Source organism: Suncus etruscus, chromosome 6 (assembly GCF_024139225.1).
Source record: "Suncus etruscus isolate mSunEtr1 chromosome 6, mSunEtr1.pri.cur, whole genome shotgun sequence".
Lineage (NCBI taxonomy): Eukaryota > Metazoa > Chordata > Mammalia > Eulipotyphla > Soricidae > Suncus > Suncus etruscus.
The window spans coordinates 65,117,772-65,244,880 of NC_064853.1; the positions used below are offsets into that span (position 1 = coordinate 65,117,772).

Sequence of the window (127,109 nt, forward strand, 5' to 3'; positions counted from 1 at the left end):
TTCTGCTGTATTCTGGAACAATTCCTTATCTTAACAAAATACTATGCCCGGGATTTTGTGAAACTAAATGTTCTTTTCGTTGCCATTCTTTTCTTGAACTGGCTTCCTTGAAATTTTCACTTCAGACATTGTGCCTATTCCTAAAATTTCATCCACTTTGTTCAAATGAGATTCCTTTATCTCTTCAAACATTAAGTCCAGATTTTTAATTTTTAATCTTTTAAAGATTTAACCTTTAGGGCCGGAGAGATAGCATGGAGATAGGGCATTTGCCTTGCATGCAGAAAGATGGTGGTTCGAATCTTGGCATCCCATAGGGTCCCCGAGCCTGCCAGGAGCGATTTCTGATCATAGAGCCAGGAGTAACCCCTGAGGGCTGCTAGGTATTACCCAAACCCTCCCCCCAAAAAAAGATTTAACCTTTAATCGTCTTTGTAATAATTGCTGACATGTCTCTGAATTTTAAACCCATAATCTGGACCATTTTCTAGGAATTTAATGCTTTCCATAAGGTTGGCATCCTGCTGCTTTTTCGTAAGTCTAGGGATTTTGAATTGCAGATGTTGTCAAAAAGAAATTTTTGTTTCCTGGAGAGAAATGTTTGCTTTTGCAGGCCTTCTAGCTTTAGCAAACTCAATTTCAATACCTGGGGTGGAAGTGATCCAGCCAGAGGGTCACTGATACTAGTATAGAATGAAGAGAGGAAGCACCCCTCCCCTGCCGAGATTTGAAGTCTGCCCAGACCCCTCCTCTGCACTTCCTTCCGCCCTAGAGGGCTACCTGCCCTGCCTCTGGAGGCCCCAGTCAACCTCCCTTCAGCTGGCAGCATCTGACTCTGACATCCCTTCAGTTCATTTCATTCCTTTCCTAAATCTTGGCTCTCACTTGCTTCTCTCCCATTTGCCCAACACTGTCAGCTCAGTCCTAGCCCTGATCCCGCCTCTAATGACCCACGCTTGGTCAACACGCTGGCCCACCACAGAGTTGGGGCCCTCGTGGGTGTGCCCTGGACTTCCTTAGAGCTTCATGGATCTCCCCATGTCTTTCCAGCGACTCCCCATTTCAGTGAGGGTAAAATTTGGACTTATGGACCTGAGATAGAAAAAAAGACGTCTTGGGCCAGAGAGATAGCATGGAGGTAAGGCGTTTGCCTTGCATGCAGAAGAACGGTGATTTGAATCCCGGCATCCCATATGGTCTCCAGAGCCTGCCAGGAGTGATTTCTGAGTGTAGAGCCAGAAGTAACCCCTGAGCGCTGCCGGGTGTGAGAAAGAAAGAAAGAAAGAAAGAAAAAAAGAAGGAAGGAAGGAAGGAAGGAAGGAAGGAAGGAAGGAAGGAAGGAAGGAAGGAAGGAAGGAAGGAAGGAAGGAAGGAAGGAAGGAAGGAAGGAAGGAAGGAAGGAAGGAAGGAAGGAAGGAAGGAAGGAAGGAAGGAAGGAAGGAAGGAAGGAAGGAAGGAAGGAAGGGAAAGAAGGAAGGGAGGGAGAGAAGGAAGGGAGGGAGAGAGGGAGGGAGGAGGGGGGAGGGAGGGAGGAAGGAAGGAAGGAAGGAAGGAAGGAAGGAAGGAAGGAAGGAAGGAAGGAAGGAAGGAAGGAAGGAAGGAAGGAAGGAAAAAAAGAAATTAGAAATCTCACCCCCGGGTCGAAAAAAAAAAAAGAAAAAAAAAAAAAGAAATCTCACCCCCCCTTTTCTTTAATTAGTGCTTGGTTTCCCAATCCCTTCCCTATGTCTTGAATTAGAAATTTGAATTATTTAAATTACATTTTGAGTATATATTTGAATTATTTTCAATTTGGGGTGGTGGTTGAGCCACACCCGGTGGCACACAGGGGTTACTCCTGGCTCTGCGCTCAGAAATCGCTCCTGGCAGGCACGGGGGGACCATATGGGATGCTAGGATTTGAACCACCTTCGGTCCTGGGTCGGCTGCTTGTTAGGCAAACACCCTACCGCTGTGCTATCTCTCTGACCCCTATTTTCAAATTATTTAAATTAGAAATTTAAGTACTAGGTCCGCAAAAAAAGCTCCACAAGAGAGTATCTGTCTTGCAAGTATGACGCCCTGAAGTCAAACGCCAACACCACCCCACATGTCTAAGTGCCATTGTAGTTCTCGGCTATTTGGAGATCCCTATGGCAAATAAGTTGGAGATTTCTGATGCACCCCAGCTACATGAATGTGAGTGCCAGTGAACCCTAAGCACTATATCCAAATATGTGACTCCAGTTATCACAGAGTTATAGTGATAACAAATAGAAAGAAGGAAGGGATTGTTGCTTGAGCTCATGCTTTGCATAGTGGTGCTTCGGGTTCAATTCCTGAGACGATCCATAAGATTCCGAGTACAACCACATATAGTCTAAACCAAAAGAAAAGCTCCTAGATACATGAATATGCTAAAAGAGGTCACGATATGCACCAAAACAATGGAGAGATGGTGGGGAAAAAATTAGACCAGAAGTAACATAGGGACAGGTCATGGTTAGTTTGGAATAAATGGTTTGCAGTAAACTGTACACTGATACTATAAACTTGAGCATTATTGTAACCCTGTTGCCTAAACTATACATATATATATATATATACATATATGTATGTGTGTATATATCTATATATTTAAATTTTGTTGTTAGGGGAAGGGATCATACTCAGCAATGCTCAGAGATTACTCCTATATCTACACTCAGAAATTAGTACTGGTGGTGCTTAGGGGGGCAATATGAGATATCGGGGATCAAACTCAGATTGACTGCATGCAAGGCAAGCATCTTACCCACTGTACTATTACTCCTCCGACCCCTTAAAAATTTGGGAAGCCACACCTGGTGGCACACAGGGGTTACTCCTGGCTCTGGGCTCAGAAATCTCTCCTGACAGACTCAGGGGACCATAGGGATTGAACCCTGCTCCAAAAACACCCTGCCACTGTGCTATCACTTTGCCCCCCCCCCTTGATATTGTTAATCCTCCCATACCAGGTACCAGCGGGATGGTCCAATGGACTGAAAGCTGGTGCTTTGCATGTGGTGGGCCTAGATTCAATCTGTAGCACCAAATGATCTCCTGAGCATCTCCAAGAATGACCTCTGAGCACCACTGGATGTGACCTAATCAAAATTCACAAATCAAAGAAAAGCAATCTCTGAGTCACAAGGAGTTTGTGAGGACCCCAGTGTGGTATGGATGATCACAAAAGGGTGTCAATAATTATGAAAGTGACCATTTGCAGTGTGCTGCCTGGTTCCAAGTTCAATTCCCTAACCTGTTTGCTAAGTGGCCTTTAGCACAGTGTATGATCCATAGGTACCTCAATTTCCTTACAATGAGCTTTTCATTTCATCAACCAAGTTTTTCAGGTATGACATTTCTGTTTGTATTTTTCTCATTTCTTTCCTCCTATCCTCCTGTGTTTTATTAGCAGTATTTGCATTGTTTCTTTGAGCTCTTTGAACATTGAAAGCATTTCAAATGTGAAGTCCATTTCAGAGGCTATATGGGGATCACAACTGATTGGGTCTGCGATTTTTTTTTTTTTTTTTGGTTTTTGGGCCACACCCTGGGACACTCAGGGGTTACTCCTGGCTCTGCGCTCAGAAGTTGCTCCTGGCTTCTTAGGGGACCATATGGGACGCCGGGGGATCGAACCGCGGTCCGTCCTAGGCTAGCGCAGACAAGGCAGGCACCTTACCTCCAGCGCCACCGCCCGGCCCCATGGTCTGCGATTTTTTATTTATTTATTTATTTATTTATTTATTTATTTATTTATTTTTTGGTTTTTGGGCCACACCCGGCGGTGCTCAGGGGATACTCTTGGCTGTCTGCTCAAAATAGCTCCTGGCAGGCACGGGGGACCATATGGGACACCGGGATTCGAACCAACCACCTTTGGTCCTGGATCGGCTACTTGCAAGGCAAACGCTGCTGTGCTATCTCTCCGGGCCCGGGTCTGCGATCTTTACCCACAAGACATTGTGAGGGTCTGTGCTGCTTTAACATGATTTCTTCTGTAGTCTCAAGGTTCTTCCTTCCTATGTTCTTCAGTCTTCTCTTCTGCCAGGAGTCTCAGGAGTTTTTGTAGGTGAGTGATTATCCATGGTTGCATAAGCAGTTGCTTGCTCTGGAAGCCATGGCTGTGGGCAATGCCTCTTCCTGGATAAATGTACCAAAATTTGGTTTTTTTCTGGGCAACAGCATGCAGCCACCATATTCTGTTCTCTGGCTTGGGGGACCCATACTCCTGGGAGTGGCATCTACCTGGGTGAGCGGGTCAAAGTTTGTTCTTTTATGCAGATCTGGGTCACAACACACAGCCACTGTATGCCAGACTCCCTTGTATCAATTATAAGGAAGCTCCTTTGTATGTAATTTTCTTCTTTGATTTGCTGCCTCAGTATTTTTGGGGGGTGGCGGTTACACCCAGCAGCTCTCAGGAGTTATTCCTGGTTCCTACACTCAGAAATTACTCCTGGCAGGCTCAGGGGACCATATGGGATGCTGGGATTCAAACCACCGTCCTACTGCATGCAAGGCAAACGCCTTACCACCATGCTATCTCTCTGGCTCCTGCCATCAGTATTTTTAATAACTTTATTTAAAGACCATGTATTACATAGTTGCTCATTATACATTTGTTCCAAGATCATTCCCACCACCCATGTAAAAGTTTCCTCTACCATGGTCCCCAGAGTTCCACCCTCTTGCAGACACAAATGATTATATATTATATTGCTTTTTTTATAGGTAAATGATAATAAAATTATTATTTTAAGTAGCACAATAAGAAAATTTGTGGGGGCCGGAGAGATAGCAGAGACATAAGGCGTTTGCCTTTTATGCAGAAGGTCATCGGTTCGAATCCCAGTGTCCCATATGGTCCCCCGTGCCTGCCAGGAGCAATTTCTGAGCACGGAGCCAGGAATAACCCCTGAGCACTGCCGGGTGTGACCCAAAATCACACAAAAAAAAAAATTTGTGAAAATTATTGAATCTCTCAATGAGGTCATTAAGTCATTGTCATATAGTTTGCTAAGTAATTTGTTACTAATTGATTTTCTATTATTTTGTTTCTTAACATTACATGGCTTTTAATCCATGTTGACATCTAAATTTTTGTATTTCTACAGAGCTAACAGTATTGAAAAAATTTGGCATTGTCACATTGCCACATATGCAAATGCATGGTCCAGGAATTCCAAGCTCTGATGCTGATGTTTTGGGCTTTGTAGGGTGTGGTTTTGGCTTCAGGCCTTCTGAAAGCACAAGAAAGTTGGAAGAGGGTGCTTGTATTCACTTTATTCTGTGATATTAGCCCAAATATGGCATACCTAGAGTTTTGGTCAGTTTGGCATCTTTGCAGAGATCAGTTAAGTGGTGAAGCTGGGTCATTGGCAAAATGGCAGTTGTGGGTAGTGAATACAGCAGGGCAGGACCTTGGTTCATCCTCTTTTCCCAACATTGCCATTTTCATTTGCCTTGCACAAGGCAGATCCAAGACGGACCTTGTTTGATCCCCAGCTTCCCATATGGTCCCCCTAGCCAGGAGCTATTTCTGAGTACATAGCCAGGAGTAACCCCTGAGCATCACCTTATGTGGTTCCACCCCACTTCACCCAAAAAACAACAGCCAAGTGGCCATTGCATCCAAGATTTTTCATGGCTTTGTTTACATCTTTTCTGAAATAGTGAGTCCATGAGCTGACCAAAATGCAGACATGATGACTGTATTGCTTTATCAGATGCATTTTAGAGTAGTTTTTATTTGAATCTCTTTTAGCTGGTACCCTGCAGGGCTACAGAATCTGGATTCCTGCACATTCTAGTTCTGGGAAAATCTCAGCAATAATGTCTTTGACTTTTCTTTTTCTTTTTTTTTGGTTTTTCGGGCCACACTCGTTTGATGCTCAGGGGTTACTCCTGGCTAAGCGCTCAGAAATTACCCCTGGCTTGGGGGGACCATATGGGATGCCAGGGGATCGAACCGTGGTCCTTTCTTGGCTAGTGCTTGCAAGGCAGACACCTTACCTCTAGCACCACCTCGCTGGCCCCAATCTTTGACTTTTCTTTTATAACTTTTTCTTTCTTGGCCCTTTGGGACCCCAACAATTCTTTTTTTGTTGTTTTTGTTTCTGTTTTTGTTTTTGGGCCACACCCGGTGGTGCTCAGAGGTTACTCCTGGTTGTCTGCTCAGAAATAGCTCCTGGCAGGCACGGGGGACCATATGGGACACCGGGATTCGAACCAACCACCTTTGGTCCTGGATCGGCTGCTTGCAAGGCAAACGCCGCTGTACTATCTCTCCTGGTCCTTACCCCAACAATTCTTAAGTTTTTCCTTTTAAATTCATCTCAAAAGTTCTCCTGTCAGCTATTCATTTATTTATTTTATTTTTTTTTTTTTTTTGTGGTTTTGGGTCACACCCAGCAGTGCTCAGGGGTTATTCCTGGCTCCATGCTCAGAAATTGCTCCTGGCAGGCACCGGGGACCATATGGGACTCCGGGATTCGAACTGATGACCTTTTGCATGAAAGGCAAGCGCTTTACCTCCATGCTATCTCTCCGGCCCTATTCATTTATTTTGAGGTTTTTTTGCATTTTCTGTTACTATCTGGAAACTTTCTGTACCATATTTTGGAGCTCACTTATCCTGACCTCAGCAGCTGTTATTTTGCTGTTAGGCCTTCCAATGAGGTTTTCATTTTACCTACCACATTTTTTAAGTTCTGACATTTTCTACGTAGTTTTCTCTTATACTTTTTGTATTTTATTGTCTGTCCATTCTATAGTTTTTTGAGCTCATTAATCATCCTAAGCATTCTAACTATCTTGAGCATTGGAATTCTCAATTCTTTTATTTTTTATTTTTATTTATTTTGGTTTTTGGATCACACCCGGCAGCACTCAGGGGCTACTCCTGGCTCTATGCTCAGAAATTGCCCCCAGCACACTCGGGGGACCATATGGGATGCCGGGATTCGAACCACCGACCTTCCCCATGCAAGGCAAATGCCTTGCCTCCATGCTATCTCTCCAGCCCCAGGATTTGAGATGTTTTACCAGGGTTCCTTCTGTAGTCGGGAGGGGTGTGCATAGTTTCCACTTCCTTCTTGGTTACTCTCTCAATACCAGAGAGATCTCTAAGAGAACTCTACTGAGGGTGAGAGAATATCTTTCAGCCACTTAGAAACTGCAGCTCTGGCTTTAGACCTCAGGGTGGAATCTAAAGCTGGTTCATGGGCCACTTTCTATGGTCTTTTCCATGGTCACTTTTCTTAGGTCTGTGACCTAGGCATATACTGGGCAACCTCTTTAGAACCCTGTTGCTGGCCTCTGCTTTTTTTTTTTTTTAACAGTTTTGTTTTTTTGTTTTTTTGGGTCACACCCAGCAGCGCTCAGGGGTCACTCAGGGCTCTACGCTCAAAAATCGTCCCTGGCAAGCACAGGGGACCATATAAGGTGCTGGGATTTGAACCACCGTCCTTCTGGATGCAAGACAAATGCCTTACCTCCATGCTATCTCTCTGGCCCCTTTTTAACCGTTTTCTTTTTTTTTTTTTTTCTTTTTTTTTTTTTTTTTGGTTTTTGGGCCACACCCGGCGGTGCTCAGGAGCTACTCCTGGCTATCTGCTCAGAAATAGCTCCTGGCAGGCACTGGGGACCATATGGGACACCGGGATTTGAACCAACCACCTTTGGTCCTGGATCAGCTGCTTGCAAGGCAAACGCCACTGTGCTATTTCTCCGGGCCCTTTTTAACCGTTTTCTAAAGATGAAAACAAAGAGATAGTTCTGAGGGTAGAGTGAATATTTTGCATACAGAAGACCTGGGTGTATAGACTTGAACACTGAGTCAGGCGGGAGTGGCTAGAAATAAATCAGCAAACAAATAAAATAGACAGTCTCTGAAACAGAAGCAGTTTCAGAACACAAGGGCTTTGTGGTTCCTCCTGTTCAGTGCAGCTTATCTGGTTCATCTCTTAGCCAACAGAAACCACCATTTGCACCCCTTCCACTCCCTGCCAGGGCAATATCCCTGGTACTTCTTGGGTCCCTCCCCCATCCTTTGCTTTCTGAGTGATTAGGAGTCAGCTTCAAGAACCAAGACCAGCTGACATTCCCTCGCCTGACCACGACTTCTCTGCAGCCTCCCAGTATTTCTCAGGTCATCTTCCTGCAGCTCCCTCCCCCCATAGTTTCGAAGCCTTTTGTCCCTCTCCTGCAATTCTCTAATACTGATCAGGTCTCCCGCCTTTCCTTGCAGCCCCCAGTGTTGCACTAACCCAAACACCCAGCCCTTTGCATTGTCCTGCTGCTCTTCTGGGGCTTTGTTACCCTATAGTACTGATCATCTGACAATCTGGGCAGTTTTATCACATTTCCCTGTGGCTTAGTTTTCTTGGATGTCAATCTGGCTGTTTCTACCTCCATTTCTCCCCCCACTCCCACTCTCCCCCTATATACAGAGCTCACAGGGAAGTGTGTAATACCTGAGGCCTCATACAATACAGCTAAGATCAAATGTTTCTCTCATCTGCAGTTCCTAGGAGAATGGTCTCTTTGTGACAGCTATTCTGTATTCAAACATTATTACCAGTACATAGAAAGTCCAACTCTTCACTGAGGCCCTCTTAGATGTATGTGAGGCCTCCTGAAGGCTTTGTAATATGCTCAGTCAAGTCTCAGTGTAACTCTAGCTCCTGATTCCCCTACCCAGTACTCCAAGTTCCTTGAGACCAAGTCCACTTCCTTCAACTCTCATCTTTCTTTTCCACCCTGGGTTAGCTCCCATGTACATTTGTTGTTCATGCTGTTTGTACAGGCTGCTCATCTTGGTACCTACAGTCAACAAGAGGGCAAAGGCAGGAGAACAGGTCAACACTAGACTTTTTTTTGGAGGGGGGGCAGTTTGGGCCACACCCAGTGACATTCAGGAGTTACTGCTCCTGGCTTGGGGGACCATATGGGACATGGGATCGAACAGAGGTCCATCCTGGGTCAGCTCCAGCTCAACACTAGATTTTTCCTAAAGGAGAAAAATGCTCCCTAGAATGTGGGCAGTATTACAAAAATAATGTCTGTATGGGGCTGTAAAGTGAGTATAATGTAGCTGAAAATTTGTGCCTTTTCTTTTTCCTTTCCTTCTCTCTTACAAGCTAGAGGAAGCATAGGTCAGACAAGTGGGTGGTTCTGACTTTCTCCTCCACATTCTGAAGGCTCAGAGCACCGAGCCAGGCAGGTCTCTGCTTGTTCTTGGCTCACCTGACTCTCCTGACTCCTTAGGCCCCATCACTCCTGCTATCTTCCCTGCTCCGATCAGCCAATCTGGTGCAACTGTCTCTGTCTGGAGGACAAGCTGCTGCTGGCACAGTTCATCAACCCAAAGGGCAAGGACAAGGTGAAAAGAAGCATTTCTGCCATGGGCACTGTTGAAGATAAGAAATGTGTTTCCAATTAAAAAAATAACATATGAGGCCAGAGAGATAGCATGGAGGTAAGGCGTTTGCCTTTCATGCAGAAGGTCAGTGGTTCGAATCCCGGCATCCCATATGGTCCCCCGAGCCTGCCAGGAGGAGCGATTTCTGAGTGTGGAGCCAGAATTGACACCTGAGCGCTGCTGGGTGTGACCCCCCCAAAAAAGAAAAGAAAAGAAAAGAAAATACAAGCTATGGGGCTAACACGGTGGTGCAGGGGTAGGGTATTTGCCTTGCACACAGCTGATCTAGGATGGAATGTGGTTCCAGGAGCAATTTCTGAGAACTAGCCAGGAGTAATCCCTGAATGTCACAGAGTGTGGCCCAAAAAACAAATAAAAATAAATTCAAACTTAGACCCTTGTTATGCAGAGGGAATTCAGCTGTGGGGGGTTGACATGGCTGATAGTGCTGGAAATCCTCTACTTTCCTACAAAAGCATCCTAGGCTCGAGGCAGAGCTGGCTGCAGTAGAAGCTAGGTGTGAGCAGGCCAGGGCCTTTTGCTTTCTGGATCTCCACTCTCTAAAACATGAGGGCATCATGTTCATCATATTCTGACCATCAATCATATTCTGACCATCATAGAGATCTTCTATAAGCATCATTAGCCTGACTCACTTGCATGCCTGATATTTGTACTTAATGCTTGTTGCCCTGGGACATCCATCCTCTTCCAGGTCTAGTAGACCACATTTGCATGGGTGAATTACTGTGTTTGACAAAACATGTTACCACCACCTTGTTGACTGTCCCTTTTCTTCACCACTGAGACATCAGTAAGACCTTCTGGGCAGCCACACTTCAGAAACCCCTTTATTGATTTTTTGACTTGGTTTGAGGCCATACCTGGTTCCATGTTCAAGGATCCATTCTGACAGAGCTAAGGAAACAATAGTGGAACCAGGCATCTATCCAGGGTCAGCTGCATGCAAAACAAATAAACACCTTAATTTCTGTACAGGTCATCAGATTGCAGCTGAAGAGTGTAAAGGCCCTTTTCTGATGCCAAATAAAACTGAGGGAGCAAAGAGATTGATTTTGAGAACCAGGTTTGACAGAGGTAGGCTATTGGTTCCATTCCTGCCCTGTTCAAAAAGAAAGGGAGGAAGAAGAGGGGTTGAAGAAAGGGAGAGGGCGTCCAAAGGGCGGGCACACCCATAAAATTGTCTGTTACCAACTGTCCTAGGGTAACGAAAAGAATCATGGAGACTCTGGGTCCCCACTCTGTTGTTTTGTTTTGTTTTGTTTTGGGGCCACACCCAGCGGTGCTCAGGGGTTACTCCTGGCTGTCTGCTCAGAAATAGCTCCTGGCAGGCACGGGGGACCATATGGGACACCGGGATTCGAACCAACCACCTTTGGTCCTGGATCGGCTGCTTGCAAGGCAAACACCGCTGTGCTATCTCTCCGGGCCCTGGGTCCCCACTCTGATACCACAGTGCCTGAATAGGGAAGTACTTTATGCAGTAACACGGCCCGGCAGAGAAAGAACTGACCAAGCAATCAGGTTCTCCTACCCAGCCCTGCAGCCAGAACCTTCCTCAAACAGAAATTCCTGGTTCTTTTACCTGGAACATTCAATAATGCGTCCAGGTTTTTCAAAATACATACCTGGCATGAATTTAGTTTTGTTTATTTTTTTTTATTTATTTACTTATTTATGGTTTGGGGGCCACACTCAGCAGTGTTCAGGGATTACTCCTGGCTCTGCACTCAGAAATCCCTCCTGGTAGGTTTAGGGGACCATATGGGATGCCGGGAATTGAACCCAGGTCCATCCCTGGTTGGCCACATGCAAGGCAAATGCCCTACTGCTGTGCTATCGCTCCTGCCCCTAGTTTTGGTTTTGGCACCATAACCAGTGGCATTCAAGGGCTACTTTTGCTTGGTACTCAAGAATGACTCCTGGTGCTGTTCAGAGGGCCATGTGGTACTAGAATAGAACTCAAGGATCCTGCATACAAATCATGAGCATGATTTGGCCCATGAATGGAATTTAAAATAAACAATTACATTCTTTTAAAAAATAAATTGTGAAAATGCTGTTTGCTGAATTAGTCTTTTTTTTTTTTTTAAATCAATTCCTAATGGATGACAGCAACAAAACTTTAGGGGTTTTGTTTCCAGATGTCCCTTCTCACTGGGCACAAGGTCAAAAAAGGCTCTCAGACAAACCCTGTAGTTACTGCTCCAAGGTCAGCTTGGGGACACTCTTTGGAGTAAGTAGACTTGGGACAGAACTGAGCCCACAGTCACCTCCCTGCCCTTTCCCAGGGGACCAGTCTCTTGGCATTAAGCTCAGCTATGCCCTCACATAAGTGCTCCACTGAATAGGTGCCTATGATGATGGGGGTGGGAAGACAATGTCAGAGATGGAAGCCAGGAACACACATGAGCAAGGCAAGTGTTCTCTGCTGTTGAACTCCATCTCAGCCCATTACTTGTCATTTTTGCCTCTGTTTTTTTTTTTCTGGTGCCCAGATGTGGCAAGACCCTGTTTCTGATGGAGCCTCTCAAATAATAATTGAATCATAGAGAGTTAGTTAGGTCAGGAACTGGTATGGGAGAGGGGAAGAGCAGGGAATCCATTCACTATCTGCAGCATCATCTCCAAGAATATTTTAAGTAACTTACAGTTCATGTGTCAATAATACTTTAACCATGCAGGAAACAAAAGGGGGCCTGGTTCAGAGGCAGAGCAAACCTGAGGTCATGATGGCTGCAAGTTCTATCCCCAGCATCACCCCACTAAGGCTGTTCCCAGTGAAAGCAAGAGAAAAAGGGAGTCGGCCAAGATGGAGGCAGGCACCTTCGATGGGGCCTGGGAGTCTTCAGGAAGAGGCAGAGGAAGAAAAGCTAAAGCTTGAACATTGCCTGATCCCTGAGATCACACTGTATAGCTGGTGAAGGGGAGGTAGAGTGGCTTGTAGATGGGGGTTTGCCCACACACATACTCTGCTATGTGCTATGTGCTATGTGTCCTGGTGTTAAGACCAAGTTCAGAGTGCAGGAAGGGTCCCATTACAAGTGGGGGTGAGGCTGGAAGGCTGAGAATCTGCTACAGATCAAGAGCTCAAGACTACACCCAACAGAAACAGGGTGGGACGGAAACCAAACAAATTGCTCCTTTAAAGTCACCTGAAAAATCCCATTTCAGGAATGTTTGGCTTGGGACTTCTTTTTCCTGCAGCAGGATATTTTTTTAAAAAAGCTAACACAAAACAAATCTCTAGAAGCTTTAACTCCCAAGCAAAGAGCTCTCTGTGTGCGTCCAATATCCTTTACTTCAAGAACAAACCTCCTGTGTGTGCTAGTGAGAACTAGTGGCAGAACAGAGACAACTTTTTGGCCAAGAAGGACTCAGCCCAAGTTCTTTCTGAGGGTTCAGAATCTGAAGGCTGAGCCACACCCTACAAGAGGTCTACAAGAACCTTCTTAAAGGTTCAAGGGATTGGCAGACCATGGCTCTGTTCAGGAGCAAAGAGAGCCATATCCCCTCTAAACCCCAATCTGATAATGAAACCCACATGCCTAGCAATGGTCCTCAAGGGAGGTAATTCAGGCTGGCCTGGGAATTAAAATAAGTGTTGGGGGAGGGTGAAAAAGGGGGGTGGAATAGCACAAGCTTTTGAGAGCCTGCTCTGCAAGCATATGATCATGAGTCATGGGTTCAATTCCCCAGCACCTCACATGTGCAGAACATGCCCTGGCAGCTCTGCTGTTTCAGTGTGGCTGCTTGACCAGTTACCTTCCATGATGTAGCAAGGAATTTGTGTGGAAGAGACATCAAAAGGGGCTGCAAGCCTGGGTGAGCTCACAGCTAAGATATGCTGAGCTATGGCTCTGAAAGACAACTCAGAGTAAGCAGATGTGTGGGCCCCCCAGGGACCTCAGGCACAGGGATTCTGCACCACAATAATCTGTGGATCTCAACTTAAAAATAAGACAACACCCCACCTCCATTGCCATCCCTATCAATCAGCATGGGTTTGATCACCACAGATTAAAAAGATGTCCATACTCACCTCCAGATTCAAAGTCACGTATGCACCCCATTTAGCATCAAAATCAGTGACAGGAAGAAAGGGAGGGGAGAGAGTATAAAATTATACTTGTATCATTGCTCAGAGAGATGACAGGAAGTCAGAGGAAAAGGTAGGTCTCTGCCACATTCCCCAAGTTCCCCCACCATGTTCCTTCCCAGCAACCCTAGGGAAAGTCCAAAGCACCTCCCATGGCAACCTGTTGGCTGGAGCTTCCCCTTTCATAGATGTGGTCTCAAGCCTGGTGTAGAGTCGTTGCCAGGGAAGAGTTGAGCCCACTTCCCTGTCAGCTACTGAGGAGCAGTCAAGAAAAGTGCAAGTGGGCCAGAGTCTATGCTGCTAGTGGCTGAGAGAGAGAGATCTAGAAATGACTAGACAGAGCCATTTCCAGCCAGAGTGCCAAGGATCCTGTTTTCTTTGGTGACCTAATGTCCCCCTTCTCCCCAGCGTGGGACAGGACTAAGTCCTGTCTAATATTGTCCTCCTAATATTGTGTCCTCAGACCAGGACGAAACCCATCTTTTCTGGACACTGAGTCATGGAATACACCCCTAGAAGGTCAAGCAGAGAAACACACAGACTCTGTGGACAGAAGTGGAGCCCCCAAGGAGGTCCAAGGCCAAGCCTTCCCCACCTTGGGGACCAAGACAGTGAGGACCCCCATGGCAGAACATTCCGCAGGACCCTGGTCTCTGTCATCACCATTGTGACACTGCAGCCCGTGGATGGCTAGAAAAAAGATTCTGGGGCAAGGTAAGGGGCTCAATCTCTATTCACCTCTCTTCTGTCTACATTGAAAAAGCCACTAGTTTCAGGAGGGCCCCTGAAGGGCGGGGATCTTCCACTTCAGCAGCAAAGGCCCTGGCCAGACCAGAAGGAAGCTGCAGGAGGCCTATATTGGGGAAGGAGCCAGGGACAAAGGTTCTCTGTGCCACCAGGCAGGACTGCTGGAGGCCCCAGAAGGAGCACGTCCCTCCCCAGACTTCGGGTTCTAACTTCCTAGAAGCACAGTTCAACGTTATTACTTGAACTTGATAGACAGTTGCCTGGTGTTCTTGGAAGTTGGAGTCCCAGAAGGGTGGAGAGAGGGCGAGTGACAAGGAGGAGAGCAGCATAGGGAGAGATATGGGGCAGAAAGGAGATGCAGAGGGCTATGCTGTGACTGACCCCTAATTCTAAAAGCCAGAACTTCTCATTTTCTTTGCTTGTCACAGCAAAGCAGCAACCAGGAGTTTCTTCACAGGAAACTTCCTCTAAGCAAAGGAACTCAGAGCTCTTGAAGGTCCATTCCCTGGAGATTCTCAGCTGCCACCTCCACCCCTAGAGACTCAGGTTATCTTTCTGGCAAAAGCACAACAAGCACTCTGCTCCACAGCCACCCTGTCACCCTCCCCCCAGTCCCAGGAAGTGTGCCCTCAGGCTAATCAACCTCCAAGTTCTCTCTGAACCCTCCAGGAGTGCCAGGCTTCCAGGCTTTCAGCCCCTCTGGGAAGGGAAGGGACACATAGAAGAGCTGGGGTGGGCAGAGGGGCTACTACAACTCCTCAAAAGTAACACAATTTGGGGGTTGGAAAGATAATGTGGAGGTAGGGCAGTTCGCCTTGCATGCAGAAGGAAGGTGTTTCGAATCTCGGCATCCCATATGGTCCCCTGAGCCTGCCAGGAGCGATTTCTGAGCATAGTCAGAAGTGACTCCTGAGCACTGCATGGTGTGACCCCCAAAAACAAAAACAAAAAAGTAGCACAATTTGAGGGGTGTGTTCTGAGGATTCAGGGTTCAAGATGCCATGAACCACTCAGTCTGTGTTAACAGAGGTCTTGTTTCCCATGACAAGGACCTTGGCAAACCTTTACTGCTGCTCCCCCATTTTCCTATACCCCTCTTTTCCATGCCAGTAACCAAAGCCTGAGGGAGCAACTCCAGGGCCAGGAGGGTTCCCAGAGGTGCTGTTGCAGGAAGCCACCACGATTCAGCCTTCCTTCCCATGTGACAGAGGCCCCCACTGCAGTAGGCCGCACCCCGCTCCACCCTCAGGCCCCCTTGGGTGGGGTGTGAAGGGTTGGCATCAGGCTGTCTTTATCGCTCCCACAAGCTCTTCGTTGAGTTGAGCCCCATCTTATCACCCAGGCCCAGTGCTCCCCAAGCCCTTCCCCCCCTCTAGCAGGGTCTCCTGGGGAGGAAGGGAGAAGGCAGTCTGCCAAAATAGGGTACACGCCCCTTTCTCAAACACCACACCAGCCTCAGTCTACCACCCTGTGGTGGGGGTGCAGCAACAGGTCCCTCCAGCTCTAGTCAGGATTCTGTGAGTACCTGAGAGGAAGCAATGCTCATTTTCAGGTCCAGGCAACAAGCCTGATTCCTCCCTCAGCTGGCACAGAAGCCTGGAGCTAATCCTGTACCCTGACTAATTGCCTATCCTCATCTTGTCCCCAACCCCACATATATCTGCTGATGAGGCAGGAGGGACCTTCTTTGGGGTGCCTAGGTTGAGGGTTCACTCCCTCATTGAGCTTGAGCACCAGGCTGGGCTCCTCTTAGGAGCTTCAGACATAGCACCTGTAGGGTGATAGTTCATTCCCAGGCTCTGTCATAGGGGATCAGAGAACCCCAGGGTGTGAGAACAGCAAACCTAGAGGTTTGGGCTAAGGATTGGAGGGGTTGGAGTGAGAGACAAAGGCTGGGGCCAAGTAAAGGAGAAGAGGCAGAGAGGAAGTCAGCTTAGGTCACAGAGGCCTTCGGGCTAGTGGGAAACTGAGTGGGTGGAGGTATTTAAGTCGGGGAGTTTGCACTTCAAGCCTTAGCAAGGCTTTTTTCTTTTCTAAAGAAATTCTCAAACTCTCCACCTGGGAGGGGACAGAGACGCCCCCTTGGGAATCCAAGTCCTCAAGGTCCCACCCTTTGGCTCTAAGACTTTGAGGAATGCTATGGTTTTGCCTAGTGGAGAAACTGAGGCCCAGGTCCCAGGCTGACTCACACGTGCTTGAAGTTTGAAAAGCCCTACTAGCTTGGGATGGGATGTGGCCCTCATGAAGCCCCCTAGGCAGGGCCCTGGAGTACATCATCCTGGTTAACTGCTCCTTGGCTCTCTAACAGTCTAGGCAGGCACCAGTTGGGTTCCTGTACTCAACCAGTTCCCTGAATTTTCCTGTAGCCAGGCTTCCTGGCCTCAATTCCAGACATCTCTTCCTCTCTGGCCTCCATCCAGGCCACCCAAGAACTCCTCAGTGCTGGACAACCTGGCCTGAGGTATATGTCCACACACAGGGGCACACATCTGCATGAGAACACAGATGCATACATGCATGCACATCAGGCATGCATGCTCATGCTCACCCACTGTTACACACACAGAAGACTAAAGGACTCCAAGGTCTTCAGGCCTCCTCTTCCCTCCCTCTACCATCCCCACCTCCACTTTACAAACTGCAGCTTCAACTATCCCAGGTGGAAACTATCCCAGGCTGTCAGCCTAAGGATTCTAAAGTGGCCTTTAAAGCTTCAAAGCTTGGGCCCTCACAACCTCTCCAGCCTCTCAAGTGAGCCCAGAGTTCCAGAGAGAGATTTGGGGAAAGGCTGGAGTCCCAAGGGAGCTTGACGTTGGGGGAGACACTGGGACAGCACAAAGGAGAGCAGGACTGAACTAAAGTCCCTGATGCCCACAAGGCTGGCCAAGAGCCCAGAGCCCAGAACCAGAATGAAGTAGGGGGTGGGTGCTAGATCTGATCCGGATAAGGAAGGACCTGAGGCAGACTGGATGGCAGGATATGAGTAGGAGAGCCTGGGGCAACTCAATGGAGCACAGACCAGAGCCAAGTCCTGCTTAGGACAGCAGCCCTCTGGCCTTGACACCCACCCACAAGAAAAGGCCAGTACAGAACTACATGCCCATATACCTCTTCAAGACCCCAGGGGTTTGTATGGGCCTGACTGATCTCCCCTTCATCACTCCCATCTCATCTAGACACAAGGATGGCAAGAAACAGGGGTGATGGTCAGCCTTGGGCCACAGGCAAGTAGGATCAAGCCTGGGCTCTAGATTAAAATCCCTTGGGAAAAGGGATACACTGGGTGATCAGGGAGCCCAGCAAACTCCTAATCCCCAAATCTCATACTGCCCCCTGGAGGTACAGCTGGGTGTGTGTGCCTCCCCCATTCATCCGGCATGTCCACGCCCAGGACTTATAGAATCAATCCCTGACTCCCCAGCGAGGATGTGGGAGCCGGCAGAAGCACATAATCGGGTTAGCCCGTGACGAGATAATGTCGTCCCCAAAATGTGGTCGCAGAACACACTCACAGGCTGAGGGTCAGGAGCCCCAAAAGCACCTCGATGGGTGGGGTTCTCGGTTCTCGGGCGGCAGCGGCCCCTGCCGGCAGGTAGGGGAACTGCTGGAAGAGGCTTTTGTCCTTGCCATTTGCACAGCCAGCTGCAGGCGGCTCCTGCTGTCTTCTTCCTCCCCGCACCCCACCCCAACCCCCAGCTTCTAGCTTTGCTCCTCATCGTGGTGGTACTTGCACACCTGATTTCGGTGCTCAACAGAGTTTGAACGCACAGGTGCTGCCGGGCTCCCAAGATCAGACACACTTACTTATGGCAGCATTGGGTTCGAGACAGCTAAGCTAGCAGGGGTGAGTCCAGGCCCCAGAGCCCAGAATCTGCACAAAGTGCAGGTAGGCAGGCGGTGAAAGCTGCATGTGACCAGGTCAAAGCAGACCAGTTCTGAGCCTGCTCGACACCCCACTCCATCCCACCCCACCCCACCCCACTCCACCCTCTTCCCATCAGGACCGACAAGAGGCAGTAAAGGCATTTATTTAATGGGCTAAGATGCAGGTGCTCTTGGAAGCCTCCACACCAGACCTTCGGAAGCTCAGTTTGGGGCCGGGGGTTCCTAGGCTTGCCTGTTGGAAGGTGCAAAAAGCTGACCGGGACTCATCAGGGGTCCTCTCTAAGCAAAGGGAGGGCCAGGCTGGCAGGAAGCTAAACAGAACAGAAAGGTTAGAGACTGTCCCACACAGCCTTCCCTAGCAGTTGCCACCCTCTGCTCCACAGAAAAGAGAGTTGGTGAGTGCCAGGCCCCTCTTCATTCCTGAAGCTCCAGTTACTTCCTAGATTGGCCTCAGAGTGGAAAAGGGTTTTTAACTAAGAACCACCTTAATAAGTAGACGGGGGAATGGTCTTCAGTCTCACATCTGAAGAGACTGGGGCAGGGAAAGGCAAGTAACTGACCCAAGACCAATAGACAAGAGGTCTTCCTTCGGCTTCAGGGTCCCTAGTGCACTTGGGAAGCCTTTAACTCCCCTTCCAACTCCCCCAGGGACCGAAGGGACCCTCCCTGAAGCTCTAAGAGCTCCAGCTGGCCAAACATGATGGGCGTTTTCCCCCAATCCCCCACATTTGTGGATGTGCATACACACATCACACATCCAAGACAATGACACACGTAGATACACACATTCACACACTCCATACATTCAAATATATATATATATATATCTACATATTCACACAAAACCCATACACACATTTACACACACACACAATTTACACACAAATACACACCCAGCATTTCTTACCTCTGGGAGGACAGAAGCCTCACCACTCCCTGGGGGCCCTTTTCTTGGTTTGTGGAGACCCAAAGACTGAGGCTGGGGGTCTGTTCCAGGTGATGCAAGGGGACTGCGTGCTAAGGGGCATGAAGGGAAGTGTGGGTGCTGCCTGGGCACCCAGGTGGGTCCCACAACTCTCTGCAGCCAGACAGCCTCAGCCATGTACCTAGAAAAGCAGTAAGCCAGACATAGGGGTCAGATCTGGCCCTTTTCCCAGTCTAGATTCCCCTGTGTCATGGCTTGGGGAGCATCCAGCCCAGGTCCAACCCTATAGAAAATGGGTTCCAGGCTCCTCCAGGTTGCAGTGCCTCTTGACTCATTTCTTAAGGCAAAAACCAAAAGGCCAAAGGTCAAGGTGCTCTAAAGGTTCTCGCCTACCCTAGAGAAAATCCCAGAGCAACAGAAGTGGGGAATGGGAGAGCTAAGGTAGATATAAGGAATCAGAGGAGAAGACAGTGTGCCCCGACTCCACCAGTTCCCCAGGGCATCAGTGCTTGGGCCTTGGGGTTGCCAACTCACTTGGTTCCTAGTGGTGCACAAATGACCAAATACCAGTTTTTGACACAGCCATGGTCGAAGGGGTTGTATCCTTGAATATACCTGCACTGGGTGGGGTTGAAGGGGATTCAGCGTCAAAGGTGAAGGATGGCCAGTTCCACCCAGTCCAGTGCCACAGCAAGTCCAAGGGCAGAGAAACAGGTGAGGCCAGTCGTTCCCCAGATGCCCCCCACATGAGACACTAGCCTGCTCAGAGAGCCTCCCTCAAACATTTGTATCTCCCTGGGCACTTAGCTCCCATTCTCTCTGTCTCTGTCTCTGTCTCTGTCTCTGTCTCTCTGTCTCTCTCTCTCTCTCTCTACACACACACACACACACACACACACACACACACACACACAAATTCCTCTCCGAAAATCCCATGGCTCTAAGATCTCTAGTTCTTCCTGGACTCTCAACACCATGTAACTTCAGTGGGCTCCCCCTTTCTTGAGCAACATCCATAGGATGTCAAAAGCTAGAAGACATATGTCATGACTCAAAATGACCCAATAGTGCCTCAGTCCCATTCAGAAGTCTGAGTCCCTCATGCAAGGACCAGAACATCAATACTGAGGGACAGGTGCCTTAGGGGAAAGGCCAAGCTCAAGGATGCCCCATTGCTGCCCCAAAGCAGCCCTGTTCCCTGAACTGAAATAGTGAAGGAAGATTGGCCTACCACAATCAGAATATGGTGGCTAAGAATTTGCTCAGTTTGGTAATCATCATGTTCAGTGACACACAATTGAACTTATAGTTGTCCAGGATGCAGAGGGAAATGTTGGTTACCCCAGGGTTAAAGGAATAATCCTGGATGGGTAGAATCATAGGAAGAGATAGAACACACAGCACCCTGTTTTCTTTTTTGTTTTGTTTTGTTTTTGGGTCACACCGGAGGCGCTCAGGAGTTACTCCTGGCTCTGTGCTCAGAAATCGCTCCTGGCAGGCTCGGGGGACCATATGGGATGCTGGGATTCGAATCACCATCAGTATGCATGCAAGGCAAATGCCCTACTGCTGTGCTATCTCTCCGGCCCCCAGCACCTTGTTTTCTTTCCTTTTTTTTTTTTTTTTTTGGTTTTTGGGCCACACCCGGTAACGCTCAGGGGTTACTCCTGGCTATGTGCTCAGAAGTTGCTCCTGGCTTGGGGGACCATATGGGACACCGGGGGATCGAACCGCGGTCCATCCAAGGCTAGCGCAGGCAAGGCAGGCACCTTACCTTTAGCGCCACCACCCGGCCCCAGCACCTTGTTTTCTTTTGCACACTCCTGAGACCTGAGCAGAAGCCTCAGTTCCCAGAGTACCCACTTCATCACAGTTCCTCCTGCTCCCATCTGGCCTCAAACCTCCCCTGTCTGTAAGACCCAAAAATTCTTCTCACCCCAGCAGCCTGCTCCCTCAGCTGTCTCCTTGATCATGCCATGCCCCAACCCACAAATCAAGGCAGTCTATTCCTCTCTTTCCCAAAGCATGACCCATTCTTAGAGGTTTTTAGTTCATCCTGCTTTTAATTAGCTATTAGGGGTCTTTACAATATTTCAGGGATTGCCCTGGAAATAAAGGCTGGAGCATCTCAAATAAGACTGGTTTTTGTTTGTTTGTTTGTTTTGTTGGGGGAGGGTTGTTGTTGGATTACACCCAGTGGTGCTCAGGATTTACTCCTGACTCTGCACTTAGAAATCACTTCTGGCAAGCTCTGGGAATCATATGAAATGATGGAGATTGAGTGCTCGCTTCGGCAGCACATATACTAAAATTGGAAATGATGGAGATTGAACCCCATCGGCAGCATGCAAGGAAAACACCCTATCCACTGTGCTATCGCTCCAGCCCAGGCTGTTCTTAACATTCTTCTGGGAGGGTTGCTGGTCTGGTCCAAATATTAAAAACTAATTAAAAATAAACAAAAACATAAGTACAGCAATTAGGGCACATGCCAAACAGATTTCCAGTACTACCAGATCTCCCAGGCTTGCAGCCACGCCAAGTATCCCTGGCATTGAATGATCAGAACAGCATCATATAAGGCAAGCCTTATACTGAACTGATGGTCCAGTTTTCCTGGAGTTTCTGGAAGGGTTCCCATATCTCCTATGTACTTCTTGAGACTCACCCAGAAAAAAAAATCTAAAAACATAAGGTGAAAGTATTAAAGGGTTTAATCTTAGAACAAAACAAAACAAATTAGGTGACAGGCCTATAAAAGGTTATTTTTGCTAATAAACTTACACTCATTAACAATTAGCACCAGTTTTAAATAGAAGACCAGAACAAATTATTTCATTAATGATGGCAAATGACAATTAAAAATGATGCTCAATATTTCCTAGCCACTAGGAAAATGCAAATTAAAATCACAAAGAATATCAGTACACATCTGTTATGTAGTCTAAAAGAGAGAAAACAAAATAGGACCTGAAAGGAAGTAGAAGAAGTTAAGGCACTTGCCCTGCATACAAACTGACCCTGGCTTGATCTCTGGCACCATCTATAGTCCCAGAACAAGGAGTAAGCCCTGAGCACTGCAGTGTGTTGCCCAAAAACAAAACAAAAGAATGATACATATTCCTGGCTTCTGCCAGGTCCTGAGTTCTATACCCAGCACTGCATGGTCCCCTGAGCATCTCCAGGTATAAACCCGTCAGCAAAACTAAGCAAAGTACATTTGGGGGGAGGGTGGCTGTAGAAAATAAAAATGTTTTTAAATACTAAATAAAAAAACCTAACAAAACCAACTTTGGTAAGAACAGAGAGAGTTAGAATTTTTTGTTTGTTTATGGGTCACACCCAACAGCGCTCAGGGGTTACTCCTGGATCTACACTAAGAAACCACTCCTGGCAGACTCGGGGGAAAATATGGGATGCTGAATTTGAACCTTCTGCATAAAAGGCAAACGCCTTATCTCCATGCTATCTCTCTGGCCCCAGAAGTTGGAATTCTGATACATTGCTTGTGAGAATGCAAAATGGACAAATATTTAAAAAAGACAATTTAGGGGGCTGGAGAGATAGCATGGAGGTAAGGTGTTTGCCTTGCATGCAGAAGGACAGTGGTTCGAATCCCGGCATCCCATATGGCCCCGAGCTTGCCAGGAGCGATTTCTGAGTATAGAGCCAGGAGTAACCCCTGACCCCTACTGGGTGTGACCCAAAATCCAAAAAAAAAAAAAAAAAAAGACAATTTTGGGGGCTGGAGTGGTAGCGCAGGCTGTAGGACATTTGCCTTGCACGCATTAACCTAAGACAGACCGCAGTATGGTCCCCCAGCATACCATATGGTCCCCCAAGCCAGGGGAAATTTCTAGGCATATAGCCAGGAGTAACCCCTGAGTGTCACCGGGTGTGGCCCCCTCAAAAAAGACAATTTAGCAGTTTTCAATTTTTTTTTGTGCCAGAGATCAGTTCAGGCTTCACACACATAATGCAAGTGTTCTTAATTCATGGCCCTTGTTACTCTTTTTTTTTGTTTGTTTTTTTGTTTTTTTGGGCCACACCCGTTTGATGCTCAGGGGTTACTCCTGGCTATGCGCTCAGAAATCGCCCCTGGCTTGGGGGGACCATATGGGACGCCGGGGGATCAAACCGTGGTCCGTCCTACGCTAGCGCTTGCAAGGTAGAGACCTTACCTCTAGCGCCACCTTCCCGGCCCATCTTGTTACTCTTTTTAATAAAGTTATATGTATTCAATTACTATAAAACCCAGTATTTAACCAAAAAATAAATGGAAACATGTTCATATGCCTATACACCAATGTTTATGATAGTACCTTTATAAGTGTTCAAAATTGACAAGCCAAATATTATTTAATTTTTGACAAGTGAAAAAATGGGGTACATCCATATAGAGGAATACTAAACAGTTTTATAAAAGGCACAAACTATTGATATGAGATACATCTGGAGGCATATTGAATGTATTCTGCCAAGTGAAAGAAGCCAAATTTCAAAGGCTGGAGTTCCAATGATATGAACCTCCAAAAATGGAAAAACATAAAACATTATGGTTTTCAGGAGGCTGAAGATAGCCAAGGAAACAGACTACAAATAGTCAGAAGGGGACTTGGTGTGGGATGGAAACAGAACTGATCTAAATTTCATTATTTTCTGATTTAGAAACTCATAGTACTGACCTAAAGAGAAGCTGAATCTTCTGTTTTATTTGGGGGCCACACCCAGCAGAAACTATTCCTAGCTCTGTATCCAAGAATGAAAACTGAAAGGATTTGGGAGGAAAGATAGAGGAGAAAACCCATTAGTAGAGATGTTCTATTTCTTCAGTATGAGGTAAATTTTATTTTTATTTTTAAAAAATGGGTGGGGGGAGTCGGAGTGGTGGCGCAGTGGGAAGGCGTTTGCCTTGCACACAGTTGACTTAGGACAGACTATGGTTCGATCCTCCAGCGTCCCATATGGTCCCCCAAGCCAGGAGCGATTTTTGAGCGCATAGTCAGGAGTAACCCGAGTGTCACTGGGTGTGGCCCAAAAACAAACAAAAAAATTGGTGGGGATACGGTGAGATAGCACAGTGATAGGGCATTTGTCTAGCATAAGGCTGACCCTGGAGGGACATGGTTTGATTCCCGGCAACCCATATGGTCCCCCAGACTGCCATGGGGCAATTTCTGAGTACAGAGTCAGGAGTAACCCCTTCTCATCACTCGGTGTGGCTCCCAAACCAGAAATCAATCAATTAGTAAATTAAATAAATTAAAAAAATTAAGTCTCATTGCTTCAAGATTTCAACTACACCGAATTCTCATCTGACTTTCTCAACCTTTAAAATCTGGTCAATTCTGCTTGACCTTCCACACTATCTCCTGCTCCAAGTATACTAACCATCCCATCAACATTCCAAGAAGACTTTCAGGAATCCCTGGTCTTTTTGCACACCCAGATTGCTCTCCCTCTGTCTTCTATCTGTGTAAAAACCCTTAGAGGCACCCCCTTCTTAGTGGTCTTTACTTGACTCAGCTCTGAGTTTACTATATGATTTTAAGATTTGTTCTCATGAGACTCAAGCTACCATTATTCTATTTCAGGCTCCTGTTCTACTCAACTCGGGTTCCTTTCCAACTCACCTTTATGCTCATCGCTCAAACAACACACGCTCAAATAACATGCTTTCCTGCACACCTTAAGTCCTTGTTTGATATGCTGCACTGTGGAGAGGGTAGGAAGTGACCACTGAATTCCAGGAGGAGGCAAGATTTTGGACAGAATATAGTCTGAAAGGGCTACTGAGTCCTCCCTGAAGAGAGTGGCCAGGTCATCGGGAGCCAGGGTGGTGTAGAAAGAGAGGAAAACGCTGAAGTCCTGACAAGTGCAAGGACACTAATAGCTGGCTGGCACAGCACCTGGCCCCACTTACCTTGCCCTCATAAGAGCGCTCTCCTGCACTCACGGACTTGATCTGTAGTAGCAGCAGCAGGGACACTGGCACCAGGCAGCCAGCAGCTGGGATAGTCACGAGGATGCTGTGTTCCTGCTCAGGATGATTTGAGACAACTTTGCCCACCATAGACACGGGCCCACCCACACTGCTCCTGGATCCCTGTGGGTGCGTAAATCTCTCCCCATCCTGCAGACCAAAGCCCTGCATCGCCTGCTTTCAGGCCACTTGAATTTCTCCACTCTTGGTGGATCCTTCTGTGGACCCCAGCCACCCTCCCTTCATCCCGGATTGGTCTGCCTAAGACTTCCCTGCTAGCTCATACCCCACCCCACCCCCGTTCCTGCCTCTCTGGCTCCATTTTGGGTCCTTTCTGGCCTCTCCTGGGCCTCGAGGATACGCAATGGCTTTGTCAATGGAGAAGGGCAGGGGGGCCACACGCACGAGGAAGATCAGGCTGGCGGCCAGCACGACGCCCGAGTACAGGCACAGAGACACGAGGAGCAGCATGAAGAAGCGGAAGTTGCGATGCCCAACACAGTTATTGACCCATTTGCAGTGATGGTCAAAGTCCTACAAAGAGCGAAAGGGGGTGAGCCTCCAGGACACCATCCCTGACTCCACTGGCCCCAAATCTGAGGCAGAATCTTTGCGCCATACTAGCAGCAGCAGCAGCACACTGGGCACTACCTAGCTTTCTCCTTTCCAGCCACTGGCTACTGGCCCCAGGCACCAATCCTGGTGTCATCCGAGAAATTGAGCCCCAAAGAGATCAAGATTGGGATTACTGTGGTTAGAGCCTAGTTAGGAATTGATTCACAAGATCTTTAGAGACAAGAACTACCCTGGACAGCTGTGGCATATATTCTGGTGTCATTTTGGGAAACGCATAGAATGTCTCTGGTCCTCTATTCTCTCATCCTCTGATGAGGACAGTGATGACATCCTTGCCTATATCCAGTTGTAAGGAACAGATAGGACAGCACATTTGAGAACTTTGCAAGCAATAGATACGAAAAAGGCAGGTAAGGGGCCAGAGAGATAGCACAGCGGCCATTGCCTTAAAGCAGCCGATCCAGGACCTAAGGTGGTTGGTTCGAATCCCGGCATCCCATATGGTCCCCGTGCCTGCCAGGAGCTATTTCTGAGCAGACAGCCAGGAGTAACCCCTGATCACCGCCAGGTGTGGCCCAAAAAACAAAAAACAAAAAACAAAAAAAAAGAGAAAAGAAAAGAAAAGAAAAGAAAAAGGCAGGTAAGCAAAGCCCCCCCCCCTTTTTTTTTTTGGAAAGACCCTCTCACTGGAACCTGTAGAAAAGGGCAGGCCTATTCTCCACCTGCAACTGGCTTGTCATCCTAGTGTCAGTGAGCCCAGGGATAGGAAAGGGGTTCCTGACCTGCTACCGAAGGAACATGAGTTGTCCGTATGCCTGTACTGACCAGTGTGAGGCTGGGAGCTCCTCTCCGGGCTGTGCTTATCATTTTTGAAGTAGTTTCCCACCCAATGCTGGCTCTAGTCTCCAGTAGGGAGACAGGGGACAAGTGGGGGTGGGGCACTCACCTCCACACAGATGTTGCACCAGGGGCAATGGAAAGTCCGTGGTGGGCGGTGGAAGCAGCACTTCCGGCACCACTGCAAGCGGAAGGCCCTTTGGTTCACCCACACCACGGGCATCATCGTGGGCCCCTGTTCGTCTGAGCCTGGTGTAGGAAGGGGAGAAGGCAGCAGCAGTCAGTCTTTATATCAGTGCTGTTCCAGGAAAGGGGGCAGAGGAAGGGAGCATGAACATTTCCAAATCTCCACAAGCAGGCCCAAGGAGTTCTGGGGAAGTCAAGCCTGGGAGCTAGAGATGGAAACTTGTATCTGTGTGCTTGATGGGAAGGAGAAACAGAACAGAGTGGTTTGGAAGAGCTGAGAACCCCTAAACCCCCAGCAAATGTAAGCACCACCTCCACCCCCTCTTTGGTTTGGGAAATTACATATTAGAAGCAGGTTATGAGCCCATAGGGCCACATGATAAAGGTGTTCCAAAAAGGAAACCAGGGTGCCCTTTAGGAATCACCCCTGTAGTCAGGAAACCTGGGGGTGTCACCTCAAGCTTCTAGAAGACCCCCAACTTCACCTTGATGCAAGATGCCTGGGTCCGAGAAGTTAAGCAAAAGAAGACTGATGAAGGTGAGAAGGAACAGAATGCCTGAGGTGATGGGAAATATCCAGTAACCATTCTGCGCCAGCCACCTGCAACTGAGATCCAAACAAGACTCAACTGTGGTCTAGGCAGGACCTCAAACTATCAAACTAGTACCAGATGACCAATCCATTGAGGCACTGCCAAATGTAACCCCATATGACCAATCACCTGCTTCTCCCCACGGCCCCCTGAGCCTCATCCGTCCTGGTCCTCTGCCCTTTCTGGACCCCTCTCTTTGTCCCAGCTCTCAGGGGACACTCACGGAAATGCAAAGAAGAGGCCACTGATAATGATCAGCAGCACCACATTGAAGGCAGCAAACAGGCTCTGGAGGACCCAGGAGCACTGTATAGGAGTTGGGGGGTAGTGCTCCTTTAAAAGTGGCATGGCTGAACCTCATGGGCTCCCAGGGGTGCTCAGAACCAGCAGGCTCCCTCCCCCCCACTGCTTGTTCCAGGAATCTCATGACCACTGCAACCTCAGAAGCCCAGTTCAGAGCATATGGAAGGAGACCAGTGTGACATCATAGAGATGAAGAAGAATGGTGCTCAGGGTTCCTCAGCAGAGCTGCCTCAGCTTCCCTGGCACCTCAGAGGTGTTGTCATTCCCACCACCCAGTCCAGTGGTTGACTTGGAAAACTGATATGAAAGACGCTCGTGAGTAGATGGTGGGGGTTCCTAAATACCCTCTCAGGCTAAAGTTCATGGAAGCAAACCCACTAGAGGTCATTCCAGCTTCACAATTTTCTTTCTATTCACACAGAATGGAATTCTCTATTTCTCTTTGATAGGGTGGGAGATGGGAGGAAGAAACAGAACCAAGTTGCTGATTGGCTGAGAAAATATGGAGGTTTCTGTCCATGCTTCTGACACCCTACAGCTGGAAGGCATCATTTTTGCTTCTCATGACCATCTGAACCCCTCTTATATCAAGGAGTCCCCATATTGTAACAATCCAAAGATTCATTACCCTGAATGGGCCAAACAAAATATGTTAAAATAAAAAAATATGGGGGCCAGAGAGATAGCATGGAGGTAAGGCATTTGCCTTTCATGCAGAAGGACAGTGGTTTGAATCCCGGCATCCCATATGGTCCCTGAGCCTGCCAGGAGCATTTCTGGGCATAGAGCCAGGAGTAACCTCTGAGCACTGCCGGGTGTGACCCAAAAACCAAACAAAACCAAACAAAACAAAAAAACAAAACCAAATATGGGATCGGTGGCACAAGTGATAAGGTGTCTGCCTTGCTTGCACTATCCTAGGACAGACAGCACTTTGATTCCCCCAGCGTCCCATATGGTTCCCTCAAGTCGGGAGTAATTTCTGAGCACATAACCAGGAGAAACCTCTGAATGTCACTGGGTGTGGCTCAAAACAAAACAAAAAAACAACAAAAACGAAAACAAATATACAACCAAGTTGAAAGCTGCAGCAGAGTCTATAAGATTATGCAGAGATGATCAACAGCACTAGGGATGAGAGTTTTATTTTATTTTATTTTTTTGGGGGGGGGCCACACCCGGCGGTGCTCAGGGGTTACTCCTGGCTGTCTGCTCAGAAATAGCTTCTGGCAGGCAGGGGGGACCATATGGGACACCGGGATTCGAACCAACCACCTTTGGTCCTGGATCGGCTGCTTGCAAGGCAAACGCCGCTGTGTTATCTCTCCGGGCCCTATTTTATTTTATTTTTATTAAGGTAGGTCCAGTTACAGTTCAAGGCCTTACCTGTGACAACACCCATCCACAAAGACTTCCTGTATGTAAAGAACTCCACAAAACGCCAGTTAGGGCATGGTGCCAAGAGCTTGATTATGGAGTTTCTTTTCAGTTCCTGAAAGAAATTAAAAATAAATTTAAAGGGGCCGGAGCAGTGGCACAAGCAGTAGAGTGTTTGCCTAGCGCGTGCTAACCTAGAATGAGGTGAGGTTCGATCCCCCTGCACACCAGCTGGTCTCCCAAGCCAGGAGTGATTTCTGAGCTCATTGCCAGGAGTAACTCCTGAGTGTGCCCCCCCCAATTTTTTTTTTTTTTGGTTTTTGGGCCACACCCGCCGTTGCTCAGGGGCTACTCCTGGCTGTCTGCTCAGAAATTGCTCCTGGCAGGCACAGGGGACCATATGGGACACTGGGATTCGAACCAACCACCTTTGGTCCTGGACCGGGCTGCTTGCAAGGCAAACACCGCTGTGCTATCTCTCCGGGCCCCCAAAATTTATTTTTAATTTTATTTTTTAATATTAGAAAATGTAGCTTCCTTTTGACTCACCAACTATATTTCTAGGAACATACTCCAAGTGCCCAAAAATAAAATGGAGAAGACATTTTTCACTTATTAATTAATTAATTTATTTATTTGGTTTTTGAGTCATGCCCAGCAGTGCTCAGGGGTTACTTCTGGTTCTATGCTCATAAATCACTCATAGCAGGCTCGGGGGACCATATGGGATGCCGGGATTCGAACCAACATCCTTCTGCATGCAAGGCAAATGCCCTACCTCTATGCTATCTCTCTGGCCCCCACCCCTTTATTTTTTGTAGCATTATCTACAATGGCCAGAATCTAAAATCTACCCATGTTTCCAAGAATAGAAGACTGGATAAAGAACCTATATTACACATGATATGCTCAATGGAATATTACTCAGCCATAAGAAAAGATCAATTCATGCAATTTGCTGCTACATTCAAAAACCTGGATAGTACATGCTAAGTGAAGTTATTCAGAGGGAAAGAGAGACACAGAGAGATTGACACAGAATGATTTATTTCTATGCCCACAAATGTAGTCATCATGTTAGCATTTGGCCAGCTCCATAGACTCTATTCAACTCCATTCCAGCTCCATTCTCAGAAGAGATGTAAACCAGGGGTCAGAGTGATAGCACAGAGGTAAGGCATTTGCCTTGCATGCGGCCAATACAGGACAGACCCCATTTCGAATGCCGGCATCCCATATGGTCCCCTGAACCTGCCAAGAGTGACTTCTGAGTGCAGAGCCAGGAATAACCCCTGAGCACTGCTGGGTGTGACCCAAAAAATAAGGAAAAAAAAAAAGAAGCACAGAAGAGATGTAAACTAAGCCATGAAAAATCATACAAACATGGGTCACAGTGCTGAAAACAGCAATGTTGGGAGGAGAGAGCAGGTCAGGTTCCCACCCTGCCAAAATCATGGCAGCTGCACCCACCACCCACAGCCACCATTTTGCCAATAGCCCTGCTTTACCACTTCACCATTAAGCTATGCAGAGACATCAAACCAACCAAATTTCCAGGTATTCTGGTATTTGGGCTGACATCATCAGGATGTTTTTGAAGTGGTGCGGGCAACTTCCTTTCATCCCACCCTTCTTGTATTTCCAGAAGCCCTGGCAGTCGCACTTGTCACCACAGAACTTGGAATTCCTGGATCAATAATTTTTTAGTCTGGGAATAAGTCCAAATTTTTTCAGTACTGTGATCCCAATAGAACACACCAATTTAGATGTCAACATGGACTTAAAATCACCTAATGTTCAGAAATAAAAATAACAGAAAACCAACTGGCAACAAATCACTTAGCAAACATTCTGACAATGATTTAATGACATCAGTGTGAGATACATTGATTTTCACACATTTTCTTATTGCAGTTCTTTTTTTTAATTTTTATTTTATTTTAATTTTTTTTTTGGTTTTGGGCCACACCCAGTGACGCTCAGGGGTTACTCCTGGCTATACGCTCAGAAGTCACTCCTGGCTTGGGGGACTATATGGGATGCCAGGGGATCGAACCTCGGTCCATCCTAGGCTAGCGCTGGCAAGGCAGACACCTTATCTCTAGCACCACCGTGCCGGCCCCTTTTTTGGTTTTTTATTTTATTTAATTAATTAATTTATTTATTTTTGGTTTTTGTTCAGAGGTTACTCCTGGCTATGTGCTCAGAAATCGCTCCTGGGCTTGGGGACCATATTGGACACTGAGGGATCAAACAGCGGTCTGTTTGCTTACAAGGCAAACGCCCTATAGCTGCACCATCACTCTGGCCCCATTATTGCACTTTTTTTAAAATAACATCCTTACCACTTACTAATAAACAAGCAATATAAAATATATTATTTCCGTGCCAGCCAAAGAGGTAGGCTTGGAAATGGGTGGGAATCTAGGAACAATGGTGGAGGGAATTTTACAATAGTGGTGGGATTGGCCTTGTAACCAATTATTATGAGCAACTATATCATACATGGTCTTTAAATAAAGTAATTAACACACAGTCTTTTTTTTTTTTTTTTTTTTTTTTGGTTTTTCGGACCACACCGGTTTGATGCTCAGGGGTTACTCCTAGCTAAGCGCTCAGAAATTGCCCCTGGCTTGGGGGGACCATATGGGATGCCAGGGGATCGAACTGCGGGTCCTTCCTTACCTCTAACGCCACCTAACCAGCCCCAACACACAGTCTTTAAGTAAAATAATTAATTTTAAAAAAGAATAGTTTCTCTCATAAGTGGGATAGGAAGAAATGTAATTATGGAATAACAAATACCCAAAGACATGAAACAAAGAACCTGAGTTCTTTGTTCTCTATTCATGGGGGAAAAAATGCCCCCCTGAGGGAGCTGGGGAAAAGGAAAGGAAAGAAAGAATGACTGTGGTGAAGGAAGAGCTCTCTCAGGAGGAGGAGATGCTGAAAGGTGGAAAGTGTATGCATTGAAACCTTCTCAGCAACAATACTATACACTACAGTGTAAAAACTAAAAAATGGGGGGTGGGGGGAATCTCTTTATAGAAGCAGACTAGGTTGGGATGCAAATGGGAATGTAGGGCATTGTTGGAGATAAGTGACAAAATTTGGTGTTGAAATATTGTGTGTCTGAACTTTAATTATAAATAACTTTTAAGGTTAATAGTGACTAAAATAAAATAAACACTCACAAATGAGGGACTGGAATGATAATACAGTGGGTAAGGCGTTTGCTTAGCATGCAGCAACCAGATTTAATCCCCAGCACCTCATATAGTTCCCTGAGCACCACCAGGAGTAACCCCTGAGCGCTACCAGGTATGACCCAAAATCCAAACCAAACAAACAAAAAATTCAAAATACAACCAAAGCCATTTTAAAGACCTAATTAACTTTACTAAAAGATGTATTCATAGGACAGCTTCCCATTTGATAAGTAGAAAGGTATAAATTATCAAGTGTTATTTACAATGGAAGGGCTTGGTAATGGAGATAAGAATTCAGCAATAGAGTACTTGTCTTGCACATGTGAGGTCCTGTATTCAAATTCTAGCACTACAGAAAAATAACACAACTAGGAAGGTTTTTAGTCTGAAAGTGGGTGGGACAAAATCATAGCAAATAAGGATTACGTCAGACAAAATGACCTCCCCTTAGTGGGAGCCAGAGGGCGCTATCATCTCCTAAATGCAGACTAAGGTAGGGGAGGCTTATTTTAAAAATTAAGAAAACAAAAAAAATTTTTTTTTTAGCCAAACTCGGTGATTCTCAGGAATTTCTCCTGGCAATGCTGTGGGGACAGTGATTACAGACCTGGGCTGACCTAGGAATCTAGAACTAGGAAACAGCTATTTAGGCACTCTGTGTATATAAAAATCACTCCTCCTGGCTTCCCTCTCACTAGCCACTGACTCAGCCTCTCTTCATCCTCAGCACCCAGGAATCATCTCATCTTTTACTTCCACTCTGGCTTCTTCCCACCAGGACTCTGACCATCAACCTAGTCACCTCCTGCTCCCTGCCCACTCCTATTGCTCAGTCCTCTTTTGGGGCCTCCTCACCCCCAATTCTGTCCTGAAAAATCTTCAGAGAAATTCCTAGGTTTCCTGTTATCTGCCCAAGAAAAGTCTAAAGTTCAAGGTACTGAGTAATTTGACTCTCAGCCTCTCCTTCAGTATGAGAGGAATGACCCCGGGAGCATCCCTGTGGCTCTGTTTAGAGGAAGTTGAGTCAGCCTGGGTCTGCCAGGGCTGGGCTGAGGCCATTAACCTCACTGGGGTCAGTGACCAGACTGATGCCTTTGGATGTCACTAGAGACCAGAACTCTTGTATTCTTACAGGGCCCGTACTGAAAACTGTACGTACACCCATCCCCTTGCTTTCCCTTTTGCTGGGGGTAATGACCAGAGACCTTAATCTAGGTCACCAGAACCAAACACACTTGTGCTCACTGGGGATCCCCTGCTAATACACATTTGGCTCTTGGGATTCCTGCAGTGTGGATGGCAACTTTGGTGGTGCTGCTTAGCTTGCACTGCATGCCTGTTAGGGAGAGTCAAACCCATAGCTGCCTCTCGCATGCAAGGCAGGTATCTTCAGTCATGGAGTCATTCCCAGGCTTCCCCAACCTGTGATTGAAGAGGAAAGTGAAAGAGTAAAATGGCTCTGCTGGGCCCCTGGTCAGGAGTGGGAGCTCTCTTGGTCCCACATAGATGACTTCTTTGGTTACAGTCCCTCACCAACCAGTTTATGGAACCTCCTCTGACTCCTCAGGTATTTTGCTTGCTATCAAAAATCATCACCCAAAAAAAATACAAAAAAATAGCACAGTGGTAGAGCATTTGCCTTGCGTGCTGCCGACTCAGGATGGACCCGTTTAGATCCCATATGGTCCCCTTAGCTTCCAGGAGCGATTTCTGAGCACAGACCCAGGAGTAACCCCTGAGTGCCCTCAAGTGTGGCACAAAACAAAACAAAACAAAAAAAAAAATCATCACCTTCTTCAGACTCCAGGAGGAATAAAAAGATAATTGGTTTCTCTAAAAAAAATAATAATAAAAAAGGAAGAAGAAGGAGGAGGAGGAGAAAAGAAGGAGAAGAAAAAGGAGAAGGAGGAGAAGAAAAGAAGAAGAAGAAGAAGAAGAAGAAGAAGAAGAAGAAGAAGAAGAAGAAGAAGAAGAAGAAGAAGAAGAAGAAGAAGAAGAAGAAGAAGAAGAAGAAGAAGAAGAAGAAGAAGAAGCAGCCTAACCTTAACCTTAATTATTTTCCTAACCTAACTTTCTTCTGCCTCTCTTTACAACCCCATGGGTTTATCCAATATGGGGTGTGGCTTTTCCATGTCTCAGCTTCCTTATCTGTGAACAGAGGAAGGACAGCTTTCAACAGGGGCCAGGTAGGTGGTCCAGTGGGTAAGCACAGACCTAACCTGTGGAAAACTCTGGCTTCTGAATCCCTGCAACCGCAAAACCTCAAATACACAAACTGTCCACAATCACCAGCCTGCTTCTCCCTCCTACCCCAGCCTCTGGAGTAAAAAAAAAAAATCTCACTTCCAAGAGCAGCTGTCTTATGAGAAGAGATAAAAAATCACAGGCTTTTTCTAGTGCCCTGCATGCGTCGTAACTGTTCAAGGCACACTCACTGTGGCTGTGATTTGATTTTTTCCCCCCTCATCACACACTTTATTCTCAGCAGCAGACACACAGGCTCTGCGTAGGATCCTGGGGTCCTCGGCTGACCCTCAAAGAGACCTGAATCCTCACCCATGAATGAAATAAGTCTGTGTCTCAGCATGGCTTTTCGAAATCTATCGAAAGGTAGATCCCTGGGTGTGTCTGCTCTGTCTGGTCTCGCTGCCTCCCAGGTTTCTTGTTCCTAAGTTTGTCTGGGAAAGCCCCACCTCAAATGGGGAGAACTGGGGAGACTGGAGACCACCCCTTCCCAAACACAGGAGGGGTGCTAACTCACTGGGGTAAGGGAGGAAGGGAGGAAGGGAACCCCACCTAGAGATGGGGAGGAGTTAAGAATCTGGGAAATGAGCCAGTAAATAGGATCAAATTCCTCTACGTGAACTCTGAGACAGTTTGTGGAGATCTGAGGCACAGTGGAGGCCCCACGAGGGAAGAGCCCAGGGGAACCTCAGCCAGGCCACCTGCCTCCCACTGGGAGCCCTGACAAAGACCTACAAACAGCAGGGCCCCCACCTGCCCACTGCTCCTTGTCCATCAGCAATACCTGGACAGCTGAGAGGAAGAAACCATGGAAGCAGACAGGACTCAGATAAAGCTTGACCCCAGGTGAGTTGGGCACATGCCCTGAGCAGTGAGACCTTCTATCTCCGGTGCTTCCTTAGGCAACAGGACTGATAAGAGCCTGGCTGCCCTCCTGGGTCCTCAGGGATACTGTGATGTTGTGAATCAGTGTGTGATGCCTCAGAGAGTAGGGGCCCATTCCTGGGGAGAAGAACTACTCTCTCCCACCACTTTCTTCCTGCTTGCTTCCCAATCACTGCCCTTGCTCAGGTGGAAAGAGGGAAATTCTGTCTCTGGCAGAGTTGATCTCAGTAGACAGCAGGCCTCACTCCCTTGCCTCAGGCCCATTCTCCACACCCACAAAGAAATGAGGCTTCCAGGGAAAAGGACCAACTCCTCAAACCCAGGAGTGTGGGAGAAAGGATCAAATTCCTGGTGTCACTTCTGGTCCCTCTCCATCTCTAAGTCCCCATATTCTGAACTCTGGCTAATGTCTGTCTGTCTAGGTATACAGCAGATCTTCTGGAAGTACTTAAGGCCAACTATGGGATCCCTTTCGACTGCTTCTCTTCCCCACCCACAGCCACTCAGCTGCTGAAAGGTGAGTCGGGGACAATTCCCAAGGAGGGACTGAGGACCCCAGCAGGAAGTTGGAACAGAAGGCTGACGAGCCTTCTTCAGCCCTCAGAGAGAAGCTTCAAGCATCCACAGGCCAAGGAGATGCCTGACCACCTCACCCAGAAGACAGGCCCCCATCTGGATCTTTCCCTCACATTGTAGTTTGGTTATATCTTTTTTTGAGAGGGTCACACCTAGTGATACTCAAGGGCTACTCCTGGCTATATGCTCAGAACTCACTCCTGGCTTGGGGGAACCACATGGGATGCTGGGGGATCGAACTGCAGTTCGTGCTAAGCTAATGAGGACAAAGCCTTACCACTTGTGCCACCGCTCCAGCCCCTCAGTTTGATTATTTCTAATGGGATTCTACAACCTAGAGGTTTTTTTTTTTTTTTTACACCCAGGGCACTAGGGAACTCAGAATGTTACCCAAACCTAGGTTCCCCATCTTTCCATCTCTGAGGCCTCACCACAGTCTCCTGTGAGATGGGTTGACTCTATGAGCAGGGTTATTAAGGATCAATTTCTTCAAACTGAGGTGAGGTGGGAAGTGTTTCCAGAGTGGTCCCTGTTGCTGAATTGCTCTCTATGGAAAGGCAGGGCCTCAGAGAACTTAAAAGGCTGGAGCACATTTTTGGCATTTTTAGGCCCTGAGTTTGATCCCAGATATACACCTCATCCCCCTGCTATAGCCCTGGTGGTAACCTCACTTCCCAGTCCCAAACCAGTGTGGCCCTGGCTTTCAATACCTCAGATCTAAACACTAAACAGGTTCTGCATCACAGGGAGTGACTTCAGACCCCGGAGCACCATTAGGAAACCCCTTATTTTTAAAACTACAAAATTTGAAAGTGTAAGAGAAAGCATGGACTCAACCAAACATTCGTCACCTAGACCAATGAGGCCCCAATGCTACCTTGCTATTTTATTGTAAAGATGCCACATTATATGGCAGTTTCTGTACCCCACTCTGCCCCTCGAGCCCCTCTTTGAGATCCTGAACCCTTTTCAAGTCTCTATCGTGCCTTTCTCACTTCAAGGAAAAAGCTCTTTTGAGGAGCTAGATATGGTAAATGGGACTCAGGAGGCAGGCATGAGCATGAGGTTGGGCTCATGAGCAGGGCCATGAGTAGGTAAAGGCATGGCCAAGTACCCAAAGGGGCCCTGAGCTGAGGTGGTCCCTGCCAGCAGGATAGACATCATTTCCAGCTGCAGAAATAGGTAAGGATAATGACCAGTGTAATCAACCAGAATTTTATCCTTGGGAGTCTACATGGTGCTGAGATTTGAGCAGCCCCACAGGATGCAACACAAATCACTTTGTTTCACTCTAGAGTGTGTAACTCAAACCCAAGGAAATGAAAATTAGGGGAATCATTCTGGGTCTGGCAGTAGAAGCCACTGTTTAAAGACTGGTTGGTGGGCCAGTGATAGCACAGCAGTAGAGCATTTGTCTTGTACATGGCCAACCTGTGACTGACCCAGGTTCCATCCCAGCATCTCACATGGTCCCCCAAGCCTGCCAGGAGTGATTTCTGAGCACAGAACCAGGAGTAACCCCTGAGCACCGCTAGATGTGGCCAAAAACATTTTTTAAAATATATAATAAAGATTGGTTGGTAGGATTGGGGAATAATTGGGGATTGCCAGGTGGGGCTATAGACAGGTGAATCAGTAGGGTGCCCTGTCACTGAGGTGCAAGCTCTGCAGGATCCAAGTTCACAGGCTGGGCAGCAGAGGAGAATTGAAAGGGCCCGGAAGGTAGGGTGTGCCTGAGGGGTGTCAGGAAGAAGAGTTGCCCTTTATCCCAGAGACTGAAGGAATTGGTGAGGGGTTGTAACTGGGAGGGGCCAGAGAGAGCTTCAGTCATCAGTCCAGAATACCTATTCTGGAGAATGAATCAGGGCTTATCTTTTAACCAAGAGCCAGTTGCTAGAGACACTGAACCAGGCAGTGTCAAAGAAAGAAGGGAAAGGATTGGCAAGTCCAGGTACTGCTAAGGAAAGGCAGGTGATCTGGGCATGATCTAGACAGAATGAAACACGCATGATGGCCAGGGAGGGGGACAATGGTGAAGACACGGACTGGAATAAGGAAGTGGGGAGGAGGAAGGAGCGTAGGAGAAACCCCTTCCTCATCCTTCTAAGCCTGATTGTTCCTTAAATATAGACCATGGAAATAAGCATTTTACTCACAAAAGCCAAAACAGGAATCAGCCCAATGACTACCAACAGATGACTAGAAAAAGACATGTAGTCGGGTGGAAGAGATAAGAGAGTGAGTAGGCATGTTGCTGGCATTTGGCTGACCTCATTTTGATATCTGGCACCAAATATGGTTTCCTGAGCACTGCCAGGAATGACCCATGATCATGTGGAAGACCTAGCAGGAGGCCCTGAGCACATCCAGATGTGGCTCAAGTTCCTTCAAAAACCAACTGCATATAAGTACTCTGGGGCATAATCTCTGTCATAAAAAAGATGCCATTGTGGGAAAAAAAAGATGCCATTGTACGTATAGTAGATGGAATTTAAGGCCAGATATATAATCCAGAAGATAAGGCACTTGTCTTCCAGACAGCTCTGCTGGTGACCTGGTTCAAATTTCAGGGACTCCATATGATCCCCCTGAAACCTACCAGGGTTTATTCATGAGCAAAGAGCCAGTAATAGTCATTGACTACCACTCTCCCTTCCCCAAATAAAATTAAAAAAAATCAAACTTGAGGTAATTCTGATAAATATTATAAATGAAATAAGCCAGGAAATAAAAGACAGAATGATTTTATCTATCTATGGAATACAAACCAGTTTTTAAAAATCCAGAAAAATAATCCTCTAAACTTGTCGGAAACTATAGTGGCTGTTTTCCTATGCAAGATGCCATTGAACACAATCTCCAGGGCCCCACCCAATAAGGTAAAGACAAAGGAGCGCTCTACTTCACTCCTCGGCCACACACATCTTCTAATCCACAAACCCCCGCACAGCACATAGTAAAAACCACTGTACAAGTCCTGTAATGAAGGACAACACCACGCATAGAGAATAAATATGACATGAAAAATACTGATTACCTAGCTAGCCTCTCGATAAGGAGTTTAGAGTATTAATATGGAGGATGTTCAAAGAACTCAAAGCAAGCATAGATCGATCTGAACAGACCATAATGACAGAATTTACAACTGAAATAAGAGGTCTGAAAAACTCAGTAGATGAAATGAACACCTCAATGAAAAGGGTCTCCAAAGGAGTAAGAGCAGCTGAGAACGGGCTCATTGAGACAGAGGATGAGATGCAGAACAGCTCCATACAGCAGAAGAGAGTGGAAAAGAACCTTAAAACAAATTATCAGGGGCCGGGTAGGTGGCGCTGGAGGTAAGGTGTCTGCCTTGCAAGCGCTAGCCAAGGAAGGACCGCGGTTCGATCCCCCGGCGTCCCATATGGTCCCCCCAAGCCAGGGGCGATTTCTGAGCACATAGCCAGGAGTAACCCCTGAGCGTCAAACGGGTGTGGCCCAAAAACCAAAAAAAAAAAAAAAAAAAAAAAAATAGAAGTCTTTGATAAACTCAACAGAAACAACATAGGAAACATTGGAGTCCCAGAGACCCGGGAAGAGAATATTAAGAAGTGTTGAAAGAAGAGAAGAGGAAAAGGAGTAAGAAGAAGAGAAAGAAAGGGAAGAAGAATAAAAAGAAAAAAGGAAGAGGAAGAAGAAAAAGAAGAGGAGGAAGAGGAAGAATAGTAGGAGGAAGAAGAAAAAGAAGAGAAAGAAGAGGAGAAAGGGGAAGAAGGAAAAGAAGAGAAGAAAAAAGACAAGAAGAGAGGAAGAAGGGAAAGAAGAGGAAGAAGAAAATGAAGAGGAGAAAGAAAAAGAGGAAGAAGTACAAGAGGAGGAAGAAGAGAAAGAAGAGGAGGAAGAAGAACAAGAGAAAGAAGAGGAAAAAGAGGAAGAGTCTACAACTATACCACCCTGAATGCGCCCGATCTCGTCTGATCTCAGAAAGAGGAAGAAGAAAAAGAGGGAAAAAAAGAGAAGACAGTGGGCTGAAGATTTATTTTTAATTTCTTTTCTTACAATAGTGTCTTTGTTTAAACACCATGATTATAACATGTTTGTAGTTGGGTTTCAGTTAAAAATTAAAAAAATTAAAGAAGAAAAGAAAATTAAAGTGGTTGCGAGAGGAACGTGAGTTGCGGGGACAAGCAGAGGGACTTTTTGTTTGGGGGGGCACTGATGGGTGCTATGGAACCTATTTCTAGAGAGGTGTTAACCTGTAAAATTCTATAATATTATAAAATAATGATAAACTAAACAAAGGAGAAAGAGGAAAGAAAATTCTTCCATAAGAATTATTGAACCTTCCCCCACTTGTTTTTTGGGGGGAGTGCTAGGGCTGGAACCCAGAACCTCGGGTATTGCTCTACTTCTGAACTACCTATGTGACCCTCTACTGAACTTTTCTTTTTTTTGGGGGGGGGGGGTTCCACACCTGTCAGTGCTCAGGGGTTACTCTTGGCTCTGCATGCAGAAGTCACTCCTGGCAGGGTCAGGGGCCCATATGGCATGTCAGGATTCGAACCGGGATCCGTCCTGTATTGGCCACATGCAAGGCAAATGCCTTACCTCTATGTTATTGCTCTGGCCCCTCTAATGAACTTTTTAATAGATAATTTTTTCAAATGCTTATTATAGTCTTACAATTGCAATCCTCATTGATTTTTTTTTAAACAGACTGATAGGAACATTTATATGAAAGAGTGAAGTGCCAAGGAAAGCTAAGACCATGTCTGAAAGAGTATAAGGAAGGTAATTGCTCTATCAGACTAATTAGTAGAGCAATTAGATAATAACTGCAGGAGGCCTGAAGTAGAAAATGGAACAGGAGAGAAGGCCCAGAAATAGCCCTAGGCCCACAAAGGGATTTGGTCTGTGAAAGGTTGCAACCTCATTCCCATGCAGGATGCAAGCAACAATGCTGCCTGGTGCTGTCTGTCTCCATAAGAAATAAGTGGATGTATAACCCTAAAGTAGTGCTATATAGGCCAGATAGATCAAATACCTAAATGTAAAGACAAAATTCGTTCCCGACATGCAATAGATAAATAAACAAAATACAGATAAGTTTAACAGAAGCAACTAAAAAGCCTTTAGTGAGGGATTTCTTTTGGGGGGGGGGGGGCACACCCAGTGACATTCAGGGCTTACTCCTGGCTATGCACTCAGAAATCACTCCTGAGGTGATTAAATAAAATATATATATTAAAAAAAAAAAGAGCCTGTTTAGAGTACAGGCGGGGGTCGGGTGGGGAGGAGGGAGACATGGGACATTGGTGGTGGGAATGTTGCACTGGTGATGGGGGGTGTTCTTTACATGACTGAAATCCAAACACAATCATGTATGTAATCAAGGTGATTAAATAAAATATATATATTAAAAAAAAATAAATCACTCCTGGCTTGGGGAACCATATTGGACGCAGGGGGATTGAACTGTATTTCGTCCTAGGCTAGGTCCAGCAAGGCAGACACCTTACCACTTGTGCCACTGCTCTGGCCCCTAATTAGGGATTTTGTTTGTTTGTTTGTTTTGTTTTTTTGGGCCACCCCGGTGATGCTCAGAGGTTACTCCTGACTGTCACTCAGAAATCGCTCCTGGCTTGGGGGACCATATGGGATGCCGGGGGATTGAACCGAGGTCCGTCCTAGGCTAGCGCTGGCAAGGCAGACACCTTACCTCTAGCGCCACCGCACTGGCAACCTAGTGAGGGATTTTTGACTGCAAATAAAGGACAGTTTAACCAACAAAACTCAAGAAAGCACCAATTATCAGAGAAGATTGACACAAATGTACTTCTGTGTAACAGAAAATATTTGAAACAATATTAAAAGCCAAAATGGAGACTTAGGAAAATAATTTTATTTTTGTCTCTAATCATTAAAGATTGAGTACACAATATTAAAAATTTAACATGGGCCAGACCAGTAGTACAACAGGTGGGACATTTAACTTGGATATGGCTGACCTCCAGCACCTGGTATAGTTTTCTGAGCTTGCCAGGAATAATTCCTGAGTGCAGAGCCAGGAGTTACCCCCAAGCAAAGAAAAAGTTACTTTAAATTAAAATTGAATAAGATATAGAACTGTCGGGGCCATAGAGATAGCATGGAGGTAAGGTGTTTGCCTTGCAATCAGAAGGTCAGTGGTTCAAATCCCAGCATCCCATATGGTCCTCTGAGCCTGCCAGGAGCGATTTCTGAGTATAGAGCCAGGAGTAACCCCTGAACACTACCAGGAGTGACCCAAAAACCAAAAACCAAAAAAAAAAAAAAAAAAAAAAAGATATAGAACTGCCAATTCAAAGAAAAACAATTCTATATGGATAGTAAATATACAAAAGTTTTGTTAATAGAGACTGTGAGTTCTATGAGTTGAATAGTAGGTGGTTATTGCTTTGTCATAGGTAAAAATAAAATAGTGACAATAAATTTGAGACAAACTGAATTCTTTTTTCGGGGGGGGATTTTGTTTTTGTTTTTGTTTTTGGGTCATATCCGGCAGCGCTCAGGGGTTACCCCTGGCTCTGTGCTCAGAAATCGCCCCTGGCAGGCACAGGGGACCATATGGGTTGCCGGGATTTGAATCACTGTCCTTCTACATGCAAGGCAAACGCCTTACCTCCATGCTATCTCTCCAGCCCCTTTGAGGAGATTTTTTTTATGTCTTTATTTGTAAAATTTGATTACAAACATGATTGTAGTTGGGTTTCAGTCATATAAAGAACACCCCACTTCACCAGTGCGACATTCCCATCACCAATGTCCCAAATTCCCACTTCCTTAACCCCCCTGTCTGTGTTTGAGACAGGCTTTCTACTTCCCTCATTCATTTACATTGTTATGTTAGTTGTCAGTGTAGTTATTTTTCTTTTTCTTTTTTTTTTGTTTGTCCAGATACCACAGATATTAGTCACTGTGCTGATCACAAAAGAATCATACCTTGAGGCAACTTTTGTATAATTTTTGCAATTTCTAAAATGTGAATATTTTGATCAGAAGTTTTTCTTGATACCAATTTCTTGAATTGAAAATAAAATTGTCAAACTATATTGTTCTTTTTTTTCTTTTTTTTTCTTTTTTTTACAGATGCCATTGTCATTTGCTTTACTAATGATATGCATCAGTGATTAATAAATATCTACAGTTTTTTTTTAATTTTAATTATGACAACAAAGATGCAAAGAAAGAGGACATGGTAAAGTTACAGTGGAAGCCCAATCACCCATAAGCAGAATTCTCGGTAGTCCCAACGATTATATCCCAGCCTTGATCTTTCAACCAAAGAAAATTAAGAAAAACAAAACTGAACCCATGTACAATACAATTAATTTGTCCCTCAAATTCCCAGTTGTATTACATACTATTTCTTAGCAGCACACAATATAATCCAAAGAGATTAGACTTATGTAACTCCTTAAACATTGAGGGCAAAGTACATTTATCTAGTTCCATGCACATGCTTACTAGTTTAAGTTAACCTCAAAAGTTTTAGTGGGTTGTTTTTCTTAAGGATTGGAGTCAAGGGAAAATAGTAAAAAATGGTGTTAGAGTGGCATTTGTTTGCATAGGCCCACCAAAATATAAGGGACATGGAAAGAAAAATTATGGTCTAAATACAAGGAGACCCTACCCCTGAAGTTTCCTGGCACAGGACTGACTCTAGGCTCCAGGCAAACTAGTTTGTCCAATTCAAGTCATCGTCTGTAGTGGCAATACACCTTCATTCCTCACATAGTCTCTGTTGTTGGTATCATGTTTCTGTATTAAAGGTCCTGGAGTCTGCATATCCCATATTGCAGTCAGGATGGTGCAGAGCATCCTCTCGTTTCACCTCACACTTAAGGGGCACTAGAGAGAATCATGTCCTGTAGAGCAGGTCATTGTTGTTGTCAAGTCTTCTCAGTGTAAACGAAAGTCTCTTTTTAGGAGGTCGATGTCAGACCCTTGGTAGTGTCTTTCCTGGTAGAGGACTGCTTCCTCTTCTTCTCAGTGTAAACGGAAGTCTCTTTTTAGGAGGTCGATGTCAGACCCTTGGTAGTGTCTTTCCTGGTAGAGGACTGCTTCCAGCTGTTGCTATAAAAGACCTTGGATGTTTCGTAGATAGCTTGCCTGGTTCTGGCGTGAATGGAGGATTCCCATTCTTCTGAGGCCTGTGCCAGGGCATTATATCAATGTTCAGGGTGTAAGGTACATTGTACTGAGATTTATTAGATAAGAACTTATCTGTAGGTATAGTGTTTTCCTATTTTAATGTGTCTATGCAAAGAAGGATCAATGCCATGAAGCGTTATTGGTGCATCTGGAGGCAATAGGAACAAGACCTGCAATTTCCATGACATAGTTCAATCATAGGCATTAAACTGAGGGACAGTTCCACCAACAATCCTTATTGAACAGCTTACAAAGAAAAGACAAGATGAAAAGTGGATAGAAACATCATGGTAGAAGAATATAGAGAGAGTTACAGCCGTTAAAGAAAATATACATAAAATATTCAAAAGATATATGTGTGCAATTTATGTCCTTCTAAATAGTTCTGGGATTGTTAGATCCACTGTATGTCTTTGGTCTGAGATTAGAACTGTGAATTATTGAAGTTAAGAAGGGTAAATCGGGGGTACTGATGGTTGGGAGGAGAATATGGGCGCTAGCCCCCGCGCGGTTTGCATCATGTAGACTAGTATGAAATTGCCAGTGACAGCCTGAGTATAACTGACCAACTATCTGCCACCCCACAGATCAAACACCACCCCCCAAGCCAAACTCAGGAGCTCAAGCCCCACCCTAGGCCAATCTCCGCAGCTGGCCTGGGAGTGGGGAAAACCCAGGGTGCCCCATCAGGTCCTCCCAGTAACCCACCTGGAGATCCGGAGGAAAGGGGGAGAGGGGGGTCATGTGACCCAGGTCCGGGCCCCCCTACCCTAGGCCGGGCCAAGTGGCCCCTGGCACATACGGAGGTCTGCCAGGAGCCAGCCCGTGCCGGCTGAAAATCCTGCCCCAGGAAGGGAGGAAAGCCCTCCCAGGCCCCAAGGACCAGAGCTCAAGACCCACCCTAGGCCAATCCCGTGTAGTTATTTTTCTAACTGCACTCACCACTCTTTGTGATGAGCTTCCTGTCATGAACTGGACCTTCCATCCCTCATCTCTATTGTCTCTGAGAATCATTACAAAAATGTCTTTTATTTTTCTTAAAACCCATAGATGAGCGATACTATTGTGTCTATCTCTCTCCCTCTGATTTATTTCACTCAGCATAATAGATTCCATGTACATCCACGTATAGGAAATTTTCATGAATTCATCTCTCTTGATGGCTGCATAATATTTCATTTTGTATATGTACCACAGTTTCTTTAGCCATTTATCTGTTGAAGGGTATCTTGGTTGTTTCCAGAGTCTGACTATTGTAAATAGCGTTGCAATGAATATTGGTGTGAGGAAGAGATTTTTGAATTGTATTTTTGTGTTCCTAGGGAAGTGACAAACTAAATTCTTTTTTTTTTGTTTTGTTTTTTTGTTTTGTTTTGGTTTTGGTTTTTGGGTCACACCCGGCAATGCTCAGGGGTTATTCCTGGCTCCACACTCAGAAATTGCTCCTGGCAGGCTCGGGGGACCATAGGAACGCTGGGATTTGAACCAATGACCTTCTGCATGAAAGGCAAATGCTTTACCTCCATGTTATCTCTCGCTCCAACAAACCGAATTCTTTTTTTTTTTTTTTTTTTTTTTTTTTTTTTTTTTTTGGTTTTTGGGCCACACCCGTTGACGCTCAGGGGTTACTCCTGGCTATGCACTCAGAAGTCGCTCCTGGCGAGGGGGACCATATGGGACACCGGGGGATCGAACCGCGGTCCATCCAAGGCTAGCGCAGGCAAGGCAGGCACCTTTACCTCTAGCGCCACCGCCCGGCCCCACAAACCGAATTCTTAATGGATTGTTGGTAAACATGAAAATTGGTCCACATTGGAGAGTAATTAGATGTGTATAACAATATAGATTTCATTTCATTAAACCCAGAATTCTAATTCTCTGTAAACGTTTCAAAGAAATTCTCCTATTTGTGCCGAAGAGGCATGCCTGGCAGTGTTTATTGCAGCATTTATAATATAAACATGATCATAAAAAAATAAAATGTCAATATGGAAATAATGAAAATCACGAAAACAGGGTTAGGTGGATAAAGCATTTTGACAGGATACTACCATTTATATAGCTCTTTTAAAATGTAAAACAGGAGCCGGAGAGATAGCACAGAGGTGTTTGCCTTGCAAGCAGCCGATCCAGGACCCAAGGTGGTTGGTTCAAATTCCGGTGTCCCATATGGTCCCCAGTGCCTGCCAGGCTATTTCTGAGCAGATAGCCAGGAGTAACCCCTGAGCACCGCCAGGTGTGCCCCCCCCAAGAAAACAAACAAAAAAAGGGGGGGGCTGGCGAGGTGGCACTAGAGGTAAGGTGTCTGCCTTGCAAGCGCTAGCCAAGGAAAGATCGGGACCGCGGTTTGATCCCCCGGCATCCCATATGGTCCCCCCAAACCCGGGGCAATTTCTGAGCGCTTAGCCAGGAGTAACCCCTGAGCATCAAACGGGTGTGGCCCGAAAAACCAAAAAAAAAGAAAAAAAAAAAGAAGTAAAACAGGGACCGGAGAGATAGCATGGAGGTAAGACATTTGCCTTTCATGCACAAGGACGGTGGTTCGAATCCCATAACCCCATATGGTCCCCTGTGCCTGCCAGGGGTGATTTCTGAGCATCTAGCCAGGAGTAACCCCTGAGCACTGCCGGGTGTGACCCAAAACCCCCCAAAAAATAATAAAATAAAGTGTAAAACAATGGAGTATATTGAGCATGCATTGAGCATATATTGATATATGCATATATTGAGCATTAAAATATAAATGGAGGCCTAGAGAACATATTCTTGGTATGTACCAGGCCCCAGATTTATAGCACCAATAGATGTGGTCCTGGTGGTCCACAACCACCACAAGGAATAGCCCAGAACGTTCAATATCTGGGATTTATGGTCTTACACAAAAATATGAGTAAATAAATAGTGTTGATATGTTTAAAAAGAACATAGATGAGAGCCCAGAGAGATACTAAATGAGATACTTTGTTGAGGTTTGTTCTTCAGCAGCACATGGTCCATGAGCACTGCTGGGAGAGAGGCCCAAGCAAAGAGCCAGGAATAGCCCCTGAGTACTACTAGGTTTGACAAAAATTCCCAATTCCGGGGCCAGTGAGGTGGCGCTAGAGGTAAGGTGTCTGCCTTGCAAGCGCTAGCCAAGGAAGGACCATGGTTCGATCCCCCGGCGTCCCATATGGTCCCCCCCAAGCCAGGGGCAATTTCTGAGCGTTTAGCCAGGAGTAACCCCTGAGCGTCAAAGGGGTGTGGCCGAAAAACCAAAAAAAAAAAATTCCCAATTCCTCCTACTCCCCACAAAACAAGCAATAGGAGACAAGATCTCCATCAGCTTTAGAACAGTAGTTCTCCCTGGGGTGGGGGATGAGATAGGGAAGGAATAGAATGGGGAAGAAGTGTCAAAAATTTGTCAAAAACACCTATGATACAGGACATTTGCAGGGAGCCAGTTCCTGGCTGCGCAGGAATATTGGAGCCCAATTCTGAGGACACAAGATCCTGCGGAGGTTAAAGACCTGAGGGTGCTACAGTTGTGGAGGAGCAGTTGGGGACCTAGAGGGTAGAGGAGGACTTTCTGGAAGTCGAGGCAGAGGCCTTTGAGGCCTGGAGAAAAGGGGGTTTCATGCCCAGTGAGGATGGGTGAGGGTCTTTGATGTAGGAACTTGGTTGGGGGGTTGTCTAGTAGGAATCTTGCAACATGAGAACATTGCTTTCCAGAAGTCCATTGAATTAATTTTATTTTTTCCTTTCCAATTAAATATTTCTCCTTTAAAAATAATTCAGGTGATAAAGAAAAAGAATTGGATACCAAACATTAAAAAAAAAAATTCAGGTGTAGTAGGTAAATGTGGACTTGCAGAAAAGCAGGAACAGGAAACCTACCCTCCAATTCATCCCGCAACCCAAAAAAGGCCCTGCAAATTTTTAGTTTATTATTTTTCCTAGGGAAACAATTACCTAAGACCATCCTACAATTGCTGTGCAATATCCCGCATTTACACGCACAGTAGGTCTGTGATTTGGGACTGCCAGGTACAACTTTTGAATGATCTCATGTAAATTTATTTTTACCTAATTTTCAACCCACTGATCTGATTTTTTTGGGGGGGCCACACCCATTTGACACTCAGGGGTTACTCCTGACTGCGCTCAGAAATCGCCCCTGGCTTGGGGGACCACATGGGACACCCGGGGATCGAACCGTGGTCCATCCTACGCTAGCGCTTGCAAGGCAGACAGCCCACCTCTAGCGCCACCTTGCCGGCCCCAAGATCTGATTTTTTTCACATTATTATTTGGCATAATGTTTTTTTTTTTGAAAAAGCTTTCAATATAAAAATACATTTTCATTCTAGATTAATGAGGAGAGATAGAAAAGAAGATGTTCCCTTACCCACTACCCTAAATCTCTGATTAGCATGGTTATGGCTCTTGAGTTTCAATTGTTTTATCTTTTAGATTCTGGGGGCAGCAGTGAAGGGAAGAAGGGGGTCCCTCTGTCAGTGGAGTGTGTGGGTTTCCTCACTCACTACATTAGGGCCTGCATGAATATGAAGCCCCTGACTGTGCTTGCTCCTCTCATCACCAGACTTTCCCACTATCTGAGATCAATTGCTGTGGGCCAAGATCCTTCTGGGAGTATCTGCTACATTGGGGATTACTGTCAGGTCTGGATTCCCAGACATGAGGAAGAGCATCTCCCTCAGGCCTTTGGTTATTTTGCCAGTTCTCCTGGTGGTGAAGCTTTGGGCACGTATTTGGTGCCCCAGCTCCGGAAGCTGTGGGGTTCAGCCGGCTGGCTGGTTCCTAGTGTAGGGCCCTCCTGTCACCACTGTCTGCTAACATCACTGCAACTTTTATCTGGTCACAGCCCCCCCACCTTGGGCGAATATTCTCTGGGATTCTGCAGACTTGTGAGCTCAAAGTCTGGGTCTCAGTGCTCCCCTCTGTTCACCGAGCTGGAGGCTTTTTCTCTAGCCTGAGATTCTGCGGGCAGCTATGGAGAGTGAACTCTGATGGGGGCTGGGAAGAAACCTAGCTAAAGGACTGGGGTTCAGTGTGCTGGCTGTACCTTATGTCTGGTTGCCATGAGGTACTCCCAAGGCCCTGGAGCACTGCCCCAAGGTCCTATAAGAATTCACACTGCAGGGGTTCAAGATTCATGACTGTCCAGGTAAAAGCCTAGACTTCCCTCTTCCTGTTCCTCCAACTTTAGAAATGCAAGAAAGAGGAGCTATGAGACATCCTCTAATGATGAATATGGGTGAAATCCATGGACATAGTGCTGGTTTTGGGGGGAATAGGGGGGTTTAAGGGAATTCACCCAGCCTATTTTCTATTTTATCTGTAGAATTTATATTCTTCAAGTTTCAAAGGCAAAAAGGGTAGTCTTTGGGGGTGGGGTGAAGGGGAACACCAGGCTGACTCTGTAATCAGAAGTTTACTCCTGACAGTATTTAGAGGACCATCTATGGTCTGCTGGGTGCAGGGCAAGCACCTTACCCATTGTACTTTCTCCCTAGCCTCTAAAGAAAATGAAGTCTTTAGTTGAAAAGAATAAACACAGGTGTTTTTCTTTTAGTTCTCTTCAAACACTATTTAGAGAGGTGACAGAAAGCACACCAGTCACTGTCACATCATGCCAGTAGTCTGGTCACCCCATGTCTGGATCCTAACTAAGTGGTCAAGAGGGAGGAATGAGTTGGAGGAAAGAAAATAATTCACCAGCCTTTTATAGAAAGACAGAGTTTCCTGTGACTTTAAATGTCCAGCTGGGAACACCTGAATGGGACTTGCAATCTGACCAAAGCCTTAGACCAAGTCTGGGGCCTTCGTAGGAAAAGGCAAGCAGTAACCAGGAGAAAAGGAGTGCCCTGATAAAAGAATCCTTAGACCAAGGGGCTGCCTGACAGTTACCTTTTGAAAAGTAAATAAATCTATTTAATCTTTTCACCTATTGAAAATTAAATAAATTTCAGCACCTCCTACTCCAAATAAATATAGTTAGCAAAACAAACCAACAAACACACATAAAACCCAAAAAAACTCCCTTCCCTTTGTCCCCACTGTCACCATAATCAGATGGCACAGACTTGGTTGTGGAGCTCTCTAGATCCATCCCCATTTAACTGTAGTTTTCAAATATATTCCAGATTTTGTGCTTAATGAGGGTCACACTTGTGCTTCCCAGGATCCACAGTTCCAGCTACAGGATTCAGATGTATTTAGGGGTAACACGCCCATTTGGTCACATACCACAGATACACATTTTGTGGAATGCTAAGGGTTCTCATAGAATCCAAATGACTGTGCTCCATGCACATGGATAACATCAGGGACTACCCTTAGGGCCTCACACTTGCAAAGCAGGCAACTACAGAGCCATCCCCTGGTCAATGCTCACTTGGGTCCATGCCCTGATTCAAGTAAGCCTGATCAGCCCTTGAATTACCCTGCCTAGTCACTATTTCTATGCCACAAATTGGACCCAGATTTAGGTCTAAGAGAAGCCATTCTTTTGGGTAAATGGAGATGATCATTTTAGATAACTCAGAAGCTGGTAACGCTGTTAGATGAGAGTGAGAAAGTCTGGTTGTCTCTCTAACCCTTTGGTCCTCCTTTCTCTCCATTCTAGTTCTAAGTCCCACTGAAATAGCACTCACTGTCCTCATGACCTTGCTGTCCCTGAGCTCTGTGGTCATTTATGTAGAAGATGCTGTATACCTGTACAAGAACACCCAGTGTCCCATCAAGAGGAAGACCCTGCTCTGGAGCAGCTCAGCACCCACGGTGAGGGATCCGGGCTGCCCCTTGGTGGGTGGGGCTGCAAAGAAGGCTGAGATCATTTGGAAAATTTCTCTAAATTCAGTGTTCAAGTTAGAGAAATGTAGCCTGTGTGTGCCAGCACCTCAGGTGAGGGGCATTGACAAATTTGCACCAGTTCTCAAAATATTATACATATTCAATGAAATTCCTAAGGGATACCTATTTCAAAGAAATAAAAACTTATATGGAACAATAATATCCTCCCCATAGCCAAAAAACAACAACAAAAAGTCAAATAAAAATAGATAAACCACATTCATATTAGACCTAGATCCATAAGATACCTAGAGGAGATCATAGGCAGAACTCTTCATGACACTGAGGAATCATTAAGATTGAAATGTCACTGACCAGGCACATGGAAACAAAGATAAACAAATGGAACTATATTAACTCAGGAAGCTTGTACATCTCAAAGAAGATGATGACCAGAATTCAAAGATAGTCCACAACACTGGTAGACATTATTTGCCCAATATATTTAACTAATAAATATCCAAGATATATAAAGCACAGGTAGAACTTTACAAAAAAAAATCCAACCCCATCCAACTTCATCAAAAAAATGGGGAAAAAATGAACAGAAATTTCTGGGTTAAAAAGTTCTTGGTATATGAAAAAAATGCTCTCACTAAATTATCAGGGAAATGCTAATCAAAATGAGTTATCTCATATCACAGACTGGTTTTCAACAAAAAGACTAATAACCAACGATTATATAAAAATATGGAGGATGCTCAAGGGTAAAAGGGACCCTCATCAACTGCTGGTCTAGCCTTATTGGAAGACAATTATAGATGTTCCTCAAAAAAGTATCCCAAGGTTCCAAAAACAATAAAGAAAAGACATCTGCACTCCTATGTCCACTGCAGTACTGTTCACAATTTCCAGAATTGGAAATAACCCAAGTGCTCAAGAACAGATGAGTGGGTAAAAAGCTGTGGTATATCTACATAACGGAATACTACTCAGCCATGCAATTTACATACACATGGATGGATCAGGAAAGTATCATGCTGAGTGAAGAAATATGGCAAGGAAATAACACATGAAGGCAGTGAAAGTGAATAGCAGAACTAGTTCTTAGTAGAATGCTTGTGCTGGGGAATAGGGGAAGAGAGGTAGAATAGGAAAAAAGAGAGACCACCATGACAAGGATAGAAGAAAGTTATCACTCTGTTCTAGGACTGGGTGCTGAAAGGTTGAATTTTTTTTTTGTGTGTGTGGTTTTTGGGTCACACCCGGCAGTGCTCAGGGGTTATTCCTGGCTTCACACTCAGAAATTGCTCCTGGCAGGCACGGGGGACCATATGGGATGCCGAGATTTGAACTGATGACCTCCTGCATGAAAGGCAAACACCTTACCTCCATGCTATCTCTCCGGCCCCAAGGTTGAAGAGACAGGAATAAAGTGACCCTATCAGTAACAGTATGGTAAACTGTTACTGTTATAACTGTTACTGTTATGCTCACAGGGGGGAGGGTCAGGAAGAAAAACAGAAAAAAGAAAATTGTGCCTGCCCTGGGAGGCAGGAGAGAAATGAGACATCAATGGAGGGAAGTAGACACTGGTAGGGTACTGTTGGAATATTGTGTGTTTAAAAACCAATTGTGAAAAATTTTGTAACTGATTCATGTTGATTCCATTTTTTATTTTTCTTTCTTTGGTTTTGGACCACATGGGGCAGTGCACAGTGGTTACTCCTGGCTCTGTGCTTGGGGAACCATATGGGATGCTGGGGATGGAATGTGGATCCTTCCAGTCGGTAGCATGCAAGGCAAATGCCCTACCACTGTGCTATCACTCCGGCCCCTGATTCCATTTTTTTTCTTTTTATTCAGCAAGTGAGTTGTTACACACTCTTTTTTGTTTGGTTGGTTTTTTTGGGGCCATACCGGGCGGTGCTCAGGGGTTACTCCTGGCTGTCTGCTCAGAAATAGCTCCTGGCAGGCACAGGGGACCATATGGGACACCGGGATTCGAACCAACCACCTTAGGTCCTGGATCGGCTGATTGCAAGGCAAATGCCACTGTGCTATCTCTCTGGGCCCTGTTACACACTCTTTAGCGGATTCTGACTTCCATGGCCACCATCCTACTCCTGATTTCATTTTTTTTTTTTTTTTTTTTTTTTTTTGGTTTTTGGGTCATGCCCAGCAGCGCTCAGGGGTTCCTCCTGGCTCTATGCTCAGAAATTTGTCCTGAAAGTCTCGGGGGACCATATGGGATGTCAGGATTCGAACCACCGACTTTCTGCATGCAAGGCAAATGCCTTACCTCCATTCTAACTCTCCGGCCCCCTGGTTCCATTTTTAATGGAAGCATTGTATCTTTATCTACCTCTTCTCTCCTTCACTTTCTCAGGGATCTAACTGTGCATCTTCAAGAACCCTTGATTAAAGACTTGTGGTCTAGACTACATAGAAACAGAAAGAGCTGGCAGTTGACTTAAAATAAAATCAAGAGGCTGGATAGGGCATTTGCCTTGTATGTGGCCTAGTGGGGTTTAGATCCTCAACATTTCATTTCCTAAGCTCTACCAACAGTAATCTGAGTTGCAGGGCCAGGAACAAGCTTTGAGCACATACTGGTGTTGTCACAAAACAAAAAGTAAGAAAAAAATAATGATTTTAAAATAGAAGGCATATGCTTTTTGGATACACAGGACTCCAAATTCGATCCTTTTACACCACAGATTTTTATTGGTTACCATTAAGTGCTCTCCACCCCCAGTACCAGCAGTATGTCCAAAAACCTTTTAACAAGGACAAAACATTGAGGGTTTTTTTTGTGTGTGTGCCTTGTTTTTGGGCCACACCCAGTGGAGCTCAGGGGTTGCTCCTGGCTCGGTGCTTAGGGATCTGAGCACTCCTGGAAATGCCAAGAGTGTTCAGATCTTGGAAAATCTTATATGGTGCTAGAGATCTAAGACAGGTGAGACAAATGCAAGGCAAAAAGTCCCACCCACTGAACTTTTGCTCCAGCCCCAGGGGGGAAAAACAAACAAACAAAAAAACACGTTGTTAAACAATTAGTCTTTTTTAGGGGTAGGGACTCAGGGGTTACTTTTGGTTCTGACTCAGAAATCACTCCTAGCAGGCTCAAGGGACTGCGGGGATCGAACCCAGGTTGACCACTTGCAAGGCAAATGCCTCACCTGCTGTGCTATCGCTCTGACCCCCTAACCTATTTGTTTCTCTCCAAGTAGGTCGTGTCTGTGTTCTGCTGCTTTGGCCTCTGGATCCCTCGGTCCTTGATGTTTGTAGAAATGGCCATAGTCTCGTGAGTGTCTTTCCTGCCCCTCCATTCTGGGGTTCCTTTCTATTTTAGCGTATTCCTACATTGTTCCTCCCTTGGCATAGTCTTCAGCTTCTCTTCCTCCTGCCTGTTACTCTCTGGGCCCTCAGAAAAGTCCCTTCCTATTCCCTTTCCTATTTCTATTTCTAGGGGCAAAGGGGTGCAGCTACCCACTGTATGTATTCCACCTCCAGGTTTTATGCTGTTTGCTTTTACCTGCTGATGCTGCTCATGGTAGAAGGTTTTGGGGGCAAGGAGGCAGTAGTGAGGACATTGCAGGACACCCCCATGATGGTGCACACAGGTCCCTGCTGTTGCTGCTGCCTCTGCTGCCCCAGAATCAAACTTACCAGGTAAGACACCCAGGACCCGCGTGGCTTCTTCCTGGGTTCTCCGCACAGCTCTCCTGAGGCCTTATCCACAGGGCACCTCCACAGGGCATTCGGGCTAGGGGAGAGGGATGCAGAGGAAGAACTCAGAAGTTCCCTGCTCCTCCCCAACAACCGCCACACAGAGCAAACTGGGCTTGGGCTTATTTATTTGTTTAATGAGGTTCAGTCAACACTGAGCTAGTTGGTGCTCCCAGAGCAATACAGGGGAATGGAGGTGAGTGGATGGCAAAAGAGGATCATGTTCAACTTTTAGCTTCTTCCCATATCTCCACATTAAATCTTTTGGTGTCTTTAATGGCAGGCAAGCCTCAGCCCAGGAGGCAATGAGTGAGCAAGAGAATTTTGGGGTGTAATTTGTGAGTCTGTGTTTCTAACCCTTTTCTCTCCTCAGGAGGAAACTTCAGGTGCTGATGCTGGGCCCCTTCCACTATGCCTTGTTAAGGATAGCCCTGGGCCTGGTGGGCGTCTTCCTCACCCCTGACGGCCTCTATGACCCAGGAGATGTAAGTCAGGCAAAAGGATGTGCAGAAGACTCACTCAGTACCTCTGAGTTTTGGGTGCACTAGCTGGAGTCAATCTGTCCCCTGGCACTGTACTCCACAGATAGGTAGTCGTGGAAAAGCAGAGGTTCAGAAACTCTGGGGTGACGGTGTAGGGGAGCAGTACCAAAGGAAGAGTGGACTAAATAAGCCAAGTTTTCAGAGCCTTCTTGGTAATTAATTTTTGTTTGGGGGTTAACCTAACAGTGCTTGGGTCCACTCCCTGTGTGGAGCTCAGGGATCCCACTCTGCAGTGCTCATGGTGCTGGGAATCAAATCCCGAATTGCTGCATGCAGACTGTGCTTGACTCATTCAATCGTCTTCCCTGGCTTCTTGAGGACATTTAAAATGTTCATGTGCCTTTTGGCATGCTGGGGAGAAGAGAGAGTAGAAAGAAGGCTTATTTTCCATCACTATTTTCTGCTACCAGATCTCTGAGACGAGCCCAGCTCTATGGATCAACACTGTTCTCGGAGTGTTCACGCTTTTGGCACTCTGGTGCCTGGCCATCGTCTTCCGTCAAGCCAAGCTGCACCTGGGTGAGCAGAATATAGGAGCCAAGTTTGCCATGTTCCAGGTAACTATCTCTCAGGAAAGACGAGAAGCTCAATAACAGTTGTATTTGCCAGGATAAAATTACAAAGTATTTTAGTGAACCTTCATAAGCTCCCATGTTCCTCTGAGACTGGGAAAATAATCCTTGTCCCTTTCCTAGTGGGCTTTTGGGCTTTGAAATAGGGCTACTCCTCTGAAGCCCTTATAGGCAATGGTGATTTCTGCCTCCTATCTTAAAAGGGATTAGAGCAAGATTTTTTAGCTGTAGTCTCAAATACTCACATTTCTGCCCGCTTCTATCACAGGGCACTTGCCACTTACCCCAATCCATGTTCATGTCTTATGTCTCTTTTCCTCTTCTTTAAGGACAAGAATCTAAGTGTAACACCAGTCTGACCAATATTAGATTACTTACACCTAATTGGTTAATCAAAACAATGATGCCATTTCCAAATAAGGTTTCGTTCTAAAGTAAGGAACATTTTTTTATTTTTATTGAGGGACATTATTGTGACTTCCATATGCTTTGGGGACACAGGAGGCGTTACTTAATCTCAAATACATGTATTACTAAACCCTAAATTCTGTGTGTGTGTGTGTGTGTGTGTGTGTGTGTGTGTGTGTGTGTGGTTTTTGGGTCACACCCAGCAGTACTCAGGGGTTATTCCTGGCTCCAGGCTCAGAAATTGCTCCTGGCAGGCACAGGGGACCATATGGGACGCCGGGATTCGAACCGATGACCTCCTGCATGAAAGGCAAACACCTTACCTTCATGCTATCTCTCTGGCCCCTAAACCCTAAATTCTTTTGTGATTTTCATTCCTTTCTTTTACTCCTTCCAAACATCCGAACATTCAAATCCAGCAGTACCATCAGTGTTATAAAAGCTTCAAGTGTGAACTATTCGTCCTATGTTGTAGGCACTTTTAGATAAGACATTGAATTTTTCATAATAATCTGAGCATCTATCATTGTTTTTGCTTCACAAATAGTTAAAACAGATTCAGAAATAAATGTTATGGGTCTTGTTTGAAAGCACATAAGGTCTAGAACTTAAGAACTGAATGAACTAGGGAGTGAAGCAGCAGAAAGGGTCAAAGACTACACTTGGTAGGTGTGGGGGAGGCTGGTTAACTGAACTTGCCTGAAAAAAGCTGATGCTGCAGGAAAATGTATTCTGGGAGGGCAAGTACTAAGACATAATGTGCTTGTAGGGTCTTTGGACAGGAATTACCCTTTTCTTCTTTTTATAGATTAAGGCACAAAATATAAATTTACTTGGGCTGGATAGCACAGTGGTAGGGTGTTTGCCTGGCATGCAGGCTACCTGGCACAGACCCAGGTTTGATTCCTGGCATCCCATGTGGTCCCCCAAGCCTGCCAGGAGCTGTTTCTGAGCACAGAACCAGGAGTAACCCCTGAGCACTGCTGGGTGTGACCTAAAAACCAAAAATAATAAATTTTACCATCTATTTGGTTTGTTTTTTGAGGCCAGACTCAATGGTGGGCGCTCAGAGGTTGCTACCATCTGTATTTGAGAGACCATGTGTACCAGGAGTCAAAGGCAAGCCTCCCACCTGCAAAGTTTGTTTTCTTTTTGGTATCAGATCTTAACACCATAATCATCACTAGTGTCAGTATCATGAAGTACCTTCCTTTATTATTTAACTACCACCACAATAGAGCTCCAAAACATCTTGTATCCCAACAAAAACAGTTCCCAGAGAATGCTAATCCCCCTTTTCCTCCTGTACCCAGCTGCTGGCATGGCAGATTTTTCAAAGGGTACTTAATGATAAACTGACTAGTGACAGAGCAACAGAAAATGGAATAAATGATCCATTTCATCCATCACGTGCTCACTGGTGGCCATAAGGGAATAGCAATGCCCCTTTGAATCGTTTCTGTTTTTCTTTTCCAAACTCCCAAAACACATTGGGTAATGGATGAGATTGTCACTTGCCTAAAGACAAAGCTCCAAAGCTTAGCCATGTGCGAGTCCCCCGACTCTACCAACACAAATCTAATGTCTCTTTTCCATCCGAAGGTGCTCCTCATCCTCACTGCCCTGCAGCCATCCATCTTCTCAGTCCTGGCCAATGGTGGACAGATTGCTTGTTCACCTCCCTTTTCTTCTAAAATCAGGTCTCAAGGTGAGCACTAAAGGGTGCTGGTTCCATTCCAGGATTGGGGGGTGGGGCCAGGGAATAGAGAACCTTAGGACAGCAATTAAACCAGCCTGACTTTTGCTCAAAATAGTAGAAAAGATATTACCAAGAAATGCCTAGAGGCTTTAAGGAGAGCTGCAAGTCTTATAGCTCCAGACAAATGAAATTGGGGAGTGAAAGAACAGAAAGGGTCAGACTGGACTTGGTTGGTATGGGGAAGGGGGGATCAACGGAACTTGCCTAAAAGTGCTCAGTCCTTGGGAAATGAAGGTGTGAATGCTTGGAAAGCAGAAGGCCATGCTGATTTAAAAAGAAAAAAAAAAAAAAAAGAGGAGCCAGAATGATACAGCAGTGGTAGGGAGTTTGCCTTACACACAGTTGATCCAGGATGGACCTCAGTTTAATTCCTGGCATCCCAGATGGTCTCCCAAGCTCAGGATTTCTGAGCGCATAGCCACGAGCAACCCGAGTGTCACCGGATGTGGCCCAAAAATAAAAAAAAAGAAGATATGAGGTTTTCCCTCAGACTGCAGAGGGAATAGCATTAATTTCTGGTTAACAAAATTCACTCTTGGATAACTATTAGCATGCTGTTTTTAGGAAAACTTAATGTTGCAAGGTTCTGGATTAAGGCTAAATTGTTTAATTTCCAGGGCTGTGTGTGGAATATAACTGATATATATATATCTGTAATTGTTGTAATGGGCCATAACTGTAACAGGTTATATTACATATTTTATCTCACAATGCAGTGATGAATTGCCACCTCCTCATAGCAGAGACTTTCCTGATCACAGTGCTCACACGAATATACTACAGAAGGAAGGACGACAAGGTTGGATATGAGCCTTTCTCTTCACCAGACCTTCGTTAGAACCTCAAACAAGGAGGATGATGTACGATTGTACGATCAGAGACTTTGTACTACTTCAAGGGGCCGAAGATTTCTCCACCTTCCTCAACCTTGACAGAAGAAAACTAATTCCATCATCAGCATAGCTGGCATATTATTATACTTGACTAGGGAGATGAAGGTGAATCATACAACAATTGTTTGGGATGTATAGGAAAAGGTATTTTAAGTTTTGTAATAAACACACAGGATAAAGTTTAAAACTTATTTTTTGTTTTCTGGGAGTTACTACTAATCTACAGTTTGTATACTGAAGGCCACTGAGTTTTTCCCAATGCAAATAAAAAGGGAAAAGAATTGTCAGGTATAAGAGGAGGAGAAATCAGCCAAGTGAAATAGTATCTGATCAAAAATGTTTATAGAAACAAGGTTTCTGAAGTCAAATGGAAGATGTTCTGGTGTCATTCAGTCTAATGAGATTAGACCTGAACATTTAGATGGGCCTCTCTTTTGGGGGCCAATGGCTTGAATCTTCGAGACCAAGTTGCAAGTGGATAATACGGTTTTGGAAGCTTGATTTCAAAAGACAAATTAGGAAACAAATAAAGAAATTGAGAATACAGGTAAAAGCTCAAAAAAAAAAGGTATTATACAGATGTAGACTAGATCAAAAGCAGAGGAAATGCAACATTAGGTAAAACCACTTTGTCTTTATTTGGCTAGATGAAAAAGCCAAAAATAACTATGAACAAATTAATACTCAGGAAATTGTACATTGAACACCAATCGAAGAGACTTCCCAGAGCTGCCAGCACAGGTGACAGGGCTACATTCTGCCAAGGCTAGAACATCTTTCCAAGATGCTTTTCCTTATAGGATTCTTCAATATAAACCAATCAAGTTTCTCTGTTGAAAACAGTCTGTCTTCCAAAGAAGGATGGGAATCCCACTTTAAACTTAAAGTAACACAACCTGAGTTATCCTAATGGCATGCTGGCACTTTTGTCTTCTACCCCAATCTGAGTACTAATATGAAACTTTGGCAGACAGAAATTTTTCTTCTTTAAGAAAATCAAGATAAAACCCCAAGAACATGTTCTAGTTATTTCAAAAAATAGAAACAAGGGGTCATTCTTTATCCTTTAATAATCTATGAGAGAAAATAAGAATAATCATTAAATGATTTTGAAAAATATAACCTCTAAAAATACTTATATTGGTAAGTTAAAAAATACCATTAGTTAAAAGCATTGCTAAAGGAGCATTTTTTTCTACCAGTATTTGTTCAATTTCTGGTGATAGAGTATGATAACAAAATTTAGAAGTTATGGCTTTTAGGGAATTAAAAGTACTGAAGTATAATTGTTTTGAAAAATTTTAGATATGGGATCTGGAACATGATTAAAGAAAAAAAGGCTGTTAGCTCCAGAAAGACAAAGTTGCAGACAAATCAGGATTATTCCAAAAGAAAGTAGCAAAAGCACAGTGACAGCCATTTGGAGAATATTCAGACAAGGTCTGACCAACAGTGTGGTCACAAGTCAAATAAAAATGCAATTTAGATGCTGCCTAAGAAGTCAGCAATCATGAAAAGTCAAAACTGCTTACTCCCTTCCTATTTTCCTCTTTTGAAACCTCTACACACCCCTGTGACCTCAGCAAAATAATAGTCAGATGCAACATAAATGCTCCTCTAAAACTGTAACCCTACTCTACATTGTGTCTAATGTATGAAAAAAGCCAACCATCTGTGGTCACTGCAGGGGTAGCTCCTTGCCCCAGCTTCAGAGCTGTTCCTATTCTCTTTGGATCTTACAGATAAAACCTTGGGGTGTGAAATAAATTGTAAGATGCTCCCATCTCAGACATAACCAATCTGTTCAGGACTGCTCAGTGTGTGGGTTTTGAGAGACAAAGAACCTACAACCTCAAGCAGTAATATTCAAACACCACCAGATGCCAGTCATGGTGAGGGCATGTGGAACTCTGGTTTCATTTGGCACAAATGATCATTGAATTCATCATTTCAGCAGCTTTCTCCACTTACCTGTCCTTTATTCCAAAAGCTCTAACATGACACTGTCATAAAGATTCTTGCTTTTGGTCACAATTACATAAAATAGACTAGTCTGAGAAGACTGAGGCAGTAGGGCTCACAAAAGGTGTTGAAGAAGTTTTACAGGAAGGTGCACTTTCGCTGGTCCTGGCTGTCTTCCAGAGCTTCTCAGTCTCTTTTCAAATAATGTTCCAGAGGCAGACACTAATGGTTCAGAGGACCTTCTGAGCACTGGGCACAGACAATATACTGAAGGGAGTGATTGCAGGGAGGCGAAACATTTCCTGGATGCTTCCCTCCCCGAATACACTTATGAGTTGCACTATGAGGGAACAATAGGTGAGCATCAGCAGTGACTTTCCATACCAGGAATAAATTAGAAATAGGTAGAATTCTCTAAGAGGGAAAACAGGAGCAGCACATTAAAATAACTAATCATTTGAAGTTGGGAAATGTTGGGAAATATTCATTTCAACTATTTCCAAAATAAAAAGGATTCCAAGTCAAATTTAATGTAAACCAGAGTTGATAGCAAAAATAGCACTTCATGAGAAGAGTTAGAAATGTTGTTTTCCTAGGTCACCAGGATGAGAGATTTCTCCTGTGTGTCTATCGTGAATCTCAGTATGGCCTGAGCTTTCAAGACCCTGGCTAGTCCTGAGGTGCAGGTATGAAGCGATTCTCGCCTCTGGTCTTCAGGCAGAGCAGTTTTCACCAGGGTTTAGGGAGGTACCATGAAATTTCATGCTCACAGCCTTAAAAGGAAAGATAAAGTATGGTTTTCTTAGCTGCAAACACTGAAACTACATCCCCACCTGGGGTATTTATGAATGACTGAGTGAGGTTTGGACAGAAGCAATTTACTCGTGAGTCTAACTCCAGGATAACTGATGGACATAATCCATGAGGTCACATAATTGAAGGATACTGGAGGTTTGAAGTGAGCTCTAAGTATTAAGCAACAGCAAGTGTTAAGCACTGGCATTCTCTAACAAAATTTAAGTGGTAAATCTGCTGGATGATCTGACAGGGGAGACTGGGCCAGCACTAGCAGGCACATGTAGAGAGAGAGAACCTACCTAGCCTTGTACGTGAAATTCTGTGTTCTGCTGAAGGGGCAGGAGGAGGGGCTCTCCTTGTCAACTGCAATTATCAGAGAAAAAGAAACCCAGGTGCACTGGTTTCAGTCAAGAAGATTCTTAGGAGGAGCAATGGTCAAATAAGGTTTCACAAATGGAGGTTTTCCTTATGCTTTTTCATCTGTGTTCTGTAAAAACCTTTAAAATATGTAGTAAAGCTATGAACAACATGGATGAACAAATTATGTTCAAATGTAGACCTTTACCAAGTATCCTAATCAGAAGCAAGGTGGAGGGCCCGGAGAGATAGCACAGCGGCGTTTGCCTTGCAAGCAGCCGATCCAGGACCAAAGGTGATTGGTTCGAATCCCGGTGTCCCACATGGTCCCCCGTGCCTGCCAGGAGCTATTTCTGAGCAGACAGCCAGGAGTAACCCCTGAGCACCGCCGGGTGTGACCCAAAAACCAAAAAAAAAAAAAAAAAAAAAAAAAAAAAGAAGCAAGGTGGCAGCCTTAAGACAGGAGAAGCAGAGACAGAGATGTACTCTCTGAAAAATCATTAACCTGCCCTGACTTGGTAATGGCACTGAGTATAGTCTCATCCCCCTCCTCAAAAAGTAACCCGGGAAATAGTTCCTTCCTTTCAGGGTAGACTGAAGAAAAGAGATTGACAGGTTCCCCAAATTTGGGCAATAAAGTTTTCTGAGAAGACAAAGAGCTGAAAAAGTGCAGAATATGTCATGTGACCTAGTTCCATCCCTATGGGTGTCTTCATGGATCCCACTGGACCTAACAAGAAACTCCTGAGGAAGTAAAAAACATTAGGCTCAAGATCACCTTTCTATAGCCATGATGACACATGTGCCAGCAGTATATTTAGGGAATTTGTGACAGTAACTCAGCATTTAGTTGTTGTTGTTTTTAAGGAAAACAAAAATTTTATATATCTTCCAAAATCATCCATTGCTTGATGGACTGGCCTCAGAACAGAAGCAAATAATAAAGAAGAAAAAGCCTCTGGATATGACACCACTTCCTTCTGCCCACTCCTCAAGGGCAAAAAATTAGTTCTACTTACATTTGAATGACTATTTTTAAAAAAATTAATAAAAATGACAATTTCCCTGTCAAGATCACATGAACATAAACAGTAAAGCAAAATCCTTGGGGAAGGTCAATGGATGCAGGGCAGGCTTCTGAGGTATAGTCAGTCAGTCTCCTTCGTGGTGTAGGTGGATGATGTCTCTTCAATGATGGGGTGTCTGGTCTTCCCATCCCAGGTCCTCTTGCAGCAGTTGTTTTTTCTTAGCTGTTCTTAGGTTTAGTGTTAGGATCACAATTTGGAATTCAACAGAGAGCTTGTGAAGTTGATGGGAACAGAAGGAGGGTAAGAGATGAAAAATTAGTCTTCTTCATCCTCACTGATATCATAGGTTGCAGCCTTGCGCCTCGAGAGGTTTGCTGGGGAGGAAGGCGGGGAAGTCTTGCCAGAGAAGGGCCATCGGAAAGAAGGGGATGGGGAGCGTTCACGGGTGGGGCTGCTGCTAGGGCTTTGCTTTGGACTGATGGCCTGAAGCATCCGACCTTTCCCCTCTTTCAGCATGTGTTTCTGGGGAGACCAAAAGGAAAAGTTAGAAGAAACATAGAGATCTTATTAAATCACCACTGGAGGATCTGGGACTGCAAATTACCAGGAATTCCCTCTGCAATGTTGAAAGTAATCCAGTAAGCCATGGAGGGATGGGGGATATAGCTAAAGCTCTAAGCAATTTACTCTGTAGGGTGGTTTATGTCATACTAGTCATCTGAAGGTTTTGAGCTGCCAATTAGTCACAAAAATCCCTAATTGCTATGCCAATGTTATTCTTTATTTTGTATGGGGGGGGGGGGAGCACCCAGTAGTGCTCAGGAGTTATTCCTGGCTCTGCGCTCAGAAATTACTTTTAGCAGGCTCCAGGAACCTGCCAGGGTCTATACCACATGTAAGGCAAATGCTCTATCTACTGTTCTATAGCTTTCATCCAGTTAACGGAATTCTTAGGAGGCTCCCACATCTAGGATTCAGACAAAAACAAAGAAACTAATAGAGTGAAAGGATACCTTATCTAGTTTTAGGGATCTTTGAAAATAAAGTTTCACAATTTTCCTGAAAGAACTATTCTAAAATCTTTTTTTTTTTTGAACTATTCTAAAATCTAAACATTCTTACAATCAGATCCTCATGAAACCCATGCACTATGGGCCTGAAGCCTCAGCCAGAAACCTCAGGCTTATTTGCTGAATTCCTCCTATAAAAACAATACACTTTAATTTGCCTAGGGAAAAACCCTGTTTCTCTTCAAGGACTCAACTCAGTTACCCTGCAGCAACTGTTTCTAGTGGGGGAAGCTTTCTTTTTTAAAATTTATTTTTATCTAATAATGATTTCTTTTTTTTCTTTTTTACATAGAGGGGGTCATACCCAGCAGTGCTGGGGAACAAAAACACAGGCCAGAAATCAAACTTGTACATCCTAGGCATACATTCTATGACTTAAATTATCTTCCTGCCCCTCACTCTTATTTTGTTTGTTTAGTTTTTGGTTTTTTGGGCCACACCCAGTGATGCTCAGAGGTTACTCCTGGCTATTCGCTTAAGAGCTCAGAAATCGGTCCTGGCTTGGAGGACCATATGGGACATGGGAATCAAATGAAGGTCTGTTCTGGGTCAGCTGCGTGCAAAGCAAATGGCCTATTGCTGCACTATCACTCCGTTCCCCCCCTCCTTTTTTTGGTTTTTCGGGCCACACCCATTTGATGCTCAGGGGTTACTCCTTGCTAAGCACTCAGAAACTGCCTCTGACTTGGGGGGACCATATGGGACACCGGGGGATCGAACTGTGGTCCTTCCTTGGCTAGCGCTTGCAAGGCAGATACCTTACCTCTAGCGCCACCTCACCGGTCCCGCTCTGGCCCCTTTTAAAAATTATTTATTTATTTATTTTTTGGCCCTATCTCATTTGGGGGGGGGCACATCCATTGATGCTCAGGGGTTACTCCTGGCTATGCACTCAGAAATCGCTCCTGGCTTGGGGGGACCTTATGGGATGCTGGGGAATCGAACCGTGGTCTGCTAGGCCAGCACTTGCAAGACAGGCGCCTTATCTCTAGTGTCACCGCTCCGGCCTGTCCCTCACTCATTTTTAATGGATCTTTCCCCAACAATACTAGTGGGGCTCTGGGACTATTCCACATTTTTCCTGGGGACACCAGAGTCACCCCAATGGTGCTCCTAAGCCCCAGGGCTAGATCTAGCAGTGTTCAGAAGACAATAAGGTACTAGAGATGAAACAGAGCTCATACATGCCAAACATATGAACAGTATCAGAACTATATCCTTGACCTGGAACAACTTTTGAATGCTTAATTCTTCTCTTCTCTTTTATCTAAATCTATAATGTAGAAGCAAGCTGAGCAAGGTTGTTTACTTTGCTTCTCTTATCCCCAGCAGTGAAGATTGATAATAAATTGGGAGAATGTATAGCCTTTTCCTGTAAAATCTTTATAAAATTGGGATAGCAGAAATACAGTGCTTTCCAAGAAGAAAACAGATTGGATAACTTTCTTTTTTTTCTTTTTTTGGTTTTTGGGTCATACCCAGCAGCATTCAGGGGTTACTATGGGCTCTAGTTACTAGGGTTCTATGCTCAGAAATCACTCCTGGTAGGTTCGGGGGACCAGATGGGATGCCGGGATTCAAACCACTGTCCTTATGCATGCAAGGAAAATGCCTTACCTCCATGCTATCTCTCCGGCCCCAGATTGGATAACTTTTTTGGTTTTTTGGGGCCACACCCGGTGATGCTCAGGGGTTACTCCTAGCTATGCACTCAGAAATCGTTCCTGGCTTGGGGGACCATATGGGACACTGGGGATAGAACCGTGGTCTGTCCTAGGCTAGAGCCAGCTAGGCAGACACCTTACTGCTCCACGCCACCTTTCCAGCCCCATGGATAACTTTTGTTTTTGTTTTTGGGCAACACCCAGAGGTGCTCAGAAATTATTCCTGGCCCTGTGATCAGAAATCACTCTTGACAGGCTCAGGGGGCCATATAGGATGCCGGAATCAAATCTGGGTCCATTCTGGGTTTGGCTACCTGCAAGGAAAACACCCTATCACTGTGCTATCGCTCCAGCCCCAACTTTTTTTTTTTTTTTGTGGTTTTTGGGTCACACCCGGTAGTGCTCAGGGGTTATTCCTGGCTCCAGGCTCAGAAATTGCTCCTGGCAGGCACGGGGGACCATATGGGACGCCGGGATTCGAACTGATGACCTCCTGCATGAAAGGCAAACGCCTTACTTCCATGCTATCTCTCCAGCCCCCCAACTTTTTTTTTAATGTGGTTCTGGGGATCAAATTCAGGGCCTCACTGGGATGGCATGTGCTCTAAGCCATGTTCCTGGCTGTAGGTTATCTTCATAATGTTGTTGATTTTATCATTCTTTCCCCAGCATGTAAAATCCCTAAACTGCCCAGCAAGTAAGAACATACCAGAGCTCCTTCCGGTCCAAACATTTCCAGGAAACTTCCAATGAATTCTCTGGATTTCTCCTCCCATTTCTGAATGAGGTCAATGCTTTTCTCTTCTACCTTCTGAACAAATTCTTTTGACTTTTCCTCCACATCTTTCACTTTCTTCTTAACTTTATCAACCCTCTCTTGCAAGTGGTATTTCTTCTCCTAAGGAAATAATTGTTTTGAAATGTAATACTCAGACTTTAAAATACTCAGAAAAAGAAAAAAGCCACAAAACATAATGTTCTTTAGATTTTTCAGTCTTTAAATTCTTTCAGTTTTTAATTTTTTTTCACTTTCCTTGATCTTCTTCCACATTACCTGTATAATAACAGATGTTATACTTTCAGTGATGGCTAACCCTTTTAAGCTTGAGTGCCTAAACAGCTGCACAATGCCCGGTTCTCCCAATGGTCAGTCCCGCCCTGTTGCCAGGTGAGCTGCAAAGCAGACACTGGCACACTCGCCTCCCGCCTCACCGCATATCTTAATTGTGGACCCCTTCCCGCATGCCAGCTGCAAGACCTTTGCATGCCAGCACTGGCACGTGTGCCATAGTTTTGCCATCGAGGCTCCAGATGGTCATTTGATAAAATATAAACAATTGACATGGGGGGGGACCAGAGAGATAGCATGAAGGTAGGCATTTGCCTTGCATGCAGAAGGACAGTGGTTCGAATCCCGGCATCCCATATGGTTCCCAAGCCTGCCAGGAGCGATTTCTGAGCATAGAGCCAGGAGTAAGCCCTGAGCGCTGCCAGATGTGACCCCCCCCCAAAAAAAAATTTGACATTAGGGGCCAGAGTGTGCAGGGCATTACATACAGCCAACCTGGGTTCGATCCATAGCATCCCACATGGTCCTATGAACCTGCCTGAAGTGATTTTCTAAGCACCAAGTCAGTAGTAACCCCTGAATGCTGCCAGGTGTGGCTCCAAAACAAATTAATAAAAGAAACCGACATTGAGAAATCCTGAAACCAAATAAATAGGATAGAGCCAGTAGCAAACATGCAGCAAAAAAAGTCAAATTGCTCCCTTTTGCCTTCGCTTTATCACTGCTATTGTGATGATGGGAATCATACACACACACACACACACACACAAACACACTTGGAAGTGATGCTCCCACATATTTCAGTTGTGGTGCTCACATACATCTGGCTTCCATGAGAATGAAAACTCAATGAAGAGCCAGGGTCCACAGAGAGCAGGACTGTCATGACTGTGCTTGGTGCAGGCACTGGATTCAGGATGCATATGCAGCCTTATGCTTGCATGACCTGTGCTCTAAGTCACTGAGCTACCCATCAGGCCCCAGGAAGTCAGCTCTTTTAAATACAAAACCTAACTTGGACCATAAACATGCCCAAAATGACCCAAGCCGTATTGTTGTTGGAGTAAAAATATCACTGTACAATAAGCTAAGGAATAACTAAAATAGGCTGAAAGTGAGAGCAGTGGATCTTTTTTGTTTTGGGCCACACCTGGTAGCACTTAGGCATTACTCCTGGCACTGTGTTCAGATATCACTCCTGGTAGACTGGGGGACCATATGAGATGCCAGGGATCAAAACTGGGTTGGTCGCACAGAAGGGAAATAAATGCCCTACCCACTGTGTTCTAGCACACAGAGCAGTATATCGTGTAATGTGCTTTCTGTACAGATTTCCCCTCTTTCTCACTGACTTACTCTATGATTTCAAAATCCTAGAAGCTTTTTATTCAAAGTTTTTTTTCTTTTTGGGCCACACCCTGTGACGCTCAGGGGTTACTCCTGGCTATACACTCAGAAATTGCTCCGGACTCGGCGCACCATATGGTACGCGGGGGGGTGGGGGGGGGATCGAACCATGGTCTGTCCTATGTCAGCTGCATACAACGTAAATACCCTACCACTGAGCCACCACTCCAGCCCCTATTCTAAGATTTTTATAATCCTAGAATTCATTTCATTTTTTCATAATTGGAGATCTGTTAGGTCATTTTCAAAAAGATGATATTCTTTAGTCCTACCAATTTCCCTAAAAATAAGGCGGGGGGACAAGAGGAGTAAAGAAATTTTGCCAAATGAAAAGTATTCTTAAGGGGCCGGGCGGTGGCGCTCGAGGTAAGGTGCCTGCCTTACCTGCGCTAGCCTAGGAGACAGACCGCGGTTCGATCCCCCGGCGTCCCATATGGTCCCCCAAGCCAGGAGCGACTTCTGAGCGCATAGCCAGGAGTAACCCCTGAGCGTCACCGGGTGTGGCCCAAAAACCAAAAAAAAAAAAAAAAGAAAAGTATTCTTATAATTTCCAGATTATAGAAGGATAAAGCAACAGCTTTTAAAAAAGACACCTGAAAATACAGTATCTGTCGTAAGCAACCACTACTATCCGAGGTTTCAGTCACAGAGCTGGGAGAAGGTGATGGGGCATGTAAATGACAAACTATATATGTAACTTTTAGTTTTCTTCTATTTTTAAGGGGAGGGGATCCCCTCAGTAGTGTTTGGAGGTGGCCTGTGGAGCAGGTCTGATACTCTCGGCCCACAGGATCACACCAAGAATGCTGGGAGGTGGGGTACTGAAACCAGGAGTGCAATCTATCTCTCATGCCTGTCCTGAGTTTTCTTCTTCAGTCACTTTATTTATTGAGTTAATAATATATAAAATATATAGCTTTTGTCTTTTAAAAGGCAATATTAAACTAAGATAAACTTTGCTTTCATATTCAAATTTTAAAATTAAGATTCATGTACCCTAAGAAAGTATATGTGAGGGGTCGGAGAGATAGCATGGAGGTAAGACATTTGCCTTTCATGCATAAGAACATTGGTTCGAATCTCAGCAACCCATATTGTCCCCTGAGCCTGCCAGGAGCAATTTCTGAGCGTGAAGCCAGGAGTAACCCCTGAGCACTGCCGGGTGTGACCCAAAAACAAAAACGAAAACAAAACAAAACAAAAAAAGTGTCTGTGAAATGTTGAGACTTTCTTTTTTGTTTGTTTGTTTGTTTTTTTTGGGGGGGTCACACCTGGCAGTGCTCAGGGGTTCCTCCTGGCTCTAGCTCATAAATTACTCTTGGCAGTCTCGGGGGATCATATGGGATGCCGGGATTTGAACCACCACCGTCCTTCTGCATGAAAGGCAAGCACTTTACCTCCATGCTATCTCTCCAGTCCCGAAGTGTTGAGACTTTCTAACACGAAGATCCACAGCATCCATCCAATATGCAACCATCTTATCAGAAAATGTTAATCACTATTTTATTTATTTATCTATTTATTTTTTGGTTTTTGGGTCACACCTGGCAGCACTCAGGGGTTCCTCCTGGCTCTACGCTCAGAAATCGCTCCTGCCAGGCTCGGGGGACCATATGGGATGCCGGGATTTGAACCATTATCCTTCTGCATGCAAGGCAAGCACTTTACCTCCATGCTATCTCTCTGGCCCCAAGAATCACTATTTTAAATGTATCTACATAATATTGTACAATATGTCATTTTTTTTATTTAGAAAAAAGTTTTTTTGGTCTTTGGACCATACCTTGTGGTGTTCAGGGCATATTCTGGCTCTGTGCTTAGGGATCACTCCTGGCAGGGCTCAAGGGATATGGGATGCAGGGGATTGAACTCAGGTCTGTTTCATAAGCACTCTATCAGCTGTATTATCACTCCAGCCCCACATATTTTTTGGGGGGATGGGAGGTGGTGGTTTGGGCAACACCTGGAAATGTTCAAGGATTATTCTTGGCAGTGGTCATGGGAGACCATGTAGTACCAGGAATCAAACCCAGGTTATAGAGCTTTCTCTGCCCCCTATAAGTTATACATTCCAATTGATTTTGTTGGCTCCAAGTCCTCTCATCAATGTTCTGATATTAGACCCAAATGGCAGGAAATGCATTTGTTGTATATTTCCTTTGTTTTGCTTTGTTTTGTTTTTGCAGTTTTAGAGACTTTGAACCAGGGATGTCATACACCAAAAGCATGCATATATATATATATATATATGTATATATATATACATATATATATATATGTATATATATATACATATATATATATGTGTGTGTATATATATGCTTTATGGCCTCTTGGTAAAGAGTTTATTGACAAAGAAGCATTCACTGAGCTTCTGGATTGAGAGGACGGCAGTCTGGAAAGCAGTTCAACTTATGAGAGCAAGTAGACAGAAATGTGTGTCAGGTTGGAACTTACATTGATAAAGCTGACATTAAGCTCCTTTGCTGTGTAGCCTCTCTGAAGGTTCCGTCTGGCATACACATCATAATCCCGGACAATCCGGGTGATGATATCTGATGTAGAGATGCCTTCTGTCCTCTGGGTTGGAGCAAACATGCCTAACCAAGGAACATATGTCAACACTGTGACCTTCTATGCATGCACATAGGATTAGATAAAAACTGAGAACAACATTCTTTTCTTTCCTCAAATACAGTTTCAGTTACTACTTAATGAAATCTAGAGATACAGATATACAAAAGAAAGACTAAATAAAACAATAAGAGATAAAGGAGAAGCTATATGAATCCACTATTAAAAAAAATAACTGGCTAGAGAAGAGTTTCTAGAAATTAGAAGAGCTGTCAAAAATAGAGCAATATTAGACCAAGAACTCATGAGTATTAGTGCTAGGCTCACCTTAGCTTAATTTAAAAAGTGTGACCTAAACATGTATTCTAAACTTCCAAGTATGAATTTTCCTCCATAAAGTAGAAAATTGGTTCAAGTTCGACAACAGCTCCTATAACGTGAGGCTCCGTAAAGACAGGATTTACTGTCTTTAAGTACCCTGATTTACTTACCTGCTTCTTTGATGTGCTTATAAACATCATCACTCCCAGCAGAAGAATATGGGATGTCATCATGGGCTACAAAATCAATCTGAATATAAGAAAACATTTAAAATTCAGGATAAAGCCATTCAGAAAGAACCAATAAATACTCAGAACCAGAAAAAGAAAAGCAGAGATAACACTTCAATTGACCTTTTTCTCTTATCTGTTTTGCTTGTAAATTTCATGATTCATTATTATGTAATTATATACATAATTACAGTCAGATCATGAAGTCAGCCAATTTGCCATATATACTTGAGTATAAGCCGAGTTTTTCTGGCACAAAATTTGTGCCGAAAAACCTGAACTCAGTTTATACTTGGGTCATTCGACGCGCATGCACCGAACCAAATGCACGTAGTCTCCAGTTGTCTTCTGCCATATGCTGGAGGGGGCAATGCTTTAGCTTAGTCCGCAAGTCATAGCAGGTGGCTGAACTGAACTGTATACCACTGAACTATTTAACCCACAATATTCTGTGCTTTGTATGAGGTCGACAGCGATGATGATGATATTTGTGAACTCAGTGATGATGACAATGTCTATGCTCACATCAGAAGCTCTGGACATACAGATGAGGAGAAGGAGGAATTCAGTTTTGAAGGATTTTAACCTTTGTGATTTAGCTTGGTTATCTGTTAAGCTACAGTTTTATGCACTTTATTTAAAGGGTTTTTTTTTTGTTGTTGTTGTTTTTGGGGCCACACCTGGCGGTACTCAGGGGTTACTCCTGGCTGTCTGCTCAGAAATAGCTCCTGGCAGGCACGGGTGACCATATGGGACACTGGGATTCGAACCAACCACCTTAGGTCCTGGATCGGCTGCTTGCAAGGCAAACACTGCTGTGCTATCTCTCCAGGCCCTTTATTTAAAGTTTTAAAGTTATTGTTGCTAGCTTACAGTTTTTCTTTAGCAATAATAAATATTGAAAAACATTTAACCTACTGATTCCTCAGTTATTGTAATTGTTTTGGGTATATATTTCTATTTTTGAAATATACCAGTGTCTGCTGCATTTTCCACCTCAGCTTATACTTGAGTTACTAAGTTTTCCCAGGTTTCAAGGTAAAATTCGGGTGGGGTGTGTGTTGGCAGCTTATACTCAAGTATATATGGCAATTCAGCCATTTCTCCTGTTCTATTAGAGGTGTTATGCTGAACAGGGATAAAAGGTTTGTGCTAAGCTAGTTAGTGCGTGAAGTCAACGAACTAGAAAGAAAATTTTCTTACCCTCCTGGGTCTGTAAGGACTGATAAAATAAACATTTCTAAAAGTATGAAAAAGAGGTTACTTCTTTGTTAATTGGATCCTCACTCAGTTCATGATATGAGTGGGAATATAAAAATAGCAGCCAAGAACCTTCTACTATAATAGATCAATCTATACACCCAAGAAACTCAAAACCCAAAATCAGAGATAGGGCCCCAGTTCTATCAAATTCCTACGTCAATGCTTATTGTAACAGTGAGAAGATATCAATGGCATTGGGGCCAATAATCTTTCTAGAGAAGTAGTAGACCTTTTATTTTTGCATTAACAGGCTCAGGTCTTTTTCTAATATAATTACTAACACTAACACATCCAACCCCAAGTTCACAGTAGTGTGAAGCATGCACTTCAGGATCGTGTCAGGGACTCTGCTAGCATTGCAACTACCAGCAAGAAACTTGCTAGGGACCCAGAGTCAGAAAAGTAGATTAGTGGGCAAGCAGGATACACTAATAACAAGGTGAAAAGAAAATTGGAAGCTTCTCTTCTGTATAGGCCCGTGAAAAATATCTAATGGTACTCTTGGTACCACCAGAGATTATGTGTTACTATAGAAAGGCTAAAAACTATAAGAGGCCTGTCAAAATACTAAAAAGTTAGAACTAATCTCCTTTAGTTTCAGGGCTACCAAATAATTGCTTTTGAAGCAATATTGACCACCTTTGCTGTCACCTACTTTGTAGAGCAATTTATAAATTATCTATAATACTCCACATAGCTCTATGAAAAACTAACAGTAACTGTTCTGGTTGTGTAACTTATAAACCTGGCCTGGGTGTAGTCCTCTGTTATAGGAAGCCTATTGCTTTAATGTGAAAAGATTAATAAGAGGGAAAGTTTTTATATTACTAAAACACTAAGCAAAAGTGAGAGACTTCAATGGTTTCTGATCCCACAAAACTTCTAGCCCAAAATCAAAGGCCTGAAACTAAATATAAGGCAACACTAAAGAAGGCTATGTTATATGTTTTAATTCCTAGACTGTAAACTCCTTGAGAGCATAGATAGGGCTGATATGATCTAAAGACACTGGTATTACAATAAGGTTGAAGAAATCTACAGTGCTAGGAAGTGAGAGAGAATCACATAACAGAAGAGTTCAGTTTCTAGTCCTATAAAATGTCACCTGAAACAAGTTGTTTAGTATTTGTTTGGGGGCCACACCCCAGTACACTTAAGGGTTTGGTGGTAAGGGGTTGCTCCTGGAAGAGGGTGGGGACCCACACAGTGTAACCTGATCCTCCAACATGCAAAACACATGCTATCTCCCTAGTCCTAGGTTGTTTGGCCTTTCTGCGCCTTGTTCTCATATATAGAAATAAAAAGTACCTCATAGGGTCATTGTAGAAGCAATTTAAAAATAATGGCTATATGGTAAGAGAGATAGGGCAGTGGATAGGGCAGGTAGCCAATCTGAATTCAATTCTCAGCATCCCAGATAGTCCCAGAGTACTGCCAGGAGTGATTCCTGAGTGAAGAGATAGGAGTAACTCCTGAGCATTCTGAGTACATCCTGAGTAACTCCTGTGTCCCCAAAAGAAAAAATAAACAAACAAAAGATAATGTATACAGAAATATTTATAAACCTCATCACTCCAGAGATAAGGCTGGGGAGGATAAGTGATAATATCACTTCCATTGCCTCTAAGTGAGATTTGCATAGAAGACGAAGTCAAAGAGGGTTAGTGGCAAACTTGCTCCAGAACCAGAAGCCTTGAGAATTCAAGGAATGGTGGAGTAAGGTTGCTTGGCTTCTTACCCTGTGTTCTGCCAGGAACTCTGGTGTCAGGGTCCAGGGGGCATTCCTCACCACCTCATCCACATAGCGGCAGTGCTGCACGGCATCATAGCGCTCGTTTTCATTCATTACTGTGAAGCCTTTGAAGTTGTGCGTTAGCTCGTCACTGCAAACTAAATTCATCACATTGTCAAGTTGTTAGCCAAAGTGCTTTCAACTAACTTAACTACTCCACAGTCCATATCTCTGACTGTAAGCTATTTCCCCACCTGGAGAAGAATCTGCTAGATAACATATGCTTGTTCTAATCCAATACTGATTCTACAGTTCAAATGTTCACACTTGAGAGAAGAGAAAAGGGTAGTAAATAAAAATCTTCGACTGTAAAAATGGATAAATGGATAAAAATGGATAAAAATTGACTGATGGTATAGCTAGCACAGCAGGTGGGGCACATGCCTTGCATGCAGTTGACCCGGGGTCAATTCCCAATATCCTGTATGGTCCCCTGAGTCTTCCAGGATTCAGCTTCAACTGCAGAGCCAGAAGCCTGGAGAATTGCAATATCCCTCATACTCCTTCTCTCTAACAAAAGATATGCTGTGCATATGTGCATCAATTATGTGTTCAATAATGCATTTCCATTGCATTTTTTATAAGGCTAGCTTATACCACATAACATTTTCTTAGCTGACTTTTATATATTGTTTCAGTCAATTCAAAGCAATATTGAAACAAATACTATTTAAAAATAATTGAAACAGAGGGGCGGAGAGATAGCATGGAGGTAGGGTGTTTGCCTTGCATGCAGGAGGCCGGTGATTCAAATCTCAGTATCCTATATGGTCCTCTGAGCCTGCTAGGAGTGATTTCTGAGCATAGAGCCAGAAATAACCCCTGAGTGCTGCCGGTGTGACCCAAAAATAAACAAACAAAAAATTGAAACAGCATGAAACCTGTTTTTTAAGAAGGCAATAAGGGGAGGCAAGAAAGACAGGACAGCAGGGAGTGTGTTTGTCTTGCACAAGGCCAACATAGGTTTGATTCCTGGAATCCCATGTGGTCTTCTAAGCACCACCATGAGCGATTCCTGAGTGCAGAGCCAGGAGTAATCCCTGAGCACTGTCCAGTGTGGCCCCAAAACAAAACAAAACAGGGACCGTAGAAATAGCACAGTGGTAGGGTGTTTGCCTTGCAAGTGGCCAACCCAGGACCAATGGTGGTTCGAATCCCAGCATCCCATATGGTCCCCTGAGCTTGACAGGAGTGATATCTGAGTGCAGAGCCAGGAGTAACCCCTGAGCATCACCAGATGTGACCCAAAAACAAAACAAGAAGGAAATAAGGTGCTGCTCCCATGACAGCTGCAACTCAGCTGATAACAGTGAAATAGAAGCATATAATCCAGATCAGTGAGTTTGAAGTTCCTTTTCAAGGCTAAAGTTACTAGTTTCTCATCCTGTTTTAAGCAGCTATCCTAGGATAAGTCTCATTTTAAAACCAAAACAAGGGCCTAGATACTTGTTTACAAAGACAGGTGAGAGAACAATCCTGTAATTTTTCTTGATAACACCCTTAAGTTATCAGATGTTTTCTTACCTCCCACAATGAGGTATGTATTAGGGAAAAGGTTCTTTGCTTGCATCAGAGCCCGGGCATGACCAGAATGAAATAAGTCAAATATGCCATCTGCATAAACTCTCACAGGTCGTTCACCTAAATTCATGGGGGAAAAAATATACACATAAATACACAACTTCAATACCTTCTTTGACAAATGAAAACTGAGCATGTGATCATTCCTTCCCTGAATAGCCCTGTCAAAGTGTTTCTGGATATATTGATGGATGGGGATTGTGACTTCCTAATGACTAAAATCAGACTTCCTTGGGTATAAAAATCCATTGCATCTACCAACTATCTTGCTAGCTAAGATATTCAGAATATTGAGCTTCATAATTACTTCTTCTTAAAGATACTTTAGAAATGAAAGGAGTTATATAACAGGGATGTCCCAAATGTCAAAATCCTCGCCTTCAGTCTGTTCTATCGTCAGTTAACATTTATTTGTTTGTTTATTTTGGGGTCACACTTGGCGATGCTCAGGGGTTACTCCTGGCTCTGAACTCAGAAATCACTCCTGGCATTCTTGGGGGATTATATGGGATGCTGGGGATTGAACCCAGTTTGGCCACAGACAAGGTAAATGCCCTACCCACTGTGCTATGTTCCGGCCCCTTCAATTATTTTTAAATAGAGTGATAGAGACTAGAAAGATAGGACAGGGATTAAGATGCTTGCCTTGTACATAATTAACCCTGATTTAATTCTAGGCACTTTATAGTCCCCCAAGCACTGCTAGGTGTAGCCTCAAACCAAAACATAAACAACAGTATATAATTAGGTATATAATTATTTTCCAGGAGCCAGAGTGATAGCATAGTGGGTAGGGTTTGCCTTGCACATGGCCTATCTGGGTTCAATTCCCTGCATCCCCTATGGTCCAGTTCCCTAAGCCTGCCAGGAATAATTTCTAAGCATAGAGTCAGAAGTAATGCCTGAGTGCTGCAGGTGTGGTCAAAAATTTTTAATCATTTTCAAACTGTTCTAATTAAGAGCGATTAATGTTTTGATTTTAGAACTGCCACTACTGCCCAGAGATTACTGACAACTCTAAAGGGGAGAGAAGTGAGGTTGAGGATGTAGAAGGGTAAATACCAGTCTATTGACTTATTGCTTCTCAGTTTCAGATTCATCCACAATACCTGCTCTATAATAACACATGAATTCCATGAAGAATTTCTCCTTAATTGTGAAATTTATGTTTTCTGGTGAATGTAAGTATTTGAGAAGGAACTTTATCTTATTAGTGCTTTTCGTATTCTCTTGATTAATGAAAATAAAATTACAGGAACTGCTGGATAGATAGCATGGAGGTAAGGCGTTTGCCTTGCATGCAGATGGTTGGTGGTTCAAATCCTGGCATCCCATATGGTCCCCTGAGCCCGCCAGGAGCGATTTCTGAGCATAGAACCAGGAGTAATCCCTGAGTGCTGCCGGGTGTGACACCGCCCCCCATCCCAAATAAAACCAAAACCAAAAAAAATTATGGGAACTGACAATTTAACTTTTTTTTTCTTTTTTGGTTTTTGGGCCACCCCTGGTGTCGCTCAGGGGTTTCTCCTGGTTATGCTCTCAGAAATCACTCCTGGCATGGGGGACCATGTGGAACACCGGGGGATCGAACCCTGGTCCATTCCTAGGTTAGGGTGTGCAAGGCAGACGCCCTACTGCTTGCGCTACCATTCCGACCCCAGTTGTCAATTTAATTTTAACTGTTGTGGAATTAAAAAGAAAGAAAAGTATGAAAGAAAAGACAGAACTTGGGGATTTGGCAAAGTGATAGAGCACTTGCCTTGTAAGCCTGAGGCCACTAGTTCCGAGCCCAGCATGGCCCTACAATCTGAGTGCAGTACCAGCGGTCACTGCCTCCTCTGACTCCAGCATCATCGTGAAAGTTCACAATGTTTGGTGTGCAGTGAGCAAGTGCGTGTGAGCACTGTGATCAGGATCAGGTGAGCACGACAGTCAACATTATGGACACTCGTGAGCAAATTAGTTGTGGGAAGGGGAAGGAAAAAGAAAGGAAGGAAGAGAGGTTAAATTAAAAAAAGGAAAGAAAAAGAAAGCCTAGGAAATCATCTTTGGGACAAAGCCTAATAACCACATTAAAAATGAAATGAATCCTACCTAGTACAGCATGTGTCAAATGATAGATATAATGAACCCTAACAATTTAAGTATTCTATGTGAATGAAAGATTTGTTTCATTGAAGCAGGAAAAAAAAATAACAATAAGAAAATGTAATTCTGGGACTGGCGAGGTGGCACTAGAGGTAAGGTGTCTGCGTTGCAAGCGCTAGCCAAGGAAGGACTGTGGTTCGATTCCCTGGCGTCCCATACGGTCCCCCCAAGCCATGGGTGACTTCTGAGCGCTTAGCCAGGAGTAACCCCTGAGCATGAAACAGATGTGGCCCGAAAAAACAAAACAAAACAAAACAAAACAAAACAAAACAAACAAAAAATAAAATGTAATTCTGGACAAAAAGGAGAAGAATTTCATCAGATCTGACATACTGCCAGTAGGGGTCAGACATAGCTTCCTAAATTTTTTTTTTGTGTGTGGTTTTTGGGTCACACCCGGCAGTGCTCAGGGGTTATTCCTGGCTCCAGGCTCAGAAATTGCTCCTGGCAGGCACCGGGGACCATATGGGACGCCGGGATTCGAACCGATGACCTCCTGCATGAAAGGCAAACGCCTTACCTCCATGCTATCTCTCCGGCCCCAGCTTCCTAAATTTTAAGGACTATGAATCAAGAGTCTTAGAATGTTTACTGACTTTTCCTTTCAGGTAGTCTAATGCACAAACAAAGAAGTTCCTCCTCTCCCTCTCTAAATATGGAGTTTTTAAGTCAAGAAACCTTACAATGGGGTTGGAGATATTTGAAAAGAAAGTGCTGGAGAGATAGTATAGCAAGTAGAGCCCTTGCCTGGCATGCAGCCAACCTGGGTTTGAGCCCCAGAACACACATTTGAGCTCCACTAGAAGTGATCCCTGAACAAAGCCAGAAGTCCCTAGTATCACTAGATGTGCCCCCCACAAAAGAAAACAAAACAAAAAAGGAAGAAGAAATAAAAATCATTTGCCTAATCTGATCTCCAACATCACATAAGGTCCTTTTAGTATAGCCAGGGGTCAATCCAGAGCACAGAACAAGAATATCCAAGTGTGACCTGACCATATCCTACCCATAAAGTAGCCATACATTTTCTTCAATTTATTTTTTGTTGGGGAAGTGAAATTTTATTTTATTTTTTTTGTTTTTTGGGGGGCCATACCTGGCAGTGCTCAGGGGTTACTCCTGCCTATCTGCTCAGAAATAGCTCCTGGCAGGCACGGGGGACCATATGGGACTCCGGGATTTGAACTAATGACCTTCTACATGAAAGGCAAATGCCTTACCTCCATGCTATCTCTCCAGCCCTGAAATTTTATTTTTTATAATATCTTTAAGCACCATGATTACAAATAGAGCCATAAATTTCTAATAAAAATATAAATCAGGGGGCCGGGCGGTGGCACTAAAGGTAAGGTGCCTGCCTTGCCTGCACTAGCCTTGGATGGACCGTGTTTCGATCCCCCGGTGTCCCATATGGTCCCCCAAGCCAGGAGCAACTTCTGAGCACATAGCCAGGAGTAACCCCTGAGCGTTACTGGGTGCGGCCCAAAAACCAAAAAAAAAAAAAAAAAAAAAAAAAAACAAAATATATATATATATATATATATATATATATATAAAAATCAGTACAATTTTTAGTAAGGGCAGTTATACAATATCAATAAAAAAAAACACTTACGAGTCTTTGGTTCAGCTATTCTAATTAAATTCACTTTTTTTTGGGGGGGGGGTCACACCCGGCAGCGCTCAGGGGTTACTCCTGGCTCCATGCTCAGAAATCACTCCTGGCAGGCTCATGGGATCATATGGAATGCCGGAATTCAAACCACTGTCCTTCAGCATGCAAGGCAAACGCCCTACCTCCATGCTATATTTCTGGCCCCTAAATTCACTTTTTAAAAAATCTTTTTTAGGGGCCGGAGATGGAATCTGTCTTGCCTGCGCTAGCAGAGGACTAACCACAGTTCAATACCTCGGGGTCCCATATGGCCCCCCAAGCCAGGAGCAATTTCTGAGTGCATAGCCAGGAGTAACCCCTGAGCATCACAGGGTGTGGCCCAAAAACCAAAAATAAGTAAATAAATATAATAAAATAAATCTTATTTTTGTTTTGTTTTTGTGTCACATCCGGCAGAGCTCAAGATTTACTCTTGGCTCTACTTTCAGAAATCACTTCTGGCAGGCTCAGGAGACCATTTGGGATGCCGGGATTCAAACCACCTTCCTCTGCATGCAAGGCAAATGCCCTACCTCATGCTATCTCTCTGGCCCCTAAAATAAATCTTTTTTAAACTTTATTTATTTATTTATTTATTTATTTATTTATTTATTTATTTATTTATTTATTGGTTTGATTGGTTTTTGGGCCACTTCCAATGGTGCACAGGAGTTACTCCTGGCTCTGCACTCAGAAATCACCCCATGCAGGCTGGGAACCATATGGGATGCCGGAAATCGAACTGGGTCCCTCTCAGGTTGGCTGCATGCAAGGCAAATGCCCCACTGCTGTGTTATTTCTTAGGCCCCAAATAAATATATTTATTCAAGCACCATGATTATAAGCATGTTTGTAGTTGGGTTTTAGTTATATAAAAAAAAAAAAAAAAGAACATCCCCCTTCACCAGTGCAACATTCCCACCACTAATGCTCTCCATCTTCCTCTCCCCACCCCTTGCCTGTATTCAAGACAGGCATTCTATTTCTCTCATTTACTACCACTGTCATGATAGTTTTCGGTGTAGTTATTTCTTTAACTAAACTCATCAGTCTTTGTGGTTAGCTTCATATGGTGAGCGGGTCCTTCCAGCCCTCATCTTTATTGTCTCTATGTATTATTACAATAATGTCTTTTATTTTTCTTAAAACCCATAGATGAGGGGCCCGGAGAGATAGCACAGCGGCGTTTGCCTTGCAAGCAGCCGATCCAGGACCAAAGGTGGTTGGTTCGAATCCCGGTGTCCCATATGGTCCCCCGTGCCTATCAGGAGCTATTTCTGAGCAGACAGCCAGGAGTAACCCCTGAGCATCGCTGGGTGTGGCCCAAAAACCCAAAAACAAAAAACAAACAAACAAACAAAAAAAAACCATAGATGAGGGGCCGAAGAGATAGCATGGAGGTAAAGCATTTGCCTTGCATGTAGAAGGTCAGTGGTTCAAATCCCGGCATCCCATATGATCCCCTGAGCCTGTCAAGAGCAATTTCTGAGCATAGAGCCAGGAGTAACACCTGAGCGCTGCCGGGTGTAACCCCAAAACCAAAACCAAAAAACCCATAGATGAGTGAGACTATATTCTGTGTCTATCTCTCTCCCTCTGACTTATTTCACTCAGCATAATAGTTTCCATGCCCATTTATATATAGGAAAATTTAATCACTTCATCTCTCCAGATGGCTGCATAGTATTCCATTGTGTATATGTACCACAGTTTCTTTAGCCACTCATCTGTTCTAGGGCATATGGGTTGTTTCCAGATTCTGGCTATTGTAAATAGCACTGCAATGAAAATAGTTGAGCAGAAGATATTTTTGTGCTATGTTTTTGTGTTCCTAAGGTATATCCCTGGAGTGGTATAGCTGGATTATATGGGAGCTCAATTTCCAGATTTTTGAGGAATCTCCATATTGTTTTCCATAAAGGTTGGACTAGATGGCATTCCCACCAGCAGTGAATAAAAGTTCCTTTCTCCCCACATCCCTGCGAGTACTGATTGTTCTTATTCTTTGTGATGTATGCCAGTCTCTGTGACATGAGATGGCACTTCATTGTTATTTTGATTTATATCTCCCTGATGATTAAATTCACTTTTAAGTGTGTGTGCTGGGCAGGAGTGACAGTACAGCTGTTAGAGAGCTTGCCTTTCTGTGACTGACCTTGGTTCAACTCCCAGCATCCTTATTTGGTCCCCTGAACACTACCAGGAGTAATTCCTGAGGACAAAGTCAAAAGTAATCCCTGAGTCCCACGGTATGGCTCCCAAACAAAAATAAAAAAATAAATGTGACTTAATTACTTTTTTTCCCCTTTCAGTTTTTGGGCCACACTCATGACTCTCAGGGATTACTTCTGGCTATGTGCTCAGAAATCGCCCCTGGCTTGGGGGACCATATGGGACACCGGGAGATAGAACCAGGGTCCATCCTAGATTAGCGCGTGCAAGGCAAATGCCCTACCACCTGCACCACTGCTCTGGCCCCCAATTTAATTACATTTTATGAAAAATAATTTACCATGTTTTTAATACTTGATGACAATATGAAGCTAGAACCCCAAAATATCTGACAGAGCAGATATCCCAAGTTGACTTTTTGTTATTGTTTTGTTTTGTGTTTTTTGGGTTAGAACTGGCAGCACTCAGGAGTTACTCCTGGTTCTGCGCTCAGAAATCGCCACTGGCAGGCACTGGCAGGGGGACCATATGGGATGCCAGGATTCGAACCACTGTCCTTTTGCATGTAAGGCAAACTTCCATGCTAACTCTCTGGCCCCCCAAATTGACTTTTTAAGAGATTTGAGTTCCTGTAGTTTACAATATTGTTAACAATAGTTCCTCATGCACCACACCCATCATCAGTGCAACTACCTATCACCCCCTCCAAAGACTACAGTATCTCCCCTCTGTCAACTACAGTGTGTGGCTCAGTTCTCCAGTTGTCATTGTATCTTTGTTACTACTATGCTGTGTAACTTTAAGATCCACATAAGAGCAAGTTCATTCTGTATCTGTCCTATTTTTTTCTAACTGACTTCAATCAGCATGGTATCCTTTAGTTGCTACAAATTGCATGATCTATTCTTTCTTGGAGGAAGATCTAGAAGATGTCAGGATGCAGATCAAGGGGAATGAGCCGAAGTTTCTTGCTTGAAAGGAGTCAATAGAGGGAGGGTAAGTAACTAGAGCAGTCATGTGACTACGAGCCACTGTCTAGTAAGAGGTTGGAGGACCCAGGTCCAGCTCCTACAGCACACTGTGGGCCTTAAAATATACGGGTCAATGGGGTCGGAGAGATAGCATGAAGGTAGGGTGTTTGCCTTGCATGCAGAAGGACGGTGGTTCGAATCCCGGCATTCCATATGGTCCCCTGAGCCTGCCAGGAGCGATTTCTGAGCGTAGAGCCAGGAGTAACCCCTGAGCGCTGCCAGGTGTGATCCTCCCCCCAAAAATATATATAAATACGGTCAAGTCACAGAAGGGGCAAGAGGAAAGCATCCCAGAGAATACTGCCAAGAAAGGAGTTTCTCCTACTGAGGAAGAGAATAGGAAGCAGGAAGCAAGTGCAGTGAAGCAGGACTGGTAGGGACTTCTACAGGAGACAAAGATAAGGCCAGGTATGGTGCCACTGTATCTGTATCACTGTTTATGTTAGCAGCTTTGGGAACAAACTTCAATGAAATATTGAATATATCAGGATACATGTACTAAAAGAGTATACTGGTTACCTGTAAAGGGATACTGGAACAAAAGAAATACATTTCACTTTATACCCTTTTGGTAAATCTTTGTGTGAGGGAGACCTACATATACTGGTGCTCAGGAGATATTCCTGACTCAAGATCTGAGTCCCTCCTGAAATTGCCTGTGAGAGCATATGTGCTGCTGTGGGAGAAACCAGGGTTAGCCACATGCCAGGCAAACATTCTATTTCCTGTACTCTCTGATCCTCTTTTGGTATTCTATAAAGTTAGGCAAAGGAATATATTTATTTTATAATATAGAAATAAAAATTTAATTAAATAAACATACCAATTCAATAAAAGGCTGAGTATGATATGATGGTCTTAAGAGTAAGAAAGATTATAAGTGCAAGCTTATGTATCAGCCTCCTTGCACCATAACCTCAACCTCTTAAGCATTAGTTTCCTCTTCATCCAAAGTAAAACAAAACCTGAGTGTATATTCTCTCTTATGCAACTTACAAATCATAGTTATTGAATAAACATTATACTTTTATCTCTTCTAAGAAAGTTTGAAGAAGGGGCCAGCGAGGTGGCGCTAGAGGCAAGATGTCTGCCTTGCAAGCGCTAGCCAAGGAAGGACTGCGGTTCGATCCCCTGGCGTCCCATATGGTCCCCCCGAAGACAGGGGCGATTTCTGAGCGCTTAGCCAGGAGTAACCCCTGAGCATCAAACGGGTGTGGCCCGAAAAGCCAAAAAAAAAAAAAAAAAGTCTGAAGAAGGGGCCGGAGAGATAGCATAGAAGTAAGGCATTTGCCTTTCATGCAGGAGATCATCGGTTCGAATCCCGGCACCCCATCTGGTCCCTCGTGCCTGCCAGGAGCAATTTCTGAGCCTGGAGCCAGGAATAACCCCTGAGCACTGCCGGGTGTGACCCAAAAACCACACACACAAAAAAAGAAAGAAAGTCTGAAGAAGTGACTGAGACCTCTTCTTTTCAGCCACCCCACCACCACCCCATACCTGCCCCTGGAGGAGTTAGTTTCGTTTTATTTGATCCTCAGATATAAAAGTCAAGAGTACTTTGTGATTGTATTGTGTGGTTGTTATTTCATTATTTACCATTAGACAAGGGCAAAGTGATATAAAGGGATATTTGTCTCTGTAGCTGTATTTTCTGGGTGGTGACATGGAATGCTGTTGATAAGGGGGTTTTGCAGCAGCTACCGTAATTATCCCACATCAGGCCAAGCACACACCACACCCTTTCTCAAACCAACCCATGTGCCATCTACCCTCTTCAATGTTTCTCCAATCTTCTTCCAACCTCTCAATTCCTTAACCTCAAGGGGCCAGAGAGATAGCATAAAGGTAGGGCGTTTGCCTTGCATTCAGAAGGACAGTGGTTCGAATCCTGGCATCCCATCTGGTTCTTTGAGCCTGCCAGGAGCGATTTCTGAGTGTAGAGCCAGGAGTAACCCCCTGAGTAACCCTAAGTAACCCCCAAAAAAGTTAACCTCAAATCTTTGGCAAACCCTGGTTGTTATATTAATTTAATGAAACAACCAGAAGAGGCCACTATAGAATAAAAAATCTGAGGAGAAACCACAAATTAACTTTATGTTTGGATTTTTGGATCACATCTGGCAGTAATCAGGGTTTCCTCCGGACTCTGTGCTCAAGAATCATTCCGAATGGTGCCCAAGAGATGATATGCAATTTTAGGGATCAAATTGGAGCCAGTTCTATACAAGGCAAACACCTAAACTCCCTTCCCCAACCCTAACCCTTCTTTTACCAAGTGGTTATTGATATAAATATACTGTGATTTACACATGTTCTTAGCAAACCCCTATCATTCTCAAAATGGTCCTGATTTGGATTAAAATTATAAGGTTTTTTCTTCTTGTCTCCAAAAAAACACAGAAATGCTGAATTTTTTTTAATCCTCCAAAAGAGATGATCTCATTTCTTAAGCCACATTAATTTTTTTCTCTGGTTAGAGAATTTTCTCCTAGAAAATTATTATACACATTTTTCTCTTGTACTTCCTAGTTAAAACTGGAGAGTTGATAGAAGGTTATTGGTTTAAAATTCATTAACTGTAGTGTTTGCAGATTCTTGTTGGTTTAAACCTTTTCCATCACTGGCATAATATCTGATTTGGTTATGTAATATAATGTTAAGCAAAGCAAAGAATGAACTTTAGGAGAAAAAAGATTAAACAGGCATATAAGACTGGCAAGCTTTATAGGCAGGTTTGTGATGATTAATTTCACCAAAAATTACTCTATTTTTCAACGGCCTTCTATTGCTAATAATTGATATTTATATATACAAAGAGCAGGACCACTCTAGGGCAAAAGTAGCAAGGAATAAAAATTTGAGTTACAGTTCCAATTCTATCACTAACATTGTTTTACTATAAGGAAGTCTTTCCTTCTTAGTTTTTATGATCTTAATTTCTCATGAAAAAAATTATAAGGTAGATAATCACAAAGGTGAGTTATAAAATTCCAGTTTCAAATATTTCATTAGTAATATTTATTAATCTTAAGTAGTATTTATTAATCCTAAACTATAAGCTTGAAAATTTAGAAATAGAACATCTATCTCCTACTTTTATGTTCCATAGATGGTCTGTGGCTACATTGCAGATTGAATAATATAACTATGTGATAAAATCTGAGTGTCTGAATGTGTGTCACTGGAGACATGAAGAGTCTCTGATCTATTGGCTCTTTTATCATATTTAATGTGGCCTTTGAACTGTTTGGTGGCATTCGAATTCTGACCTGTTACCTTACACTTTGTAACATACAGCTTTGGTTTTTCTTTGCTCTCATTTTACCCTGCCCTATCAGTCTATTACTCAATGAAAAGAAGCCAAACTCCAAATGACATAATGAATCATAAGGGTTGGGATCAACATAAACTATAATTTTATAAAGCCCTGAAAGACTTTTGTTTTCATAACAAATATCCAAGGAAGTTTCTATTTATGATATCTAAAACAAAGTTCCCTGAACAGTAGAGTATCTAGAATACATATTAATAACTATGTGGGCAAAATTAATGATCAGTAATATAAGTGAAGTATAAAAGTAGAGTATGGGGGGCTGGAGTGACAGTACAGTGGACAGGGTGTTTGCCCTGCATACTGCCAACCCAGGTGCAGTCCCCAGCATCTCATATGATCCCTTGAACACTGACAAAAGTGATTCCTGAGTGCAGAGCCAGAAGTAACTCCTGATCACTGCCAGATATGAACCAAAAACAAAACAAAATAACAACCTGAAAAACTTTAAGATATATCTCCCAACTTGGGATATTTGTGTCATCAAAGCTTGGATGCTAGAGATTATACAAAATTTAGCATATAATTCTAAAAGTTATTAAAACTGTGATGCCCTGACATTTTATCTAGAACTTTATAAAAAATACAAAAAGAGGGACCAGAATGACAGCACAGTGGTAGGGCGTTTGCGTTGTCCACACCAACCCAGGATGAACCAGGATTCAATCCCCAGCATCCCATATCGTCCCCTGGGGCCACCAAGAGCTATTTCTGAGCACAGAGTTAGGAGTAATCCCTGAGCACTGCTCAGGATAATATCTTTACTCTTCTCTAATGTCGTTGTCTAATGTCTTTGCTCTGCTCCAATAACTGACAATATCCTACAAAACAAGTATATAATAATAATAATAACAAGAATGAGTACAGTTTACCTCCCAAATAGTACAATAAGGTTGGTGGAAGAGCCTTTTCCTCCTTTATGCCTTTACAAACAAATTGAGGGAAGAATATGAAAAGTAGGAATATATTTGATAAGTACAACAGAATGCTAAGAACACCAGCATTAACAAGAAAATAATTAGTTATTTACTTACAAGGAGTTCCTCTGTTGGCTTCCTCCATAGTCACCCTGACATAGGGCTTATTAAAGTCTATGTCAATTTCATCAGAAAAAGGAGCTGGTTGCCGTAAGCCCTTAAGTGAGGAAGTGAAATGGGAAAAAAATGAAAGTCAAATTCCAAGGTCAAAATGAAATATTTATTTTTTTGAATGGCAGCCTTAAAGAACAATAAATTATTACAAATGTTATAAAGCTTGATAACATACAAAGAATAAAGAAAGCATTTCCAAATGCCCATATCAGTAAATCATGGTAGGAAAGAGAAAGTCTTTCTGATGACTGAGGTCTGAAGGCTGAGACTGAGTGAGGTGGCAGGTGCAGTCACAATTCAGGGAGACCCGCACCAGAACTTTTCTATTATGGCAGAACAACCAACCTGTACCATGTGACTGAATTACCAAAGTTTCTAAAAGTGTATTTTCATATCACTCTGAACAGACCACTGGAAAGGGAAAGGGACCTGTACAATACTTTATTCAGCACAATTTTCACAGTCTAATGCTGACACTGTCACTATATTCTAATGCCCATAGAAGTACCAGGAGACTAGTGGTGCAAAAATATCTTCAACTTAAAATTGGAGAAAAGGAGGCTTGGTATTATTGTATAAATATCACTGTATCTTTATGGGGCCGGACTGGTGGCGTAGGGCGTAAGGTGTTTGCTTTGCCGGCTAGGCGCTAGCCTAGGACGGGCAGTGGTTCGATCCCCCTGAGTTCCATATGGTCCCCCAAACCAGGGCCGATTTCTGAGCGTATAGCCAGGAGTGACCCCCTAAGCATCACTGGGTGTGGCCCAAAAACCAAAAAAAGAAAAAAAAAGTTTTTTTTTCTTTTTTTGGTTTTTGGGCCACACCCGGTAACGCTCAGGGGTTACTCCTGGCTATGCGCTCAGAAGTTGCTCCTGGCTTGGGGGACCATATGGGACACCGGGGGATCGAACCGCGGTCCGTCCAAGGCTAGCGCAGGCAAGGCAGGCGCACCTTACCTTTAGCGCCACCGCCCGGCCCCCCAAAAAAACTATTTTTAAAGGATGTTAATGTCACCATCCCCTTGTAACTGTCAGAGAACTTGGGTATAAAAAGGGAAATCCAGAGGCTTTTATATGTTAAGGATCTTTACTTCCATATTCATAAAAGATATAGGTCTATAGTTTTCCTTTGGGGGATAAAAATGAAAAAAAAGTTTTGGAGTTTGTTTTGGGGTTACACCTGATGATGCTCTAAGTGATGATGCTCTAAGATGATGCTCTGACTCTGCACTAAGTGGTGCTCAAGGAACCACATGGGGTACTGAAAATCAAACCCAGATGGACCAAGTGCAAGGCAAGTGGCCCTACCCACTGTAATATTTCTTCCACCCTATGATAAAATTCTTGATCACATACACTAACTCACTGTTCCTCAAAATTCCAATTAAAGAGAAGTTAAAAACTGAATGTCTTTGTTAGTGAATAAATAGATACATTAAATATAAAAAGATAGTTTGATATTGGCCTCACTTTCTGCTTCTAATTACTTTTAATTTTTTATTTATTCTTAAGTAATTTATTGAATCATTATGAGTTTCAGAGGTATAGAGTTTGAGCTCCCATCCCTTCACAAGGGACTATTCCCCTCCACTTATGTCCCCAGAATTCCTCCTGCTCCCCAGTCAGCCTCTCTAGCAGGCATTTTTAGAAATTATTTTCTTTTTGCTTTTAGGCACTGTGCATTATAATGCCATAACTGATAAGGTGTCATCACCTTCTCTCCTTTCAGAACCCTGTCCAAAGGGCTTTCACCCAAAGGACTTTTAAATGTTTTTCAGATACATATTACCTTTCCACCAACAATTATGTAAAACTGATAAGAGTTTTTTTTTCTGAAATTAAAATATTTCAATAATGAAATTTGGAGCTGAGTTACTGAGGAGAGGCTCCCTGTCTCTGCACTCCTCCATCTGGATATGGGGAGGGAGTGAGAACATAGTTTCACGTAGAAGAAGACAGGGGTGGGGATGGAGAAATAGCATGGACGTAAGGCGTTTGCCTTTCATGCAGAAGGTCATCAGTTTAAATCCCGGTGTCCCATATGGTCCCCGTGCCTGCCAGGAGCAATTTCTGAGCATGGAGCCAGGAATAGCCCCTGAGCACTGCCGGTTGTGACCCAAAAACCACAAAAAAAAAAAAAAAAAAAAAAAAAGAAGAAGAAGACAGGAGCATTGGCAGCTCAGTCACTGTCACAACCATTTTTGCCTGCTGTGGCTCACTGGTCAAGAAGAGTGTGACTACTAAGCTATGCTTCACAGCTGCATTTGAATGTATACCTATTATTTATACCTGTTCATACAAAGACATCCTAACTCTGGTCATTAAGCCATACAACACACAGAAAACACCTCCAGACTGCAAAAAGCCAGAATGAGAAAGCAAAACAGAACCTCACCACATGTAGAAAGTTCATATAAACTATTTGACTGCATAACTTAAGAAACAAGAAAGGAGGGGCCGGTGAGGTGGCGCTAGAGGTAAGGTGTCTGCCTTGCAAGCGCTGGCCAAGGAAAGGACCGTGGTTGGATCCCCCGGCGTCCCATCTGGTCCCCCCAAGCCAGGGGCAATTTCTGAGTGCTTAGCCAGGAGTAACCCCTGAGCATCAAACGGGTGTGACCCGAAAAAAAAAAAAAAAAGAAAAGAAACAAGAAAGGGGCCGGAGTTGATAGCACAGCAGTAGGGTGTTTGCCTTGCACGCAACCAACCGGGACGACCCAGGTTCGATTCCCAGCATCCCATATGGTCCCCCACAGCCTGCCAGGAACGATTTCTGAGTGCAGAGCCAAGAGTAAACCCTGAGTGCTTCCAGGTGTGCCCCCCCCCCAAAAAAAAAGGAGCTGGAAGATGACCAGCAAAAGGAGCCCAAACAGGCACCAGGAAAGAAATAACAAACTTAGAGAATAAATTAATGAACTGGAATCCAAAAAAATAACCCAGAAGATCAATGAAACCAATAGCTGGTTTAATAATATTATATATAATATATACTATTAATAATAATTTAATAATATTAATAAACTATAAGCAAGAGAGAGAGAACCCTAATAAACCAAATTAGAAATAAAAGAGATGTCACACAAATATCACAAAAATTCAAAAGATCATCAGAGATTACTCTGAGAATCTTGATAACATAGGAGAACATGAAAGAAATGGATAAATTCTGGAACTCCTATAATCTCCCAAGGTTGAACCTAAATGAGTTGAAATATTTTAACAGACATACCACTATTAAGGATATTGAAATGGTAATCAAAGGAAGGGAAATAAGAAGGGAAGGAAGAGGGCCCGGAGAGATAGCACAGGGCGTTTGCCTTGCAAGCAGCCGATCCAGGACTAAAGGTGTTTGGTTCGAGTCCCGGTGTCCCATATGGTCCCCCGTGCCTGCCAGGAGCTATTTCTGAGTAGACAGCCAGGAGTAACCCCTGAGCACCGCCGGGTGTGGCAAAAAAAAAAAAAAAAAAAAGGGAAGGAAGAGGGAGGTGAGAGAAGGAGGGAGGGAAGGAAGAAGAAAGGGAGGGAAGGGAGGTAGGAAAAAAGGGAGGGAGGGAGGGAGGAAGGAAGGAAGGAAGGAAGGAAGGAAGGAAGGAAGGAAGGAAGGAAGGAAGGAAGGAAGGAAGGAAGGAAGGAAGGAAGGAAAAATTCTCTGATTCTTATTGCTATTTCAGTGACTGTAAACAATAATTTTATATGTTCTTTGAATTTTTTTCACAGATTTTTTTCAAAGTAGATTTTATATTAAAGTCATCTCTTTTCTCCAAATCCAGCTGTTTCTCTAGTGTTGTTTGGGCATTTGTTTGTTGTTTTCTTTCAGTTTTTGAATCACACTGGTAGTGCTTAGGGCCACTCATGGTGAGGTCAGGATCAAACCCTGGAATCCCATTTGTAAAGCAAGTGCTCCAGCCCTTGGAACCCAGACCTTGGAGTTCTCCTCCTGTTTTTAATCTGAATGAAAAGATAATCACCCAAACTCCTAATAGGTGAGTTATTTTCACACCTCTCCCACTCTACAACCTAATTTGAAAGAACTATCAATTCTCTCTCTTTCCCACTCCCCTTCCATTCTTCTTCCATTCCTCTTCCCTTTCCTTCCCTTCCTCCTCCTCCTCCTCCTCCTCCTCCTCCTCCTCCTCCTCCTCCTCCTCTTCTCTTTCCCTTAACCCACTTCCCCAGCTCTCTGTGGAGCTACAGATCAAACACAGGGTGTCAGATTGCAAGACCAAATGCTCTATTGCTGAGTCACATTCATGACTCCAAGAATTGTATTTTATCTTCCCCAAACTTAAAATCTGGGACATAGTCATAGCTCAATGGATCAAGAATAAGCTTTGGGACCAGAGTGATAGCACAGCGGTAGAGCATTTGCCTTGCACGGGCTACTCAGGATGGAGCCAGGTTCAATTACTGGCATCTCACATGGGCCTGCCAGGAGTGATTTCTGAGGCAGAGTCAGGAGTAACCCCTGAGCACCTCTGGGTATGACCCAAAACCAAAAGAAATGAAACAAAAGAAATAAAATAAGTATAAGCTTTGAATTCACAAATTCACTCTAGCACTGCATCTTTCCCAAGTACTGCCAGGAGCTGCCAAGTTAGGATCCTGGAGTAACTCCAAAGCACACTGGTGGAGGTGATCCACAAAAAGAGAACATAATAAAAAAAAAATTTTAATTTATCCAGCCCTGCTTCTACTGTCTTAGTTTAAACCCTTATCATCTCCAACCTGGATAATTACAACATCATAACTAGTTCTCTAGTTTCTGTTTATCCCTGTTTCATGTGCTCATTTCCAGAATAATCTTCCTATATCATAGATATGATAATATAGGATAAAGTTCAAATTCCTTTGCACAACTAAGAACAAAAAGAGCCAGAAATATAGTGCAAGGGTTAACAAACTTGCTTTATATGTGGCCAACCCAAGTTCAATTCTCAGCATTAGATAGAGTCCAGATTGCCACCAGGAGTGACTTCTGACCACAGTTAGGAGTAAACCCTGAGCACTTCTGCATGCAAAGCCAAAACAAATCAAATTTGACTTTGTTTAACTTCCCTATAGCAGATTTTCCTACTTTTGGTTTTTGGGCCACACCCAATAGTGCTCAAAAACAACTTCCAACATGGTATTCAAAGGCCACTCTCAGCAATGCTCAGAGAACTATGCAGTGGTAGGGACTGAACACAGGAATCCTGTGTGTTAAGCATGTGCTCTAGCCTGTTGAGCTACCTCCCTGGTCCCTCTATAGTAGATTCTTATTCTAAACTGTGTATACACAATAGAACCTTCAGTTTCCTAAATGTACTATTACTTCACACATTTGAACTTGTACTCTTTATCTATTTCTTTGGGGGGCGGGATCACGCTAAACCAGTGGCACTCAGGGGTTACTCCACTCCTGGTGGGTTTGGGAATCATATGGGATGGCAGGGATCAAACCCAGGACAGCCGCATGAAAGACAAATACCCTGCCTGCTGTGCTCTCCCTCTGGTCCCATCTTTTACCTCTTTCTTGAATGCCTATTTTAACCTTCATAGTTCAGTTCAGAAATAATCTTCTGCCGGGCGGTGGTGCTAGAGGTAAGGTGCCTGCCTTACCTGCGCTAGCCTAGGACGGACTGCGGTTCGATCCCCTGGCGTCCCATATGGTCCCCCAAGCCAGGAGTGACTTCTGAGCGTATAGCCAGGAGTAACCCCTGGGCGTCACCGAGTGTGGCCCAAAAACCAAAAATAATAATAATAATAATAATAATAATAATCTTCTAATTATTTTTCTCAAATAATAAAAAGTGAAGTCTTCCCAAACCAGTGTCGCCATCCCTCAGTCACAGTTAATCTCTAATTTTTTTATTTTTATTTTTTTTTTGGTTTTTGGGCCACACCCGTTTGATGCTCAGGGGTTACTCCTGGCTATGTGCTCAGAAATCGCCCCTGGCTTGGGGGGACCATATGGGACGCCAGGGGATTGAACCGTGGTCCTTCCTTGGCTAGCGCTTGCAAGGCAGACACCTTACCTCCAGCGCCACCTACCCGGCCCTAATCTCTAATTTTTCTAGACAGTCACTTTTCACAATGCATCACACTCCTTATTCGTTTTTCTTTCTTCTTTCTTTCTTTCTTTCTTTCTTTCTTTCTTTCTTTCTTTCTTTCTTTCTTTCTTTCTTTCTTTCTTTCTTTCTTTCTTTCTTCTTTCTTTTCTTTCTTTCTTTCTTTCTTTCTTTCTTTCTTCTTTCTCTCTCTCTCTCTCTCTCCTCTTTCTTTCTTTCTTTCTTCTTTCTCTTTTTCTTTCTTTTCTTTTTTTCTTTTTTTTTTTTTTTTTTTTTTTTTCCTTTCTCTTCCTTTTTTTCTTTCTCTCTTTCTTTCTCTTTCTCTTCCTTCCTTCTTTCTTTCTTTCTTTCTTTCTCTCTTCTTTCTTTCTTCTTTTCTTTTTCTTTCTTTTCTTTTTTTCCTTTTCCTTTCTCTTCTCTTTTTTTCTTTCTCTCTTTCTTCCTCTTTCTCTTCTTCTTCCTTCCTTCTTCCTTCCTTTCCTTCTTTCTTTCTTTCTTTCTTTCTTTCTTTCTTTCTTTTCTTCTTTCTTTCTTTCTTTCTTTCTTTCTTTCTTTCTTTCTTTCTCTCTCTCTCCTCCTTTCTTTTCTTTCTTCTTTTTTTTTTTTTTGTTTTTCGAGCCACACCTGTTTGATGCTCTGGAGTTACTCCTGGTTAAGTGCTCAGAAATCACCCCTGGCTTGGGGGGACCATATGGGACACCGGGGGATCAAACCGCGGTCCTTCCTTGGCTAGCGCTTGCAAGGCAGACACCTTACACCTCTAGCAACACCTCGCTGGCCCCAATTGTGTCTAACTTTCTTAAGAACAGGTTATTTCCCCACCTTCACATCTCTATTGCAGGAGCAACTGGTAGAGAAATATTTTCAAGACATACTGATTGAAATGAGATTTTGAAATCTGGCTCCATCGGCAAGGCAGTTGACACCAATTTTCTCCAAAGTTTAGGTATGCTGTGACAGAGTCATAAATATGATACATAATAAGATAGCTAAATATGGGCCCGGAGAGATAGCACAGCGGCGTTTGCCTTGCAAGCAGCCGATCCAGGACCAAAGGTGGTTGGTTTGAATCCCGGTGTCCCATATGGTCCCCATGCCTGCCAGGAGCTATTTCTGAGCAGAAAGCCAGGAGTAACCCCTGAGCACCGCCGGGTGTGACCCAAAAAACCAAAAAAAAAAAAAAAAAAAAAAAGATAGCTAAATATCTTGTTGTTGTTGTTGTTGTTGTTTTTTGCCTACCTGCCCAGCACCTGCCTAAATATCTTGCTCTTTATAAATACTTTGTGGTCCTTTATAAACACCTGTATCAGTGAACTTTTCATACTTTAAGACAAATCAACCAAATAGTTATATCTTTTTTTTTCCCCCTAATTCTCTCTTCTATCCATTTCCTTCTGGTCCCCGCTCTACTACCTAATACTCATTCCTCTTTATCTATAAGAAGAACTTTTCTAAAACTAATGACAGTGAATCATAAGACTCTATATTATGAACAACACAATGGAAAGTATTTATTAATGTTTACACTTGAAATGCCTACTGCTGCCAAGCTGGCAATTTGTAAGTGTATGAAGAATATCTTGAAACCTTGTTTGTTGAACCCAAGGGTTAATAAAATAAATGACTAAGTAAAGAAAGCAATATGTGATAAACAATTATTTAGCAATAAAAAGAAATTAATTACTGTGACTAGAGTGATAGTACAGCAGGTAAAAGGGAGCTTGCTTTGCATGTGGCCGACCTGGGTTCTATCCTTGAGATCCCCCCCTTTTTTGGGTTTTTGGGTCACACCTGGTGGCCCTCAGGTGTTACTCCTGGCTCTGCACTCAGAAATCACTCCAGGTAGGCTTGGGGGACCATAGAGGATGCCAGGAATCGAACTGAGTCTATCTTGAGTTGGCCGCATACAAGGCAAATGCCCTACTGCTGTGCTATCTCTCCAGCCCACCTTAGAACATTTTATGATACCCCAATCCCACCAAGTGATCCCTGAGTGCTGAGCCAGGAGGAAGCCCTGAGGACTGTCGCACATTGTCCCTTGCCACAAAAAAAAGGAAAATAAGAAAATTACTGATACTTCTATAAAATCAATCTAAAAAACATACTCAATGAAAGAAGCTAGCCACAAATAATCACATACTGTAGAAACCCAAAATGAGCTGATCTATAGAGTTAGAAAGTAGACAAGCAGTTTCCGGCAGCTGGGAAGATTGGGAGTAAACAGAGTGATGACTGCTAATGGGTATGAAATTTCTTTCTGGGGGTGATAAAAAGATTCTGAAATTGGTGGTGTGCTAATTGTACAACTCTCTGGAAATACTGAAAATAAGAAAAAAAAAAGAAAAAGCATGACAGTACACAGCAGAATTTATGAAATAAAAGATTCATAAATATGTTACTTAAAAAAGGAAAACTATGCTTATGTTCTAGAATTAGAAGTGATTAAGAATTAGAAAATATTTTGCCATAAAGATGACACCGACAAGTATATTCAGCAGACATTGCTCATTTGCTTGGTCCAGACTGTTGAGTCAGTGAATCTTTGACCATTAGCCCTTACATCTTTGACCATTAGACCATTGTGTACCAGAGGGGAATGTGGAATGGATAGCAAGTCACTCAACTGATTGGTGACATAAATATATAAAACAAAGTAATTTAAAGTACTAAGATTCCTCAGATTCTAAGGACCAAGAAATGTTAAGTTTTCTCAGTCTAATCCACTAGGACTGGTCTCTTTCACTTTATTACTTTTTATAGTGATTGAAAATATCACCTACATGATTTTGATCATTGGATATGGCCCAAAGACCAAAAGCCAAAAAAAAAGGAAAAGTACCACCTAAGATGAAGAAAACACTTTAGCTGGGGTCTTTCATTGAAGATTTGACAAGAGTTAGGAACTACAAAGAAACAACCCAGAGATAAAGGAAATCAATGTAGGGAGTTATAGGAAAAGATTTTAGTCAAAGATACAACCAGCAAGAGATTGGAGGAATGGTTTAAGAGAAAGGAGAGTAAAGCAGAGAAAAACAAATATCAATATCAGATAACTACCTGGAGATCTAACTTATTTTCTTTTATTTTTGGGGGGTAGGGAGTGAAGGAGTTGTGCATGGAGGCCTAGTTTCTCTATTTTATTGGTTTGAATGTGATCTTTAGCATAATATACACACAACCTCCAAATTTTCTTACCATTCTTATTCTTTTTTTTTTTTGGTTTTTGGGTCACACCCGGCAGTGCTCAGGGGTTACTCCTGGCTGTCTGCTCAGAAATAGCTCTTGGCAGGCACGGGGGACCATATGGGACACCGGGATTTGAACCAACCACCTTTGGTCCTGGATCGGCTGCTTGCAAGGCAAACACTGCTGTGCTATCTCTCCGGGCCCAACCATTCTTATTCTAATTCCAAAGTAAAGCTCTTAAAACAGAGCTATAAATTATAACCTGGTAAGAAAAAATAAGATTTTTAATACCTGAAAATGTATATTTACTAGTCACACTAAGCATTTTTTCCATTATTTCAGAAAATTTGTAACACTAATGTCAATGTTCTTTACCTTTTCACTGTCAGGTTAACTGTTCAACAAAGAAATATCCACTTACCATTGCACAGCGTGGCATTTTAGAAGAAATTCCATCTTCGTCTGTTGCCCCATTGGGTCCAAGTGCCTCTTTTCTTCTCTTTCTTGGATTAACTTTGGCTGAAGTCTGTGCATCCATCTTCTTTTAACCAATGGTAGACAGTGGAATTACCTGGTGGAACAATGTCTCAGAAGTTAAAATGGATAAGTTCAGCAATATTTCAATTTCATAGCACACATTTCAAGATGAACCTACTGCATCTGGCAAAAGAAGCTCACAAAAACACAGGTTTCCAGAGGAATACTTGTCTGTGGAACAATGATCAGAATTAATCAGGTAACCAGTATGTTGACTGTTAATTTCATATCCTGACTGCACAAAAAAGAATAGAATAACTTGGTGGAGAAAGTTTAATTAGACAGACTTTGCCATTATTCCTTAATTTATCCTTGAGATACCTAGAGGTATAATAGGTACATAGGAGAAAGGTTCATTTTGGTGAACTTTAGGAAAAATAATACATTAGTGGTCAACTGCCAGCTTTGAGTCATATATAGGTCAATGAAAAGTTGAAGAAAAATCATCAGAAGTTGAAAACAAAACAAATACTGGACAGAACAAGGACTTTCTATTCTGCCTCACTGCCTTTACTAAGCCTTCCTAAAGAAGATGTCATCCAAACAACTACAATTGTGCCTTCCTTACATTCCTCCAGCTAAATTTTAAGTGGTAGTATGACAAGATCCACAAGAAACCTGACCTAATTCTTAGAGGCTGAAGGTAACAAGGCAACACTCCTATGAGTCATGGTTAAGTACTAGATGGGAACAAAAAATATGTGAGTCTAAAGAGAAAGATGAACAACACCCAGATACTTCCTTTCATCAGAAATGCAAATTAAAATGAAAGAATAGAATATATTTAACAAGTTTTCCAGTGACAATGAACAGAGCTTTCTTCATTATTATTTCAAATAATCTTTCCAATTTTTCTTTAAAAATATTCAGATCAGTGCTACTTCTCCCATCCCATAGATCTGAGATACCTGATATTGAATGACTAATTAGTTTAATTTGTGATCAAATCTAATTATAATTAGCACACAGTGATGTGGTATCTGTTAAATTCTTCTCAGGTTAGGCACACAATATTCCTTATGAGTTGGTCAAAAATATTTAATTATTTTTTTCAGTGTCAAAGATCTAACCCAGGGTCTCACACATGTGAGGCATCTGCTTTATCACAGAGCCAAACTTCAATACTAAAGCATACATTTTATTTATTAGCTTTTGGTTTGGGGCTATACTCAGCAGTGCTCAGAATTTACTCCTGGCTCTGTGCTCGGGGATTATTCCTGGTGGAACGTGGGTGCTGGGGTTCAAACTTAGGTAGGATACATGCAAGGCAAGTTCCTTAACTGCTGTACCTCTGGCTCCTTAAACATGATTTTTAGGGGCCGGGAAGTTGGCGCTAGAGGTAAGGTGTCTGCCTTGCAAGCGCTAGCGTAGGACGGACCGCGGTTCGATCCCCCGGCATCCCATATGGTCCCCCCAAGCCAGGGGCGATTTCTGAGCGCATAGCCAGGAGTAACCCCTGAGCATCACCGGGTGTGGCCCAAAAACAAAAAAAAAAAAAAAAAAAAAAAAGAACCATGATTTTTAACATAAAAACTATATCTCAATAAGCTTCCTATGGACACTATATGCGAAACTTCATCTTAAAAATATTGTTTATGGGGCCGGGAAGGTGGTGCTAGAGGTAAGGTGTCCGCCTTGCAAGCGCTAGTGTAGGATGGACTGCGGTTTGATCCCCCAGCATCCCATATGGTCCCCCCAAGCCAGGAGCAATTTCTGAGCGCATAGCTAGGAGTAACCCCTGAGCGTCAAATGGGTGTGTCCCAAAAACAAACAAAAAAATTGTTTATTACTGGGCTGGGAATGTTTATTACTGGCTCAGTGGTAGAACATTTGCTTCACATGGTGAGGCTCTAGGTTCAATCCCTGGCACTGAAAAAAAAATGAATATAAAAATGCTTATCAGAGAAAGGCTGTTGAGAAACAGGCTTTTTACACAGATTCAACATTCCACAGATTACTTATTAATTATGAAAGGAAAGAAACTATCTTTAAAGAAAAATATTCTCTTGGGACTGGAGAGATAGCACAGCAGTAAGGCCTTTGCCTTGCCTGCAGAAGGATGGTGGTCTGAATTCTGGCATCACATATGGTCCCCCGAGCCTGCTGAGTGCTGCTGGATGTGACCAAGGAAAAAAGAAGGAAGGAAGGAAGGAAGGAAGGAAGGAAGGAAGGAAGGAAGGAAGGAAGGAAGGAAGGAAGGAAGGAAAGGAAGGAAGGAAGGGAGGGAGGGAGGGAGGAGGGAGGGACGAAGGGAGGGAGGGAGAAGGAGGGAGGGAGGGAGGGAGAGAAGGAGGGAGGGAGGGAGGGAGGGAGGGAGAAGGAGGGAGGGAGAGAAGGAGGGAGGGAGGGAGGGAGGGAGAGAGGGAGGGAGGGAGAGAGGGAGGGAGGGAGAGAGGGAGAGAGGGAGGGAGGGAAGGAGGGAGGGAGGAGGGAAGGAGGGAGGGAGGGAGGGAGGGAGAGAGGGAGGGAGGGAGGGAGGGAGGGAGGTAGGGAGAGAGGAGAGGGAGGGAGGGAGGAAGAAGGAAGGAAGGAAGGGAGGGAGGGAGGGAGGGAGGGAGGAAAAGGGAGGGAGGGAGAAAAGGAGGAGGGAGGAAAAGGGAAAAGGGAGGGAGGGAGGAAGGAAGGAAGGAAGGAAGGAGGAGGGAGGGAGGGAGGGAGGGAGGGAGGGAGGAGGAAAAGGGAGGGAGGGAGGGAGGGAGGAAGGAAGGAAGGAAGGAAGGAAGGAAGGAAGGAAGGAAGGAAGGAAGGAAGGAAGGAAGGAAGGAAGGAAAAGGAAGGAAGGAAGGATTCTCTTGGTTATGAGATCAAAGTTAACATCACTAATAATGCCAAGTGAGTATATATTACACATACAGAGAAAAATACATAAATATATCAATTTATGAGGAACAAGCATACAAATCCTAATTAAAGAACATTTTACAAAACAAGCCTTCATTAATAAGATTTCAGTAGTGAAAAACAATGAAAGAGACTGAGAGCTGTTTCAGGCTCTAAGAAACCCAAGAAATACCAACTAAATGTATTGCATTAATTCTAGCCTGGGGAGAAACTGTTCTAAAGAGCAATTACTGGGAAATTAGTAAAATTTGAATATGTATTATGAATCAGATATTCAACATCAAACTTTTTTAATTTTGATCATTACACTGTGTTATATAAAAGGCAGCCTTTGTTTTTAGGAGATGAACACCATACTACACAATCTTAGAACTACCCTCAGAAGAAAAAAAAGAAAAAGAAAAATATGCATTTATGACATCTAAAAAGTTAATATAACAAAATATGTGAATGTAGATACATAAAAACTCATTTACATGTCTTTATATACACATTAAGTACATAACATATATAAAATATAACTTGTTGCTATTGCAATCTGGAGATTATACCCAGACCGCATGAATACAAAAGGCTTGTGTTCTACATAGTCTTGGTCCTTATTTTAAATTTGTAGTTTTTCTTTTCTCCAAAGTGAAAAGCTTAATTTTAAAACTTCTCTATATAGGGGCCGGGTAGGTGGCGCTGGAGGTAAGGTGTCTGCCTTGCAAGCACTAGCCAAGAAGGACCGCGGTTCGATCCCCCAGCGTCCCATATGGTCCCCCCAAGCCAGGGGCGATTTCTGAGCACATAGCCAGGAGTAACCCCTGAGCGTCAAACGGGTGTGGCCCAAAAACCAAAAAAAAAAAAAAAACTTCTCTATAACAGTGTTCTATATAGAAAAACTCTCATATTAAGATAGTCTTGGGGCCAGGGGTGCTCTAGAGGTAAGGTGTCTGCCTTGCAAGCGCTAGCATAGGACAGACCGCGGTTTTGATCCCCGGCATCCCATATGGTCCCCCAAGCCAGGAGCGACTTCTGAGCGCATATAGCCAGGAGTAACCCCTGAGCGTCACGGGTGTGGCCCAAAAACCAAAAAAAAAAAAAAAAAAAAAAAAAAAGATAGTCTAATCTTTATGGGTCTCCAGCAACTAGTTCTTTCTTCAACCTAATTCCAATATTCATAACATAACATTATTCCAATATTCTACTTGCATGGAATAAGGTAATAATAGCAACAGTTATAACAATACAACAAATATTTTTCAGTATTTTACTATGCACAGGATGGTGCTAGATACTTTATAACACATTATTCCCATTTTTCCCAAATAATCTAAGAAACAGGCATTAGCTCCAATTTACAAGTAGAAAAGTCAGCATTGAGGGAACTTAAGTCACTGAGTCAAGAGATCATACAGCTAATCAATAGAAAGTAAATTCCAAAGTCCACCAATTTCAAAGCCTTCATTATTATATTTGGCTCCAAAGACCTCATCATTATATTCTGTTGCCTCTCAGAAATCTCAAAATTTTACAAAAAAAATTGTCTCCTGGGCCCGGATCGCTAGCACAGCGGTGTTTGCCTTGCAAGCAGCCGATCCAGGACAAAAGGTGGTTGGTTCAAATCCCGGCATCCCATATGGTCCCACGTGCCTGCCAGGAGCTATTTCTGAGCAGACAGCCAGGAGTAACCCCTGAGCACCGCCGGGTGTGGCCCAAAACCAGAAAAAAAAAATTGTCTCCTCATGACTGCTGCTTCCTTCTATCTATGGAATGGGTCCCTTAAGTTTCTGCAGACTGAAGTCATGTCTGTCTATGTAAACAAGAGAATAACAGGTGTGTTTACTCAAAGGTAAATAAGGTCCCAGGACCAATTAAATAAAACTGACATGGCTGTTGGCCTGATTCAGGAGCTGCCTGGTGTTTTAAGTTGAACAAATCTTTCCAATGGAGTAGTTTTGCTAGGATTTTCTGATATGCTTTCAATTTAAGTAAGAAACAATTCATTAATCACTGCTATCCCCTACGCTGACATTACAAATAGATGATACTTAATGGGGGGGGGGGTTGGGCCACACCAGATGACACTCAGGGATTACTCCTGGCTCTGTGCTCCGAAATTGCTCCTGGGGCTGGAGAGATAGCATGGAGGTAAGGCGTTTGCCTTTCATGCAGGAGGTCATCGGTTCAAATCCTGGCATCCCATATGGTTCCCCTTGCCTGCCAGGAGCAATTTCTGAGCCTGGAGCCAGGAATAACCCCTGAGCACTGCCAGGTGTGACCCAAAAACCACACACACACACACACACACACACACACACACACACACACAAAGAAATTGCTCCTGGCTCAGGGGAGCATATGGGACTCCGGGATCAAACCCAGGTCTGTCCTGGGTCAGCAGAGTGCAAGGCAAATGCCCTACAGCTGTGCTATCGCTCCAGCCTCAAATAGATGATACTTTAAAGATACTTTTCAGTCATGATACAAAGCACATTTAAAGGTGGTATAATAAATCAAAGGGATAATTGTCATGCATATTTCTGCCAGTTACTTTCCATAACTTTAAACAAATGTTTAATAAAAATATTTAATAAATGTTTAATAGAAAATCTCCAAAGACATGCTGATAGGAACTTCTTAGGAGAGTTTGCTCTGTGGAAAGTGTGGAAAGTGTATTGACATACAATACACTTTCCATATTTAAACTGCACAATTTATGAGAATGCCAAAATTCTCACAGAACAATGAACAATATCAACTTCCCTCATACCACTTTATAATCTAGCTCTCCTTCTCAACTCAAATTCCAAAATTTTTTTTTCACGACTTTCTTTCTGTTTGTTTTCTGGGGGTCCATAACCGTGATACAGGAAAGCTACTTCTGACTGTGGGCTGAAGAGTTGAGCTCTGTGGTGTTCAGGGGACCATGTGGTGAGGGACTGAAACCTGGGACTCACATCTGCAAATCATATTCTTTGTCCATTGTACTGTCTCTCCAATCCCAGTATACTTATATTCAACAAAATGTCTCCATTTGCTTTATTGAGTCATCTCTAATTGAAATGGAAACATCTTAATGTTTTTTTTAATTCATCCCCTATTTTGAGAAATGTAAAAACCTAAACCTCACTCCCTCACCACAATGGAGTAATTAAGAAGCTGGGCTTTAGGGGCCGGAGAGATAGCATGAAGGTAAGGTGTTTGCCTTGCATGCAGAAGGACAGTGGTTCAAATCCTGGCATTCCATATGGTCCCCTGAGCCTGCCAGGAGAGATTTCTGAGTGTAAAGCCAGGAGTAACCCCTGAGGGCTGCCTAGTGTGACCCAAAACCACAACACAAAAAAAAAAGAAGCTGGGCTTTAAAATCAGATTCTCTAATTATGAATCCTAGGTCCACCACTTACTCAGGTAAAAATTTGGACTTAATTTTTCATCTTTCCAAATCTTGTTAAATCAACTAACAAATGGGATTGAATTAGGATACTGTGGGGCATTTGCCTTGAACACAGACGATGGTGGTTTGAATCCCAGCATCCCATATGGTCCCCCGAGCCTGCCAAGGGCGATTTCTGAGTGCAGAACCAGGAGTAACCCCTGAGCACTGCCAGGTGTGACCCAAAAACAAAAACAAAACAAAACAAAAAAATAAAAGAATTAGGATACTGCAAACCAGGTAAAGCATTAGCTCAGTGCCTGGCAAACAGCAAGTATTTATGTTAGTTACTAACTTTATTTAGTAGTAGTTGTGATCATCTGCCTTAAAGTCTGTATGCTGTAAAATCCCTATATCCAAATAATATTTCAAGTTTCCCCAAAATAATTGCATAAATTTATGTAAAAGTATAGCATATTAAGTATACTACATCTCACCCATCTCTGCACCCTACAGAGAACAGTTATGGGTGGAAGATACAGCAGTGTAGAATGCATATTTCACAAGATTGAGGTCCTGAGTTTGTTCTCTCCAAAAGTAAAATAAATGAAAGAAAGGGTCACTGTTGATAATTGAAGTCATGTGATGAGTTACTCAGTCTTCCCCTGCATCAGGAGAAATATATGTTATTATTAAACTTTTCTATTCCTTTCTCTTCAAATAAAACCATTGTCACAAGAATTCTAACTGTTAAAAAGTTAACAAGAAAAGAGACTACAAAGTGAGATACCTGTAAATATTTAACTATTTAGAAAATAGTAAAGTCCTGGGGGCTGGAGATATAGTATAATATAGCAAATAAGGCTCTTGCCTTGCACATGGCTGACCCAGGTTCGATCCTGGCATCCCACATGGTTTCCCCATCACCACTATAAGTGATTCCTGAGTGCAGAGCCAGGGGTAACCCTTGAGCACCATTGATGTGAATCCCAAACAAAAACAAACAAAAAGAAAATAAGAAATAGTGTCATAATATGACTATTTTACATAGTTATGACATAATATTTAATAGTCATATAGCCATTTATCTGTGAGTATAATTTATCACTATTTTATTTTTGTTTGTTTTGTTTTGTTTTGCTTTGGGGCCACACCTGGTGACGCTCAGTGGGTCACTCCTGACCATGCGCTCAGAAATCGCTCCTGGCTTTTAATCACTATTTTAAAGATGAAGAAACTGAAACAAGGAAGATAAAGTCACACAGCTAATGACTGGTAAAGCTAAGAATCAAATTAAGTCTGCCAGTCCATGCACTACATACTCTTAAACTACCACAGACTACAGTAAGATACTAAATTATTCAAAAAGGTACCTAAAAATAACTATATTTAACTGTTCAAATGTTATATTACTGAAGGCGAAGACTTACTCTCAAAATTCAGAGGATAGAAAATGGATCACTATTTAAAGAAAGAAATGCTAATTTCAACTGAATACACAAAAATCCTTTTAGGAATGAGAGTTATCAGAAGTGAGAATGGGTTGATTTTGGTTACACTATATGCCATAAAATTTAAACAAAAGTTATTTAAAAGCATACTTCTTTAAACCAGGGAATTGGTTCAGTGCTAGAATATGTGAGGCCCTAGGCCTGATCCTTACCACCACCAAGAAAATCTACAGGGTGGAGAGATAGTACGGGGACTAAGAAAGATGCTGGTCTTTTTTTTTTGTTTTTGTTTTTTTGTTTTTTTGGGCCACACCCGGCGGTGCTCAGGGGTTACTCCTGGCTGTCTGCTCAGAAATAGCTCCTGGCAGGCACGGGGGACCATATGGGACACCGGGATTCGAACCAACCACCTTTGGTTCTGGGTCGGCTGCTTGCAAGGCAAACACCGCTGTGCTATCTCTCTGGGCCCAAAGATGCTGGTCTTGCATGCAGAGTATTTTAATTGAATCCCTAGCACCACATATGGTCCCCTCAACACCAGCAGGAGTGATCCCAGAATGAAGAGCAAGGTTACAGTAAGCCCTGATCATCATTGAGTATGGACCCCAAACCCTGGCAGTGCTTGGTGAAACATAAAGACTGGGGATGGAACCAGATTTAGTTGTGTGCAAATCAAAAACCTTAACGCTGGATAAACCATCTCTCTAACATATAATTTTTTAAAAGTGTTTTTATTCATTGTTGATTATTATACCTATTAAGATCCACCTTGGTTCTGTTTGCTCACATTTGTTTTTGTTTGTTTGTTTGGTTGGTTGGTTTTTTGGTTTTTGGGTCATACCTGGCAGCGCTCAGCGGTTACTCTTGGCTCCACGCTCAGAAATCGATCCTGGCAGGCTCAGGGGACCATATAGGATGCTGGGATTCGAACCACCATCCTTCTGCACGCCGCTGTGCTATCTCTCTGGTCCCAAATTTGGAATTCTTAATGACTGAGTATTCACTCAAATTTCTTTCATTGTACTATCACAATCCACATTTCTCTTACCACCTCAAAGATGATAATAATAAGTCATGGTAATTATCATTGCTAACATTAAGAATACTTGGTTTGGGGCCTGGAGAGATAGCACAGCGGCGTTTGCCTTACAAGCAGCCGATCCAGGACAAAAGGTGGTTTGTTCGAATCCCAGTATCCCATATGGTCCCCCGTGCCTGCCAGGAGCTATTTCTGAGCAGACAGCCAGGAGTAACCCCTGAGCACTGCTGGGTATGGCCCAAAAACCAAAAAAAAAAAAAAAAAAAAGAATACTTGGTTTTTGGGGCCGGAGAGATAGCATGGAGGTAAGGCGTTTGCCTTTCATGCAGGAGGTCATCGATTCGAATCCCGGCGTCCCATATGGTCCCCCGTGCCTGCCAGGAGCAATTTCTGAGCATGGAGCCAGGAATAACCCCTGAGCACTGCCAGGTGTGACCCAAAAACCACACACACACACACACACACACACACACACACACACAAAAGAATACTTGGTTTGTACCAAAATTTATAAACCTCTTGCATATATTAAATAACTTAATTCTCACGTTAATCCTACAAAGTTAAAAATACTAATACATTTATTTGGCAGGTGAGAAAACAGAGGCACGTCCAGGTTAAATAACTTCTCTGAGGTCACACACAGAGCAAAATAAAGAATTTTTTTAATTTGTTTCTTTGGAGCCACACCTGGCAGTGTGTGGACCTAAGGGCTTACTCCTGATTCAGTGATACTCAGAAATCATTTCTGGCAGTGCTCGGTTACTATATGTGATATTAGGGATTGAGCCAAGGTTGATCACATGTAAGGCAAGACTCTTATCCATTGTACTATGTCTCTGCCCTTCCAACAGAAGTTTAGCAAGTCACTTTGGTCCTATGATTTGTGTTCTACAATTTCTTAATAAAACTATGACACTAAGGGCTGGAGAGATAGCATGGAGGTAAGGCATTTGTCTTGCATGCAGAAGGATGGTAGTTTGAGTCCTGGCATCCCATATGATCCCCCGAACCTGCCAGAAGTAATTTCTGAGTTTAGAGCCATGGTAATCCCTGAACGCTGCTGGGTGTGACCCAAAAACCAAAAAAACACACAAACAAAAAAATTATGTCATTGGATAATTAAAATGATGACGTATAATTTATTCAAGCCACAATGCACTATGAACATGAGCTATACTATGCCAGGTCAGAATTTAATTTCATCTTTAAGTTTTTAATTCAATTAATTTTTTTCTTTGTTTTTTTCAGCCATACCCGGTGACACTCAGGGGTTACTCCTGGCTATGAGCTCAGAAATTGCTCCTGGTTTGGGGGACCATATAGGACGTCAGGGGATCGAACTGTGATCCATCCTAGGCTAGCATGCACAAGGCAGATGCCTTACTGCTTGTGCCACCGCTCTGGCCTGTAATTCAATTAATTTTTGAAGTAGAGAGACTCCCAAGTAGTATTATGGTTTCTAATTCAGGGGACCATGCCCAGGGATTACTAGGCCCACTTGACCAGGCAGCTCATCACTGACCTAGTGATGTTGTGATACTTGTACCTAGAGGTACTAAGGGACTGGGTTACTAATGGTGCTCGGAGTTCTCCAGGGACAGCTGGCAATGCTGGGACAAGAGTAGGCATGCATGCTGGGAAATAAACTTGAGACTGAGCGTCCATGGTACATAACGCTGCCCTTGACTATTGCCCTACTCCCTAAATTCACATTTCACAGAGAATATTCCCTTCCCACTGGACATATCCCTGGAAGACTGCAATAGAAACTACAGGGGATTTTTGGGTCTAAGTTAAGAAGAAGAGAGGAGGGACTGGAGAGATAGCATGGAGGTAGGGCATTTGCCTTGCATGCAGAAAGATGGTGGTTTGAATCCTGGCATCCCATATGGTCCCCAGAGCTAGCCAGGAGCTATTTCTGAGCATGGAGCCAAGAGTGACCTCTGAGCACTGCCGGGTGTGACCCAAAAACTGAAGAAAAATAAAAAGAAGAAGAGAGGAGGGGCCGGAGAGATAGCATGGAGGTAGGGTGTTTGCCTTTCATGCAGAAGGACAGTGGTTCGAATCCTGGCATCCCATATGGTCTCCCGAGCCTGCCAGGAGTGATTTCTGAGCGTAGAGCCAGGAATAACATCTGATCGCTGCTGGGTGTAACACCCCTCCCACCGCCCCAAAAAAAAGAAGAAGAGAGGAAGCATTAGAACTTGACCAAAACTCACATAATATCAATCAGGATTTCCTTATAGCTTCCCTAACACTTTCATGCTAGTGTAAGGGAAGTGCCATCATTCTTTATTTCAAAATATTAACGAAATGTCTAATGAAATTTATTTCACCTCTAAGTCATGTTAAGGATCAAAGAAAATCAGATCTAAGTTCCTTGATATAGTAGATTTGCTGTTTGTCTCCCCACAGCTAATCCACCTGCTGTGAATAAACTACTGAAGACAAGCTGCAGCTCCACTCTCGGCTGGTCAGTGTGAGCTTCGCTTCAGTCCTAGATTGGATTATATGTGCTAGACTAAAGCAAGCAGCACAATTGTCCCCTTGCCACACACTGTACTTAACTTGAATGAATGCTAACTTGAGAAAACTGCCTTGAAGTTTAGAATTACACAACAAAAGCTGCTTTTTTTTTCTTTGTTTCCTTTTTAAGCCATACCCAGCTGTGCTCAGAGCTCACTTATGGAGGAGCTTGGGAGAACCAGCAATTTATACATATACTTCCATAAAATTATAAGTGTATCAAATATAGTACAACAAGTACATTGTATGACTATAACTCAATCATGAAAACTTTTTTTTTTTTTTTTTTTTTTTGGTTTTTGGGCCACACCTGGCGGTGCTCAGGGGTTACTCCTGGCTGTCTGCTCAGAAATAGCTCCTGGCAGGCACGGGGGACCCTATGGGATACCGGGATTCGAACCAACCACCTTTGGTCCTGGATCGGCTGCTTGCAAGGCAAACGCCACTGTGCTATCTCTCCGGGCCCCAATCATGAAAACTTTATTGGTGAAAAATAAAACTGTAGTATGAAAACCTGGTAACAACAGTATTTAAATAAAAGTACAAACTCCAATCAGCTCAAGATTTTCCTTATCAGTTCCCACTAGTCCTAAATTTCTCTCATTCAGTTCTAATTTCCAAAGATGTCATTTGTGCTTTATATTTTACATTTTAACTTAAACATACTTTCAATTAAATAATATAGAGGAGAATCCTAGACTTACACTGAAATCTTAAGGTACTTTAAATTCAGAACAGACCTTTAATTAAGATCCTTGGGAATCAAGAATCAATCTTTTTTGTTATATTTTGTTTTGGGGTCCTATCTAGTAGCACTCTGGGAGCTACACTTAGTTCAAAACTCAAGGATCGGGGCCGGGCGGTGGCGCTGGAGGTAAGGTGCCTGCCTTGCCTGCGCTAGCCTAGGACGGACCGCGGTTCGATCCCCCGGCATCCCATATGGTCCCCCAAGAAGCCAGGAGCAACTTCTGAGCGCATAGCCAGGAGTAACCCCTGAGCGTCACAGGGTGTGGCCCAAAAACAAAACAAAACAAAAAAAAAAAAACAAAACAAAACTCAAGGATCACTTTGGGCAGTAGTTGGGAGAACATATGGTACCAGCAATCAAACCAAATGCTATTGCTGCATACATGCTTTTGGAGCTATCGCCCTGGTTTTTAGAATCAACCTGTGTCCTCTTGCGTTTCTGGACTTCCCATGGAGTTTCCTGCTCCTTAGGTGCTAAAGGCTCATGTGTTGGAATTCCTGAACTCCTTTCTCCCTCGTGTGTGTGTGTGTGTGTGTGTGTGTGTGTGTGTGTGTGTGTGTGTGTATTACTTCCTTCATCGATTTTTGCTTCCAGACCCACGTCTCTCCAGTGTCCTGGCTTTGGAACTGGAGGCCTAATTCTAGAAGATAAATTCCATATATAGGACCACTGAGTGGTTCAACATGAGTGCTATCTTGACCAGCAACTACTGCCATAGGAACCAACTGTGCCCGGAAGAGCCTGTGGAAAGCACATCAATAAAGATGAGCTGACCCTGCCCATGAAGGGTGGAGCCAGGAGTTTGGCAGCTCTGCTTACCACACATATCTCCTAGTCAATGAACCTCAGCACAACACGTAGAAAACACCACCCTACAAGCGTGACGAGTAAAAAACACAGGCTTCCACCATGCATTTAAAATAAAGATGGCAGCTCTGATGACCCAAAAAGTGCCAACCACCTATTTAGCCTCTCATATAAGGACTTTAGAAAGAAATATGAAGGATCCTCATAGAACTCAAAGAAAACATGGAATGAGCTGAACAAACCTCAAATAAGATTCAAGAGAATATGAAAATACAAATGAGAAAACTTCAAACTGAAATAACAGGACTAAAAATCTTGGTAGGTGAAATGAAAACCTCACTGGAAAGCCTCTCCAACAGAGTAATGGCAGCTGAGGACAGAATCAGTGAGCTGGAAGATGAGATGCATAACAAATCCATACAACAGAAGAGATTGGAAAAGAGCCTTAAAACAAACAATCAGACAATGGAAAAAAATCTCAAAGAATGTGAATAGAAAAATAGAAGTCTTAATAAACTCAACAGAAACAACATAAGGGTTGGAGTCCCAACATAATCATTGGAGTCCCAAAGACCCAGGAAGAAAATTCCCATGAAGAATCAACAGTCAAGGACATCATTGCAGAGAAATTTCCAGAGCAAAAGTGTGCATGCAACCAAATCCTACAAGCCTGAAGAGTACCAGCTAAAGGAGATCTAAAGAAAAGCAATCCAAGATACATCCTAGTTATGATGATGAATCCCACAGATAGGGATAGGATACTGAAAGCATCAAGATCAAAAAGAAAAATTACAGGGGGCCAAAGTGATAGCACAAGGGTAAGGCATTTACCTTGCATGCAACCAACACAGGACGGGTGGTGGTTCAAATCCCAGCATTCTATGGTCTCCTGAGCCTGCCAAGGGTGATTTCTCTTTTTTATTGGGGGGGGGGAGGGTCAGTGCTCAGGGTTACTCCTGGCTCTATGCTCAGAAATGACTCCTGGCAAGCTCAGTGACTATATGAGATATCCTTCTGCATGCAAGGCAAATGCCCTACCTCCATGCTATCTCTCCGGCCTGCCAGGGGTGATTTCTAAGCACAGAGCCAGAAGTAACCCCTGAGCTGAGTGCTGCCGAGTGTGACCCAAAAACCAAACCCCCCCCCCAAAAAAAGGGAATTACATTCAAAGGAGCATCCTTAAGATTTACAGCTGATCTGTCACAAGAAACCTTCAAGGCCCAAAGGCAGTGGCGGGATATAGTGACAAAACTGAACAAAATGAATGCTTCACCTAAAGTACTTCACTTAGTCAGACTCACCTTCAGGTTTGAAGGAAACATGCATAGCTTCACAGATAAACAACAGCTCAGAAATTTTACAGACGCAAAATCAGCCTTAAAAGACAAACTGAAAGGTCTACTTTTAAGGCAAGACAGACCAACAGACACACCAAACTCCTACACAAAGATGACACTAAATCCCATAACAATTATCTCTCAACATCAATGGACTAAATATACCAGTTAAGAGACACAGAATGGCAAACTAGATCAAAAAGATAATTCCAATATTCTTCTGCCTAGAAGAAACACATCTGAATAGTCAAAACAAATATAGACTCAATATCAAAGGTTGGAGGAGAATCATCCAAGCAAATAACTCCCTTAAAAAACAAGTTGGAAGGGCCGGCATGGTGGTGCTGGAGGTAAGGTGTCTGCCTTGCCAGTGCTAGCCTAGGACGAACCGCAGTTCAATCCCCCGGTGTCCCATATGGTCCCCCAAGCCAGGAGCGACTTCTGAATGCATAGCCAGGAGTAACCCCTGAGTGTCACCAGGTGTGGCCCCAAAAACAAAAACAAAAACAAAAACAAAAACAAGTTGGAGTGGCCATATTAATATCAGATGACAGAAACACTTTTTTTTTTTTTTTTTACTTTTGAGCCACACCTGGCAGCGCTCAGGGGTTACTCTTGGCTCTACACTCAGAAACCATTTCTGGCAGGCTCAGGAACCATATGGGATGCTGGGAATTGAATCCGGGTCCATCCCAGGTCAGCCTCATGCAAGACAAACACCCTACCACTGTGCCATCTCTCTGGGCCCTGACAGAAACTTTAGACTTAAAAAAAGTTATAAGGGACAAAGATGAACATTTTGTAATAATCAAGGGAACAGGAACTACAACAGGAAGAAATCACACTCCTAAACATATACACACCCAGTGAGGGACCATAAAATAAAGAGGATAGAAATTGTATAAACTACCTTCTCAGATCACAATGCACTGAAATTAGAAGTGAACTACTAACAGAAAAAGAGGAAAAACTTTAACACCTGAAAACTTAACAACTTACTTCTGAACAACCAGTGGATCAGAGATAAAATCAAAGAGATAATCAAGAGATTTCTGGGCCCAGAGAGATAGCACAGCGGCGTTTGCCTTGCAAGCAGCTGATACAGGACCAAAGGTAGTTGGTTCGAATCCCGGTGTCCCACATGGTCCCCCGCGCCTGCCAGGAGCTATTTCTGAGCAGACAGCCAGGAGTAACCCCTGAGCAATGCCGGGTGTGGCCCAAAATAAAAAAATAAAAAAGAGAGAGATTTCTGGAAATAAATGTGAATAAAGACACAAATTATTTTCTGTTCATGTGAGCAGTATTATTTCTCATGTGCTATATAATAGTTGAAGGCTAATTAGCAGTATGACTCCATAGTGATACTGCCAGTCTCCTTCAGACAGTTCTGTCAGATTGCCTGGGTGAATTACAAATCAGAATGTTACCAGCACCTGGTTGGTCATTTAGTGTTTCTTGTTAAAGAGTCTAGGGTTTAAAGATTGTGTATTTGAGGAACATAGGTAATTCTCTGTCACTAGTTGAAACCCTAGGATTGGGGGGTTGGTAGTTTTGGATTGGACTTCCAGCTCCATATTGTACATGTTCTGAACCATCTCTCCCCACTCCCCATGAAAAATGCTTGTCCATGCGCGCGCGTGTGTGTGTGTGTGTGTGTGTGTGTGTGTGTGTGTGTGTGTGTGTGTGTGTGTGTGTGATCCTCTGTCCCCAAATGGGCCTATTTTTATTTCTCATGGTTGACATTATACTATTATCTCATCAGAAGTACCAAATTAATACCATTATGACTGACCTTGTGTCTTTTATAAAAAAAAAAAAAAAAGACAAATTATCAGAATTTGTGGGACACAGCAAAAGTGGTACTAAGAGGAAATTTTATAGCTTTGCAAGCACACATTAAAGGAAGAAGGGGCCTACATAAATAATTTAATGGCACAGCTTATAAAATTGTAAAGTGATTAACAAAATAAATCAAAAATTGGAGGAAAACAATAAAGCTTAGAGCAGAAAATAATGAAGTGGAAATCCAAAAACCAATCCGAAAGATCAATGAAAGCAAAAGTTGGTTCTTTGAAAAAATAAACAAGATTGATGAACCACTAGCAAAACTCACAAAGAAAGGGAGAGAGAGAAACTTAATGAAATGAATTAGAAATGAAAAGGGGGAGATCACTACAGATACTACAGAGATTCAAAGGGTAATAAGAAACTACTTTGAGAAACTATGCCATGAAACAAGAGTACTTGGAAGAAATGGATAAATTCTTGGACTCTTATAATCTTCCATGGTTGAACCAGGATGATCTAGTATATTTTGTTTTGTTTTGTTTTGTTTCTGTTTTTGTGTCACATCCAGCAGCACTCAGGAATTATTCCTGGCTCTGAGCTCAGAAATCACTTCTGGCAGGCTTGGGGGACCATCAGGGATGCCAGGATTCGAACCACAGTCTGTCCTGGCTTGGTTGCTTGCAAGGCAAATGCCCTGCCATTGTGCTATCTCTCCTGCCCGATCTAGCATATCTAAACAGACCCACCACTATTGAAGAAATGAAAATGGTAATCAAAAGTCTTCCCAAAAACAAAAAGTCCAGGCCCAGATGGATTCACAAATAAATTCTTTCAAATCTTTCAAGAGGACCTACTACCAATCCTTTACGGGCTCTTCCAGGAAATTGAAGAAACAGAAACACTCCCAATAGTTTTTATGAAGCTAACATCACCCTAATACCAAAAGCAGAGATGCTGAAAAAAAAAAAGAAAAGAAAAGAAAGCTACAGATTAATATCCCTGATGAACACAGATGCAAAGATCTTCAACAAAATCCTACCAAATAGGATCAAACACCTCATCAAGATCATACACCATGACCTAGTAGGTCTCATTCCAGAATCAACCTTTGTTTTTATTATTTTTGGTTTTGGAGCCAAACCCAGCAGCACTAAGGGGTCACTCCTGACTCTGTTCTCAGGAATTACTCCTGGAAGACTCGATGGACCATAGCGATGTTGGAATTTGAACCCGAGTTAGCCACATGCAAAGCAAACAACCTACCCACTGTACTAGAGCTCAGGTCTCAGCCTTTGTTTTTGTTTGTTTGTTTTTGGTTTGGGGGTTACAACTGGTGGCACTCGGGTTACTCCTGGCTTCAGCACTCAGAAATCGCTCCTGGCAGACACAGGAGACCATATGGGATGCCGGGATTCAAACCACTGTCCGTCCTGGATCGGCTGCTTGCAAGGCAAACGCACTACCGCTGTGGTATCTCTCCAGCCCCAGCCTTTGTTTTTTTTATGAAGTGACATTTTCATAGAGTTGACCTTCTGCTTGCTACTCCACCATCTTAAGTAAGGCCTGTTTCCAGTTAAGATTTGCCTATTCTGGACCAGAAAGCTGAGCCCTTACTCCTGGGTGAGTTTCAATATCATCCACACCCAACTTATGCCATATTAAAGCACTCTCATTCATTGCTGGTGGAAATGTCAGTTGGTCCTGCCTTTTTGGAAAATAATATAGACATTCCTCAAAAAGAACTAGAAAATTGAACTCCTATATGACCCAGCAATACCCCTCCTGCAAATATACCCTATGGGCCCTCTATATTCCTATGATAGCCAGAATCTGGAAACAACCCAGGTGCCTGAGAACAGATGAATGGATAAAGAAAGTCTGGTACATCTACACAATAGAATACTACATAGCTATTAGAAAAAATAAAGTCATGAAGTTTGCTTACATCTGGCTGAATATGAAGAGTATTAGCTGAGTGGAATGAGTCAGAAGGAGAGGGATATAAAATGATCACACTCATTTGTGTGAGACAGACAGACAGATCGATAGAATCCATAGATAGTATGGCAATAATATCAAATGACAATAGAGACAAGGGCCAAGAGTACTGGTCCATTATAGGAAGCTTCTTCTAAGCAGGGGAGTGAAGTTAGGACAGAGAAGGGACTATGACAGTAATAGTTGGAAATGATTGCTCTGGACAAGAACTGGATGCTGAATGGAGGTAAAAAGATATGCAAATCATGATGCCTAAAAGGAATAAAGGGGAGAGGAAGAGGGAGATGGGGAGAGGGGGAGAAAGGGTGAAGGAGGGAGGGAGGGAAGGAGGGAGAGAGGGAGGGAGAGAGAGGGAGGGAGAGAGAGGGAGGGAGAGAGAGGGAGGGAGAGAGAGGGAGGGAGAGAGAGGGAGAGAGGGAGAGAGGGAGAGAGAGAGAGAGAGAGAGAGAGAGAGAGAGAGAGAGAGAGGGAGAGAGAGAGAGAGAGAGAGAGAGAGAGAGAGAGAGAGAGAGAGAGAGAGAGAGAGAGAGACTGCCAGACTTTGGGGGGAGGGAAACATTTGTAGGGGACATTGGTGGCTGGAAAAGTGCACTGGTGAAGTGAGTTTTGGACATTGTATAACTCAATCATGAACAACTTTGTAACTGTATCTCACGGTGAGTCAATTAAAAAGCTGTCACAAAATAACCCCACACATCTTCCCCTATAACTTTTAAACTTTAATGTTATAGTTTTTTAACTTTATAGTTCTCCTACTTTTATCCAAATAAACACATAGGTCACCTCCCAATATTTTCCAAACTCGAATCCATAGCTCTCCTGCTTATCTGGTCTCTCTATTTATTTATTTATTTATTTATTTTGTGGTTTTTGGATCATACCCGGCAGTGCTCAGGGGTTATTCCTGGCTCCATGCTCTGAAATTGCTCCTGGGGGCCAGTGAGGTGGTGCTAGAGGTAAGGTGTCTGTCTGCCTTGCAAGCGCTAGCCAAGGAAGGACCGCGGTTCGATCCCCCAGCGTCCCATATGGTCCCCCCAAGCCAGGGACGATTTCTGAGCGCTTAGCCAGGAGTAACCCCTGAGCATCTGTGGCCTCATCCCCCATTCTTCCCAGGTAACTTGATCTTACCTGCAAGACCCCGCCCATTCCTGGGAGGAGTCTTGGAAAGGTTATATAAGGCTTTGACCAGAGAGGATTAGGCCCTTTTGGTCTTATGGCCAGGATAGAGAGGAATTGGCATTTACCTGGATGGAGAGCTATGGCTGAGGGAAAAGCGAGAATGCAGGGCTGAATGCGTAAATGGTTAGCAACCACATCTGTTGGCTAGGGCTGAATAAAGATGTTATCTCTCTGGAAGCCTGCCTGTGAGTGAGTTCAATACCTGTCCCTTTCCTGGACCCAGACCAGCCGGTGAATGGGGGATGGAGCCACGTGGCCGGGGCCTAAGAACAAAGGCCTCCATCCACCATCCAGCTTCATCTTAAGAGCTGTTTTGCTACATCCACCATCCAAGGCCATCCTAAGGATTAATGCAACAAGCATCAAACGGGTGTGGCCCAAAAAATAAAAGGAAAAAAAAGAAAGAAAATATACAGCCTCCCTCATGAACCCAATAGGATATACCAAAACTTCCTGTTCTTTTAGTGATTTATCCTCAAAAAAATAAATAAATAAAATAAAATAAAATAAAATATATATATATATATATGTTTGTCAAAAGAAAACCAAAAGAGGGCTGGAGAGATAGCACAGTGGTAGGGCATTTGCCTTGCACATGGCCGACCTGGCACAGTCCCGGGTTCGATTCCTGGCATCCCATGTGATCCCCGAGCCTGTCAGGAGCGATTTCTGAGTGAAGGGCAATTCTTTATTACACACACACACACACACACACACACAAACCCAAGAAAACCAAAAGAAGCAGGCAACTAGAATGCAGCATTTGGAAGACTTGCCAACACTGCTACCTAGTTAGTCCTATTAGTTCTAAATATGGACATAACTGACCACATCATAACCATCACCATTACCCTGCCTATAAAGTGCATGAGTTTCAACAAATTGCTCATAAGACAAAATTATCTTTATTGTAGTAGCTATAATTTTACTCATATTCATAAAATTAGACTTCATTTCTGCTGACTCACCTCCTGGTACACAGTGCTGGCCTTGTTCGTCAATGTTCTAACAGATGCCTGCCTGGATGCCTCAACTTCGAAGATAAGTGGAACATGTGTGAGGGAGTAGAGGAGGCAGTGAGGAGGAGATAATGAGGATAAATGTAGTCAAGTGTTTTTCCAATATGACAGTCCTCAAGGAGACACTGACATGAACATGCTTTTAAAGATTAAAGTACAGTTTTATGGGCTTCCACCCAATCCTCTCTAATCTTCCTCCTTCTTGATTTTTGATTTAATGAACCCCACAGAATGGGAGGTGAATTCCCCTTCCTAAATAATACAAAATCCTAAACAGTAGCAAGTTTCAATCACATATACTCTTCAAGTTTAAAAAAATCTAATTCTAATAGGAAATTACCTGCATTGAGTCCTGCTAGTCCTGCTTACTTTCTTCAGTAAAACCATTTCCCAGTAAATTTTCTACTAGCATACCAATACCCAGCTTCAAAGTTGAATGAGAAAGCATTCTTGATATTTGAAATCTTTGCCTCCTTCTTGCATTGCAGAGTTTAATAAAGCTGTACCGCAAGAGACAAACCGATAGGTTAAAGGGTATATAATACTTTTGGCTTTAATCGCGTCATCTGTGGTCCATTCAGCCCTTTCCACAATAAGTGTAGTATTATTGCCCTTATTTATGTAAACTAAAGGGTGATGGAGGGAGGATATGGCTAACTCAATGATGGAGTAAAAGGAGTGGATTCAAAAACTCACAGACCTCCTATGTCAGGGATCAGCAAGCAGGCCCGCTGTCTGTGTCTGTAATTAAAGTTTTATGAGAACACAGCCATGTTCACTTGCTGTTGACCTGGTACAGGATTAGTAATTGCAACATGGCCTGCAAAGTCTAGTATCTACTCTGGCTCTTTGCTGGAAAAGTGCATTCATTCCTCCTAGTTGAAGGCATCAGTTTTATCAATTCTTTGATAACAAATTGTACCTAAATTATATAAGATATTCTAAAGTGGAGGACTGTGCTAGTAACAAAATACTTGAAAAAAGAAAAACCTGAACCATGTGGAGATATGGCAGTAGTACAACACATAGAGCACTTGCCTTGCACATAGCTGACTCGGGTGACCTTGACTCAGGTGACCAGCACCCATATGGTCTAAGTCTGTAAGGATAAACCTGAGCACAGATCCATGAGTAAGTACTGAAGCACTGAGTACTGCTAGTGTGGCCCCTAAAACAAAAAACTATACCATAATTTCCTGATACAGGATTACCACAGCTTATATACTAGCATATATACCATATAATATATGCATATACATATGCAGATATATAAAGAATGCTTGATTTAGGAAATTCTAAATATAACAGTGAGTTTCACAGCAATAATATACTAACAAATTTGCTTAAAATCAGAGTTTATTGTCTATTTTCAATAGCTAAAGTCAGTAAAATTAAGCTCTTAACTCTAAGTTCCATTTCTTCCCTTTAATTTTTTCAGAAGAACTTTCATTCAACAAACCAGAGTGGTCCCTTATTCTGTGCTAAACCCTGAATTAACCCAATAAAGGAGCCGGAGAGGTGGCGCTAGAGGTAAGGCATCTGCCTTGCAAGTGCTAGCCTAGGACGGACCGCAGTTCAATCCCTCAGCATCTCATATGGTTCCCCCAAAGCCAGAGGTGATTTATGAGTAACCCCTGAGCATCAAACGGGTGTGGCCCAAAAACCAAAAAATAAAAAAATAAAACTCAATAAAGCTTGTACTTACATACTAGGATACTTCAAGGAGATTATCCCAAACTCATAAGGTATAATAATCATCATTACAGCTGGATAATTCTATTTTGTCAGTATACTATTATAAGATTCAATTAGCAGGGGCTGGAGAGATAGCATAGTCGCAGGGCATTTGCCATGCACGCAGCTGATCCAGGACGAACGATGATTCGAATCACAGAAACCCCTATGGTCCCCCAATCCGCCAGAGCAATTTCTGAGCACAGAGTCAGGAGTAACCCCTGAGTACCGCTGGGTGTGACCCAAAAACCAAAACCAAACAAACAAAAAAGATTCAATTAGCAAATCCTCTGTTCATATTTCTTCCTAGGGCCAGAGAGATAAGAGGGTGAGGTGCTTGTTTTGCACACAACCAACTCTGATTCAATCCCTGGGACTACATATGGTCTCTCAAAGACCATAAATAAGGATTGATTTCTGAGCACAAAACTAGGAGTTAAGACCGGAGCACCCGGGGTGTGACCCCAAAACAAAAAACCCAACCAGCCTTCTTCCTAGGACAGGTTAGGAAATTTAATTTTTTTTTATTTTTTTTTGTTTTTTGGGTCACACCAGGTGGCACTCAGGGGTTACTCTTGACACTGCGCTCAGAAATCGCTCCTGGCAGGATTGAGGGACCATATGGGATGCCAGGATTTGAACCAATGTCCGTCCTGAATTGGCTGCATGCAAGGCAAATGCCCTAATGCTGTGCTAGCTCTCCGGCCCCAGGAACTTAAAATTTTAAAACAGGTTCTAAGATTCAGGAAGTTTTATATTTAACCACCCCACACACAAAAAAACTTCTTTTTACTAAACTCATCATTATTTTCTTCATTATAATTATAGGCCATAACAATAATAATAGCAGTGATTTTTAAATTATTAGGTGTCAGACCCAATAAATAGTAAACATTACTTATCGTTTAAAAGCACAGTGCTATGCCCCATTTTTAAAATATATGTATAACTATTTTCCACTAAATTTTTATCCCTTATTAATTTTATATATCTAGTTGCATATAGTTTTATTCTAAACAACACACGTATAAATTCTATACTGTCAAAAAGTTTTGTGGCACAAAATAAAAATTAAATCTTCTGCCTAGAGCCAAAGTAAAGGTAATTCTCCTATTTTTAAAAGCTACTATTACTTTCTGTTAAGTACATATCTTCATTTCATTTTCTAGCACAGGAGCAAGGACATGGCACTATTTTTAGCAGCTCTCCCTTGAAAACTGGTTTGCAAATAGTTTTGAAGGTGAAGTAACAGCTTAGCAGGTTCACGAGTTCCTCTCACTCAGCAGTAGTCATTCCAGTCCAAACACCGAAAGTTTCAAACAAATGCAATTTTCAGTTTCCAAAATGAAAGTCACCAAAAGAAAGATAGGAAAAAAAAAATCCTAAAACAGGGCCCGGAGAGATAGCACAGCAGCGTTTGTCTTGCAAGCAGCCGATCCAGGACCTAAGGTGGTTGGTTCGATTCCCGGTGTCCCATATGGTCCCCCGTGCCTGCCAGGAGCTATTTCTGAGCAGACAGCCAGGAGGAACCCCTGAGCACCGCCGGGTGTGGCCCAAAAACCAAAAAAAAAAAAAAAAAAAAAAATTTTTTTTTGAATTGCTTGTATTTTACTATTTGTAAACCAGATTACTAGGCACATATATAGTATACATTTTGTTTTTGGATTTTTTGGGGGGGGCCACACCCAGCGGTGCTCAGGGGTTCCTCCTGGCTATCTGCTCAGAAATAGCTCCTGGCAGGCCCGGGGGACCATATGGGACACCGGGATTCAAACCAACCACCTTTGGTCCTGGATCGGCTGCTTGCAAGGCAAACGCTGCTGTGCTATCTCTCTGGGCCCGCAATTCAATTATTTCATGAAGCCACTGTAAGTAAACAAGAGTCACACAGACCAAAATACTTAATAGAAGGTACTTTTTTTTCTTTTAAGGGTGGAGCTCTGATATATGATGCAAAATAGAGTGTATAAAATGATTATTCCCTGATTTTCCTGACCAAAGTGTAAAAGTGGGTTAGGATTTCAATTTTGCCACAAATTATCATAAAACAAGACACATCCACATTCAAACACTCCCAATTTGGTCAAGAATACTCTGAAAGTGGGGCCAGAGAGATAGCATGGAGGTAAGGCATTTGCCTTGCATGCAGAAGAATGGTGGTTCAAATCCCAGCATCCCATATGGTCCCCCGAACCTGCCAGGAGAGATTCCTGAGCATAGAACCAATAATAATAATACTATGAAAAGAGTTTAGGAATATAAACAAAACTTAAAACAGTAAAAAGGAAGTGTTGGAAATCATCCCTTAAGCAGTAAGTAGCAGTCTATAGCCCTGATGATCTTACTCTTTTTTTTTTTTTTTTTTTTTTTTTTTTTAGTTTTTGGGTCACACCAGCAGAGCTCAGGGTTACTCCTGGCTCTACACTCAGAAATGGCTCCTGGCAGGCTCGGGGGACCATATGAAATGCCGGGATTCGAACTACAGTCCTTCTGCATGCAAGGCAAACACCCTACCTCCATGCTATCTCTCTGGACCCATTTTTATTTTTTTGAGGCTACACCTGGTAATGCTCAGTGGTTACTCCTGGGTATGTGCTCAGAAATTGCTCCTGGCTTGAGGGATCATATGGGACGTGGGGGGAGGGAGGGGACCAGGTTAGCACTTGCAAGGCAGATACCTTACTGCTAGCACCACCACTCTGGCCCTTACTCTTTTTTTATAAATTGATTCTTTTTCTAAGTGCCTAATGCAGTGGTAATATAAAAGATATAGAAGCAGCCACAATCTTAGCATAAATGAACTCCCATTCTTACACTTTAGATCATCTCTAACTGAAAAATTCCAAGATCATGATTTTAGTGAAGGGGAGGGAGTATACTTTCCATTTTATTTTATGGTAACACAGATTCTGGTGTGAGAAAGACTTATTTTTATTTGATTCAAAAGGGGGAGGGTTATCTCCAATAGTAAAAAATCTAGAAGATCTGTCTTTAGAGTAGAATGCATAATACTTGGAAAGCGAAAGGGCAAAAGATATTACAGTAGGTAAGGTGTATACAATGCCTTACACACAGTGGATTTGGGATCAATCCCTTATAGCACCGCATAGGTCCTGAGCACTGACAGGAGTGATTCCCCAAACAGAAAGCCAGGAATAAGCCCTGAACACTGCCAAGTGTGGCCAAAAAAAGAAAGAAATGTCTGAGGAAGGAAGTAACTGCTTTTAAAAATATATTTGGTTATTATCCATAATTATAACAATAGAAATTTTGTAATGCTTTAGTTATATTTCATAAATTCTCATAGCATTTAGTAGCATGGTGCTTATTTGGCTAAGTAAGGAAATCATGTTCCATAAGGGAATCACAATGGGATTGGGTTATTTACAAGCTGTTAGACTATATATATACTTGGTAAATATGTTTTTCATTATTAAAGGATGTTTATTCAAAATCAAAGATACTTCAGCCATAGTGAGAAAATCTAAAATGAGAAGACAATCATTATTTTCATAGTTAAAGAGTGAGTGCTGATAACAGTGGAACCAAGATTCTGACAAACTCATTTCGTTAAAGGATCATATCATGCAGCCAAGAGGATCCCCAAGAAAGAAACTTCACCAGTTTAAAGGAAGAGAATCTTAAGGATGATTATAGGGAAGGAAAGAATAAAGTTCATTCTTTAACCATCAGGCCAGTATACTGGCAAGGCAGGGTAGGTCAACAATCATTTCATTCAGCAAATGCAAAGAAACCTAGAGGCAATGCTGCAGTTCCTAAATGTAAATGTCTTCTAAAATCAATTACCTGGAAGCATATACTCTGTTTTATAAAAGTATTGAGTAGTTCCTTTCAGTTATGTAGCATGTAACCTATATTACATCCACTTTGGGGGGATATTGTAACTAGTTTTTTTTTTTTTTTTATCTAAAGAAAGCCACTCGCTCCTCCCTAGTCCCAACTGACTTCCATTCAAGATTCTTAAACACACACACACACACACACACACACACTATATATATATATATATATATATATATATATATATATATATAGTCTGAGGAGGTAAAGATAACAGATAAATAGAGTATCTGATAACTTGTAAATGACCTCAAGCTTCTCCTATTAGACAGTTTTTAAGCAAAAAGTAGCACATTCTACAAAGAGTTGTGAGAGAGGAAGGTAGTAAAACTCTATCACTTATAGTTTTCATAAAAAGACATCAGTGGAAAAAATACCATAAACAAATACTTCCATTCAATGACCTATAGAGCAAGACGCTATTCCTGGTACACCAATCTTTGCCTCCAATACACAAATAACTGGTAGCTTAAATAATCAAATGCTCCTTTGAGGCATTTTTGTCACCACTGTCAACCTTAGTAGATAGTATTATCTACTAGATAGTAGATTCCTTCCTTCTACTAGATAGTATTATCTGACATTACCACTAACTTTTTTGTTTTTTGTTTTTTTGGGTTTTTTTGTTTTGTTTTGTTTTTGGGTCACACCTGGCACTGCTCAGGGCTTACTCCTGGCTCTATGCTCAAAAAGCTCCTGGCAAGCTCGGGGACCATATGGGATGCCGGGATACGGACCACCATCCTTCTGCAGGAAAGACAAACGCCTTACCTCCATGCTATCTCTCCAGCCCCAACACTGACTTTTTATTACCAATCTTGTTGCATTTTTTTTTTATTGGGAGTAACAGTTGGGCCAGACCCAGCTGTGCTCAGGGCTTACTCAGAGGCCCTGCACTCAGTTATCTATGCTAGCAATGTGCAGAAAACTGTAGGTGGTAACCAGGGATGAAACCAAGCAGCAAGGCAAGCACTCTACCTGCTGCACAATCTCTCTGGCCCACCAGTTACATTTTTAACAATTCTCTATATTCGCAGAACCAATAAGTAGCAAGATCGAGAAGGCCCACCAAGTTTAGGTCCTCCTAGACACATCTTATTCTTTTTTTTTTTTTTTTTTTTTGGTTTTTGGGCCACACCCTGTGACGCTCAGGGGTTACTCCTGGCTATGCGCTCAGAAGTTGCTCCTGGCTTCTTGGGGGACCATATGGGACACCGGGGGATCGAACCGCGGTCCGTCCTAGGCTAGCGCAGGCAAGGCAGGCACCTTACCTCCAGCGCCACCGCCCGGCCCCGACACATCTTATTCTTAGCCAAATACCAATTTATCTTCGATTCCTATCCCAAGACTTCTGCCTGCCTCCCTGGGGGGGGGGGGGGGCTCCCCTACCTAAGCAGTTCTTCTTTCCTATCTAGGCATGTCTGTCCTGCTTCTGTAAATAGCTCTGTCCCTATTTCGAAATAAGTTCTGGGTTTTCCCAGATGAGATTCTGCCTTGCTGTGCTCCCTCACTGCAGACCAATTAATTGCATTACAGATTATTGGGGTTAATTAACCCCAGAGACTGGCCCAGCTATAGAGAGAGAGCTTTCCCATGGCAGCCTGAAAGAGAACTGTCAAATAATACGGCCAGGGGAATATTTCTTAAACTTTGTGAGGGGTTTTATTTATGTTTTCCCTACATGTCGCTTCATGCATTTTACTATGTAGAGGGATACGATCCGTTTTGACATCACGGGTCGCATGCACACATCACTGGAAGGAACCCTTTCCAATGAAGCAACGCTGGCCACTGACTTACCGACACGCTTCAAGCCTAACTATTGCATCGGGATTCAGGACGCCTCCAGGACAGATCCAGACCTAAGGACACCTGCAGGCAGGAGCAGCATCTCACCTGGTGCGAGTCCCCAAAAGCAATTTAAGGACCCGGAACAGGACGCTGGTCCGAGGCGAGTGTGGCCCTGGACGTTGCCGCCCGCGTCCGTCAGTCGGCCAGCCAATCAGTCCACGTCAGTCCGTCGGTCGGCCAGCCCGCGGCCAGCCAAGGTCCCCGGGGCCCGGGACCGAGGGCTCAGGACCGTGCCGGCCCCGCCGCCGCCGCCACCACCACGCAGCCCACCCGGCACGGCCCCGCGCCGCGCTCGCTCATGGCTCCGGAGTCGGCACACGCGCGGCCACGATCGCCACCCACCGCATCGCCCCGCACTCCGCCGGCCGGGCAGTCCCGCAGCCCCGAAGCGGCCCCGAGCTCGCGGCCGCACTGGGTCACAGTGCTCGGTTCTGTCACAGTCGGTCAGTCAGTCGGCCAGTCGCTCAGCCGCCCGCGCGGTCACGGACACCCCGCCCGCGTCCGCCCGTCCGCCCGCCCGCCCGTCCTCACCCGGCGCTGCCGCTCCTCCGGCTCCTTCTCCCTCACGGCTTCTGCCCGCGGCGCCGCGTCACCGACCCAGGAAGAGAGCGAGCTGGCGGACAGGAGAGGAGACGAGACGAGACGCCCGGGAGAGGCCGCTGGCGGACCGCGCCGGAAGTCCCGCCCCCGCCCCGCCCCGCTGTCAATCCCCGCCCGCCTCTCCCGGAAGTCTGGAGCCCCGGACGCGCTACTTCCGCCCCGAGCGCCACTTCCGCCCCGACTTCAACCCTGACCCGATAACTGAGAGGCTGGAGTGTTGCGGCCCTGTTCGGTCGGCGCCTGGCTAGACCCAATCGTCGGGGTGCTCCCAAGGCGGGCCCCTGCGCCTCTTCCTCTCGAGCGCCCACATACCCCCCACCCGTTCCCAGCATCATCGGTGCCTGGTTACTTCTACTGGGTGCTGCCGATTGGCCCGCCGTGGTCCTTTCTACCCCCTTTCTACCTCGGCTTTCGGACCCGGGTGGTCCCTAAGGTAGGGTCCCTAGGAAGCTACTGAGAGCAGGGCGACTTTGAGGTACGAAATGCGTTTGCAGGGCATGAGACTCCGGAGGGATTCATTCCTAGTGCTGGGAGACTTCCCAGTCTTATGGAAGAAGTTTGCAAAATGAAACAAAAAAAGGACTTTTCTTTTTGCTTACTCTTTAGTTTTCATGTGCATGCATGACTTGAAGAGTTGGAGAAGGACAGGACAGGGAAATGGATGCGTTGCTCAAGGGCCTCCAGGGAGAATAGAAACGAAAACAATTTTTGGTTCCCTTTTCCCTTTTGAGGGTCAAATAATTCACTAAAAAGCCCGAGGTAGGAGGCCGGAGAGATAGCATGGAGTAGGGCGTTTGCCTTGCAGGCACAACAGTGGTTCGAATCCCGGCATCCATTATGGTCCCCTGAGCCTGCCAGGAGCGATTTCTGAGCGTAGAGCCAGGAGTAACCCCTGAGCGCTGCCTGGTGTGACCCCCCTCCCCCCAAAAAATATCCGAGGTAGAACGCTGCAGGCCTGAAGTGCCAGTGCAGGGACATCAGGGACCTTGGCACAGTAATAGACCTAAGAATTCAGAATTCTGGAAAGTTAAGAGAGCCAGTTTTGCCCACAGTTACCCCTGAGACACCCCTGATGTTATGGCCATCTGAAGAAATTGGATGAGTGTTTAAGTATTAAGGTGCATCTAAGTAAAGAAATGTATATAAAGGCAACAGTAGCAAATCTGCTTGGGGGGGGGTTATGCACAGAAATGATTCATCCCAGTGTTGTAATGGTGAAGAATTTAGAAATAAAAAGTCCCCTCAATAAGGACATGGAATTAACAACCACTGGTATAACCTAGTTTGGGAGGGAAGGATTGTCGGTTTGGTTTAGTTTGGGGTCCACACCTAGCAGTACTCAGACTATTTCTCTGCTTAATGCTAGGGTCACTCCTGGAAATGTTTGGGGTGCCAGGGATTGAACTTGGATCTCCTGCAGGCAAAGCATGGTCACTGGCCATCTCTTATAATTTTAATGTAATAAATGGCAACTATTGGGGCCAGAGAGATAGCATGGAGGTAGGGCATTTGCCTTGCGTATAGAAGGACGGTGGTTTGAATCCCGGCATCCCATATGGTCCCCGAGCCTGCCAGGAGCGATTTCTGAGTGTACAGCCAGGAGTAAGCCCTGAGCACTGCCGAGTGTGACCCCAAAACCAAAAAAATAAAAATAAAATAAATGTAACTATTAAATTGTGCTTATGGAAATTATGAGGCGTGAAAAAATCAATGCACAAACTCTTCAAGAAGGGTGGGGCCTCAGATCATGTACAAAAATCAACCTTTCTTGTGGCTGTGGCTACATCTTTGGAACCTGGTTCAAATCCCAGCAACATAAATTGTTGGGGCCCCTGACACAAACCCGAGTGACCCCAAAACCAATAATATTTTTAAAACCCTGATAGAAAATACCAAAATATTTATAGTTGGGCC

The 127,109-nt window shown here is 43.7% G+C and overlaps 3 protein-coding genes and 1 pseudogene across 3 annotated transcripts; 2 read left to right on the forward strand and 2 right to left on the reverse strand.

Annotated features, from left to right (window-relative positions):
- Positions 1-18,309: 18,309 nt before the first annotated feature.
- On the reverse strand, positions 18,310-33,336 carry ZDHHC19 (zinc finger DHHC-type palmitoyltransferase 19). The gene is made up of 9 exons (XM_049775580.1): positions 33,235-33,336; positions 28,972-29,000; positions 27,175-27,296; positions 26,613-26,752; positions 25,452-25,624; positions 25,031-25,136; positions 19,642-19,727; positions 19,090-19,288; positions 18,310-18,493 (listed from the first exon to the last, which is right to left on the reverse strand). Exons 1-9 carry the CDS (start codon positions 33,334-33,336, stop codon positions 18,449-18,451), a joined length of 1,002 nt encoding a protein of 333 aa, XP_049631537.1. The 3' UTR covers positions 18,310-18,448.
- A 1,733-nt stretch (positions 33,337-35,069) lies between these two features.
- On the forward strand, positions 35,070-58,754 carry SLC51A (solute carrier family 51 subunit alpha). The gene is made up of 9 exons (XM_049774475.1): positions 35,070-35,261; positions 35,723-35,817; positions 50,674-50,828; positions 54,074-54,147; positions 54,357-54,515; positions 54,946-55,057; positions 55,525-55,671; positions 57,697-57,802; positions 58,570-58,754. Exons 1-9 carry the CDS (start codon positions 35,224-35,226, stop codon positions 58,689-58,691), a joined length of 1,008 nt encoding a protein of 335 aa, XP_049630432.1. The 5' UTR covers positions 35,070-35,223; the 3' UTR covers positions 58,692-58,754.
- A 3,691-nt stretch (positions 58,755-62,445) lies between these two features.
- PCYT1A (phosphate cytidylyltransferase 1A, choline) lies at positions 62,446-97,087 on the reverse strand. The gene is made up of 8 exons (XM_049774468.1): positions 96,940-97,087; positions 87,233-87,332; positions 75,806-75,922; positions 74,228-74,379; positions 71,167-71,245; positions 70,559-70,701; positions 66,335-66,523; positions 62,446-63,413 (listed from the first exon to the last, which is right to left on the reverse strand). The coding sequence occupies exons 1-8, from the start codon at positions 97,054-97,056 to the stop codon at positions 63,207-63,209; spliced, it is 1,104 nt and encodes a 367-aa protein (XP_049630425.1). The 5' UTR covers positions 97,057-97,087; the 3' UTR covers positions 62,446-63,206.
- Positions 97,088-112,434: 15,347 nt separating this feature from the next.
- Positions 112,435-112,552, forward strand: LOC126012490 (uncharacterized; annotated as a pseudogene).
- The last annotated feature ends 14,557 nt before the right edge of the window (positions 112,553-127,109 follow it).

Coding starts and splice junctions, on each gene's coding strand:
- ZDHHC19 (XM_049775580.1), bottom strand. CDS start 33,336: ATGGGTGTACGTACAGTTTTCAGTACGGGCCCTGTAAGAATACAAGAG. Junction 27,297..28,971: donor GTGGATGGGTGTTGTCACAG/GTAAGGCCTTGA, acceptor TTTGGATCTCAG/TTGCAGGTGGCTGGCGCAGA. Junction 18,494..19,089: donor AGGCTTCTGTCCTCCCAGAG/GTAAGAAATGCT, acceptor TGTTCTGTTTAG/CTTCCTGCCAGCCTGGCCCT.
- SLC51A (XM_049774475.1), top strand. CDS start 35,224: ATGGAAGCAGACAGGACTCAGATAAAGCTTGACCCCAG. Junction 54,148..54,356: donor GTAGAAATGGCCATAGTCTC/GTGAGTGTCTTT, acceptor TTCCACCTCCAG/GTTTTATGCTGTTTGCTTTT. Junction 57,803..58,569: donor TTCTAAAATCAGGTCTCAAG/GTGAGCACTAAA, acceptor CTCACAATGCAG/TGATGAATTGCCACCTCCTC.
- PCYT1A (XM_049774468.1), bottom strand. CDS start 97,056: ATGGATGCACAGACTTCAGCCAAAGTTAATCCAAGAAAGAGAAGAAAA. Junction 87,333..96,939: donor AAATGCCACGCTGTGCAATG/GTAAGTGGATAT, acceptor TCCTCACTTAAG/GGCTTACGGCAACCAGCTCC. Junction 70,702..71,166: donor TAAGCACATCAAAGAAGCAG/GTAAGTAAATCA, acceptor TTCCTTGGTTAG/GCATGTTTGCTCCAACCCAG.